The sequence below is a fragment of the Haemaphysalis longicornis genome, unplaced genomic scaffold, assembly GCF_048455015.1.
Source record: "Haemaphysalis longicornis isolate Haplotype H1 unplaced genomic scaffold, Haemaphysalis longicornis Haplotype H1 scaffold_5, whole genome shotgun sequence".
Classification (NCBI taxonomy): domain Eukaryota; kingdom Metazoa; phylum Arthropoda; class Arachnida; order Ixodida; family Ixodidae; genus Haemaphysalis; species Haemaphysalis longicornis.
Window position 1 is genome coordinate 38996843 of NW_027526385.1, and position 144179 is coordinate 39141021.

The 144179-nt window shown below is 46.2% G+C and overlaps 4 protein-coding genes across 11 annotated transcripts; 2 read left to right on the top strand and 2 right to left on the bottom strand.

Moving 5' to 3' along the window:
- Positions 1 to 7293: 7293 nt before the first annotated feature.
- LOC144139645 (uncharacterized) lies at positions 7294 to 36255 on the bottom strand. Its single transcript, XM_077671941.1, has 9 exons — positions 36152 to 36255; positions 34997 to 35176; positions 33272 to 33500; positions 19488 to 19641; positions 14041 to 14147; positions 13607 to 13742; positions 11731 to 11904; positions 8075 to 8200; positions 7294 to 7517 (listed from the first exon to the last, which is right to left on the bottom strand). The coding sequence occupies exons 1-9, from the start codon at positions 36204 to 36206 to the stop codon at positions 7308 to 7310; spliced, it is 1371 nt and encodes a 456-aa protein (XP_077528067.1). The 5' UTR covers positions 36207 to 36255; the 3' UTR covers positions 7294 to 7307.
- Positions 21722 to 29760, top strand: LOC144138070 (zinc finger MYM-type protein 1-like). 4 transcript variants are annotated; one of them, XM_077670150.1, is made up of 5 exons: positions 21722 to 23766; positions 26225 to 26316; positions 26422 to 26484; positions 26568 to 26678; positions 26836 to 29760. In XM_077670150.1, the coding sequence occupies exons 2-5, from the start codon at positions 26235 to 26237 to the stop codon at positions 29097 to 29099; spliced, it is 2520 nt and encodes an 839-aa protein (XP_077526276.1). In that variant the 5' UTR covers positions 21722 to 23766; positions 26225 to 26234; the 3' UTR covers positions 29100 to 29760. The 4 variants fall into 4 exon arrangements, with proteins under 4 accessions (XP_077526276.1, XP_077526274.1, XP_077526275.1 ...); XM_077670148.1 differs by having other exon boundaries at positions 26225 to 26484; XM_077670149.1 differs by lacking the exon at positions 21722 to 23766 and having other exon boundaries at positions 25915 to 26316.
- Positions 36256 to 50479: 14224 nt separating the features above from the next.
- On the bottom strand, positions 50480 to 96159 carry Csn1b (COP9 signalosome subunit 1b). 5 transcript variants are annotated; one of them, XM_077670156.1, is made up of 15 exons: positions 95966 to 96158; positions 95406 to 95498; positions 91671 to 91852; positions 87616 to 87783; positions 82311 to 82446; positions 77701 to 77778; positions 76414 to 76554; positions 73792 to 73886; positions 71647 to 71752; positions 67694 to 67774; positions 62012 to 62149; positions 60974 to 61060; positions 58285 to 58332; positions 56844 to 56859; positions 50480 to 51982 (listed from the first exon to the last, which is right to left on the bottom strand). In XM_077670156.1, the coding sequence occupies exons 1-14, from the start codon at positions 96002 to 96004 to the stop codon at positions 56854 to 56856; spliced, it is 1398 nt and encodes a 465-aa protein (XP_077526282.1). In that variant the 5' UTR covers positions 96005 to 96158; the 3' UTR covers positions 50480 to 51982; positions 56844 to 56853. The 5 variants fall into 5 exon arrangements, with proteins under 5 accessions (XP_077526282.1, XP_077526281.1, XP_077526277.1 ...); XM_077670155.1 differs by having other exon boundaries at positions 50480 to 52080; XM_077670151.1 differs by lacking the exon at positions 56844 to 56859 and having other exon boundaries at positions 95966 to 96159.
- A 3105-nt stretch (positions 96160 to 99264) lies between these two features.
- Positions 99265 to 125810, top strand: LOC144139175 (uncharacterized). Its single transcript, XM_077671608.1, has 16 exons — positions 99265 to 99393; positions 99669 to 99740; positions 100798 to 100929; positions 102892 to 103071; positions 104053 to 104119; positions 104667 to 104797; positions 105671 to 105783; positions 109483 to 109640; positions 111788 to 111886; positions 112783 to 112897; positions 118299 to 118371; positions 118510 to 118576; positions 119949 to 119989; positions 122218 to 122290; positions 123490 to 123632; positions 124784 to 125810. The coding sequence occupies exons 1-16, from the start codon at positions 99374 to 99376 to the stop codon at positions 124827 to 124829; spliced, it is 1530 nt and encodes a 509-aa protein (XP_077527734.1). The 5' UTR covers positions 99265 to 99373; the 3' UTR covers positions 124830 to 125810.
- Positions 125811 to 144179: the final 18369 nt, after the last annotated feature.

Genomic DNA, 144179 nt, shown 5'->3' on the forward strand with positions numbered 1-144179 from the left:
GCGTGCGACCGCCTTCATCGCTACCACACCTCTGTGACCGGCATGAATAAGCTTCAGGTCCAACCACCGTTGGTATCACAACCCGTAAGCCTCAAAGCAGGCAACCACGCAGTGTCGACAACTCGGCGTCCTTTTAACGAAAAGGTTTGAAGGTGTCCGCAGTTAGGTCACGAATTCTGCCCTTTTGGACCGTATTGCAGACTTGACGAAGCGTCGGGTCTTCCTGTGTCAATAAGGCTATCGTTTGAGCAGATAGTGGGGAATTCGGAAGGGCTTCCGTCATGAGCACGTCAGCGGGAGGCCATAGTTCGTCATCGGTGGATGACACCTAGAGGAAGCCGACTAAGGACATCAGCATTTTGATGGAAGTTGCCGGGGCGGTACGCCAGCTCATAGTCGTACGCAGCCAGCTTGATGCACCAGCGCTTCATGCGCGGAGACACAACCGCCGGTACCGGTTTCCCGGGACTCAGAAGCCCAAGTAGAGGCTGGTGATCCGTGTAGATAATAACGTGCCGGCCTTCCAGGTACTGGTAGAGGTGAACGGCCCCAAAAACGACAGCAAGACCTTCTTTGTCCAGTTGCGAATAGTTCCTTTCGGCTGTCCCTAGAGTTCTGGACGCAAAAGCAATGGGGGCTTCCCGGCTTTGACTGTCTTTCTGGGCAAGAACTGCGCCAATGCCGTACGGAGAAGCATCGCAGGAGAAGATCAATGGTTTCGATGAATCGTAATGGCCAGCACAGTTTTCTGCAGCACAAGCTGTTTGAGCCGTTTGAAGGCTGCGGCATGCTTGGCTTCCAATCTCCAAGGCACATTCTTGGCGAGTAACTGGCAGAGCTCGTTGGCAATGGTGGCGCGATGCTCCAGGAACCGGTCATAAAAGGAAATCATGCCAAGAAACGATTGCAGTGTAGCCTTTGATGTAGGTTTCGGCAACTCCTTAATAGCCTTATTCTTCTCGTCCGTCGCTGAAATCCCCTTGGCGTCAATCCTGCGTCCGAGGTAAACAACCTCCGGCAGCCCGAAACGGCACTTCGACATTTTGGCTCACAGACCCTGAGCCTGTAGTCTTGCAAGGACTAAACCCAGGCGCTCATTGTCCGCCTTTTGCGTCGAACCGGTAACTGTGATGTCATCCAGGTGCGTGCACACGCATTTGATTCCAGCCAGGGTGGTTAACATACATCGCTGGAAAATGGCAGGAGCAGCCAAGATGCCAAACGGCAACCTCTTGACACGGTACAGGCCCTTGGACGTATTAATCGTCAAAATTGCGGCGGCTTCATCCGTGACCTTGAGCTGCTGGTAGGCTTGGGTCAGTTCCAATGTCGAGAAAATCTTCCCGCCTTCGGGCTTTGCCAGCACCTCACTTACAGTGGGTAGCGGATACGAAGCTTTTCTCGATGCCTCGTTGACAGTGCTCCGATAGTCGCCACAAAGACGAATGCTCCCATCCTTCTTCAGAATGGTGACAACGGGAGTGGCCCATTCAGAGTGTTGTATCGGTTCCATAATGCCTTGCCTGGTTAGCCGATCAATTTCTTCCTCGACACGCTCTTTAAGTGCAAACGGCACAGGACGAGCACGGAGAAACTTCGGTGATACCGAGTCCTTGAGCTCCAGCTTAACCAATGGCCCCTTGTACTCATTCAGGTTGTCGAAAACCGAACCAAACCGCTCCAGAATGGCCTTGATGCTGCTGTCACAGGCTAGGAGGTTAATGCCACGGATGCTTTGCCTAGCGGCTCGAACCACTTGCGGCCTAAAAGATTGCATCCAGGTGTCTTCACAATCACCAAAGGTAAGCTTTGGGTCGCATTCTTGTACTGCACCTCGACAACAACCGTTCTCAGTGCTTGGAGACCTTCCCCTGACCATGTGCGCAGAGCCACAGGCGTGTCCAGAAGAAAAGGTTCCTTGTTTGGCCAAGCACGGCGGAATGTGTCTTCGCTGACGATGGAGTGCGATGCTTCCGAATCCACTTCGGAAACCAGGTTCACATCGTGAACTTGAAGTTCGACCAGGTGCTTTTGAGGCACAGACGAAGTGAAGACATGGTTGAGGTCGTAGCATTGGGCTTGATGACATGGCTCGGTATCGCAAGTACAAGGTGGAAGGACGGCGTGTAGCTAACCACTGTGAGGTCTAGCCTTGTGGTGTCTTGCCTTTTTCTTTATGCACGCCTTCTCAATGTGACCAACCTTCCTGCAAAAACGACAACGTGATGATCGATGAACGCAGGAATCTGGGCTGTGCTGCTCGTCACAGCAGTAGCAGCGTTTGTCCGTTGTCTGGTGCGCCGCTGAATTCCTCCCAGGCACCTTCGCGCCGGTTTTGTTCACCTCTGAGACGCTGCCTTTGATGCTCTGCTGTTGCAAGTTTTAGCACTTTCCGCGCATAGCGATATGTCCAGCGCCTTTTGGAATGTCAAATCTTTCTCGGCGAAGAGACGTTGTTGCAGATAGGCATCTTGCAAACCCCAAACGAATCTGTCGCATAACATGACGTCGAGGGGGAGCATTGTTGCCTGCGGCCCCGATCCGTCTCCCTGCGCTGCGTCCGCCAACACCGGTGTGCCAAAATTGCACTGCGCCGCTAACGTTTTTAGGGTGGCGACGTAAGCCGTGATCGACCCGCCTGGTAGCTGGTCGCGTTGTTGGAAACGACGGCGACTGTAGAGTTCAGAAGGCCTGGGGTCGAAGTGGTCTCTCAGGCGGGATACGATCTTCTCGAAAGGAACTTCACTCGGTCTCTGAGGCACCACCAGTGCTTTTACCGTCTCGTACGTAGACTGCCGCAAAGCGTCAGAAAAAACTCCCACCTCCCCTAGCGGGAACCCCTGTGTAGGTGCGACGCATAGGCGGAGCGGCGAAGCGACCGCGTTTTATAGCGCGCATAACGTTGAGGGGACTGCGTAAGCCGGTCCCAGTCGATGACGACGTTGGCGTACTTGTAAAGCGACGTGGACTCTATAGTTCATCTCACAAGCTACCTGCAGCACTGTGGAGGCTACATTGTTATCAATAGTGCGCCCACTGAGGGCGCCTAATCCGCCGTGAAGGGGGTCCTGAAAGGACATTCCCTTCTCCCCTCTCGGCAAGTGGCACCGCACGGCCCCGGCGCCTTTTGTCGCTTCCTTCGCGGTGAGTTAGGCGCCCTGAGGGGGACAACAATGTAGCCTCCACAGTGCTGCAGCTAGCTTCTGAGATGAACTATAGGTGTTTGAGCCAAGCGTGGATGTTGCTTCGCCGGAGAACGGCACACCGGTTATATGCGCAGCGCGGCCGAAGGAGAGGAAACCGCGGAAGAGAGAGTACTGCACATGCGCCGGCCCCAGCGCGTCTGCCGCGGCTATGACGCAACGTGCCGCGGCTATGACGCAACACAATCCAACACAATTCCCTTTAATCCAATCCAATCCCAATCTAATCCTAGCCAAGCCAATCTAAGCCAATCCAATCCAATCCTATCCAATGCCCCTCGCGGGAGAGTGTTCGCTATCGGAGAGGAGAGGGGGTGAGCGGCGGAGAGCGCAGATGGCGCGGCGAGGAGAATGGGGGAGAGGTGGACAACGCCGACGACGACGACGACGACGACGACGCCAGAGGGACAAGGCGAGTGAATCAGATGCTCTGCATCTAAAACGGCACGTTTCCGAGCGTCCTCCGAGATGCCGTTGGCTTCGAAGTAGAACTGAAGCCGCTCCGACCACGAAGCCCAGCCCGTACCCGAAAACTCTTCGATGTAGCCGTGCGTAGCCATGTCACTGTAGTACGATGCATCAGTTCTAAAAATTCCCCGCATTTCCCCGAGGGGAAGAATGTGAAAGTGCGAATGCAGGAGTTGAATTTGCGCGGTTCGGTAATGTTCGCGAAAGAGAGATCACACACACACACACACACACAACTACAAAGAAAGAAAGATGCATTTATTCACAGACACCTATTTGTGTTGTCGTTGTAGTTGATTGCTAGGGCGGATCTCAGCTTTGAAATTTCGTGTCAGTACTCCTTTAAGCGGGTGCATTAGCCCTTCTCACGCCCGATTCTTGGCCAATCCCCCACGTGGGTATGTGCCATGTCAGCGGCCAGGCAGCACGCGCCCATCTCCCCCCGTTGCCAAGGAAGACGAGGAGATTCCTGGCCAATCCCCCACGTGGGTATGTGCCATGTCAGCAGCCAGGCAGCGCGTGCCCATCTCCCCCCGTTGCCAAGGAAGACGAGGAGATTCCTGGCCAATCCCCCACGTGGGTATGTTTCATGTCAGTGGCCAGGCAGCGCGCGCCCATCTCCCCCCGTTGCCAAGGAAGACGTGGAGCGCGCGCACCCGCAGCTGTTGCTATGCGGACGGCGGCGGACGCTTCAGGCTCGCTTAAGAAGTGCATTCGCACTTAAAACTGGTCACCCTCGTCACCAGTGTCAAGTCTCGAGGCCGTTTATTGCAGGAACCAGAAAAGAATCCAGCCGCTGGCTGCGGCTAAAACATGGCGTCAGTCAGCTGCACGCTCTGGCACGCCGGGACTTCGTCTTCGTCTTTCGTGGGCACGTGCACCCTAGGCACCCTAGCCCAGTCCATAGCGTACCGATATATAGCAGTTGCATAGCTAAAAGGCATCCCGTTAAAATTCCATAGTACATCAGGGGTGGCAAACGCTGTCTTCTTCATCTGCCTTTTGCACTGGAATTTGGCAATAACCAGATCGAAGATCGATACTAAAAATAATTCCGCTTCTTGTAAACAGTCCAAGGCATCATCGATGCGGGGTATCGGATCAACATCTTTCCGTGCGATTCCATTCAGTGCGGAGTAACCAATACAAAATCGAACGGATCTGTATTTTTTCTGCGCGAAGACAACAGAAGATGACCAAGGACTGTTTGAAGGACGAATGATTTCGCGCTGGATCATGTTAGCGACGTTTCCATTAAAGATTTTCAGCTCGGAAGAAGCGACACGGTATGGCCTGCTGCGAATGATCTGTGAACCGTCTGTTTAAATGCGGGAAGTGACTTCAGATGTTTGCCCGAGTGTGGTACTCTGAGAATCAGTGATTTGTGCTTGTGTAGGAGGTCCCGGAAAGAATCGGCTTGTTCCGGGGAGAGGTCGAAGCTGATAGTGGCGGAAAAAGCAGGGTGTGGAGCGTCAGAGGGCAAATTCAAGAGTGACGGAACAGAGCAGAGGGGAACAACCGAGACAGCTTCAGATTAAGCAGTGGTAATCATAGTAGTGCCGTGCCGTAAGAGTATTGGCTCAGGGCTAGTGTTAATGGCAACGAGCGCGCCATGACCCTTCGCAAAGCGGACAAGACAGGTGTCCATTGTCATACCTCTTGGGAGAAGCCGAGGCGAGGCATGATAAGCACGTGACCATCAGGACACTTGTCCTGATAGTAATCAGGTGATCAGTACCTGATGGTGATCAGGTGATGGTGATGGTGGTCAGGACAGTTGCCCTGACAATTGTCAGGTCAGGACGCCACGAAGAAAAATTGTCCTTTCATATCCAGGGTTCAGAACGTAATCCTCACTAGCCACCAAGCACTGCTGCTGGACATCTGAAGTTTCCATACGGTCTGTAGCAGAGCTCTTCGATGTAGGCAGTTGCGAAACTCCGCCTCAAAAAACGGCCCGCACCTGGACACTCCCTGCTTTGAATCATGCGTACCATGGCGCCACAGCGGCCGGCGCATGCACTATCCCAAAAACAAACTAATTATTCAAACTGACAATTTTACGTTAAACTCTGTTTTAAAGTGCATAATTTTTTATTTATGTGCTTTCGCAACTTAATAATTGCTATCTTAACTCTGGTTTTAAGGTTGCGATTGTTTCTGCGGCCGCGCATCGGCCTCAACCAATTGGCGCCGGTGCGCGCACTCCGGCACAACATAGGTCCGAACAGAAGTACTAAATCTGCAGTTATCGTTTGGCCTACAGCGCATTGTATGCCAAAACTAACCTAGTAGACGATCAATCGGCTCTAAATAATCAGTTTCAGCTTGCATAAAGATTTCGAAGCGACCTATTTATTTTTTTGCCGCCAGAAGACCGAAAAGAATGCGCAGCAGACCCCAGTGCGCAAGCGACGGTTGACCCCATGGTCGCATTTCTTTTTGCTACTTTTGCTTCGCATGTATACAAAACACTTACATAGTTGACCACATTGGGCTACTTTGGCATAACAAATTTACGTAAGCACTCAAATACCTTTTTCCGCCCAGGTCGTCGAGCGGCGAAGCAAGTTGTATAAGATGGCGCCACTGTAAAACAAGTTCCAAAGCAATGGACCAATCGTAGGGCCACTTTTTGATGCATGGGGCCTATGGGGAGTTTCGCAACTCCTATATCAAGTAACTCTGGTCTGTAGCGGTGACATCAATGTCCTAGTACTGGCACGTACAGATGACCGTGGATGCTGATAAGAGAAAGTCCCACTCTAAAATTAGTTCGTGAGAGCTACTGGATAAGACAGCGCACTGGACGTGGTGCCGAATCCCCTCAACCAATACACGTACTGTACAGTATCTGGATGGCTGGAGCACAACTTGGTTAGCAGTTAGCACCGCACAATGAAGATCCAGTATACTGGGTTTTCACTACGGCTATCCATAGTGCTATCCATACTATCCGCGTACTATCCGCAGCTACCGCACAGCTATCCATACTGCCGCCGCTAAAACCGTCAAAATTCAAGATACAAAGAGACAGCTTATCTAATGTCGCATTAAGAACCCCACTCTCCTTGTTATTTGTGCTCCCTATCCCTCGCCTCTGTTTGTTAACACCGTGATCAACACCATTGCACATTTTTAACCCTGCATGATACCGGAAACTGGTTTCCTGTTGCGCTTGCGAGGTGGCAAACGCATGCACCCACCAGAGATGTATATTTCCTGCACTCGACTTTACACATAAGGTCGGGACATGCTGTTATTAATGACACCACTTCTACTTATTATATCGCAAGTGCCGTCCAGTATTTGCTCCCGGACGCTCACCACAACAGTTACATCCACAACAAGAGCTCGCGAACATGTTTCTGGGACCACTAAAACTAATGTTTTTGAACCAATGCCGATCACAAATATTGTAGTTTCACTTGTTGAAGTTCATACCGTGCACGCCTTGGCTTCCTCCTCGGCACACAAACAACAGAACTTCCGAAATTATGACCTGTGCACGCTGCACAAAAGTCTAATGAACGAATTCCTGAGCAGGCTACACACATGTATTGGCCAATTCACTGAGGGCATTGATCAAAATCGACTAGCCCTACGCGGAAAATACGTGTTGCGAGACGTCCACTGTTATGACGGGCACGGCACGTAGTCCACACAGTCTCTGGCATCGTTGGTCACAGTCCTGAAGTACTCTACTATCTTCCGTACCATCTTCAACCGGCTGAAGGCTCCGAACTTGTTGAGTCTCGAGCAGCTATTTTCGTAATCTTCGTACTCGAGGTCGTATGCGGCGATGCCGAATCGGAGCAACGCGTTCTCCTCCTTGATGTCACAGAGCTGTGGGTATGAAGCACGAAGCATGTTTGCAAGGCATCACAACAGGGAAACAAAATCGCAAGCGAACTTGCACAGCGTGCAGTCAAGAGGACATTAAGACAGGATGCAACTTTCTCGAAGTTGAAACAACTAGACTTTGGAAACTCACTCCGCTTCATTCCAGCCACCAAATGCAGTTTTAAGAGCGAAAATTTAAGAAATGTTGACTAATTTTATAATTCTCTACATGTGACGTAATAAGGAAGGAGTGATGTAATAAAGGTCAGGAATTAAAAGTAGCTATAAGTGCGTTAACTGCACGAAAACATTCAAGTGACACGATGAAAAAGAACCACAGGTCCCACTACAATCGTCCAATTATGTTTCTTGGCGGTGCCCTAGGTCGAGTTGCCGCTAATTGCACAAACACGATGCCTTGACGTCATCGGGAAATCGCCAAGAAGCGTATGGAGTGTCGCAACATCTAAAAAATTTCTTCTTGCCTAACACCTCTCCCGTGAAGCAACGCTTTGGAATCTCTTAAACACACTTATATTTGACGTTTACTGAAAGCGCACCTTTACGCAGATTCCTTTTTCGTCGTCGTACACGAACACGAGGTTGCGCAACCCGTCGTACGTATACATAGCCCGGCTGGCCTCGTCGTACTGAAGCTTAGAGCTGAAGTCGGAGTCCGTGCACACCTGCGTGCCAAACACGCAAACCAGAAGTTACGTTAAGGAGAATCGCTTTGGTCTCGACGGACAGTAATAGCAACATTGACTGCAACATTCGCGACGCAATGGGGCGACAACACACGTGGCACGTGAGCCGACGTTGACTTGAAAGCAATCCGTGTTAACGACCTTCAGTTCCCTCCTATGCCCTAAACTACTGTTCCCTCTAACTAAAACCATCCTCAGCAAGGGGAGAAGGCACCAATCTTGCTGAAAAATCAGAGTGCTTGAGGCAGCGCCGTCATAAGTCGCGAATGTTTCCACAGGCAAGAGATGTAGTCACCATATTGTTCCTGTCAGATATTATGCACTGATTCAAAGATTGGCCTATCCAACTTAATCTTTTAATAATTACCTCTACTGTATGTATAAGCCGCAAAGAAAGGTTTCTTTTTCCTTTGATATCAGGCGTTCTAATACTGGTAAGCATTCAATAGTTGTACAATTTCGTACGGTTGAAAATTCCTGCTGGTAGTTTGGTCAATTACTATCCACGTAGAAATAATGATTCTTCTTCTCAAACGTTGTCGGAAAGAATTACATCACACGCAACCCTAAACTGTTTCTCTGTGTATGCATCATCTTAATGGTTATCGTGCGAATCCTGCTCCAGGGTTAGAAAACATACCACCTGCAATGACATTGACCCCTTTTATGTAGCACAAGCCACATCTTCTTCCTTAATGAGACGAATTTGTCAAAAAGTCACAGTGTGGCACCATTCGGAATGAGCAAATTCTGATCTCCCCCCAAAACCTAAAATTTAACGAAAAAAGTCCGAAGAACAACGTTGGAAATACGAGTGAAAATATCGTAAACGGACCAACTCTGGAGTATGCCTTCAATCTTCGGTTAAAAAACCTAATTAGCGAAGTGAAATCATTTCATTGCTATAATAATTGTATAAATTTGCATCACTGGCGAAAAGAAAAAGAATAAAATAATACATCTTTTGATACTACGCCTTATTCGGCTGTCAAGAATTCGCACTTTCGCCAAGCGGCATAGGAATGCTACCACTCTTAGGCAATTCTCTGTTTTTCTGGAGATTTTTGACAAGTCCGAATGCGGCACCACCCAGAAGGTGCAAGCTCTAATTTGTGTCAAGAGTAGTTTGTGAATGCTGTCTCAGTTCTGTTTATATCCCCGGAATGTCAACTATTAACTTCCCACTGCTATTATACTGGGCTGACTGAATGCACTATTTCCAACCAAATATGACACCATACCTCGATCCCACTTGTACCTCAGTCTTCTCCTGATAGCACCTTCATTACCGTGGTAGTCCACCGGCAACCAGTTCTCCGCATCTCAAGACCAGCACGACTCTGCTTCTTTCTGTTACTTTAAGCTGGGATGTCTACCACCATAGTTTGCTCCCCGACTTATGAAGCGCACTTTCTCACCCATTCCCCATTACTATACCTACACAAAGCAAACGTCAACTCGGCATAATCAGATCCATGGTGAAAAAACAGCGCAAGAAACACAGGGACAAAAATAGGAGACGACGCACAGCGCTGATGCGCTGTGATGCGCTGTGCGTCGTCCCCTGTTTTGTTTTGTTTTTTTGTCTCTGTGTTTCTTACGCTGTTCTTTTTACCATGAACCTAAATCTGCACCAACAAGCCCAACTTGCCATCTTAACTCAGCATAAATAGGTTTGCAGACACAGTACACCTCAAATTACGGTCTTGTGTTGATACCTGAAAGATTATGATGCTTTCTGAAGGTAAATCTTAATTATGGCCCTGATGGAGCCTTGTCAAAAACCGAGCGCATTTCACCGTAGATTAGTTGGTCGGCCGGAAAAATTTGACAAGTTCACTGGGCACCCGGCGCGTGTGAGAAACCGGACTTTCGTCGTGTCAAAACGATTAGTTGAAAGCCGCGAGAACGAAACACTTCCGGATTAGACAATACATGCATCGATCAGCAAGAAGAACCACAACAGCATACCTTTATCTCATAAATCACGTCGTGATCATCATCATCATCATCACCATCCTATCTACGCCCACTGCAGGGCAAGGGCCTCTCCAATTAATCTCCAGCTACCCCGGTTCTGTGCCAACTGTGACCAATTCATCCCCGCAAACTTCTTGATCTCATCTGCCCATGTAACTTTCTGCCGCTCCCTGCAACGCTTGCCTTCTCTAGGGATTCACTCTGTTACCCTTAATGACCAACGGTTGTCTTGCCTGCGCATTACATGCCCTGCCCACATCCATTTCTTCTTCTTAATTTCTACTGGTATGTCCTTAACACGCGTTTGTTCCCTCACCACCCCGCTCTCTTCTTGTAACCTAATGTTAGGCCTATCTTCTTCCGTTCCATTGCTCGCTGAGTCGTTCTCAATTTAAGTTGAACCCTCTTAGTGAGCCTCCCCGTTTCTGCCCCGTAGGTGAGTACCGAAAAGATGCATCTGTCATACACTTTCTTCTTCAGGGACAACGGTAGGCTGCCATTCATGGTCTGAGAATGCCTGCCGAATGCACTCCACCCCATTCTTATCCTTCTGATTATCTCTGCCTTAAGGTTGGGATCCGGGGTCACAACTTGGCCTAAGTAGATATATTCGCTTACCAATTCGACTGCCTCGCCACCTATCTCAAACTGCTGTGCTGTCCCGAGGTTATTGATCATTACTTTAGTTTTCTGCATATTTATTTTCAGGCCAATGGCTCTACTTTGTTTTTCAAGCGCGGTAAGCATGCTTTGCAATTCGTTCCCCGAGTTACTTAGCAACGCAACGTCATCAGAAAATCTCAGGTTACTGAGGCATCCTCCATTAACCCTTACTCCCACCTGTTCCCAATCCAATGTTCTGAATATTTCTTGTAAACATGCTGTAACATTAGAGAGATTGTGTCTCCTTGTCTGACTCCCTTTCTTCTAGGTATTTTTCTGCTGTCCCTATGGAGGATGATGGTAGCTGGGGACCCAGTTTAAATATCCTCTAGTATTCTTACATAATGCTCGTCTACACCCTGGTTCCGTAGTGTCTTAATGACTGCTGAGGTTTCGACCGGGTCAAATGCTTTCTCACAATTATCAATGCTATATATATATCGGAATACCACGTATTGGGATACATTTAGACCGTTCGTGGATGCGTTTGTGTGTGAAAAATCGTCGCATAGGTTCTTCCATCGTTTGATATAGGTCTTTGAAGGTTTGGCGATCGATTTGATGCATTTTCAGTGAAGGTTTTGACGCAGTTTTGATGCGAGAAATCGTTCCCGTATCTTTCAGTTTTCTTAAAGAAGGAATGGTAACTTTTTCGTGCACTCTTATCCTCCATATAAATGCACCGGGACGTAGCAGCATAAATGCTCCGAACCAATTTGAACACTGCTATTATCTTTTAAACATGGTCAGTTACGCATACATCAATTACTCGTCCATACAGTTATGCATACATCAATTACTACACCATGACGCAGCTCACATTCCTTAAAGCTTACTTGAGTGAAGTTGATAGACGTTATTCTCACCTCAGTGTACGGTCCAAAGGACTTGGCCAGAGGGTCATGCTTGCACTTTGACCGCATTCCCAGTGGCTGGTTAGAACGGGGAATCGACCAGCGGCCCTTCATGCCCACCGAGATCAACCACGTGGTATTCCCACCAGCCGCCTGGGCCTTTCTTAGCGCTCTTGCCGCCGTTGACTGCAGTGTGATGAAACGCATTCATTTCAAACGGGTGGTCCAAACTAGCCTGAAAATCGCGCTTTGCGACGGACATAGTAGACTAGTTAGGGGAAACACTCCTGCTAAATACAGCATGACAAACTAACTTTGGTCAATAATAACTAAAACGTTGGCGTCGTTTAACGCGGTGAATTTGAGATTAGCCTGAGAGCGGAGTGCTGCCCCTGAGATAGTTCTTGGTTATTCTTAGTTTAGCTGTGTTACAGTAGTTCAAAGGCTGGCAAGCATATTGAAACTGATTCGCACAAGCGCATAAATTGAGAACTGTTCCGCCGGTTAATGCGGTGATAATAGGGCAGCTGAGGAACTTCCCGTAGTTGCTATACCCATTTAACATGATTGAACAAGCTGTGGAAAGGGTAAGCAGGGCTCTGCAGGTTTGGCAAGCGCTCTGAACAAAGCTTATACACGAGGGCTGACCGCAAGCCCTGAAGCACCGTCGTCAGAACGGGTGATCTCCTAACATCGGGCAAGCAGCAGACATAAGCGGATATCACGATTGGCGAACAGGGGATGGGGCAGCGTTACCGTGTTTGACATCACCGGACGACACCCCCCCTCCCTAGCAAGTCGCTTTCCCCTGACCTGCTAATATTAGCGATAAGCCGAGGACAGCGTTATCTGGGTGTAAGACAAAACTTGGTGCACTGCAAGGAAGCTTGACAGCAGTAGCACCTTCCTGGAGGCAGGGAAAGAGCCAAAGCAATTACAGTCAAACCCCATTATAACGAACCCGGATATAGCGAATTATGATATATATCGAACAACAAAAAATCAGTTACGAAAATACACGCGAAACATATTCCGTATAACGAAGTTCACATCGGATATATCGAACTCGGCGCGCCTAGAATTGCCGCCCAAATGCATGGTCTCGGAGCGGCGATTGAGATGTTGAGCCTCCCATGGAGCGACGTGACTCCCGGCACTTCCCGCAACTGTTTCCGACGCGCCTGACTGACGGTTAAACCCTCCCAGTCAGCGAGTCCGGACCAAGACGTAAGCATCGATGAATTGTGAGAAGAGCCCGCCAACGTAGTGCCCTTCGAGGATTGCCGGAGTGTCGACGACGACGTTGACTTCGCTGTGAGCCCCTCGGACGCCAACACCGTCACCGATGCCATAGCTGCTGGCGCTGCTGGAGCAACCGAAGAGGCGGAGCATGTTGCGAATGAAAGCCGTCTGATGCTTAATGAAGCGCTTTTGGCAGTCAATATGCTCCACCACTATTGGTTCGATATTGAAGGGCACGTACTTCTATTGATGCAAATGACGTCTCATGTAAAGAATGCTGTACTAGTTTATGCCGCCAAAACGAAAGTTAAAACAAGAATCACCGCTTTTTGGGAAAGCAGGTAGTTACAGCGGGAAGTACCTTTATCCCTTGCATTAAATAGATAGTTTTGCGTATGGTGATGGCATACTTTATTGTGTTCGTTTCGGCATGCGGGAATGGCAGGAGGAGAGGTGGTGGGGTGAGGAGGTTCCACGCATCGCGAACTTGTAACAAAATAATCGTTATAGGTGGGTTCGGCAATTTAAAACTATTGGATATAGCGAGCTAATCGTGGCGCATATTGCAGTTCGCTATAACCGGGTTTCACTGTATACCTAATTCGTCGGAAAAAGGACCGAATTGGTGACTCTTAGCATAGCTCACCAGATCATACGTGTAGCCCGTGGATCCTATCGGCTTGTAACGGAGGGTTGGCGGCACAACCGTGCAGTCTGCAATCTCGTTGTCCCCGAATGCGTAGTGACCTTGCGAGATGAGCAACGTGGGCCTGTAGATGTACCTGAAATAAAATGAGAATAGGGATGCCGCTGGATGATGCTGGTTATACTGAGGAACAGCTGCACTGGGTTTTTTTTTTTTATCTCCGCGACTGCCTACGCGTAAGGGTGAGATGCATTGATCTAGCCATGCCGAGGCTACACGAAGTACAACCAGTGTAACCAGCGACCACATTCCTCCCTTAACGCTGTTGTTACTGACACTGCATGTTAATGCTTCGTTGTTAAGAAGTCTGTCATATCATCGTTGTCAAGAAGTCTGTCATATCAAAGACTGTCAAGAATCAGTCATGAACCGACCTCATTTGGGAGCCGAAGTGGTCACCATGTGTCGAAGCCACTGCGCCCAGCACGATGTAGGGTGGCCTGTCGGGGTTGGGCTTCTGGTTGGCCACTTTGTGCAGATCCTGTTCAAGAAACGAACCAAGACGCAAGCCTAGCTTACGCTTGCTACTGAATCAGTACTTTCTATATTCAAAAAAGTTCTTAACCAGATAGACGCATTTGTTCTCTCAAGAAGCAACGCGGTAGTGCCCATATAACTCTGTGGTATAACGGAGGACCATTTCCTTTTGAAGCACGGTGCTTCAAGATTATCATCAGATTATCATCGAATACATGATGAGCCACCACTGGGGCTCAGTGTCTGAGGCGTTGTGCTGTTAAACCCAAGCACTCAGGTTCGATTGCCGGCCACGGCCGCCGCTTTTAAGATGGAGGCGAAAAGCGAAAACACCTGTGTGTTCGAGATTTCGGCGCACGTTAAAGATCCCCAAGTCATCAAAATTAACTTGGAGCCCTCAAATACGGCGCGCCTCATCCCCTGTGTAGCGTCCGCGCGTTAAACCCCACAACCAATCATGATGAATCACTGAACTTGAAACAGGACGCTTCCATGACTGGGCTTTCGCCCTGAAGAATGTACCCATCACAATACTCGCAGTATTCACCCACAAACCTTTTTAATAGTTTCCGGCATTCTTATGCAATCTGATGTAGGAAGAAGTACATCGTCCTCCCACAACACAATATTGCCCCACACAATACAACCTCTGTAAGACCGACCTTATCCTTAACATTATGACCTTATCTTTACTGACTTTTAATGACCTTTAATGACCTTTTTAATGATCTTTAATGACCTTTTAATGACCTTATCCTTAACATTTTGAGTGTATCTTTACACTCCATAAGCATGCAACAACAGAACCTCCTACGACTTCGCGATGCAGCGTTTGCTATTAACAACGTACGTCATCCTCATTCACACACACCTTTGATGGCATGATTTATTCTCTTATCCGTAAAGAAAGATTCCCATAGAATGAGTGCCGATCAGCACTAGCGCCCCCACTCGCCCTACTCGCGGTTTTTGCCATGGTTTCCGACATTCCTTACGTTCGCGGCAGCCATCAACGTCAACCCTCTTGGACACTTCAACAGGTTGCTCCATCTTGCACAACCTAGTGCTGCATTCCAATGGAAGATCTGCAGCACTTTCGGAGCAATGTATTCACTCCATTTGGAGCAAACGCATTCCACTGTCCCATCGGGAGCAACCGAATCGTGTTCCGATGGCCGTTGGAGCCAAGGTCGCGACGTGAAGCAAGAACAGTTGCTCCTCCAAAATCGGCGGAATGGACCGGAACTCGCTTGGCGCTTTCTCGTCTCTCGTGACGTCGTCGTGTTTTCCTCCCGTCTACTCTCCTCCTCGAGCCGCCATGGCGTCCGCTCCAGCAAATGCCAGCAGTATCCAAAGATGGCAACAGATGCAGCGCGCCATGTCGCTCTCGTGGTTGCTACACGAGGAAAGCGAGGGCGGCTCAAACAGCTAAAGCTTAAAATCAGGCAGCGATAAGCCCAGCGCCAACTACGACTGGATAGACACCGCTCCTTCGGCGTATTTAAAGCCGATAGTCGTTCTTAAGCTACTTGAACGGAAAAATTCTGGTCTGTCTGTCACTCTCACTCGATTCAGCCAGCCGGCCAAAGTAAACCAGATGCTGCGAAATAGTCTTATATACTCACAGTCAAATCTAAACGTCTAAGTCCGGTGTTAATGTTCCCACTTGTCAACATTGTTGAACCAGAACGAGGCATTACACAAATATAACGCACAAAATCAACACATGATTGATATTTGCAGTATTCCTAATTAAAATTTACAGATGCTTGCTTTTTTTTCTCGCTTGCTTGCCGAAAGGCCGACGAAACTTTCGTCACGGCGACGTTGGATGCCGTCGAGACCAAACTCCCCGCATCGTAAAAAAGATGAAGGGACCTTAACTGAGACCGGGTAGGGAGCAGACGCCTGCATACAAGCAGACGCTTTTTTAAGGGATCGACGTAAAGGCGTCCAGGAAATTCTTGTTCACAACGTATCACCTCGTCTACTCCCACCAACGCAACCTTTACCCTTTCCACTCCTCTTCCCCTGAGCAGTGGGAGTCTGCGCTGACCAGCTCGGCCCCGTCGTATGAAAGAGCACTTGTGCGATGAGCCCTGAAATCAGCAAATGTTCGCGGCCTCATGGATGTAGGAAGCTGACCACAACCCCTCACTCCCGTCCTTTTGCCTTCCTCACCTCGGTAACTGTCTGCAAAACCTCTACTAAAACAGCAGAAGAAGAAGCCAATGCCGTCGCAGTGACCTAAGCCGCAAGTCCCTGCAAAACAATTCTCTCTGACTTCCAAGCTGCCTGCCACCATTTTTTCCACTCGGACGAGTCTCGGCTCTTACCTTGGCCATCCTCTCTCGATGCCCCGCGCTCCCTCATGCCCGCATAGTGGGGACACCCAGCCACATTGCCCTCTCTGGGAATAAGGTGGCGGACGCCACCGCCCAATCTCTTCCTCACCGGGCATTCCCAGCAGAGGCGAACAATTCACCTGTTAATGAAAACTCCCTTACGCCCATCTCCCAAACCTACACTGACATCCTCTGCCACTATACAGCAACCCGACGCATCTATCCTCCTCCTCACCCTTCCCTTCCTATCGAAGCCGCCCGCATTTGGCGCCGACTTCAAACTAACAATTATTACAATCCCCTCCGTCTCCACCACATCTGTCCAACTACCTTCCCACCCAAGTGCCCCCAATGCGATGCGCCTACCACCACCGCTCATCTTGTCTGGACGTGCCCCGCCAATCCTCCACAACTCAGTTTCCCTACCTGATGCAGTGGGAGTGCACGTTGCAGAGCTGCGAGCTCGAAGACCAGAAGCCCCTGATCTACCGGGCGAGGATGGCAGCCGCGGCATGCGGTCTACCGGACTAGGATGGCCATCCACTGTTCCTAAGTCTTTCGTAGCGAAAGCTGCAGTTCGCTACTTTGGGCAGTCTTCGCGGGGTGACCAGTTTTGACCTTGAGAGGTAGAGGTCAAACTAAACCCCCTTCCGCAAGCGCCCGGATTGGAGCAGCGCCCGATGATAGGAGAGATATACGAGGATTGAACGGAGAAGTGCGGGTGCTCCGTGCCGCCACCTGGCGGAGAAAGGCGAGGACACCGCCGCCGCAGCGATAAGTACGCGCGACGAAGGAAGGTGACGTGCGCGCCGAGCCGTGCGCGATTGAGTAGGACGAACATACCGCTGTGGTCACTCGTACAGCGGTGACGCTTAAACAACTCTGTAAGGCGAAAAAGAGGAAACACGCTACTGTTGCGTCCAGCTACGCTACCTTCAAGTCTTACGCGTTAGTGTGAGCTTCCGTCATTTTTAAACGCGGAGCGTTTCTTAGTCGCACGATGTCCCTCGACCGTCGGCGGCGGCGTCCACACGCTCACTGCGCATGCGCGTCGCGGCGAGGCGCAGGTGTGCGTCTCTCCCCCGTACCCTCCTCGCTCTCAGCAGCGGTGCGTGAGGAGCGCGTCTGCGCGCGCATGCGCACCTGTACCCCGCGCTCGGCGTGCTGAGTAACAGGTGTGCACGTGATAGCGGCGCGCTAGCGGCGTGCCAGCTGCGTGATAGAGACGTGCTAGCGGCGTGCTGTACACGTGATAGGGGCGTGCGAGCAACGTGACAGCTGCGCGACAGCGGCGCGGAGGGTCGAGTGCATGTATACGGAAGTGTGCGCATGCGCGTCTCTCCCCGTGCTCCTCTCCCTCGAACGCGCGTGGCGGGTATATAAAGTGGAGGAGCGCGGTGCGGAAATCAGTCAAGCGCGTCTTTGCTTGAATTTCGCTTGACTTGACCCCTGCTTGACACCCACCCCCTACGCGACGCATTTACTCGAGGCCCCCCCTCGTGGGGAGATGGGCCCAATTTTTTTGCGCCCCTGCCCCTTCCCTATTGTGTCAAATAAACGTTCTCTCTCTCTCTCTCTCTCTCTCTCTCTCTCTCTCTCTCTCTCTCTCTCTCTCTCTCTCTTTTTCTCTCTCTCTCTCTCTCTCTCTCTCTCTCTCTCTCTCTCTCCTCCCGTCATCTTTGGCCTTTTGCTCCGGCGGGAGCGGGTGCGTTCTAAAGGCAGTTTCGGAGCTCGTGCTCTTCGAGGGAGCAGCGTTCTCTGCGGCAAAGCACGGCATCCGCTCCCGATTTGATGTTCGAATTCACCAGTGGTTACCTACACCATTCTCTTCAGCCGGTACCGACTTCTGTGGTGCGCGAAATTCTCACGTATAATACCGTAGCCGCGGTATACACCCCCTTACTTTGCCGAGGAACGACATTCCAGCCCCTGCCTTCGTGTCTGGTGGCATGCGGCATCTCAAAATAACGTTGGTACACTTCCCTTGACCCCCTAGGGAGGTTTATGACCTTTTTTCTCGCCACTACATTTTACCGTAAACTTCCCCAGACGAAGAGGACCTTTCCGCCGTCGTTTTTACCGTTGCTGAAAACTCTTCTGCCGCCTCCATTACCCATTTATACATTGACTCTGGGTCGGCATGCCATCACCTAACTCAGGGTCTCATTGTCATCTCCCAACTCCATCTCCCAAACAGTTCCAGGACCTTTCCATGCACGCCGCATCCCTGCCCCCGTAGGCGTTGAAGCGAATGAACGGTTCAACGGTTCATCGACTTTACTAAAGTCTCCTCTCGAAAGACGCCCTCGATAATAACACCTATGTTCCTCCTGCCCACTTACTACAGTACAGCTGACGCCGCACCCGTTGCATCTTCCCTCGCCCCGACGCAGGGCTTGCAGGCACAATTATGTACACTGCCAACAGACACCCCCATCGACCTACCTTGCAGCGCCGCAGACACCTCAGCGCACTCAGTCCCCGCCGTCTTACCCTTTCTGCCTCAAATGGCCCGGTCCCCAAAACCCTACAGAATCACGCAATGTCACCTTATACAGGTGGCTGTCGGGACAAGTCTCCAGGAACAACGGCAAATTATGGTCCACATCCTGAGGGCTTTGAGAAGTTGCCAAGGCAGAGGCAGCCTATTCACCCCGCTAAATCATGTACAATAATCCATCTGTCTTTCCTATCCATGCACCTATGCATGCATCGATCCATCCATCCATCCACGCATCTACCCATCCATCGATTCATCCATCCGTCCTTCCCATCCATCCATCCATCCATCCATCCATCCATCCATCCATCCATCCATCCATCCATCCATCCATCCATCCATCCATCCATCCGTCCATCCGTCCATCCATCCATCCATCCATCCATCCATCCATCCATCCATCCATCCATCCATCCATCCATCCATCCATCCGTCCATAAATCTGTCCGTCCATCCATCCCCGCATCCGTCCGTCAGCAAAACCACCTTCCAAGCTTACCCGTAGAACGTCAAAAACAGCAGTAATTTCCTCGAGCTCCGTAACAGTGGATGGCATGTCGATGATGCCGAAGTGATAGATGTTTGAGTCCCAGAAAATCTTCAGCGGGTTCGGGTTTGTGTTTCTCAGGTCCGCAGACAAGCTTGATTTTTGCCTGTAACGATAGGTGAACCCGCATCATCACAACAAGTGCGTGAATGGCCTCCATGGCACTTCCGTTTCAAACCCCCTTAACCCAAACGCGGTAGTTGAACTTGGCTCAAGCAAGGCTCCTTAAACCTTGAATGAACAACGGAAACCTCCCCGCCCATCTCTCCTCGACTACAGAACATTTGCACTGTTTTATTAGAAGTGTCACTGGTTATAGAACAGGAGAAATCTACACGTAGCTACCTTCGAAATAGGCGCTAACACTTTTTCAGTTTGCAGTAACCTTTTTAGATGATCAGTGCAATAAGAAAAGGAGTCAACATTGGGGCTAATCCGGTATTTCCACGTCCTGTCAATTATCAACTGCGGCTGCTCATTGGCTTAGGCGCTACACTGCTGAGCCCAAGGACGCGGTTTCCACCCAGTACGTGGTGGCTGCTTTTCAGACGTATATAAGACGTGAAAACGATCGCATGTAGGGATTTCGGCACGCCTTTACTGTTCCTAGGTGGTCAACACTAATTTATAGCACTCTACTACGGTGCCATAGCCCAGGCAGAGCTTCGACGCGTTAAACCCTCGAAGTTTTAATTGTCCCCAATTTACTCGCTGTGGATATGGTTATGGCCCTTTTATACCACAGCAATGATTTAAAAGGCTCTTTATCAGGGACGCCGGAACCGGGGGGGCAAGGGGGGCCAGAGCCCCCCCAAGCATTTTTATGTCAGGGCTCGGCCCCCCCTACTTCCTGCCTCATTGACATTTTTTTGCGCAACTTACGGTCTCCAGGTTTCTATAAATTTGGCTCCATCACTGACGTGAGAGTAGCCAATTTTGCGTTGATAATACTCGCAAAACGTGACAGCTGCAGCCACGGATTACCGAACCGACACGCTGACACTGGTCTGCGTGGCTGCAACTTGCGCTGAGGTAAAAAAAAGCGGGAGCTGTTTTCTCGTCTCCCTAGGCCTGCAGTCTCAGACGTTTCTTGTGCGGGGTTACAATAGGTATTGTACTGACTCAGCATCGCGACGTGGAATAATTGCCACCACCACCACTACCAACAACATCATCATCATCATCATCGGCCTATTTAAGTCCACTGCAGGACGAAGGCTTCTCCCATTGACTTCCATCCGCTCCTGTCCTGCGCTGTTCGAGTCCATTCTTTGCTTCCGAACTTTCGTATTTCGTCCCTCCATCGAGTTACCGGCCTTCCCCTCCTTCTGGTCCCGTCTCTCGGTAGCCACTCAGTTACCCTGGTGGTCCACCGGTTGTCATTTCGTCTCATTACATGGCCTGCCCAAGTCCATTTCTCCTTATTTTGAATTATGATATCTTCTACTCGAGCGTGTTCCCTGATCCAGGAGGCTTCGTTTCCTGTCCCTAAGTGTTACTCCTATCATTATTCGTTCCATGGCTCGTTGAGCCGACCTAAGTTTTCTTTCCAATTGTTTAGTAAGGCGCCAAGTTTCCGCCCCATATGTCAACACCGGTAGTACGCATTGGTTGTATACTATTCTTTTTAGTGATAGAGGTAGCTTAATTTTGAATATTTGGGGGTGCTTGCCGAATGCACCCCGTCCCATTCCTATCTGGGCCAGATTTCTTTCTCGTGGTTAGGGTCAGCACTGACAACCTGTCCAAGATGGATATAATCTTCTACTTCTTCTAGTATTTCGGTACCTAGGCGGAAGAGAGTGCTTCCAGCATGTTTATTTAGCATTACTTTAGACGTATTCATGTTTATCTTTAATCCGATGGCCCAGCTTTCTGACTAGGTCTTGAAGCATTTTTTACAGGTGTTCTGCAGTCTCACTGAACAAGACTATGTCGTCCGCAAACCTCAAATGGCTCAAGAATTCTCCGTTTGCCCGTAATCCCACCTCTTCCCAGTTAAGCTTCCTAAATATATTTTCCAGACATGCTGTGAACAATTTTGGTGCTGCCTTTCTGATCGTAAACTTTTCGCTTTTCGTGTGGAGGATTTTCCTGCCCGTACACCCCTTATATATGTCGTCTAGGAGTCTTATGTAAGTCTCCTCGATTCCCTGGTCTTTTAATGCTTCCAGCACTGCTGCGGTGTCTAGCTAATCGAACGCTTTTTCATAGTCTATGAATGCCATGTGAAGGGGTTTATTATACTCCGCTGATTTTTCAATTGCTTCATTGATGACATGGATGTGATCTGTCGTCCTTTTCTAAAGCCGGCTTGTTCCCTCGGTTGTTGGAAATCTAGGCTGTCGCTTATGCGGTTAACTATTACCTTGGTAAACAACCAACACACCACCGAGAGGAGGCTGATCTCCCTTCTTGTGGATAAGAACCCCCCCCCCCCCGTAGGTGCGCTGCGCCACTGCTAATGGTGCTTTACATTACCTGCTTGTAGGGAGGCGGCGGCAGCAAAGAGACGAGTGCATTGAACCTTCGGGTCGGGTTATAACTATGCGAACTGACCCCTTCTTCTGGCGGCTTTTCTGTTTTAATCCGGTATTCAAATCCATCCACGCTCTTTCTCCGTATTTTTCCACGAACAAGCGCCCTCCCGTTCCCCAACGGCGTGTCGAGGGAAAACATGAAGTACAATGGCTAATTGTGTCTTACTTTACCTGCCAGTGGCGAGGCTGCGGTAGCGCAGACACAGGCGGCGGCAGCAGAGAGACGAGACGAGCCGTTTGAACCTTTGGGTCGCGAACTGACCCCTTCTTCTGGCGGCTTTTCTGTTTTAATCGGGTATTTAAATCAATCCGGGCTCTTTCTCTGTATTTTTCCACGAAGAAGCACTCACCGTTCCCCATCGGCGTGTTGCGGGAAACGCATGAAATACAATAGCTAATGGTGTCTTACTTTAACTGCCAGTGGCGAGGTTACGGTAGCGCAGACACAGGAGGCGGCAGCAAAGAGACGATAATTGCCTGGTGGGGTCATTCTCCCCGCGCGAGAAAGCGGCAGAGGGGCGCGCAGCTCCAAGTCAGTCTGGTCGGAAAAGGGGATTGACTCGTCACGCCGTGGCGGGGGAAGCAAGGCTTGAGAGTGAGTGGAGGAGACAAACTAGAAACGACTGCTATTGATCCTTGAGGAGTGCTACCGAGGCTGAAAGGCGACGCCGAGCTTTTTCTGTCTTATCAGTAATGCTTGTCAGTAAGTGACGGCGGCAAGCGAGGTACACCAGCTTTTGATGGGTGAAACTGAAGAGAAACCGGCGAGCAGGATTTCGTATTTGTGTTGCACCGGAAGGGGCGACGGAGCGGACAATGTTACCATGCACCAGAAGCCGAGGCGGCAGACAGACGACCATTCTTGCGATGGATGACCATAGCTCTCGAAAGTACGGAGAATTCGGCGCGTCATCGTAAAAGCCACGTGGAAGACCTTAGGTTAACGCACCCACCGGCATGTGTGGTGGTTTGGCGGCAAGATAAGCCGCCAAACGATGCCGCGCCGCCGTGCAGAAGCGCCAACAACAGTTGTTCTGTGCCACCCGTTTCTCCCCTCTATTCCACGTCTTTGTCGAAACCGCAGGAGCGTTCTGTGTACATTATAGGTGTGCAGTCCTCACGTTCGTGCACGGCGTGTTAGCTCTCTGAAATGGGGAGGAACGGAGTGTTTCTATGTAAAACGCGTATGGCGGCACTTTAGCTCAACGCATCCAGCGGCATGCGTATTGTGGCGGCGGAAGGGCTCGCACGTGGGCCAGGTCCTTTAGCTTTAAAGAATAGCGCGAAAATAGCGCGAACGATGCCGCGGCGGCGTTGAACATCCTGTAAAGTGCTGCAGTGTGTCCCCCCCCTTCCTCACCTATTTCCTGCGTTTTTTTCTAACCGGCAAGGGCATTGAGCGTAAGTTTGTTGTGGGTATGCAGTCTTGCAGTGCGCCCAAGGCGTGTCCCTCTTTTGAGGGTGGTGCAGCAGAGAGGGGACCTGTCACTTTTCCGATGGGACAGCATTGTTTGCGGAGACTTTCTGACGTTGGAAACCACGAAACGATGGGCAGATTAAAAGGCCCTGCGGCGGGTCACAAGGTGTTTAAATAAGCAAGTTCAGCTTGTGCGAAGCTGCACTAGTCCTTCGCACAGGAGGCACGACGGCGACCGGCCCTACTACCGGACCGGCAGACTGCGCTCGCTACGGTATGTACCGTCCTTTACAATTATTATCAGTTCGGTAGGCCTGTTTAGTCTTCCTTTTTTGGACATAGACAATCAGTCACTTATACACGCTACGCTACAAATTCACTAGGCCCGTTGGCGCAGTTTGTGAGCAAAATAGTCGTCATTTTCCATTTAGGCGTTGGAAAGGACGTTCTTATGAATTTATCCACATGTTGCCCTTAATTCTTGAGACGCGACAGCCTGTTCTGATCTTATGTTCTACTTCCTCCAATCAGCATGTAACGGCTTTGGCAGTACTTTTAGACCGAGTTTACTACATAAAGATCGGTGAGATACTGTAGGCTTTTAGAAGCAAGATGCATCCGCGCTAATACCTTGATGGACGTGAACGGAGAACGAAAAGAAGTTATGATATAAAGTTCTCATTAAAGAGCATTGCTGGTACCCGGTAAGAAAGTCGAACGTTATTTAGCTAGGTCATGAATTTTACTTGATGTTTGTTTTTATTTCTTTTGACGATTTGATATTTACGCTTGATGTAGAAAAAGAAGACTGTTTCCTTTTGATCGTAAATCTTGATCGTAATCTTCTTGCACATGAACTGGAATTCTATGCTATTCGAGGTATGGCTTTCAGCCTTATTACATTATAATTTAGTCATCGTTCCCAGTTTGTGACAATAATACAATTGCAAGTCGGATATTCAGGAAACATGTTCTGGTGTTCCCCAGGGCAGTATTCTAGGACTGCTCTTATTTCATATTTATATTAATGACATTGTGCAGATAGACCCGTCAGTGAAGTTCGTAATTTACGCCGACGACACGAGTTTGTTTATCGCAGAAGAGGCTAGCGAGAGATTACTCCAACGAGGTAATGAGGTCGTTGAAAAATTAGCCGTATGGGCTTGTTGCAGTGGGTTCAAGAATAACACTGAAAAATCTAAGGCAGTTATTTTTGGTGCAAAAGGTGAATATGTCAATAAAAACCAATATTTAGTTTTAAATGCGTGTCCTGTAGAGATTGTAGCCAGCTTTAAAAATCTTAGGAGTAGTTTGGGAACACATGCTTTGGGAATTGCACGTTGACCAAGTTGTCAACAAACTGTCGAGAGTAACGAGATTGCTTTACAAAAATAGTGACCTATTGCGGACGAATACAAAGCTACTCATTTATTATTGGCTGTTCCTGTCGTACTTAAACTGTTGTTTTCTTGTTTGGGGCCCAACAACGGTTACAAATATTCCTACAATATCTAGGTGCAAAATAAAGCTGTTCGATTTACACCCAACGTTGCAGCAGACAAGCCAACTAGATCTTTGTTCAAATAGTTTGGTTTAGTCAACACGAACAATTACTATAATTACCGTTTATGGAAGGCGTGGGTTGCTGAAAGAATAAGGGAAACGTTTTCTATTTGTACTATGTCCAACCTAACCGTTAAAGAGCATTCCTACACCACGAGACGACCTGATTATTAGACTCTCCGTCCCACTAGAACAAATTATGACGACCACTTGATGCAAAACATTGTCCCGAAACTTTGGATGAGCAGTGGAAATCGACTTACATTCAAAGATGGGCTTGATTTGTATGTATAGCGTAGTGTTTGAGCGCCATTGTCGCTAATGTAGCGTTTGTTTTTAACTTTACCACCTTTCTTATTTTTTTCCGTTTCCATTGTTTGCGAGTTGTACATCTCCCATGCAAGTGTTGTATAGGTGTTTGTAGCATGCAAATTTTGGTTTTTCTCTGATGTGAATAGCTTTGCTTGAATTATTTATGATTTCACTGTTGTACGCCATTTTCTTTTCTCCGAGTGGGAGAACTTTAACAGTTTGGTTTGTCACCGAAGCATCCCGTGATTTTCTCACATATGTGTTTTTATGTTAATGTTTTTAATACGTTTTCTCATGTGGTATTACAACTATGTAGCTGCTGACCTCGTAATAGGGCGGGGGGAGGGGAGCAATGTCAAGCTACGAATGTTTCTATTTGCAAACATTAAATAACGTTTCTATGTCGACGTCTATGACAGCCACCACTTGGGGGGTCTCGGGGCCTTTGGGCTGTCTTTCAGATTTTTTTAAATAGGCCATAAAATATCCCGAACCCGAATTACCGAATTAAAAATACTTCCTAGCTCTCATATTATAACAGCCACATGTTGCTCGACATTTCCTAATACAAATGCAATTTAAGTTCCCATTATTCAAATTGATATAGCCCTCGGATTACGGATCACCGCTTTTCTATACAATAAAATATTTGGCCTCTATATTTTCTTTCGTACTGGTCACAAACTGTTCAAAACAGAAAAAGAAACAGGACAGAGGTCTATCAACGCTGAGTTTTGTTCAGCTCGATCCATGTTGCACTGTTAGTGCAACAAAACCAAACGAACTGGGGCATTGATCATGCCGACGTGTGTTAGGTGTGGGCAGCGTCAACTAACGGCTCTTTTATTTGATCCCAGCCCTCACGCAATGCCCGGCTCCCAAAGAAAGATCAGTGGTTTCTTTCTACCAGCTCCAAAGCGTGCATGCCTTGGAAGCAGAGATTGTCAAGGTATAATAATGCACAGATTTTTGTATATAATCACGAGTTCTGTTTGTGTGAATGCCTCCGTTCAACAATTCTCTTTGCTTCTACGCTTTTCTCTGTCGCTACCAGATATTTCTTCTGAAAGACCCGGCCTACAGTGTCATCGCGCAGAGCAAGGCACAGGCCATGATGGTAATAATTGATATTTCATTGATACATTTTTGCATTTTAAAAGTGGCATTTTGAGACAGTTAAGGACGGTGCGAATTTTGCAGAAATTGGTCCATCCCGTACCGACAACACGAACGCCGTTGTTGCACAACCATTACCTGACGACAGCGCCCGTCCTCCGGACCTGTCACCACTGTCGACTGATTGCTCAGCGGGTAAGTAGTTTCAGTATATCCAAATTAAGGTCATGCCTATCGGTTATGCCAATAATACTTTTTTGTTAGACATAGGCTAGGGAAAAGTGTAAACTTGATTTAAAAACCGAATAGGAACAGAAGAAGCAATGAATGCCTTTTATTTCATTTGTACAAGCCCAAACATCGCGGCCTGCTAGCCGGACGGAAGAAGCAACCAGCTCGGACGAAATGAGCAATCTGCAATCGCTCGCCTTCAAGAATTCGAGAGAGAGTTCAAGCGAGGACGAGTCAGCGCTGAACGACCATCCGTCACTTCCGGCAAAAAACTACAGGTTCCCAAAAAACCAAGGAGGTAGATCATGTCAACGTGGCTGGTTTGAGCGATTTTCTTGGCTGTCCTACCAAAGCAAGAGCGACTTAGTCTTTTGTCAAGAGTGCCGTCGACATTTCAAGAAAAAAGGGGACAACACTAGAAATGTGGAGCGAGCTTTTGTTAAGACTGGTTTTAACAACTGGAAAAAGGCTATCGAAAGGTTCAAATCGCACGAAAAGAGCCAATTTCACGTTGACTCCGTGAGCCTAAACTTGTCATACCAGAGAGGCATTCCTGTTTTGAGTCTCCTTTCGCAGCAATGCAACAAACATCAGGAGGATGCCAGGGCAGTACTTCGCGTCATAGTTAGCTCTGTGCGCTATCTCTGCCGCACAGGGCAAGCTCTTAGAGGACAAGGTAAACTGGATGGAAATTTTCTCGATTTGCTTCATGAGAGATCAGAGGATGTCCCGGTCCTTAAGACGTGGATGGCTAAGAGGGACAAATGGGTGAGCGGGGACGTGCAGAATGAGCTTATAGAAATTATGGCGCATACCGTACAGCGAGAGATTGTGGAGGACGTGAAATCCAGCCCGTTCTACGGTATCATCGCTGATGGAACAACGGATGTGAATGGTGACGAGCAGTTCACCTTTTGCGTGCGGTGGGTGCAGAGCAAGACCCTTGAGCTTCGGGAAGAGTATATTGGCATGTACAACGCGCCCGACAGCAGAGCTGAAACTCTATACTCTGCCATCAAGGACATGCTTTTGCGCCTGGGCCTAGACTTTCACTGCGTCCGTGGCCACTGCTTTGATGGGGCGGCAAATATGTCCGGTCGTTTTTCGGGTGTACAAAAAAGAATTAGCGATTGCGAACCGCGTTCTTTGTATGTCCACTGCAGTAATCACTGTTCAGATCTTGTACTGCAGGAGGCTAGCAGGAGCTGCGACATAATTGGAGACGCTCTTAGCACTGTTAAAGATATTTCCAACGTAATCCTCGACTCCAAAAAGCGCAAAAGTGCTTACGCCAACATAGTAGTTTCTACAGGGGGCGAAGTAGATTTGGAGAACGGTTCCAGACCAAACAATTTACTGCCGCTTTGCCCTACGCGATGGACCGTTAGAGTTAAGTCCATGCAAAGGTTTCTTGACAACTACGCTAGGGTACAGGAGACGCTCAAGGAGCTTTTGGAGACACCAGGTTCAGTGACAGATGGCAGCAAGGCCATTTTCAGGGGTTACTACACCCTTTTGCAGAAATTTGAAACGTTGTTAGGGATCAACATTTCCATAGCTTTTTTCGGCCCTTGTGAAGAATTGGCAAGGGCTTTCCAGAGCTCAACATGTCGAGCGGCGGGTGCAAAAGAGGCTGCAGAGGCTCTCCGCGAGGCGATCTCTCGGCTGCGCTCTGATGCCGCGTTTGAGGAGCTGTGGCAGCACACGAGCACAACTTCAGCACGCCTATGCCTGAAAGAGCCTCGAGTGTCCAGGCCGGCAAAACCGCCTAGGCGGTACGAGGCGACTGACAGGCCTGTTCAGCCAGTTACACTCGACGTTAAAGCAGCACTGCGCAAGGAGTATTTCGCTGCTGCCGATCGGATTATGAATGAAACGCAACGGCGTTTTGAGCAGCCGGGCATGTTACAGCTCGTAAAACTGGAAGGCATTTTAGCCAGCGCTGCAAGGGGAACTCAGTTCACAGCTGATGGGCTAAAGGCGTCTTTGGGAGTGCATGCAGTAGATTTTGACCTGTGCAGACTCTCGGCGCAGTTTCTGCTTCTACCAACTCTTCTACACGATGCCGATTCCACCACATCCCTGGGCATTTTGAAGATGCTGCAAAGCAAACCGGAAAACATTCGCGAGCTAATGGACCAGGTCGTGCGGTATGTTCAGCTTTTGCTGTCCATACCTGCATCGGTCGCTTCTGGGGAGCGCTCTTTTAGTGCTCTGCGCCGAGTAAAAACTTATTTGCGCAACCGAATGACCCAGAAGAGGTTGTCGCATCTTCTGATTTTGAACATTCATAAGGAAAGAACGGCGGCCCTCAGGTTAGAGGACATCATCAAAGAATTTGTGAGCAGAACAGCGGAGCGAGTAGCAACCTTTGGTCCCGTCTAGCTGTCCGAAATGCCTGCTGCTTTTGTGCATTTTTGACATTCATGTACAGTCATGGTCACATGAAGTGCGAACACAAAATTATGAACAAGAACACGCAAAATTGAAAAATGCTGTTCTTGGAGGTCCAAAAATGGCACACTGTTGGTATATTTTGAAAGCCACATTTTCCATCTTTGTTATTGTTATTAGGCCACACATTAATGTGACTTGCATGGAGAGAAATCGTGCTATTTATGTGTTCTGGTTTATATTATCCTGGTCGCGTTTCATTTGTCCGTGACTATACATACATGTATTATAGCGTGCTTGTTCGTATTGTTGCATTTCCATTATTTTTATGTCATGTTTTTATATGCGTCAATATACAAATAGAAACAGACCTAACTTTACAGGATGGCATCAAAGAACTTTGGAGATAGCAGCAACCTTTGGTTCCACCTAAGCCCCTATAGCAATAACACCACTGACTGATAAGTGTGATGCTTGTGTGCAATATTTCCAATTGTATGTATGTATTATAGCGTGGCTGTTTGTACTGTGGTATTGCAATTTTTGTATTTGTATTACGCTTGTTTTCTGCGCCATTGTATAAACGTACCAAACATTCTGTTGCTTAAATAATATGTCAAATGCGAATAAATATGTGGTCACTGAAAATTCACTCTATTTTCTGCTTAATAGTACGCGGCCTATCTTGACTAAGATGGCCACTCGCAACACATTCTCTTTCTTCCCCCTTCCCCATCCCGTTTATTTTTTATTCAATGAACGTATAATAAGCACAATTTAAAGTTAAGAATAACCAGTGGGTAAAAAAAGATTTTTGCACGTGGTTAATAGAAAAGAAGTCGATTTTTTTTCTTTCTAGCAAAACTCTGATTTTAATCGCGTAAAAATTTCGAAGTACATAAAAAAATAAAAAAATTGCTTCAGCCCCCCCACTGAAAATATAGTTCCGGCGTCACTGCTCTTTATATCCTTTCAATACAGTAAAGCTCCTAATATAAGCCATTAGAGCCAGTATATAAGCCATTAGAGCCATCTAAACCATTAGAGCCAGTTTTTCAGATCTCCATGGCGTGGTTGATTACGCTAACGACGTTTACGTTACGTACACCATCTTGTCAGCAGCATAGGAGCGCATGATGGTGTGTGTACAGTCATGGACAAATCAAATACGAGCATGAAAATAGGAATCAAAACACGGAAATTTAAAAAATACTGTCTGTGGATGCCAGAGAATGGCGCGCTATTGGTATATCTTCTTTCCCAACTTTGTTACTGTAATTAGGCCACGCATGAATTTCAACAGCATAGAAAGAAATCACGCTATTTGCGAGTTCTGTTTCATATTTTCGTGTTCGCATTTCAATTGCCCGGCACTGTACGTGGCTTCAGGGTATTAAAAAAGATGGCTAAGCAAATAAACTCCTACTACACCACGATTAAACAGGCCACGAAATCTGTCTGAGAAGTAAGTAAATACTGTAACGTTACGATATTTTGTGGAGTAGTAGCCGAGATGACTACGAAGGTGAGAATAGCCACGCATGCACAGGCTGCGTACATTAGACTGATTAATCAACTTTATTTATTTATTTTTTGTTTTTTTTATTTTTTATTTATTTATTTATTTATTTATTTATTTATTTATTTATTTATTATCTACTAACGCCTATGTGATTGATTGATTGATTGATTGATTGATTGATTGATTGATTGATTGATTGATTGATTGATTGATTGATTGATTGATTGATTGATTGATTGATTGATTGATTGATTGATTGATTGATTGATTGATTGATTGTGGGGTTTAACACGTCGAAGCTACACCTGCGCGATGAGGCGCGCCGTAGAGGAGGGCCCTCTTGGATTAATTTCGACCACATGGCGATCTTTAATATCTTTACCGTGCACCGAAATATCGACGCACAGGATTCGCCTCCATCACAACAGCCGCCACGGCAGGGGTCGAGCCCGCGTCCTTCGGCTGAGCAGCACGACGCCTTAGGCTATGTTCAGACTACCGACGCAAAAGCCGTATCGTTATCTATTGACGTAAAAAAACGCCGTGTCACGCAGATCCGTTGGCTGACACGTGAAATGACGCCATTCTTTGAAGCTATTACGACAGTTGCAGCAACAGTCTGAACTCGGCCTTGGCCACATGGACACCTAAGCGGGTGCTGCGCACATTAGCAGGCTCCTTCAGTGCAACATTACACATATTTTAAAGACGATAGTCTTTCTTGGGCTAGTTAAACGCAAGTATTTTAGTCTGTCTGCATGTCTGTCTGACTCGATTCAGCCACCCGGCCAGACTGAAACACGAGCTGCGCAATAGTCTTATATACCCACAGCCAAATCTAAAAGTCTACTAACCTGTACATACTTGTCAACATTGTTGAAGAAGAACAAGACATTGTGCAAATATAAGGCAGAAAATAAATACATAAGTAATACTTGCAATGTTCTTTTATTTAAAAAAATTATGAATGCTTGGTTATTGCGACAGCAAAAAAAAAATATTACATCAACTGCAGAACACCGTCGCCTGCTGTTGCCCGCGCCACTATAGCTCCTGGCGGAATCTAAGAAATCAAACGGCAACAGTAACGAAAGGTCCCACTGGATAGGTTCCACTTTCCGCTTGGAACGCCCGTGGATTAGGGCAACGTGGTTCTATAAACGTTGTAGTAGGGTGCCTCAATTCACGCGCGTCTCCGCCGTACGGCAGAGCTGGAATCCGGGCACCGACTTGGAGACATGGAACGCGGTATTTTTAAATTGGATTGGCCAAACCTTGGGAGGAACAAGACTGGAGAGAACAGCATGGGAGGTGAGCGAAAGGAGAAGGGAAGCATTTAATTGGCAGGTGCGCCATCGACTATCGTCTTTTGTCGAAAAGGAGCAGACACGCGGCCATTTTAACCTTCTGGTACCATGATTTTAATGCGTCCAAGTTCCGCCTTTTTTCTGAAGCCCCGCAAAAGAGCAAAATTCTAGTCGGCTGACATGTTTTCTAACAATCACTTTGTGGCAGGTTCGAGGCGCCACTTGTGTTTTTCTTATTAAATTACCAAAGCATGTCCCTCAAACGTCTTACAAGTGCGAATATATATACAGGGTAACGGCTCTTTCTTCTCCAGCGTGCCGAAGGGCTGAAACTACTAGTAATACTTTCATTGCAGGAAAATCAAACACATTGTCAGAGTTGAGAGGATAATTTATTAGAAAGAGGGGAATTAAAGATACGACTACCATCTTCATGGTCAGTTCTTCATAGTCACTGTGAAGAATTTTTTTTATTCTTGTGAGCGCTGGGGCGATCTACATTAGAGCGCGATGCTCGAACGAATAAAGCAAATGACACGCAACAGCTCTTCTGTGGGTCGTTGTTCCAGTGTTCTTTTTTCTTTTCCGCACGGAGCTATCGAAGCACAGGCTAAGGTTCAAAAAAAATTTAGTTGATCCCTCTATCATAGGAATCGGTAAAGCACGAAAGTGAAATGTGCCTCCAAAGGAGCATTTATTGTTTATCCGTATGAACTGGCACATCGCTATTTATAATACGTCGGTATGGCACCCTTGGGCGCATCAATGTTAGAGACTGGATTGCACGCGCTCGAACATTGCGTAAATCCGGCTGACCTTGAAAACCGTGTGAACGAAACAGAACCGAAACCGAAACCGAAAGCAGTAGGTGGAAGAGGGTGCCTCAATTCACCCGCGTTCCGCGCACACGAAGACTGGCATCGAGGCATCAACTTTCGGCGCTCATTAATATCATTGTGACACTACTAGACAGCAGCATCTCTTAGACGGCCTCTGAATGAAGAAAGTAGTGGGAAAGATATAACGCGTGTTCCTAGACGACCTTCAGCTTGAATTCGTAGCGCAGTGGGCAGAGCTCTGTGTACCACCCGTTGCGGCGAGGGAATTCGTGGCTCAAATCCGGGCGCAGCCACGTCAATGGAACTTTTTTCTGGCGACATCATTTCCGTCATGGATATGACGCCCGTCAGATCTTGGTGTACTCGGGCCTAAAACACTTTCGGGTTAAAAAATGTTCCTCTAAAGTGTTTCCCGTAAGAACATTCGAGACCTTCTGCAGGTCATTGTGTCACAACTGCAAACAGGCCACTCTTTCAAGAATTGGGTGCACTTACTCGAACCCGAAGGCAACGCCGAATTCGGTCTGCTGATACTGCGCGGCTGCGGTCATAATCCTCCGGAGATTGTCGCCGAATCTGGACGGGTGCGCAAGGCGGTTCCTGTGCTCCTTGTAGAGTGAGTCGAAGAAGATGAGGTCGCAGAGGCCGTCCTCTGGCATCATCGTGCTCAGGTTCGTTTGCAAGCCGTAGGTGCAGAACAGAGGCTGCGAATCCAGGGGCTTTCCTGGAAGAGCAAAGTAAAACCGGGTTTGCACGGCGGTTGAGCTTACATCTGCGCAATAAAGCGCTGATTCATGCTTAGCAAAAGGTAGCGTTCTTTTCGTCAGAATAACTATCATTCTTCTACAGACCCGATAGAGGCACTATGCACTGGTACAAGTCTACTAGGAACGCCTCATCCCACGCGTCCAGACTGCTGCACTGGCTCGAGGGTTTATAAGCTGAGCGAGCCACTCACTTTTATGCTCAATCAATTCACGTTTTTTAAACACGAAAGTGTTTTATTCCGGGATTCACGAAGATTTATCTGACGTCATATCCGTCACGGAAGTTACCCAGCACAACGAAGCAAGCGGCCTGTAAAGGGTACATCTCTGCACACGGCATCTTCTTGCGGGGAAGCAACCTTTAGTACTAAAGAGTACGTTATACTTCGGGTTGTTCGTTTTCAGCTTTATATTTCAACACGAAATGTTTTATGCCGGTATACACTAAGATTTCACTGACGTCATATCCGTCACGGAAATGACGCCAGTTCACCTTTGCAGAAGTGACCCGGCAGCAGGACATCGCTCGCCAAGCACCAGACAGCCGCCTACCCGCAAATCATGCTCAGCTGCAGATTTCGCTGCAGATTTCGCTGCAGATTTCGCTGCACATTTCACTTTCGTGTTTTACCGATTCCTATGACAGAGGAATCAACCTCAGTTTTTTTTTTTTTGTTACTTCCTTTTTTGCATTTGGGGAGCAGCCCTTTAACGCCACTGATTCGAACCAAGAAGATCCTGGTCCGGGGCTGCCTGTAGACCAAACGAATATAAAAATTTCTTCCGCCTAACGACGGCGGTGGTTTAATGAGACGGTTGAGTATTTCTCATCTAAGTGAGGTTGGAGATAGATGGCGCAGAAAACAAGCCGTATAATAAAAAATCGCAAGGATATATTTCACCGCTGTCGTTTATTAAGCGTTCACTGAGACAAAACAAGCACATCTTGCACCAATAAAACTATACGTTGTTGCGCATACGCAGGTTTTGTGAAAATCGGGCAGGCGGAACAAAATTCTATCATTCATAGGAAATCGTATTCTCAGTATGGTTGCAACTTCGGCCGGCTTGACGAATACCTACTCGTGATATCGAAGGATCGTTTACTGTAACCCCACCCGCAAATCCAGAAGTAATAACCATGCTTCTTAAAACAAGTTATTTCCTTCGCTTTCACACGAACACGAATTGACTTTACAGATTTATGAAACCTTAGCGACACAAAAAAAAACACTTTTTAGTCCTTCCAGTCACACATCAAATTCTGTGACGTCATAGAAATGCTGCCGGGAAGTGGCTACGGAGTCGCCGCGGCATCACATGATTTTTGTTACTACTCCATTCCAGGTCTACGGTAAAATTCGTATCTTAGTTATTGGGACTAAGCAATCTTTCCAACGAACTCAACTGGCATTTTGTCTTCATGTCCCCTTTAAAGTTACACACTCCTTACTCGTCGTGGTGGTGGTAGTCGTCGTTGTGGTGGTGGTGGTACTGGTTGTCGTCTGGATTGTCTTCTGGGTTGTTGTCTGGGTAGTCTTTGTCGACGTTGTCGTCGTCGCCTTGATGCTAGTGCTTTTCGAAGGGGCATGTGACCTTACAGTCGTCAACTCGTCCTCGTCTGGTTTATCTCCTGCGGAAGTAGCAGCCCCAGGCCTCATGTGGCATTGCATTCTTTATTTTGTGTCATAATGTGCTACTCAAAACACAGCTGACACGAGGCCACCTCAAGAAAGCTGTCATTTATATGCAAAGGTTATTTTTATGAACCCTGTATGGTTTTAGGGGCGATTTTCAGTGCGAACGCAGTACTAGCTTACCACTTGGGTTTCGCCTGTCTGTATGAAGCGTCTTCTGAGCTAGCTTAGCACGTTTTGCTGTAGAAGCCCGGAAGCCTTCGTAGTTTAGTAAAAGGCCCTAGACCCTTTATGCCTGCGTGTTACTTTTGCATCACACGGTAATATCGTCGTCCCAGTAATGCCCTTGAATGTAACAGTGACGCCGTCTTTAAAGGGTTCGGTGTAAGGTTGGTCTTGTGAGAGCTGGCTTTCTCTTATTGTGTGTTCGCACTGCTCGGTGGGTACCAAGTGTTTTTGTAACGAAACTCATTCACCAATTACTCCAGTATTCTGCCAAGTAAGTGTCAGAACCAATATGAGACCTTGGTGAAAAGACATAACTCAACACTTGAAGGTAGAGGATTTTATTTTTTTGGTTCCGGTTAAGTGCCCATAATCCAAAAATTTGCCTCGTGCAGGGGTTGAGTGTAGACCATAAGGTAAACAAGTTTGCTGCCCTTTTACGACGAAAAGGTTCTGTATGTCCCAAAAGCTGGGGTTGCAAGTAACAGCGAAATTTCGGCATAGAGGACACAGCGATAATCGGCGATAATCGGCGATAATGGGATAGCAGACGTTACGTCATGAAGTCCCGTACTATGACAAAACAGCCCGATACGAGCAGCACAAATTGTCGTCGGGACAAATGTTTTTCTGTCCGGTAATAAAGTGCGGTTGGCAAACCTGCTGCAAAGTACTAATTATGTTCTTGGTATCCCCACTGGTGACAGCAGCAAAAAGTACGTTAAGTAGAAAAAAAAAGTACGCACTTGACTTGCTCACAAGCAGAGCTCCGGCAGTAAGCACAACGAGCGCCAGGATCATGCTTGCGACGAGGAGTACAGTTCTGGCCCGTTGAACAACCCTGGTGAAAACAAAAAAAGGAGCGACCCACTGCAAAACCAATCAAGCGAGCCATCGGCTTCGTGGGCATTAGAGGGGCCACAAATACAAAACGCAACTTTGTTCAACTTAAAGAACCAGCGTTTGTAAACACAGTTACGGCAGTATAATCGGTTTTAGCGTGACTTCACAAAAAATTAATGACATCCCGCCCAGTGCGGGTGTATGACCAGCGGCGTTGTTTAACATCGTGGCAAGAAAACTTGTGAAAACTTGATTGCATCTCTCATTGCCACTTACCATAACAATATGTTGTCGCTTTAATATACACTGATCGGAATACTCGCAATTGCGTGCACATTCTTCGATAATGTCGAATCTATGCACGTACGCCGCTGACTGGTCACTTTAGGCGGATTAGTGTGTCACCGCAGGCCAAAGATGCACGGACATCTAGTGTTTCTGCTATGAAACGAAATTTAAACCTTTCCAACCTAGCCCTACCCAGAAAAACTTCCCGTTAGTCAGCCTTTCATAAAAATTGTTTTTCAAACGCACACCTCAAAACTGAACTTCTTTCTGCACCGTCATCATCCCGCATTGACCATCGCCATAAGGTATATGCATTCCCCACTGCAACACTAACTTATTTTTTGCCTCTTTCATTCCCAAAACTGCTAACGAATGGAATCGCCTGCCCGCTGCAATAGCTAGTATAATCATGTACCTTCATTTAAGATTGCCATTGAAAATTAATTTTGTTTCTTATGATTGCATTTATGCTATTGGCTCTGTTGTGTATGCTACTCGCATTTTCTTTTTTTTTGTTCACTTTTGTTTTTTGTTGTTGTTGTTCCCAATGATTTGTTCACTTTTGTTTTTCTGATGTTAATGCCAATGACCACTCTCCTCTGTCACCCTCTGGGAATTGAAGGTATTGAAATAAATAAAATGTATCCACGAAACACGAAAGCCTCTCCCTTTTTAATCTCCACATGTCTACAATCAAACCACAGACTACGACCGCATGTGTAGTGTCAGGGCAACTAACCTACGATCATAGTACACATTCAAACGCTTCAGGTTCTCCCGCTGAACAACGTAAGTGATCTGCTTCCGCTTGGCGTTCTTGAAGAGATTCGTTCATTTTACCGCTTCGCCAGAATTGCTTTCGAATCGCTTCTATCTGTTTCCTACAGGCGGCGCCGCACTCGTTCCGGCCCAGTTGCATTAGAAGAGTCGAGAACGATATTCGGTTTCGCTGCATATATGTTCGCTCGGTTGGTTTCTTCTTTTTTTTTTTTTTTTTTTTTGCTCTCTTACTTCACCTGCGGAGTGCTGGCTGGAAGTGCCACCTCAGCCTACTGCCGAGTTAAAGCGCGGGCTATAAAAACCTCTCGCTTTAAAGACAGTAGAGCAGAGAAAGTTTCTGAGCGGACATAAAAATTATGTGGTTATATGAATTCTAAACATTGTATAAAACCTCTAGGCATATACAGTTTCGATATAAACTGTAGTGGCCCTGGCACAGATAGCGGATGCAATTTAAGCATTAAAGCGCACTTAAAAGCTCATGAAGTCGAATACAGTCGAACCTGGTAAAGTCGAACTTGAACGGGCCCGCAAATTTGTTCGAATAAACGAAATCTATTAAAATACACACAAATTTGGCGGTGCCACGGCGTCAGATCGAATTAAGAGAGTTCGAATTAATGTGAGATTCGACTGAACCAAGATGGCGCTATCCGCCATGCTATTGCAGACGACCCTTTTGACAGACGATGCACAACCGTAGGCACTCCGATTGGGTAAGCCTACAGTTTTCCTTCCTTTCTTCTTGCGGGGGGAAGAAGAAGGTCCATACTTACTCCTTTTTTTCACCTTCTGCAAAGAAGAGTGTCGCCAAGAAGGCCGTTACCCCAAACTCGTACACCTACTACAGATGGGCATTGAGCACGTTTCGCACGCCACTATTCTAAAACGATATTTCAATCAAGCTCGCCACCAGAAATGTTCGTCGAGGATGCGAAATTCCACAAGCGCACCTTTCCCGGCTCATTGCAGTTGTTTGAAAGTTATTACTCTGAAGCAATTGAGTTCAACACAAACTGTTTTCGCGCGGCTCATATTGAAGGAAAAGACACCCTTTTCATGTTCAGCACGTTGTCTACCGGGCTCCTCACCCACGGAAACAATCATTAAAATTAATGGGCAGCAAATTTAGGCAAGACATGGCGAGGAAATTACTGTCTTCGAAGTATTTTCACCAAGTTGACTTCTTCCTGTAAGAAAATATCATTTATTCCCAATGGTTTTACTTGGCCCCTTAATGGTAACCCCTTTGAGCGATAAAGCTGAAGATAATTAAGCTACGTTATATGTACCTTTGTATTTGGTTTTATTACCAACGCTCCATTAAATATTCTTTTGTAAGCGCCGACGTTATTCAGTACGTCCTCACGCAGAGCATAGAGGCTCGGACGGTATACGGAAATAAACTATTCGCACAACGCACGTATAATTGCGTTTTAAACGCGGCTGATCAGTATCCTCTTTAGGCACGGACTCTTTATTACTCAACGAAACAACATATGCTGAACAAACTCAGCGCCAAACAAGCCAACGTCGCGAGACCCCTGCCCGGAAATGTCGGTTTAAAAAGCAAACAAACCATAGTAGTTAATATATGCTATATTTACACACACGGAATTAAATCGCAGTCGATTATTCTACGAGGGCTATTTCGTTTTGTTATCTTTTGCGTTAGGTGGAAGAAGACTTTGCAGTTAGCGAACAGGCTGAAAGCTTCAGGCAATGTCCGGCCGGGTGGCACCATTATTTAAGCCATCACGAGTTCAAATCCCACGATACATGCCATCACACTGTGAAGTTGCTAAAGGAAAACAGTCAAGGGAGAAGGCCGTTTCGATATATAAATGCAAAATTTTACAAGGGAGTTGCCGCTTTAAACTGCAGTTCTTGCTAAGGTGACGTTTCCTGCCAGCGAAATCGCTAATTGAAGAACATGCTCCGTATAACATTTCCTTTATCGCTCTGAAAAGCAAAAAAAAAATACAAACAATTTCACCGGCGTCCCGCCAAACTGAAAATATAAGTAGTGGCCTGTGACAGCAATCGTTTCTTTTTTCTTGTAAGACAAGACACCCACGGCATTTCGATAAGTATTAGGGTTGCCACCCACCCGGTTTTTGACCGGCCCGCCCGGTTTTTTAGACAGCGGGCCGGTTGCCGGTCCTTAGTTAAAACCGGCCTTCATTGGCCGGTTTTTTTACCATTGTGCCGCGATAATTTATTCCCTTTTTGGCATTTTATAAGCGTTAATTCAGCAACTACGACGATAAATAGGTGTCGGCAAGCTGTGCAACGACACGCGAGCAGAGAAAATATGCGGGCGAGCGCGGGCGAGATGCAAAGAAGAGCTTGTCTTGGACGAAGTATGTACGGGTTTTTTTTAAGTGCGAATGCACTTCTTAAGCGAGCCTGAATCGTCCGCCGCCGTCGTCCGCATAGCAACAGCTGCGGGTGCACGCGCTCCTCGTCTTCCCTAGCAACGGGGGGAGATGGGCGCGCGCTACTCTCCTCCTCCTCTCTCCGCTCAGTGACTGCGGGTGTTGGGCGCCTCCTTTCCACTTCGGGCGGGAGAGCTCTCGCTCGCGTAGCGGGCGCTCCGCATTCCGACGCGTGAGGGCGCTCGTGTAGCGGCCGCGTGGCGCGGGAGGGTATTAGTCGAGCGCACGCCGTCGTCGAGAGCGGTCGCTGGTCCTGCATCTCTATAACGATGATGGCGGACCGGGCAACGGTACCAGCAATAAGGAGTGAAATATCTTTCTTTGTAGTTGTGTGCGTGTGTGTAATCTTTCGACTACTCATTAAGATCACGATATCCACCGTAATCGCGCAATCAACAACCGTGCATTCGCACTTACACACTCTCCCCTTCGGGGAAGTGCGAGGGAATTTTTTTTTCAGTGCAGCACATTCAGAGAAATAACCAAAATTTCAGTAACTTTCAGTACAAACATTATGTTGATTCCTCTCTAGGAAAACGCTACAATGCATATGACATTGCATGTCATAAAATATGCACTTTTTTTTCGCACCGCAAATTTTGGCTTCTAAATACCACGCCCCCCCCCCCTTCTTCCCCCGAAGGGTCGGTTTTTTTTTAGGGAAAAGGTGGAAACCCTAATAAGTATTGACGCACCGTTCGAAAGAACTCGCGACCTTTTGAGGGACGGTAATGAGCCTGTGTGACGAAGACCCGATTCCGTGAAACACCCGCGAACAAACATACGTACAGACGAGTATTTCTTCACTGAAGCTGCGGAGCAAAACGCATCGCTTTAAACAACTTTTATACGGGACATGTATTTTCACAAGACGTGCGGGTGCAGTTAATTCGGAGGCCTACACGTTTTCCCCCTTTACCTCGAGTGTTTAAGACACTCCATGGGCGTAATCGCAGAGGCCAGACACTTACGGGTTGTCAGAGACGACGGCACGATGAGAGACGTCGTCGTCTTAGGCGCCGTTTGAAGAGTACTCTGCCCAAGCATGTTGTCGTGGATGATGCGAGGCTTTTCTCTCTTGTGTCCAGTCGAAATTCGGAGGCATTACGTAGAGATGTAGAGAAAGAGGTAGAAAACAATGTCGCCGGGTTTAGTTCGGCATGATACGAGTTCACAAATCCAAAACCAACGAAATGTTCGATAACTACAACGGCAAGTATGCCTCCGTGTGCGGTTTCTAATGTTTAAAACTGTGCCTCCTCCTATCCTCGCTTCCATGTGTGAACCTTCTCCGAGTTCTTCCCAAGTTCGGTACACGCGAGAAAGGAGTTAGGCCTAGCAATGGCTTCCGTCTCTGCAAGCGTTTTAGAAGCAATAAAAAAAGGTAGTAAACCGCTGGTCGAGGACATTGTAATGTTGAGGCGAAATAAACTTGCATTGAGGGAGGAAACAGTAGATCATTGTGGTACTTACGCAAGAAAAGAGACTGCGTCGCTACCGAGCTGAGTGGTCTGTGCTGCCTGCCGCCGCTGTGGCTGCTCGTGCCAGGCCGCTCGTGCTGTCGCTGATGATGATCGATGGTGAGGAAGTCAGCGTTGGTTGGCTGGTTGGTTGGTTAGAGCCATAACAAGAATGACACGTACCCACTCTGGGGGATTGGCCAACTCTGTGGTTTCATTGTTGAAGAAGCTTATAGAGAAAATAGAAGAGGGGTAATAGTGCGTAACGTGATGCTAACAATTTGTGAACCAAAAAATAGAAGAATTCAGTACTGCTGTAACTCCAGGTATTTTAGTAAACGGTTAAAAATTGGTTGATGCGATCGACTAACAAGGCAAGCGACCTGATTCGGCAATAAAAGAGTGAAGAGCGCGACAAACATCCATCCCCGTATCACCAGCCAAGCTCCACTGCCCCAAATGACAATAAATTAGCCACCGACAAATGGAGACCCAGGCGCCGGAGGGGTAACGATTGGCAAAACAACAGGAGTTGTTCAATTGTTTCCTCCTCTTCACAGAGAAGTCCGTGTTGGTTGGGAGGTTCTGGCGCTTCTGATGAAGATGCACTTAAAGATTGGTTATCAAATCCCCACAGCCAGTTGATCTGGTGCTGGCATCGCTAATAAAAATAACGATTTTACATTCTTGTGTCCCACTGAGCCTTTACCGCCGAAACCTTGCTCCATACGACGTTAAAATTTGCCACGGCAGCATTGGTTGATTGCACGAAGATAAAATATCTGGCCAGCTTGATCGTTTTCACAAAGGTAGGTGAGCGCAGAATGTCTTTTTCATTGCTAAACAATGCCGGTAGGTGCACTCATGCGTTTAGATGACGCGTGGGATGCCAACCATGTCCAATCATCTAGCTTTGGAGAATTAATGCTTCCACCAGCCTCCGTAGAAAATATAAACCAAGGCTGAGCTTATTCTGGAGCAGTGAGAGGCCTGTGCGGGTATGCGCGAATATATAAGGCGTTTTTTTTTTCGTTTTTTTTTTTTTCGAAATGAGCCAGATTCAGAAACCGAAACTGAGTCAAATAAAACTGCAGTGACAAGAAAAACTCAACAACTTTCCCCTAAAAAGGGGTGGCACGAAAGTAGTTGAGCTAACGCCCTGAAAACGCGTACACAGATCGCAGTTCGGGCCGAAAATGAGCCAAATCCATTTTCCAAATCCAAATTCATTTGCTGACTGTTCAGACGGTTTCGTGGCCGTTTTCGGAAGTGCCTTTTTTTGGAAGGGAGGGGGTGGGGGGGTTGGAGCTGGCTACAATTCAGACGGCAATTAGGAGATCAGCAAAAGATCTGTCACGAGTTGTCAACGGCGAAGTGAACGGAAGATGTCAACGAAATGAAACAGCGATGTGGAACAATCATTTTAATTCGTCTCACCCTGTCCTACGAAATAATTCTGATTATATTGAATTTTTACTCCCATATTTACCATTTCAGTACTTAACTAAATAGCCGCCGCTTACAAGCCCTAGTAAATCCCCCCCCCCCCCCCCCCCCCCCCTGATAGTGCGAACCAGTTCATTAAGGTGAACAAGACGGTATGAGCAGCCTTCTCGTGAAGCGTTCTGAAAATTCATGGCAAGGCAATGAAGAGCTTGCTTACTTCTTGAGTGCCTTCGGGCGTGCTCAAGAAAATTATCGTAGAGAAGAAAAGAGGCGCTAATGGTGCCAAGAGGACTCACCTGCTTTCCATGTATAGTTTTATTGTTCTTGAAGCCCTGTTGCATATTTTCAATGCCTTTTCCACCAAAAGATCAGTCCCACCATGCTTGAAAGTCAATTTAAATGAAGTTTTCATAAGAATGCCGCTTCAACTTGAGTGTTTCGATTCAATAATATACGAGCCAAATCCAAGCTTATCGCGTCAATATTGCTCATATTCCCGTCATAATTTTTAATTACTTCTGGCCATACACTTCCCCTAGCTGACATGTAAAATAGATCATATGATATAGCTTTGACAGCATTGCATTTTGGTTCGGTAACAAACTTACGCTTGTTTCTCAAATTCGCGTTAGGTGGATGTGGCTCATTTCGAAAAAAAAACGCCTTATATGTACATTGACGTACCAATTTCACAAACTTGCGTGTTTTTGGCGGGAAGGGGGGGATAGAAATAGCTCGAAGCCATAGCTCGAAGCATTCAAGCCATGCAGCGCGTTTCCTTCACAGCGTCCCCGACGGAAACAATGGACCTTTTTCCAGTACCGGTCCCTCTAGCGGCCGCCACGGCGAACTAAAAATGGCAGTAAGGGCACGTCTCCAGAAATATTTGGCTTTCGGGGAACCCGTGCATGAAATATCCTGGCCCTGCGGTCCTTCCCGCACTGTCCCGTCAACCGTACCTCTCACATGAATGTCACGGTAGCAGGCGCGCGTTCTCGTGACTAATCTGCAGTGTTCAAAGCGCCCCTTCTCTTTTTTTTTCGTTTTCGTTACCCCCTCACTGGCAGCAATGCGCTGGCAGCGTAACAAGCCTCAAACGTCCTTGCCCCTTTCCTTAGAAAGCCATTATTGTGTGGACGTACCAACCCACCGCGAGGTGTCGAAAGGGAAGGAAAAAAAAAAAGAAAACGTGCAGCGCTAGGCAGTATCCCACTGAACACAAAACGTCTTATAGATGTCTACTATGGTCTTGCAAGATCTTAGACATCTTGCGCTATGCGAGTCAGCTATAAGACGTCTATTTTTATGTCTCGAAGATGTCTTAAGAGAGATATCTACAGGACACCTGTGCAAGACCTCCGACGTCTTGAGATCCGTGAGATGTTGATAAGTCATCTTTACTAAGATGACTAGAAGACGCAGTGCCAGCCGCAGGATGGCATGAAGGCGACAGCGCTGTCTTTCAACCATCTCACAGTAAGACAGCTACGCCGCAGTGCCAGCCGCAGGATGGCACGAAGGCGACAGCTGTCTTTCAACCATCTCACAGTAAGACAGCTACGCCGCAGTGCCAGCCGCAGGATGGCACGAAGGCGACAGCTGTCTTTCAACCATCTCACGGTAAGACAGCTACGCCGCAGTGCCAGCCGCAGGATGGCACGAAGGCGACAGCTGTCTTTCAACCATCTCACGGTAAGACAGCTACGCCGCAGTGCCAGCCGCAGGATGCAGAGTGCATAAGTGGCACTCTGAAGCCTCTTAAATGTATACCCACTTCCCCCTCCCCTATCATCAGTCGCTGTTGACTTCCCCTACCCATGGCCTTCCGTGTATCAAAAGGAAAGAATGGTTCATAAAAAAATTTTCAGCAAGAGTTCGAACTCTTGCTGAAAAATACAGGTAACCAGTGATCACTGGTTACCTGTAAAATAGTAGCTACCTTAAGCATTTACCTTTGCCCTTCCTTGTGGTCTAAAAAGTCTCCTTAACAAAAATGTGTCCATCTTGTGTTACATTTGGGTGCGTATTTGTGTATACTCAGATTAGTGTGTTTATCTCATCGCAGGAAGGTTAACCCTCCGTCATTGGATCAGCCTACCTGGATTTCCAGCACTTCAAACATCATCAAGACTCGGCCACTTTAAATAGGTTTTCACTGTAATGCACATGTTTTGATATATTTTCTGTGATCCCTAACTTATTTTTTATAATCATTCTTTTTAGTTCTTGCAATTGACTTTTTTTCCGCTTTAACATTGAAAGGCTGAAAGGCGTTCAGTATCTAGTCATTTTTTATAAGCATGTTTTAATTGCTATGGCAGCCAAATAGGATGGGTTGTTTCTAATTTTTGCCTTTTATGCATATCAAGTTTTTATTTACTCCGACATCTTTTGGTCACCTTTTATTCAATTCTGACTTGTCATGTTTATTTTGAATAATAAAATTGCTAGTCTTACAAAAGTTGCTCAGTGTGCTTATTGCTGCATTTAAGGTGTGTCTAGATGCTTTAGCTCAATCAAATTTGTCAGGCCTCACGAAATGCAGTAAAATGTGGTTATGCTATCTCATCCATGCAATATCAAAGTTGTTTTAGATGAAATCAATTATATATGTGCACTCTTAATCTGATGACCGCATTTCTATACACCCCTGGGTGTAAAACAGGAAGAGAGCTATAAGAGTCGCCTTGATGACATCTTAAGATGATAGCAAGATGACTACAATGACGCTGGCGTAAACTGCTGTAAGAGGTTTTCCTTTATGTCTCCACAACTATTAGAAAACATCTTCACAAGACATTATGTCTCTATCTGGCATGCTTAGAAGTCGTCTCGTAGATTGCTATTCAAAATTTTTGAGAACGTCGTCAAAACAGAGAATAAACGTTTTGTTGCTTTCAATCCAGATAGCTATGAGGTGTTTAGTATTCGTCCTGTAAACGTCTTGTTGGAATTTTTAGCAGTCTCGGAGATATCATCAAGAATATCTTGCAAGACGTCTTGTAGCTCAGGCGCGTTAGCCGAGCTACAAGACGCGTTAGCCGAGCTACAGGATGGCTATCTCCAGTCTTGGCAATGTCTATAAAAATCTTGATCAGGTATTGCGTAGACATCTTGGAGGTCTTGCCAAGATGTCGTATAGAAGTGTGGTAGCTGTCCTAATGTGCAGATCAAGATGTATTGGACAGCTACACAAGATACGTTTGAGACTTCTACAAGACGTGCTTGCGTTCACTGGGATAGCCGCTCCCTAAGCAGAAAACTGAGGGGCGCCCTTTTGTTTATTTTGCCCGAGGCGCCTGCCAAGAATGGCGTGCCGGCAGCCCGCGCATGCGCAGATCAATCTGCGCATTGCTTTAAGGTCCATTGCTTTATTGAACCCATTTAAGGTCCATTACTTTATTGAAAAAGGTCCATTGCTTTATTGAACCCCTTGCAGTGTTCGCACTACCCGGAAGGGTTATTTGATTTACTAGAAGCTAACAATGACAAAAACAAAAAAAAAACCATTCTGCGCGCCGTCAGGCTGCGCAATTTTTTGTTAGGAAGAGAGGCCGCCCATTCCCTTCAGTGTCCTACCTTTCGTACCAAAAGGGGAGTAGCCGAATGTACGGTGTACCTGTCGACAATATCTGATCTGTCGGTTTTCTCGTGGAAATGCGGTCGTAGCCACAGTCTGTGTTGAAACTATGAAGCAACTTTTATCATACTCACAAGAACTGTAGGTGACCGAAGGGGCGGCGAAATCCTTGAGGGATATATTTTGATGGCTACCTTTTTATACGTCCACGCGTTCATACGTGCAGCAACCACGCTGTTTCGCCGTTCCTTTTAATCACCCCTTCAACACACTTTAACACCACCTTAATTTATCTTAATCCGCCCTACTTTACCTTAATCCATCTCATTCAATCTTATAAATCCACCTTTGTAATTTTTGCTACCAAGCACACACCAGTCATTATTCCATCATCTTATTCCCCACAAAGTTTACCCTGATCCTTCTTAATTCGTCTTAATCGACCTTATTAACCAATCAATAATTACTTGGCTATTCCGAACTCTCGGGAAGTTAAATTTGCGTACTTTGATACCTTATACAGGGTGTCCCAGCTATCATGCACCAAGATTTAAAAAAAGAGTAAAGGCGTAGCTCAAAAGAAACCAGGTGCATAATGTTTGCAGTACTGTGAAGAAGCGGACAGTATTTTTTTCTTTAATGAGACTTAATTAACTAATTGTAATTAATTATCTAACTCGAGAAATACTGTCCTAATCCCTAAAGTGTCAATGAGGCACTTGTAGGTAACCACGAGGGGCACCTAACTGCGGTATTTTCAGCGACGAACTAATTGCGTACACATTTATTCTGACTGATAAAGGAAACCCGCGAAATACGAAAAATACCACGTGACGGCGCCTCCGCGCGCACCGTAAAGCAACGCCCTCAAACAGGCTGCCTCTGAGTTATCCAGAATGAAATAGACAAAAGAAAGAAGAAATCGCGACCGAGTTTGTTCTTTATTTGCACACGCGTCGCGCGAATCTTGCTGCTGCTGCTCCTTCCATGCGTGCTATTGATGCGCTGTATCTTCGGGCGGGTAACACGCGAAGCAGTTGCTTTCAATCAGCTTTGTTTGGGGACGCTGCTTTACAATGCGCGCGTAAGCGATCATCACGTGGTATTTTTCATATTTCGCGGGTTTCCTTTATCAGTCAGAATAAATGAGTACGCAATTAGTTCGTCGCTGAAAATAGCGCAGTTAGATGCCCCTCGTAATTACCTACAAGTGCCTCATTGACACTTTAGTGATTAGGACAGTATTTCTCGAGTTAGATAATTAATTACAATTAATTAAGTAAGTCTCATTAACTAAAAAATTACTCTCCGCTTCTTCACAGTACTGCAAACATTATGCACTAGGTTTTCTTCGAGTTACGCAATTTCTCTTTTTTTAAATCTTGGTGCATGATAGCTGCATGGGACACCCTGTATATTAGCGACTGATTATCAGACAGCGTTTATATGTGTCTCTTCGCTCTCGTTTCGTCATATTTCCACGCCCATTACTGCGGTAGACAGCCTAATTAAAGCAGCAGCTTCCCCACGGCCATACCTCTCCTCCGGGCGCACCTGTTCTACTCACGCGCCGTCACGTTCCCATGTCACACGGCACGCACCAGGATAATTCGTGTTTCCCCTCGGGCAGGTTGCAGAGTTAGAGCAGCGGCGACGCACTTGGCTTCTTTACTGAAGACACGGGTTGATGTCCACGAGAATCCTAATCTGCTTTTATTTTGTTGTTCTTACAGCGGCAGCCATCTAGGTACCACCAGTGTTGACGACGAAGGTCACTTCTTGCGTTTGATGAACTTATAAGGCTTTCCCCTTAAAGCGGCCATGCAGACAAAACAGAAGTTTGTTTTATTCGAAAGAGTACGTGTTTTGTAGTGCCCCCAGCCCTTTCCCGGCAACAAACAATGCTGTATTCACTGAGAAATTAATCAATTTGGGTTAAAATTTTGATTGCCCCGCCAAATTGGGTGTTTTCGTGACGTCTGCCATGAAATCACGAGAGCGGGTATTCGAACAAAGTTCCAGTGCGTCATTGGGCTCTGCCACGGCCGCATTTGACTCTTTTCAGCGCGGGAGGAGGAGAGTCGAGTCCGGCCGTGGCTCTGCAGCCTTGCTTACCGTCAGTCCTCCCAGATGGCGCTACATACTGAGCCGCGGACGTAGGATGAGTGGGACGTAGGATGAGGGGGAGGTAAACGGGTGCAAGGGCAGGAAGGGGGGGAAGTGATGGCAGTTTAAAACCGGGAGGGGGGTGGGGATAAACCATTAAGTTAGGGAAGGGTATAGGCACACAAGTAGAATAACATAGGCAAGTTGGTTGGCGACAACCGACGTTCCGATACAAAGGGAGGTCCTTGATCATCATCATGATGTGGATCGTTGTCTGCCATTTCTTTGTTTTATGCAGAAATGCATTATAGTCGGGGGTTGTCGTGCGTCCCTTGGCCCAACGTTACTAGATTATTCCTATCTAGTAACGTTGCCTTGGCCGGCGTGCGCAGCGCGTCTGATGATGATTGTGGCATGATGCCCCTAGGGATTGGCCAACCAAACAATCCATCACGAGATAGGTTCGCGTTCAACCACCATCGTCATATTCCCGTAGGGGAACCGCTAAAGAAAAGGAAGAAGACAAAGCTGCGAAGAGGAGGGCTGCGTGAGTTTTGTCCTCGGCCGGGGCATCTTCCCGATCTGAACCCGGTCGAAGAGCGGCGCAGCGCGTCTGATGATTGTGGCATGATGCCCCTAGGGATTGGCCAACCAAACAATCCATCACGAGATAGCTTCGCGTTCAACCACCATCGTCATCTTCCCGCAGGGGAACCGCTGAAGAAGAAGGAGACGAAGACAAAGCTGCGAAGAGGAGGGCTGCGTGAGTTTTGGCTACCGTTATCCTCCTCGGCCGGCACATCTTCCCGATCTGAACCCGGTCGAAGAGCGGTGCAGCGCGTCTGATGATTGTGGCATGGTGCCCCTAGGGATTGGCCAACCAAACAATCCATCACGAGACAGCTTCGCGTTCAACCACCATCGTCATTTTCCCGTAGGGGAACCGCCGAAGAAGAAGGAGAAGAAGACAAAGCTGCGAAGAGGAGGGCTGCGTGAGTTTTGGCTACCGTTATCCTCCTCGGCCGGCGCATCTTCCCGATCTGAACCCGGTCGAAGAGCGGCGCAGCGCGTCTGATGATTGTGGCATGATGCCCCTAGGGATTGGCCAACCAAACAATCCATCACGAGATAGCTTCGCGTTCAACCACCATCGTCATCTTCCCGTAGGGGAACCGCTGAAGAAGAAGAAGGAGAAGACAAAGCTGCGAAGAGGAGGGCTGCGTGAGTTTTGGCTACCGTTATCCTCCTCGGCCGGCGCATCTTCCCTATCTGAACCCGGTCGAAGAGCGGCGCAGCGCGTCTGATGATTGTGGCATGATGCCCCTAGGGATTGGCCAACCAAACAATCCATCACGAGATAGCTTCGCGTTCAACCACCATCGTCATCTTCCCGTAGGGGAACCGCTGAAGAAGAAGAAGACAAAGCTGCGAAGAGGAGGGCTGCGTGAGTTTTGGCTACCGTTATCCTCCTCGGCCGGCGCATCTTCCCGATCTGAACCCGGTCGAAGAGCGGCGCAGCGCGTCTGATGATTGTGGCATGATGCCCCTAGGGATTGGCCAACCAAACAATCCATCACGAGATAGCTTCGCGTTCAACCACCATCGTCATCTTCCCGTAGGGGAACCGCTGAAGAAGGAGAAGACAAAGCTGCGAAGAGGAGGGCTGCGTGAGTTTTGGCTACCATTATCCTCCTCGGCCGGCACATCTTCCCGATCTGAACCCGGTCGAAGAGCGGCTCATCGCGCCTCGACTCCCCTCTTTGTCAATCTTTCACGGAACCATACACAAATTCGTTCCCTGGTTGTTCAGCACTAAATATATTTTTTTCTCTAAACGTCAATTATGCTGCACATCTCGAACGCAACTATCACAGTGCTGACCGTTGTCGCTAGAAAAAGTTGTCCACCAGTTCGGCACTAGCATGCACCAGTCTGCACACAAATCTACACCAGTGCAACTTGCAAAAATTCAAACAGCAAAGTGCTGGCCTTCCCAAAACAAATGGCAGAGTACACCTGAAGAGTTGTTACAGGCCATGTAGTGTGGGTAAATTTAAGAAAAGAGGAATTTCATGATAAATGCAATGGCGCTGCGCTATGAAAGGAATTGGGTGGTGAAACGGACTCACAACAGCAATGACAAAACTTTTTATTACCAACACGTTCGATACCAGCCTGGTTCTTTTATCATTAGCATCCATTCGCTCTCCAAATCGCAACCAAATCAGACTTGGTATCCTTTCGAAAAATAAGAAAAACAGGCCCCGGTAAATAGCACCTCGAAGAGAAAGGGTACTAATTTTGCCAAATCGATGCCCCCATATTGTGCAGGCTTTATTTACCACACTGGGGTAAGAATAGCAAGTTTCAAAATCCTGCTTTCGAAATGTAGCGGTATCAACATGTTACATCTGCACTGCTAAACAAGAATTTGGAGCAACCAGACAGAGTAAATAACAAAACAAGAAAATCAATGCAAATGAACAAACGTTTTTTTCTCTGCCCTAAAGCCAAAGAGCTTACAGAGCAAGAACACCAAATGTTAACGGAGCAGAAAAAACACACATTCCAGTATAGTTACTGTACACTCTGATAGCTCCAAAAAAAAAAAAAACACGAGAATGCACTCAGACAAAAATTTAAAATAAGAGAAAACATAAGATGGTTGATCGCAATAAGGTGAGATGGAACTTTCTTTTCACTTTTCGTCAAGCTAACAACTTAAGATTGTTGAATACAATTGCAAAAACAAGAAAACAAAGAGAGCAAATTCAGACCAAAATTTTAAAAATAAACGTAAGATGGTTGAATGCAATAGCCTGGGGTGGAAATCTAGTTTTGCACTTTATTTTTCGCCAAGAAGCTCGCAAACTAAGGCAATCAAAACACACCGACTGAAAGAACGAGAACAACAAACTGGAAAAAAAAAATTGGTTCAGCTATTCCTGACTGCAGAGGTGAAAATTTCTTGAATTTTCTTCTTGCGTTTTGTCGAGTTCACAAAGTAAATTCATGAAAACACATTTCACACGCAGAGACAACCATAAACAGACAGTCCAAAGGAGCACAAGTAGAGACAACAATAAACAGACCGGCCAAAGGAGCGTCGGATTAGACTACGGCCAGCCGTGGTTGATTGCAATAAGCCGAGACAGAAATTTCTTCTCACTTTTTGTCAAGCTCACAACTTAAGATTGTTGACTGCAATAGCAAAGGCAAGAAAACAATAAGAGAATGAACTCAGACAAAAATTTAAAAAATAAACATAAGATGGTTGAATGCAGTAGGCTGGTGTGGAAATCTAGTTTTGCTTTTTATTTTTTGCCAAGCTCACAAAGCACTGAAAACACAGCGATACAAAGAGTGACAACAAATTGGCTGAAACGTTGGATTCGGCTACGGCCACCCGCATAGGTGAAAAGTACTTTAAATTTTTTTTTCTTTCTGCTTGCTTTTTGTCAAGCTTACAAGCAAAAGCACAAAAACACAGTTCACAAAAAGGGAGAACAACAAGAAAACTATCCGAAGACGTGTCGGATTCGGCTACGGCCGGCTGCCCGGCTAGTTGCGCGCCGTGGTGCAGTTGCAGGACACCATGCTGATGTCTGCGCCCTGCGAGCCTTCCCGTGGCAAGCTCTGCGCAAAACCCGGCACGACCCTCGGTTCAGAGAACGACGCCGGCGCTTTCGCTTTCATCATCGCACGTGCTGCGGGGTAGTGTGAGAGCCAGCGAGCTGCGGGACCCCAAAAAAATCATCGGGCAAAAAGAAAAAAAAGAAAAATTCGTCACAAAACATGTCACGTGTGACCTCTGCCCAAGAAAAACACAGAACAGCAAAGAGAAAACAAAAATTCAACCTGCATCACAGAGCGCAGTCACAACAGCGTCACGTCAGAAAAACGTATCGCAAAACATGTCACAACTGTTGTGATAGCACGACATTCCGCTAAAAAATAAAATCAATCCTTGTGGGGACCCTTGCACGTGCTGAAGCATAAATACGTTGCAAAACAAAACAGGAAGCTTAAAAAAACTGCCGCGAGGATGCTGTGACACATTACAAAAGCGCGTCACAAAAACGTGTCACAAAACATGCTACATCCCTCACACTTGCCTGAACATGCAAGCTAAGAAAAAGCAAAGTCCACAACGCTCCCTCCTCGTCGCAACAGCGTTAAAGGCCAACTGCACTCAAATTTTTCTTTCTCCAAATTTGATCCAAGTAAGTAGTTTATGCTCTTGAAATGACTATGGCGAATATCCTAAGCCTCGTAAACACAGAGCACACTACCATTGTTCAAAGCAGCTCAGAGCAGACATTTACCCTGGTGAAGAGTCACCGAAACAAGTTCCGAGCGGCCTGTGATGAAGAAGCAGAACCTGTCTCGTGGAGTTCGCGCTTCTCTGACGACTTGCACGGCACTCTGCCGGGTGCAGGGATGCGTTCGCCAGTGGTCTCTATGCTACACCACCAAGCTGTATCACCGTCGGCACCCCATGCTTAAAACTAACCACATAGGTAGCAAAAGAGATTAGAAGACTACAAACTATACACACGTTTACAATGGTTCTGAAGTTAGCGAGACTTCTTTTACTCGACAATAACATTCTTGCTCCAAAAAATAGCGCGAAACCCGCACTTGTGTGTACACTTATCACTCCTACTGCATCTGTCACAGAAAAAATGACCTTTTATAAATTCTTGACTACTTGCACTTTTGCATCTAATACTGGCCGTATTTGGGCTGGCCCAATGCCACCTCTACCCTTTAGACCTTTCCCAAAGTTTGACAACCTAACTAGAGTTGTTTTACGCGCGAGTCTAAACATTTGTGCGACTTTAGCCACACTCACTAGGTGAACCACAATCAGCCTTGGTTGTGGTCAAATACATCCGCACAAACATCGGCCATTGTCTTCGCAAAGAGCGAAAGGTAACAAAACTGCTCCTCCCCTAAAGAATAACCTTCATTTTTTTCCAATCTGAAATAAAGTATTTGCTTTTGTAGAGTGCTAGATTTAGTTTACTTAAAAGTAAAATGTTATCAACTGTACATGCCTCTAGTGAAAGTAGAAAACAGCGGTAGATAAGCGACGTTTTCCGTATTTTGGTGCGTCATTTAGCTGTGGAAGCTGACGTACACTTTTGGACCAATTTTACAATTCGATCCTCAATGTGCAGCGAGGTGAAAAATACTGAGCAGATATACACAAAACTGTTTGCACGTAATGACATAGTAAAAATAGTTAGTGATTGACGTCTGCCTGTGCGCGGTTTGTTCACTTCAAAAAGAACGATATGACAGCTGAGGCACCGGCTAACCAAAGCTGCCTTCTATATCGCACGACCAAGTAGCTTTGTGAATTTCGACCCTCTTTTATTACTCGCAATGCCAAGGACTGCGACACAAGCAGTTATTCTAATGCAAAAATAACTGTTGGACGGTTTACTTCACCTTAATTGAAAGCTACGACGTGTCAGAATCTTGCCTAACTCCAACAGCCGAAAAGTTCATTGAAGTAATTCTGTGTAAGTTACAATGCCAAACTCGACGCTACCATGTATATTTGGAGGCTGCTGTGAGCAGCCACCAGTACCGGCGCACCCGCTTTTAAATGCAGAGCATTTCAGTAACTCACGATGTCACCCGCGTTGGCGTCCGTAGTCCGCATGCACACTGCGCATGCGGGTCGAGTCGAGGCGATAGCGAACACTCTCTCGCGAGGGGCATTGGATTGGATTCGAACACTCTCTCGCGAGGGGCATTGGATTGGATTCGATTGGATTGGCTTGGCTTGGCTTGGCTTGGATTTGGATTGGATTGGATTGGATTAAAGTGGATTGTGTTGGATTGTGTTGCGTCATAGCCACGGCACGTTGCGTCATAGCCGCGGCAGACGCGCTGGAGCCGGCGCATGTGCAGTACTCTCTCTTCCGCGGTTTCCTCTCCTTCGGGAGCGCCGCGCATATAACCGGTGTGCCGTTCTCCGGCGAAGCAACATCCGCGCTTGGCTCAAATACCTAGGGTCCACGCCGCTTTACAAGTACGCCAACGTCGTCGACTGGGACCGGCTTACGCAGTCCCCTCAACGTATATAAGCGGCGAAGCGCGCGTTCGGAATTCAGTCAAGGGCGTCTTTGCTTGGCTTTCACTTGACGTCACGCTTTGCTTGACTCGAGTAGATGCGACGCATTTACTCGAGTTCCCCCCGTGGGAAGATGCGGGCGGCTTTTTACTCCGTCAGCTACGCCAAGTCCAGCCGCCGGTAATGGCTTTTTTTTTTTAGTTTTGGTTCCGAAAAAGCCAATCGAGCCGTTTTTGTTACCCGCATTCACGTTTGAAACTCAGCATTGTGCATTTTGCACTATTTTTATGTGCACTATAAGATTACATTCTTTTTTCCTTGTCGAAAATTTGAGTGCAACTGGCCTTTAAGTAAGTGCTAGCGAAAGTTGTAACAAAACCCATTTTGTTCCATGCGAACTGGGTTTTGCGCGAAGCTCCCAGTCCATACTAAAAGGTACATGGACCACATATCCAACCAAAAAGACACGTAAAGGCCAACTGCACCTAAATTTCACCTCAGCCAAATTTATTTTGTATATGTAGTAAGTAGGAAGAGACTGGCAGCCCTGAGGAATGCCCTGTTAGTCAGTCACAAGCAATCAAAATAGCTACGTAGAAGGCAATGCTGCACCTGCCGGCAGATCGCACAAATGACCAAGCACCCGGGTGGCCACATTGTGGCCACCAAGGTGCTTGGTCCACCAGCCAGATAGACTATATTAGGTGCTTTTCTCCCAGGGCTGGTGCCTGTGCCTGAAAAGCTTATTTGCAGGCCAGCTCCAGAGTCGTTGGGCACAATGGCCGCACTCTTCTCAGTTTCGGTTTCGAAACCACCGACTACTGCTGGTCGCTTGCGGCGAGCATGCGCACATTTAAGCTGCAATATTTCGTACCTTGAAGTCAGGATCGAATTTTAGGCAGGCCATACGGAAATAAGGCTTTCAACATGTCGACATTCTATCTGCAGTCAGCCTTTAAAACAGTAAAAAAATGCACTCAGCCTTCAATCACAAAGTGCGACACATAAGCCCAACTACTCGCAAAGCGTGCTATTTTTGTTGCTTGCGTGCAGAGAACGACATGCAGGGCCAGAAAAAATAAAACGTGGACTTCTGTCACAACTGTCCGACACACCGTCACAGCGAAAAAAACAGTAGTACGTTGTCATGCAGGTGATTTCGTTGAGCAGCGAACTGACCACTGTAACGCATGTGGGTGATGGCTCCTCCCCGTAACATTTTTACAAACTCATCAGATGAATACAGCCGAAACAAGATGTAGTCATGAACAAGTGAAATGTGAACACGAAAATATCAACCAGAACACACATAATTAAGGGGGACACTGGTCTTGAGGACGTATTTCTTATTTTTTAACCTATGTGCTTGAGATTTACACATTGAGTGTATTTGAACATCCTGAACACAAATATGCAGTCAGTTTTCGTCTATGGGGTGTAAGTTTAGAGTTGTGCAACATGTTATGTCACTCCGTTTCGGGCAATTTTTTTCATTATCTACCTGTGAGATACCCAAATACCTTTTATATCTCGTTCTTCTCTAGAAGGACCAGGGAGCGCAACTATACCACTGCAGTAATTTTAGCATGGTTTCTGCAAACGCCGTAAAATTCGTAAATGTCAGGTCATCAATTTACAATGTTTTTGTAAAACTAACTGCATAAAATCCTGTACCAGCAAAAAGAAATTCTGTACTTTTGTGGTTTTATTGCACTGTTCAGTTCATAAGCTTTCAAATGCAGCAAAAATGATGCAAATCGAACCAGTACATCCCAAGATATTGTACCCAGCAGCTGACCATGTGGGAAAAAAAATGGTTCTAAGAAAACAGGGCCCGAATTTTGCAAACATAGGCAAAAATGGTCATTTAGGCGACTTCAAAGGGTGACAGCTTTGTGAATACTTCTGATACAGCTATGATATTTTGCAGGTACATGCTTTGGGACCTGTAGACTGCAAACAAAATTAATACAGAAAATTGATTTTTTGGCAAATGTTCGGTCTGTAAGACCAGTGTCCAAAATACTGTTCGTGGAGATCAAATAACGGCGTGGTATTGGTACATTTGTGAAGCCACAATTCCAAACCTTGTTACCATAGTTAAGTCACGCGTCAATTAGACCTGCATGAAAAGAAATCGCGCTATTTGTGGGTTCAGGTTTGTATTTTCGTGTTGACGTTTCATTCGTCCATGACTGCGCTCATTTGGAGATGAACTCGAAAATAGTTCCATATAATCAATAACTGGCCTTACGAAGTATACAATAACGAGGAACACCCAAGCAGACGGACTACTGTGCCTTCCATTACGCAATGTTGAACAAAGTGGCAAATAAACAAAAGCTCCTCGGTGTGAAACATCATTTCCCGAAGTGGGTAAGCGGAAAGAAGGGCAGGGCGTCTACTTACACGTGCACTGCTACTGCTGTTCAGGGAGACAGGAAACCATGCATTGAGCACAAAAATTGATTACCCCAAACAGGAACCAAATTGTTTTGCAGTGACCAAAAGATCGCAACCTTCCGGGCTTTAATTAACAAGGAGCTTAATAGTCCCGCCAGAAACCATAAGCTTTCATCCACAACGATGAAACTGACCTCCCTACCAATAAAACTGTACCCAAGGGGCTTTTACAACTACCGTATAAACCGGATTATAGGTCGACCCCCTGCCTTGAGGTGGGAAAAGTTGGCAAAAAAATGATTCGGCACAGAAGCGCACTCACAATGTCTATATTTATTTTCGACGCCCGTGCGTCACTGCCACTCACTATGCCTGCTGAAGTCACTCGTCCGAGCTCTCAGAGTCGTCCGAGGATGACTGCTTCGCACTGTCATCTTCCATGCCATCAGGCGCGTTGCTGATGGAGCACTTCCTGAACGCTCGTGTAACCATGTCGTCGGGCAGCGACTGCCCAGAGAAGGACACCCAGCTTGACACGGTCGCAACCGACCCGCATGGGTCTTTTTGTTGTCGCCGGCTATCCACTCATTGTACAGTTCGCGGAGCCGGTCCGCGCATGGCCTCCGGAGCGATCGTGAGCGAAGTTCCCGGACGAAGTCCGCCACTTTGACTCCAACTCGGGGTGCACCGCTTGACGTCCACGGAACGATCGGTTTTGGGGGTTGCACACGCACAGCTTCGCTTTCTGGCTCCGCCAGTACCGAAACTTTTCTCCGAAACGCCTAATGGCATTGCGCCGCCATATTCCCATTCTGCTCAGTGACTCAATCGCCGTCAGCTTAAACGCCGCGGTGAACTGGCGTCGACTGCCGCCACTCATCTCGGAACAGACACGTACAGAAATGTACGCACGCATGTACAATAGACGAGTAAAAGACGAAAAACTAGAGAAAAGCGAAAGCAAATAAAGGCGAGAGCGCAGTCCGACACGAATGGCGATGGCGACGGACTACGCTTGCACATTGTTGCCAGGCAACGATTTACATTCTGCCAATGACCGCTATATAAGACGAGGGGTGACTTTTGTGCGGATTATTTTGGAAAAAAACTCGACCTATATTCCGGTTTATGCGGTAGTCGCAAGAAAAAAAATCAGGAACTATAATGTTATTTTACAAGGTCTCCACAGTTTATGGAAGTGAGTGCTGGTATAATGAAATAGCGACGTTCGAGTCTACAGTGAAACAGGATGACAGCAGTACTTTATGACAGCAGTACTTTGCCTTAACGAGTACCACCAATCCAAACATTGGAGATATTCAACAGCAGGATAGCAGCTGGATAAAATGAGTGCGTATGAGGATAGCATGCAGAAGAGACAAAGCTTTCCTAGACCAATGGCGGAAGTGGTAGGCACAGAGAAAGGAGAGGAAAAAAGTTGGCTTACCTTAACATGAATTTGGTTCTTGAGCATTGCTGACCTCAGTACCAGAGCCTGAGGAAGAGTATAAGTAAACAAAAAGAAACTTTAGACACACTCTCGAAATCACCAGCCAACTGTGTCAGCCATTTTTTGCCAATACACTGAGCCCCTTGGTAGCCCACTTCACTGCTGCAAAGACATTTTTTAGGAGCAATATGACCCTTGCTACTAAAGATTACTCAAGTAGCGAGGCCCTACAGCCTTTCAATACATACCCCCATAAAACCCTACGCATCTCTATGGAGCGCTTGCACTGAGACCACTTAAAGTGTGCTTCCCAATTGTGCACAAACGCACTACTGGGAAAACATTTTTTGTTGTTATCATAGTTCAGCAGCCCCAGCATCTTTTATTAAATACCTCAGTAAGATTTCCGGCATCCCTACAGACCGTTATACACAGAGCCCCTGAAAAGTTTGCTTCACTACTTACACTAATGTGTTGCTGGTAAAGCATGTTTCAGGCGCAATATAAGCAGCCCTGCGAGAAAATATGAACAGCCCAGGGCATTTTGATGACAGCGTTTTTTTATCTGGCAAAAGTGTGACACATTAAGCGTTTTCTCTCTAGTCAACACAAAAATGCCTTTGCATTTGGATGTATGCTCAAAATGGAATCCCAGAGGATGGGAAGGTAGCCCTTTTAAAAATTAAAGCCGTTCCCCTCAATGTGAAAGCTGTCGGAAGTGCAGAACACTGATTCGCCATAATGGACTGTGGCACCGTTATCCGCTCACTGCTACCACCCAATGCAATTCAAATTTCCCGCCTTCACAGTGCTCGCGCGCCCTCTGCCTGAAACAACGCTAGCGGGAGTTCTGTTCTTTTTGGGCTTGCTTTTCATTCCACTTGTGCCGGCGTTGCACTGCCAATTCTTTTCATTTACCATCATAAAAACCAACCCAATGAGTGTTACAAACTTAAGGAACGCGGATGCTGCTGGTTAATTGCGCGCATTTTGCCTCAAATGTACCTGCAGTTTTCTTTGCGCTAAACAACGCGGAGATGTATGACAAGCACCAGCGGTTCCCGAGTTTCGAACGGGTTGTGACTATTTAAACCGCTTGATTTTCGAAGCCTCTGCAGGACGTGCTACTTCAGATAATGGACAGAAGTTATGACCACTTGAAGTTATTATAAGGTAGCAGAAGTTATGACCGCTTGAAGTTTGGGATTGAAAAGTGGGAACTGGAAAAAACCGGTTTTGCCTTCCAAACCTCAAACGGTCGTAACTTTTGCTACAAACCAGATAGAATGATGATGTTAGTCTTATTGCGCTCCTTGGTTTGTGCACAGTTCATTGGTACCTTGTTCAGCTGCATCACTCCCGCAGTATTTCTACAAAAGCTATTTAAAAAAATCAAACATAAAAAACCAAATTTGAATGTAGTCACTTTACACAAATACAAATTTTATATCTATAGTAAGAATGAAAAACTACTTCTGTCCCTCAATTTTCGTCATCATAACTGTAAAAATCAACTTTCCTGGCTTAAGACCAGTGAGCCCCCTTAATTATAACTCAATCCAGTGTCTCTTTAGAGGCCTTTTCAGTGGCCGCGGTGCTCAGTCTTGATTGCTTTCGGTATCAATGTCAGGCTGATACTGAAACTACCGTATAATGCGGAATATAGGTCGAGGCGGAATATAGGTTGACCCCCTTACCTTGTAGCCGAAAAATGCAAAAAAAAAAAATAATAATAATTAGGTACAAACCATTGTTTTATTGAGACTATAACTTGTTTTGTCTCAGATTACTCATTTAAAACTGTCTGAAGTATCGTCGGACGACTGCTTCTGGCTCGCTGTCGCCCACACAGCAGGTCGTCCTTGGTGCAGTCCAGGGAATTGCTTATGCAGCACTTCTTAAACACTCACAAGACTATGTCATCGTGAAGCGAGCACAAAGCATGGGACACTCGTGTGCAAACCGTGGCGACAGCCAGTCTGTGCAGGCGGTCAGCAAACATCTTGGGGTATCCATTCGTAGAGACATCGCACGACGCTAGCGGATGAAATTTGCCCCTTTGTACAGCAGCACAGGTGCACAGAGCAGCGCCCATGAAACGAGGCCTTCCGAGCGTTGCATACCGAGAGCTGCCCCTTCAGTTAACGCCGCTAGCAACACTTCTTTTGGTGATACCGAACTGGCGCAAGGCAGACACGTCACTGGCCTTGGAAAACCCCCAACTTTTCTTTTAAAGGCTGCTGTAAACTGGCACCAAGTGCCTAAGCTCATTTCGGGCAAGAAGAAAATTGCACGCACACATTTGCCGACAGCGAGAGAAGCAACAAAACAAAGATGGCGTCGCGTCTGATTGATGGTGGTGGCGATGGTGCCTTTGGCCTTTGGGGTTTGGATAGGCTCGATGGGCTGCCCGGTCGCCAGATGACAACTGCCAGTGACTGCAATATAGGTCGAGGGGTGACTTTTCGGAAAATTTTTCTGTAAAAAATCTCGACCTATATTCCGCATTATACGGTACTCAAGAGAGGGTGCCACAGCCCCTCAGCGAATCACTGCTCTGAACTTCGACAACTCCCACATTTAGCGGAAGTGCTTTAATTTTTTTTTTTAACCTGAAAGCAACGGATGCACATGAGAGGCGTACTGCCCGACAACAATCCGAAAACTACGAGAAGATTGTCCTTACAGCTGTCCTGCGTTTGTAGTCCTTGCCCATGGCGAGCGCTCGTTCAAAGGTGGTGCTCCGCTGGTCGATGTCCTTGGCGTAGAGGATCTGCCGATAGACAACACCCACACAAATCGTCAACACGCAAGCAAAACGCGAAAATTAACCCAGGTTAAAACATTCCCACCCTGCCAGGTAACAATATTCACAGCTTGTCATCTTTCTATTGCTAAAAAGAAATTGATGTCAGCAGGAAAAGAAAGTGCTGTTTCTATTCATGCGACACTCATGGCTTCAAATACTGAACTGGATGCACAGACCTGCCGCTATAAAATGGCCCACCCTAAAAACCAACTCAACAGATGTTTCATGCTTTCCTTTTGAATAAATTGGTCAATTGACCAACATATGTGGAATGTTTTTCCAGCCGGTTTAGCTTCCTAGTTAAAGGACTATAAAATACAACCCCATTAAATTGGAAAGAAGTTGCATTTGGTAACTGACTCAGCTTTACTTCCGCTATAAAAAAATTGTCCCCTCCCCCCCCCCCCCCCCCCCTAAAAAAAAGAAAAACTAAAAATCTTCCAAACTTTGAACCAAACAACACGGTGCAGTAGAGAGAACACTAAAAACACAGTTATCAGCGAGTTCACTGACAGCACTAAAATGATACAATTCAACAAAACTAGAGGCCCCACTACCACCTGTTTCTTGGGAAAAGGTTTATGATGGCAGCCGCCAAGCGCACAAGCAAGATCCTAGATTTCCGGAAAGTGGGGTCACACGTTTTCCTTAATATCCAGCTTAGTTGTTTGAAGTTTGGCATAAAATTGGCATCCTTTTTGATAAAAGCAAACGCGTACATTGTTTCCACAGCCCCACTGAATACCGCAACGGCAACTCAAAATAAACTTTTTGTTTTTCCCAATCCCAAACTAAGTCAGGCAGTTCCTGTCAGTTCTACGAAACCGCAGCATTTCCCGAATGACTTGACAAAAAGGCTAAAAGGACATGAGGTTGAGTCTGCCTTCAACCAACCAGTCTCTTCTACAGCCTCACCTTGTTGTGCGAGTCGATGCGTGCCTGAATCTGGCCATCCAGAATGAGCTGCATCAGTTCCTCTTCCAGCGCGCTCAACGTCGTGTTGAACGCCTGCGCCATCTTGGTCATGTCGGCCGACAAGTACGGGCTGAAGTACTGCAGCATACGAAAAGGAGGGGGCACAGGGCTCACCCTTGTGGCACTACCAAGGAAGACCCGATGAGACCAGCGGGCAACACTACCACCAGCCTGTGCCACAATCGATCAAAGCTGCATTGTTGAGGGGGTGACATAACTATACATAACGTTAGAAACACCAAAAACACTTCTTTGGGAGAAGAAAGCTCTTGTACAAAAACTTTTTCTCAGCCAAACCATGTTTCCTTGTTCTTGTTTTTGTTTCTTTTTTTCCGGTTTGATTACCATCTTATAAATATTTATTACCTACATCGCTTTCAAATGCTTTGTTTTGAATGTAATACTCTTCGTACTTGCCCACCTGCTTGGTCTACGGACTGCAGTATCTAATAAGTAAATTAAAAACAAATAAAATATTTCAATGCTTTCGCTATCATCGGTCCTACAGCAACACCTGTAGCTCTCCCAACAATAAAACTTCCAAATAGATCATCTCGAATTTTTGGACGATTTCAGTGCTGCGGGTCCCATTGCAACTACATATTTTTATAAAAAGACTCCATAAAAGTTGAACTGCCATACCATTGTCGAGATCTAACAAAAAATCCCAGGCATCCCCACTAACATGAAACCTGGGGAGGAGCAAAGCATGCAGTGTATAAGTGTATTCTTGGCGCCTTGGCATTTTTGCCCACGGAGATGAAACCGTTGGGGGTACACAGGTATACAGTTTAATTGAAGCACGAAGCGTTCTAGCGCGAGGCATTGGAAAACGAGTGTCCCAGTGTTTTAGTACCGTGACTACATGAGGCAACAGGAGACGCCGACAGCCCAAGCCCCTAAGGGCTTTGTAAAGAACAATCCAGTTGTCCAGTTGTCCAGGCAATAGTTGCGGTCACCAAATGTTAATGCCTTAATGTTAGGGATACCACTTCTCACAAGCTCTATCTGACCTCGCATGCTCAGTTGGTCCTTGTGTGCTAGTCCGTGTGCCTCAGTCAGTCTGGACAGAAGCCACTGCAATTGTGGAACATCTGATGGCATAAAGCTGTCTGCCACACTGTACATTCTCCTTAGTCGCTCACTAAACATTGTTTTGTTTGTTGCCCGCATCCTTTCATCGCCATCCATCCTCACTGCAACACGGTAAACAAGCAACAAAACAAAAAACATTCCAAGCAAACAATCAGTTGCAACCAAAAATATGAGCAACTAACACAAACTGCTTAGCCCAAATAGCAGGGATTGCCAAAGGTTTTCCAAAGCTGTCATTCAGCACTCACAAGCTCTCCCCAAATCCTCACTGTAAGGGGAGGCCAACCCACTTGCAGGGACAGGCAACTGATTTTTGTCGAGTATATTTCTTCCATCCCAGATGAAAGGGCACCACCTAAAACACCTTAAGGGGGGACGTGGGTCTTGAAATGAACTTTTTTATTAATTGGTCTGTGATAATGAACATCACTGTGCATATGTGTTTTGTCTTCCTCATTTCAAATATGTAATTAGTTTTCAAGTGGTAGAATTATTTTTTGAGTTATAAAGAAAACACTGGAGCCTAATTAAGTAATTTCTTACGGGCCTTTAAGGAACTTTTTATTAAATTTTTTTTTAAATAAATGGTATGGATGTGTAGCTTCAGACCTGCCATGCATGCTGAAGCTATTTATATTCCTGTAAAGATAGTTGATTAGATAGAATTAATTTAATTATGCCAAGTACAGTTTTCTGAAAACTTAATGACCTCTAATTATTACTCATAACATTTATTTGAGGCAAAATGAACCAATTAAAATAGCTTCAGCATGCAGTTCATTTTATCCCGAATTCAACGGTATAACACTTGTAGAAATCCTTTGAAAAAAACTACCTCAAAACCCCTGTAAGGCTAGGCACATATGCAAAAAAAGGGAAGCTGAGAAAATCGCAGTTGAAGTTTTACTACAAGTGACAGTTTTATCTATTGAGCATATGAAAAAAAGAAAGGTTCTAGAATGTAGCTCGCGTTTCGCTCAACACGAGCATACCAAGTTTGCTGAAATCAGTTGGTGGGAAAATTATGAAATCCTCTGTCTACAGATGGCACCTGGCAGAAAAATTGAACAAAAGCAAAGCCTGAACGTTGCTTCAATTTTTATGCTGTTGGCATCGCGCCGTCTCTCTTTGGCGACTAGGGCTGAGGTGCCGAGCGTGCACCACAGTTGTAAACGCTATTTTGTTATGTTACTGCTTCATTTGTAGCAATCAAATCGGATTTGCATCGCGTGAAGTGAGTTGCAGCGAAGGGGCTGGTAACGGAATGCCCGCCACTGTTCTGCAACGTGCATGCGCTTGGCTAGGTGGGATAACCACGTTTTCGGTTTAATCTACTCGTATATCACGTCACCAACGCACATTGTGCACAGTGCGAACATTTATAATTCTCAAATCGCTCATCTATATGGTAACCTGCCAACGAGGAAGCGCGCGCCGGAGTGCGGGCCGAACCGCCGCAGCATCGTTGATAACAGAATGAACACACTTCCCTTGCGACGTCGGCATGCGGCATCCTCCACTTTATCATTTCTTTTCTTTCTATTTGCTGCTGATCGAAAGATAGACGCACCTTAGTGCCCCCGCAGGCGTAATCATATCGCTACGCTATCGTCTCGGCAGCCCGCGCGGGCGCTAAGCCTACCTCCGTCTCAGCGCCGTTCTCGCGATAAGTTGTCGTCACAGGAGCAGAAAATCGTATTTCAGGCGCTTTTAATAATGCCTGTTCTTCCTTTCGGTTATCGATAGACATCTTTACTTTATTTTTACGCCATGCGGGGCTTTTGCCGGTCCTCGCATAGACGAATACATGAGCCGTTGCCCTGTGATGAGAGTGCCGAGCAGACGACCCACGGCGCCCAGCCAATGAGGTTGCGCCCTGCGGTCACGTGCAGTCAGTAACCAATTAGGCGGCGCGATCCGTCTCTTTTCTACCCCGGTTTTACTCGCAACCAACGGACGAAACGGAGTGGTTCTGGCGGGGAATTGAAAACGAAAAGACGCGCTTTCGAATGAGACCAAGATGGACGCCGTGGCGCATGTAGAACCCGAGGGGCGAGTCGTCGAAAAAATGCTATTTTCGCGTCGAATCTTGGCCGATTTTAGCGGGCGTCGGTGCTGTACATTGATATTATGGCTCAAATACGTACTCCTGGGTCTGGATATTTTGCTAACAGGTAGAAAAATAGCTCTACTTTCCGAAAATGGCGATTTCTAAAAATAGATTTTTTGGCCAAATTTCGGGATTCCAAGACCCGCGTCTCCCCTTAACTCTTTCGTTACGGCGGAAAAACGGCCGATTTTAAGTGCTTCAACAAAACATTTTTTTTCTCTTGAGCTACTGAACACACGTAGCCTTGCTATGCATGAAATTGTAGCTTATAGATTGCTCTTAAAAACACAAAGCAGCAGTTTTGTTAAAGGTACAATAACTTACAGTTTATTCGTCAAGTAATCAGAAAAAAGCCCCCAAGAAAAGTATACAAAAAACACAATTCGGCACTTTTACCGAGACTAAAAATTATTTCAGGTATTTTAAGATATACAAATTGTTCCTACGTTCCTTGGCTATGATTCTTCAATATATAACTCAACAGTGTACACCAAGTTTTGGCTTTTTGAGGGCCCGTCAACCTAGCACAACTGACGGATGTGCCACGCCGCGAGGGCACTCAAGGGTGAGTGAGTCTCTGTAAAACGTGCATCCAAGTACCGTACTTACCCGATTCTAACGCGCACTTTTTTTCCGGAAAAATAGGTCGAAAAATCGCATGCATCGGATACGAAACCGAAACCGAAAGAGCGGAAATTTCGTCCCACCCATCGCCATCGCCATGTCGAGACGGCACCAAAGCTTTTAGCAACGATTTTTCGGACGCAGGAAGCATAGGCGCCTAGGCTTTTCGATCGGCGTTCACACAAATCGTCAAATCGTTCCACTTGCGCGCTTGATAACAGCAATGGCAGCAGCGGCTCTCACGCGTTCAAAGCGAGCGGTCGGCTGAAGCGTGCGCCTCTGAAAGAAGCTCGCGGGATGGGCGTGTGAGGTGTGGGCCACGATCCCATCGACCATGGTTGAACGTTCGTTCAGAAGTGTGGCATCGCGAACGTGCTTGGTGGCACCGAGGACGAGATGTTGTGGTCAGTGGAGAGCTACGAGGAGTGAGATGAGTGAGATTACTTCGGGAAATAAATCATCCGTTTCTCTCGCAATCGATTTTCTTGCTCACACAGTTCCGTTCGCGTTACAATCGGAGGTGCAAGTTTTTTAGTTTTTTTTTGTCAGGAAAATCGGGTGCACGTTAGAATCGGGTAATTACGGTATACTCTTTTGTGTCCTCGCACAAAATTGTTATCAGTTCGGTGGTAAAAAACAAGAAAAAAAAATCCAGCGCTCTCGACAAGCGTCGCACCTGAACCCTGCAGCGCTAATCTGACACGAGCGCCAGGTTATCTTGAAGGTGATAGCGCGATATAGCGCTGTGCATTTGGCAAAATATCCCGGCCGTACGTTCTCGAGACCCTAAACACAAAATCAAAACCGCAGTCGTCAGATAAGAAGCAAGTTTTGTTTATAAATACAGCGCGGAGTCACAACGAAATTACCTGCCAGCGCTTGTTGAAGTGCGAGGCACCTGAACCGGAGCTTCGTCGTCCTAACTGAAATCTGAAGATCCCACATCATTGCTTGACCCCTCACTGCTGCTGAAATCAGAAAAATCGACAGCAGGAGCTGCCGAAGTGCTTGCTACAGCAGTCCGACTGTGCGGAGCGCGGCGTGAACCCGACGCCATTTTTCCTCCTCCACCCCTCCCCCTTCGGTTCAAATTTCTCTTTCTACGCCGCCACCACACGAGACACAGAAACAAACGAAACCGAAATTGAAAGAGAAGTTGCCAATGAACACACCAGATGGGGATAGTTGTCTGTGGAGTGCGAGTTTCAGATTTTGCGGGAGATTTAAAATCATCGGACGCCGGCTTCCGATTGCCTATGGCGCCGTCGTGAAAGAGTTAACCCAAACCGGTTCTGCTGATACCGTCCAAGAACTTTTGGGATCGGAATTTTTAGATCTACCACCCAAACGTGCCCCACCAAGAGAAATGCTGGCAACCCCAACAGCAAGCCATGCAGCAACACACTTTTAGCTGCACATGAGTTAAATTAAAAAAGGTATTTAAAAACTTATCCCCGGCTAAAAGAACAATAATGTGCAACCTTTCCTATCCCTTCTTGCAGTTTTTGAATCCAGAATTGAAATTGACAGAGTTATTTGGACATGTAACTTATTGTCACGTTCAGACACTACGTGTCGCCACCATTTAGACTTTACAAATTTTTGTGCAAAATTAAAATTATTTCCGCCTGTTTATTTAAAATTCGTTGCGGTTACCCCAGCACAGAAAAAGCTGGCTTTGATACGAGCTAGGCTGCATGCAGTCCACAAAAATCGGTTGTCTGTCCCTTCAAGCCTGAAACGGTCGTATACTTCTTGCGGCAAGTAGACCGGCAGAGCTCATTATAACACACCTGGATAAGTGCCCTGTTCCTGATCTGGGTGTACAGCGTGTTGACGTGGGAGGCCAGGTACAGGTCCAGCAGCAGGTTGTCCTGCAAGAACACACAAAGGTACAGGTGCTTTGCAAGACAATCCAAGACAAATTGAAGTCAGGTGCAAGCCAGTCTGCACTGGGTTTTCTCAACGATTGAACTTGTTATGATGAGAATTTTTTTGGTGCACAAGACAGCTGAACCACTTATGAAAGCCACAGTTACAATGGCTGCTCAACCATAAAAAAGATAATATGTGTAAATGCAAGCCAATCCAAGTCAAGTGCCAATTCAAGCCAAGTGCAAGCCAATCTGTACCAAGATTTCTCGATGTAGGATTTTGTTATAGCCAGGAATGTTTTACCAGAAAATACAGTTGAACACGGGTACAGTTACAGTGTAACCTTGTTACAACAGACCACGGTAGTGATCATGATTTCAGTCTGCAGTAAAGAAGTATGCACAATCCAAAGACTGTTACTACAGAATTTGATAGAATCATGGATGAAGTCTGTTATAACAAGAGTTTGTACTTTGCAGCTGTTAAAAACAAAGCAAAAACAATAAAAGTATGATAGTCATTCTTCGGGATTCAGTTACAACTGAAACAGGTTGGTATTTAAGACCAACAAGCACTTGAGATTACTTGGGCTTTTTTCAGCAGTTTCATCCCCGTGACGCTATGAAGTACAGCATGAAATCACACACGAGTCTTGTTACATTTGCTGTGATCATGTTGTATGGCCCCCTCTAGATCTGTTCATTACTCATACTATATTATATTACTTCCAGTTCACTCCTCCAAGCTACACTAGCGTTTCCGTTGCCTTTCCATGAATATACGTGAAGTGCAAGTAACGGTTCTGTTGCTACGTTTGGAGACCTTGCCCTCTATATACACAGTAAAGCCCGCTTATATCGAACACGGATATATCGAATTATTGCCTTTATCGAACCCTTGTATCATTCTGGCAAAAATTACATGCATTTAAAACTTTTCATATCGAACGCGATTCTGCTCACAATGGATATATCGAATTCTCCCGCGCGGGATTTTTCGCTCTCCTTAGGCATGCGGCAGGCTTTCCCACAATACATCGACGCGCGCGGTGGTGCGGGTGTCGCTTGCGACTCCCGCGCGAGCTCGCGCGCGTCCAAACCAGCCGTGGCAGAGTGGACCAGCTCCACGCATGCATGTCGTTGGAGCCGAAAGCGTCACTTTGGGCGCTGCGGGCTGCGGTGTCACCGAACTTCAAGTCCGCGCCACTCGCTGCGCGCACTTGCTCGGTTCGCTGGGTTCGCCGTTATTCGCTTGTATCCATGCTTGTCTCCGCTCTGTCGAAGATGCAAAGGACTCCGTACTGTTCCGAGCACGAGCGAAGCCGTCGCTGCCGTGGCCCTGCTACGGCGATACTGCAGTGCCATTGAGGGCAGCAGTCTTGTGCTTGACTGTTTAGATACAGTGGAGCCAGCAGTCACCAGCAACGCGTTGCGCTCCAAGAAGCAGGCTACACCCACGCAGTTCTTCCGCCTCAATAAATTATTGTTTTTCTTCCGAGAAAGTGTCGTATCGATAGTGAACTGCAGGGTGGTAAGAGCTCAGCGTTAGCTCGTGACTCCGTCGGCAAGATTGCTCTCATATAATTTTTTTTGCTTCACTTTCTATATCGAATTGTTGCTATATCGAACTATTTTACAATCCTCGCGCTGTTCGATATAAGCGGGCTTTACTGTATGGGGGCTTACGATTTTTTTGTTTTAACTATGGCAACTTTCATATATCTATAAACATCTGGTCTGTTGCCTTCAGATTGTAAAATTTTAAATCCTATCACCTGACTTGCAGGACTTCCCATTTACGCATACTGCAAGTGTATGACTGCATGCACTTGACAGTGATTGCTTTTGGCAAGCAAAAAGTTTACCTCTATTAATTCACAAATATTTTCAGTCATTCAAAATTGCTTTCGTTTGATTGCCATTATGAATTATAACCACAAACACTGCAAATGTTTGACATGAAAGTTGTGAACTTGGAGTCCACTGTAGACGTGCAAAAATAGACTTGTTAATCTCTTAATCTAGTCTGTTATATCTGAATGTCTGTTGTAACTGGACCTAAATAGACTTGTTAATCTCTTAATCTAGTCTGTTATATCTGAATGTCTGTTGTAACTGAACCTGCAGTAAAAAAAGTTTTTAATCAATGGCACAGATAGGAACGTAAAACCAAACATTGCAAATTGGTATATTGTATCCCAATATCTGTTGTATGCAGATCTGTTGTAATATAACAAACACTCAGTTATGAAGAAGCCAATCTGTGCAAGTGCAAGCCAATCCAAGACAAGCTAAGCACCAACGTAAGCCAATCTGTACCAAGTTTTCACAATGTTGGAGCATAAGTCATCGCCAGAAATTTTTTTTCACCGCACATACAGTCAAGCCCAGTGACAATGGCAGCAGTTACAACAAACACTTATTATAAAGAAACGAGCGCAGCAAGACAGCAATAGTATGCCCTAAGGCAATAGCGTTACATCTCAGATATACCACATTTTCGCGCATATAACTTGCCCCTGCATATAATCCACACCCCCACTTTCAGCCAGCCGGAAAACAAAAAAAAAAAATCCTCGCGTATTGCCCACACATTTGATACAGGAAAGGCTGCACCAAAGCTACTGCTCAAGCAACACATCGCATACCATGTATACAGAAAAAGCGTATATTTAGCAAGTAGAATATGCTGACTGCGAGGCGAAAGTCACAATTCACTAATAAAGTTCCGTTTGTGCTCGTCCTTGTTCTTTCTTCCTTGTCCTCGTATGTCTTGCACAATCGCTGCCATGGAAGGCTTAGTCAGTGTTACTGCATAGGAGCTGCACGGCACAACGTGCATTGCCGTGAAGCTGCACTAAATGAAAAACCCAGCGTATTATTCGCACCCCTACTTTGCCGCTGAAATTTTTGCATTTTTGGTGCGGGTTATAAGCGCGAAAATACAGTACACTATGAACATGCACCAAAGTACAGCGCGAGTACAGCGAACAATGGCTGACTGCGGCACATGTTCAGTGACCCCTTCAAATGGCCGCCTGTGCACGCAAGGTGTTCCATGTAGTGCCCAGAATTACACTGCCTTCTTCTTCCCAGTGCAACAAAAATGCTGAAAGGAAATTCAAACAAGAAAGAAACGCCGTCACCATGGGTTCGTCTGCCCATAACTTGCTCTACCGCCAGACGTAGGGGACAAGTGTCAGGAGGTGAGAGATTGTGTGCGAGGTAGAGGAGACTTGAAAGGAGACTTGAGGAGGAGAGGAGGAGGAGGTAGAGGAGGTAGGAGGTGAGAGATTGTGTGCGAGGTAGAGGAGACTTGAAAGGAGACTTGAGGAGGAGAGGAGGAGGAGGTAGAGGAGGAGGAGGTAGAGGAGGTAGGAGGTGAGAGATTGTGTGCGAGGTAGAGGAGACTTGAAAGGAGACTTGAGGAGGAGAGGAGGAGGAGGTAGAGGAGGAGAAAGAGGAGGAGGTAGAGGAGACTTGGCAGAGCTAAGAGGAACGTACCCCGTCTGCTAAAGCCCTTCACCCACCCTCCTTTTTTCTCACTCGCCATTGCCAATATCGTAAAACGAGGCCTTACAAGGCAGAGGTCAACACACCAAGTAACCACAAAGACTCTAGAACAGATTTAAAGGAAAATGTGACATCCACCTCAGTGCAGCCGTACGGCCACAAAGGAAAGCTGTACAGCTTTTCTTTGTAGCCGTACGGCTGCACTGAGGTGGATGTCAAATTTTTGTTCGCCACTGCAAAGACAGTTGGAAGAAAGGTCAGTGCCAGAGCACCAGCCCCGTGCGACACTACACTCGCACTTTTTGTTTGCGCTTGTTTTTCCGGGCCAAGCTTTCCCAGATCCAAACTGGGCGGCTTACCTTGATCTCGTTGAGCAGAGTGAGGCAGGTGGCGTACTTGGACTCGTAGAACTTGAAGATGATGTCCCGCAGCTGGGGCTCCAGCTCCAAGAAGAGCTTGAAGGAGCTGCACCGGAATGAGAAGGAGAAGTTGTATCAAATACGAATATGCAAACTTCTGATGAAGCCTCTGAACTGCTATTAGAAAAGTTTCCACAAAATAGGTTTATTTTTTTTTTTAATGCAGAGCATTTCAGTAACTCACGATGTCACCCGCGTTGACGTCCGTAGTCCGCACCGCACCCCTCCCTACTATACATAAAAAAATACTATCCGGCGCCCGGTTTCGATCCCTCGACCCTGTGGGCGGAACGCACTGTACATGGTGCTCTACCCACTGCGCCACAAAGCCGACACAGATTGGGACGCTACGAACGCGCCTTATATCCTTGACTCATTCAAATTACTGCTGACGAGCGCTCTCTCGTCAGCAGTTGCCACAAGTGCAACAACATTAATGTAACGCAAACTACTTAACGTCGTGCGCCGCCGGAAATGCTCTGCATTTGATCGTGCCCCTCACGAGGGGGATGTTTCACTGCGTCTTCTCTCGGTCGCGGGACCCGTGGCGTCATCTGGCGGAGGCGCGGCACAACTCGTAGCACTTTTTGTACTATGTTACATAGCCTTACAATGGCTGCATACTGTAATAATTCAAATTATATATACAGTCGAATCCCGCTACAACGAAATTGACGGGACGTGCGAAAAATTTCGTTGAAGCGAAAATTCGTTGAGGCGAAATCTGCCCCAACACACCACGGAAAGGCCAGAAAAATAGCCCCGTGCGTTTCCGCAACATTGGCAGCATAATACAATGTTTAGAAAAAGGAGTGACGCGCAATAACTCATGTTTATTCGGATAACAAACATACCAATGGTTATCTGTTTTTTCACCACCCAAAGAACGCGTTACGGAGGGGGGTGAAGATATGCAGGCGCAAAACGTATCGCTGTACAACAAGGCGTGTCCACCGAGCTGATTAGTTGCAGATAGCTGCTAGGCCGTGGGAAGCCCCCCTCTCGCTTGTGGCAGGAGCAGTGCCGTTATCTTATCCTCTGACAGGGCACGGCAGCTACTGACCTTGGCTGGCAAGACGCGCGCGCTTGCATTTAACAGGACCGCGCGCTCGCGACTAAGATAGGATGACTAGGCTTCAAGACCAAACGCGCAAACATGATTTTCGCTCTTGGCTATGAAGAATGGTAGAAGGAAAACGGCAAGGACAGCTCCTCACAACGCATACATGACGGCACCGCGCCAGCAGCGGAGCACATTCATGCAATTTCAACTGGATACGGATTGGCTGTAGCTCTGGCTCCGCCTTGGCGAAGCGGGCCTGCGCCTCGTGTAAAGACGGCCAGCCACATCGTTATCACCATCAAACAATGGCGTGCGCCTATGAGTTATTTTTTGTTTTGTTTTGGGTGGCGGTGTGGTTGGTGTGGTCGCAACGCGCATTTTCGGTGAAACTAAGCGTTCTGAATGTATAAAAAGTTACAGATAGCTGGCGCTATGCTTATTTTATTGTCAAATAATTGTTCAAACCCAGCCCAAATCATCGAAAATTTCGTTGAAGCGAAAGCAAGCCTGACAAATGGTTTGTTGTGGCGAGGACTTTGTTGCATTGACTTCTATGGCTAGCTGACGGGGAATTGGAAATATTTCGTTGAAGCGGAAATTTCGTTGAAGCGGCGTTCGTTGTAGCGGGGTTCGACTGTATATATATACACACACACACAGAAATAAGAGTAGGCAGTCAAGACCGCCAAGGAAGCAAAGGGGAGAATGTGGTAGGTCATTTATTACCATTGAAACAAGTACAGATTCTCAAAAGAAAGCGCAGAAAAAAAGGGAAATGAGGGGCTCATTGAATCCCACCCGCGGGCATGTTTTTCTCCACTTTCAAAAATCTGTACCTGTTTCAACGATAACAAATGACCTACCACATTCTCCCCCTTGCTTCCTTGGCAATCTTGACTGCCTCCCTTTTTTTTTTTGCAGGGCTTAACGCGCTGCGCAACGCGGGCAATGAGTTTCACTCGTGAAATAAGTCTTAGAAGGGAGACTCTTAACCCGAGCCCCGCATGGCACAATCCGCTCACCTGCTGGAGATGACGTTGCGCAGCAGTTCCTGGCGATCGAAGGACGCCAAAGCGCAGAGCCCACCGTACATGGCCACGTTGTTGGGCGACAGCATCTGAAAAGTGAAAACGTAAAATTTGCTTGCCTTTCAGCTCGGTGCAATGTATCAAACTTGTCACGTGAATTCTGATTGGCAATCTTTATCTTAACACATTCAGCTGCGAGATCAATACAGCCAGTTATTAACCCTTTCGCTGTCACTGACGTACCGGTACGTTTTCGCATTTCCCCTCTGCAGTGTCACTGACGTTCCGGTACGCTCTCCACTGTGCGTTAAAAAATTTGCGCCATAGCGCAAAGCTGGTGCGCCTGGACTGTTCGCGCCATCTGTCGAATCTTTCTAGTAGCTCGTATTTTCACTCGCTGGCTCTCTAACGGCAGTATATTGAAGAGTACGGAGCGACCGCACCCACCCTTTGTTGCTGGGGGGCTTGGTTGCTCCGCGCACTGTACTCTGTCAGGATGAGTGACCATGTGGCACGTGTGCGATTACGGGTGCAAAGGTTGCTGTGCCATCCGCAACGGGTCTCCAGGATTTTTTTTATTCCGTTCTCGCATCTGCTACAGCGCGCCAGGTTAGCCCAGCGCACCGTCGCATCTCCAACAGACCAAACCATGACTCAATCGCGGCTTTCGCTCACTCATTTCTGTGCATTGTCCGGGCTGCTGAAAGTGCTCGCTCCATGCGCACGGTTACTTTTGGATGGCTGATTACGCGGGGCCTTCGACTGCGGACTGAAGCGATGGTTCTTCGAATGCAATCCGAATACGAGCCAAGCTCGGAATCGCATTCTGCGAGTTTCTCATCTGAGAAAAAAGGGGTGCGAGTTCCAGAGCGACAGATTCTGATGTCGAAACAGTGGGGTCGTCATCGTCCCGGAAGCGTGCACGGCAAACTGAAAATATCTGGAAGAAAGGTGATTTCTCACCCACGCACTTTCCTGTCGACGCGTTACGTTCCGGATGCTATCATAGTCAAATAAATCACTACGTTCCTTCCCTCATACTCCAAAAACCAAACCGACACTAGGGGTGTGTCATGGCCAGAAACACCCATCAGTGAAAGGGGTAACATTCCTTAGGAAGGCCGCCCGCTCGGTCAAAGTGTTTAATGCACTCATCTCTCCACATCACTCAGCCCTTTTCCCAAAGTTGGGACTTTCAGTCAGGAAAAGGGCACGTTGTGCTCACTTAGACAACCTACATTTGAGCATGTTGTTTGGACAACAAGTATTTTTTTCTTTTTCTTTTCTTTTTTCAGAAACCTGGCATCTGCACAGATCAGAACTCGTGCACAGCCTGCAGACATCAAAAAAGGAACACAAAAACAGGCATCGTACAGCAAACACTACAAGGGCCACCATTCTTGTTGTTTCCTTTTCCCCTCCAATATTAAAGCGAAACTAAAAAGGCTTTTGTAAAGGCCAGTTGGAACAAAGTCCAAGAGCTTGACATTGGAAGAAGTCAAGCAAGTTATAGATGACTTTTTTGGTTCAACGTAGAGGCCACAGCCGTTATTGTTTTTCATTCAACAAATTTTTGAACACCAGCCTCCCTAACACCTCACTATAGTTTTCGAGGTGCACCCACGCTGCCCCGAAAGAAGATTTACGCTCACGCCAACAGTCGATGAGCTCCAGTGGTTTAAACGAGCAGACGGCAATCGACCATTCAAGACAGCCCTCCAAAGAACAGAATGTTTCAATTATTTTCACTGAGGAAGCAGTCTTTCCCAACGACCACTAGCTGCGAAGTCGGCAAACCCACTGCATGAACCTTACGTGACGCTTCTTCCAACCCAGCTTTGTACAATTTATTCTTGTTGATGGCATTCATTTATGGGGGCACACTGCCCTTATTAAAACAACTCCTTTTAATTTTTAAGTAAACTGCGTGTAACTTGTCAGCCTCGATGCTTTTTTTTTCCACTGAATTCAAATATGCCATTACTTTTTGGGTCAGCTAATTAGTTTCTAGGGTAATTAGAGATAATTAGCCATTTCTGGAGGAACAATAGACAAGACAGTGTTAGCCATAAAACTGTAATACTTTATATTTTCCAATACTACGAACCCTGGTGAATGCAATCAGAGAATCGGTTTTTTGATCCACCGCTTGGATCTAATTTTACAGCTCATTAAACACTGGTGCCTGAAATGGGCATTCGAAATGGTTCCTTGCCAGTGGTGCCAGCAAATTTTAACGAGCTGTAAAATTAGATCCAAGCAGTGCATCAAAAAACCGATTCTCTTAGTGCACTCACCAGGGTTCGAAGTATTGGAAAATATAAAGCTTACAGCTTTATGGCTAACACTGTCTTGTCTATTGTTCCTCCAAAAATGGCTTATTATCTCTAATTATCCTAAGAACTAATTGGCTGACTCAAAAAATAATGACACATTTGAGATCAGTGGAAAAAACGCAGCAAGGCTGACAAGTTTCACCGAGTTCACTTAACAATTTAAGGAAGCTGTTTTAAGAGCAGTGTCCTCTCTTTTAAAAAGCCGAGAGGGTACTGATGGCAGACCAAACCAAAGCAGAGAATGGACCGAACGTGTGAGCAGAGCCTGCCCGGTACTCACGTCGGGGAAGTCGCAGTGGTCGAAGCTGGCCTGGAGGAAGTTCTTGGCGGCCGACTTGTACTTCTTGGTGGCCAGCTCAGCAAGACCGGCAGCGCACCGTAGCTTGGTCACGATGCTCTGGTGCGTGTCCTTGGCGTGGCCCTACCAAAGGACACGCAGGCTTAAGGGGGCACATGGGTCTTCGGGACCAAAAAATTGCCCAAAAAAGCATTTTCTTAGGTGTAACTTTTTCCTTAGCACAGTTTTTCCTCCGAAAGGTTGGTACTTGAACAGTACCAGGTACTTACAACAGCCCTACAGGCCCGATTTCGATAAAAAAATTACAATTTTTCCATAATTTTTTCTCATTTTTCACCACAAGCAGAATTGTAGCGATAGGAAATTCTCGAGAGGTACATCCCAGCACATAGTGCAGCTAGGAAGATTAGTTCTCTTGCAGTGTAAAGCTGAATGTTTAAACCATCTAAAAAGGGAGGAAGAGTTAGCAATTTTGTCTTTCAGTAGTTGTTTAATTACAATTATTTTTAATTGGTTAGCAGGGGTACTTCAAACCTAGAAGTTGGAATTAATGTAAACTTGCACGTAATTGCAAAAAAAAAAAAAAAAACTGCTTCCCACATTTCATTCTCCACAACTTCTGGTATCTATTCATGACTTACTGGTAATCTTTTGTTAAATAGTTTTTTTTCCATTGTTCTCAAGAACAATTAAGAAAGATTTTTAATTATCTTGAAAACTAAATGCCTTACATCAAAACTGATTGGATATTTGAAAACGGCTAAAAAAAACTGCACAAGCCCAAAAAGTTTCAAGATTCAAAAGACAACCAGCCACATCCTTACCACCGGCAAACAATGGCGTCCACCTATGCGTTTGTTTTTGCTTACTGGTAGTGGTGTAGGCACACGGCACACATTTTTGGTGAAACTAAGCGCACTGCACGTATAAAAAGTTCCGGATAGCTGCCGTTATGCTTATGTTATTTTAAAGTAAATGTTCGACCCCACCCCTCCTGAGCAAAAATTCTGTTGAAGCGAAAGCAAGTGAGACAAATGGTTCATTGTGGTGAGAACTTTGTTGAATTGACTTGTATGGCTACCTGACGGGGAATTGGAAATGTCTCATTGAAGTGGAGTTCGTTGTAGCGGGGTTTGACTGTAGTTGCAACAAAAACTTTAACAGCCAAAGAAAGCTTGGCCTTCTCTAACAGCCATTCAAAATCTTGTTCCACTGCTTTAGTGCGCAAGCGCAAAGCAACCCACAACTGCAAGACACACACATACACACCTCAGCAAACTCTGGAGTCGCCTCAGCCTTATTGACATACGTCAGGACGTGGGACCAGTTCTGCAAGTAGATGCTGACCTGGAAAACAAGAAATAAAAAATGATGCACCCCCCTGTCGAACGACGACAGCGGTTGAACTCGAAGCTTTCTTGTTTGGCCAATCTCGCACTACGAGCATGAGCCACTCTGGAGATATGCACAGCTTTTCTAGAATAACTGCAGCGACTCTCGTGTATGCACTCCACAGGCCTAATGTTTGGGTTCGGGGTCTGCGAGGTCGTAAATCGGTACCTGCCGCTTGGCAGACAGTGGGTACTTTTTCGGGTGGGTGCCAGTTTAAGGCGTTAAACCTCAAATTGTGGCATTAGGCCTAACACCCTGCAGTTAACACCTTACGGCATGTAGAGCAACGTCACTCTCATCGTACGTCAAGCTGTGGGTAACAGCTGTCGATGTTCCCCCCAGAACATGACTTTAGGCCTATATAGCTTGTATTCAATGGTGAGGCAACGCACGCTGGCAACCGTGTGGGTGCGCCGTCACTGGTTACGTCGGGCTCCGCGGGATGGTGGTACTTGTCTGTGCTAAGCACATTGTGTTGGACGTTCCGAACTCCACCCCACCTAATGCAAAGCAATGCTTGAGTCCAAAGTGAGTGTGATTAATAACACCTCTGTTGACGCCACCGTTGACAAGCGAATTGAAATAGAGGAGACGACGCACGTCGGTGTTTCTTGTTTGTTTTTTCAGGCGTGCGAGCACAGTGGCACAAGCCGCGCCATGTCCGTGGCCATTTCAAGTGCTGCCAAGCAAAGAAATTGACAGCTAAACTTTTCAATGAATACCACCTATACATTGTGCCTTTACATGCCTGCATCACCTCCTGCCTCTGCTGCACATCAATTTTTAGCGCAGGAGGCCTAACGGAGCTGTCGCCAGGCTTCGCAGGGAAGCGTCTTAATTTTTCTTCACTTCACACACGATCGTCATCACTGTCAGAGTAAGTTGGCTTTCCTGCAGTGCGTTTCCGCGCACAGGCATCATCAGTGAGACCCTCGAAGCTTCGCTCTAACAGTTTGGGGGAGGAAGACATTGCTGCAAGGCAAAGGCTCCGAGAGCATTTGGCTTATCGGACGTGAAGCTTTGCGATAAAAACCTAAGATTAAGAGACTCTAATTTCCTTCTAATAAGACTGAGCATGGACTTGCGCAAAAGAGGAAATCATTAGAAGACTGTGTGAGCAGTCACCAATTACAAGGTGCTGTGTGGCCGAGCCCAAAGATGCGGGTTCGATTCCCGGCCGCCGCGGCCGCTTTTCTGATGGAGGCGAAAAGCGAAAATGCCCGTGTGCTCGAGATTTTGGAGCACGTTAAAGATCCCCAGGTGGTCAAGATTAATCCAGAGCCTTCCACTACGGTGCGCCTTATTGCCCGTGTAGCGTCGGCACGTCAAACCTCATAATCAATCAATCAGTTACCAATTACTCGCCACATAAGGAAAGAACAGCCACGTCAAGCGGTGGAGGCATCAGTGCTTGAAGGCCAGCAAACCGGAGAACTCCCCCTCCCCTTCCCCTTAGTTCCAAATGTGCCACAAATGCAGCCGTTATTTCTGAAGTAAGACCATGCAGACAGCTCCACCTTAAGATTTGATTGGGGAAAGAAATTCTCTCTTATTTCTTGCAGGAGCGCACTGTTAAAAAAAAAAAAGCGCTCTTAACAGCAACGCCCCATCAACCTGGCTGCTGGTACCCTTTCATTGTCAAAAAGTGTACTGAGATTTTTCTGTTATTACTTCGCTGTGCCAGCAACAGTATAGCAAGCACTGTGCTGACAGTTTTCAGGGAGGGGGACATACAAAGAGAACATCCATACAGGCTTTTGATGCCGTCTTTTCAAAAAAATGTCCGCAATGAGCAGTGGGAATTAGACTTGACTTAGACCCCGAGTTGAATTTAGAACTTGTATTGAATTCAGCACTGAGTTGAATTTAGTTAGAGCTTGAGTTGAATTAGACCCTGCGTTGTCATCAGGTCAGCAGTGTCTACCCAGAACACTCAGTGATACACAAAACAAACTAACAAGTTGTCAAACAAGCTGACCACAAAGCTTCGCGACTGAGTGACTGACTGGGGTGTTTGTAATTATGTAAAGTTTAGATAGCCTGTGGCAGCATTACCTTTACCTGCAGTTTGTAAGCGTAGAGCACAGGCAGCGGTCTACGGTGAAAGTTTGTACTTGATTACGTTTCACGAAGCTTTTAGCTCAACTTTACATACAGCAACAAATAAAGCGCAACAACAACGAATGCATACTACTTTATGAAACAAAGCCCGCATCTGAGGCATTTTTCCTGATCACTTGTGATGATTGTATGATTCCCTTATGATAATGAGGTAAAATATACAGTCGATCCTGGATATATCGAACCCACACATATCGGACAGTCCAAACATCTCCTCGTAAATCCTATGGAAGAGAAAACATCTTATATATCACATTGCCGATATGTCGAACTATTTTGTGACCCCCTTTGAGTTCGATAAATCTGCGATCGACTGTATATATGAAATCCAATGACATCCTTACTTTACTTCCCTAGACCCCTATCCTGTATAGCAGGGGTTCTCAGGCATGTTGGTCCCAGGGAACCCTGCTAAGCTCCGTTAAGTGCCAAGGAACCCCTCCCCCCCTTTTCCCGCTATTTTTTCATTACGTTCACGCTACATTCACGTACAATAAATTCAAAAGGAAGCAAGTTTGCTTGCTATTGAATATAAAGCGTGAATGTCGACTTTACGCCAGAGCGTACGCTAGCGGCACCTATCTCCAAACAGGAGAAATGCGCATGGCGGTAATACAAGGCCGAGATTTAAGTGTAATAGTTTAACCACGCCACCCGTTTTCGGAGTCTGGCTGACTACAAGCTGCTGGTGGGGTGTATTGCGCAGCTTGTGCCTTTGTGTTATGCACTGAGATGTGCTTACTGACACTCGGGCAAGAGTAATGGAAGGTTCCTTAGATCGATCGCACCTCGGGTTCGTCATCTAAGTTTCTTGGCGAATGCGGAACGAGGGAAAATTTATCAGTGGATCGCGAACCCCGAGGAGGGGCCTGTGGAACCCCTAGGTTCCGCGGAACCCACTTTGAGAAACCATGCTGTATAGTATGCACATTCACGACTGATATTTTTTTGCTTGCATGCTTCGTTCGTTCCTGAAATCTTGTAGGTGAAGTCGCTAAGAGGAGTTTTATGGTTCAAAATATTTTGGGTTTTACGTGCGGAGCCTACACTTGGGTTATGTAGTGCACCATAGTGGAGGGCTCCAAACGAACTTAAGTGGGGACATGGCTCTTGAAACAATTTCTTTCAATTGTTCAGTAAACTCTGTGTAACTTCATCATCTTGCTGCTCCATTTACACCAATTTCAAATATTGCATTATATTTTGAGTCAGTCAATTAGTTCCCAAGATAATTTGACATAATTAGTCATTTTTCGAGGAACAATAGACAAAACAGTGTTAGCCACAAAACTGTAATATTTATATTTTTCAATGCTATGAACCCTGGTGAATGCAATGATAATCAGTTTTTTGGTGCACCACTTGAAACTAATTTTACAGCTCACTAAACTTTAGTGCTTGAAATTCACATTCGAAATGGTTTCTTGCCACTCGTGCCAACAAAGCTCAATGAGCTGTAAAATTCCTTCAAAGCAGTGCATCAAAAAAACCAATTCCCGTTATTGCATTCACCAAGTTTCATAGTTTTGGAAAATATAAAGATTCCAGTTTCATGACCACCACTGTGTTGTCTATTGTTTGACCAAAAATGGCTAATTATCTCTAATTATCTCGGGAACTAATTGACCAGCTGAAAAAATAACGGCATATTTGAAATAAGTGGGGAAGAAGCAGCAAGAATGACAATTTTCACAGAGTTTATTTAAAAATTAAAGGAAGCTGTTTTAAGAGCAGTGTCCCCCCTTAAGACCACCTGGGGGGAAAGACCTTTAACATCCGCTGAAATCTTAAACACACAGACGCGTTTTTGCTTGCATCAGAAAAGCGGCTCCCGCAGCTGGGAATCGAACCCACATCCTTGGGCTCAGCAGCACAACGCCTTATACCCCTGTCACACGGGCACTTTCAATCGCGACTGAGTCGATCTGGATCAAGCTCAATCCAGATTGGGCGCTGATACACGGCCGTTTCAATCACGATCAAGGGCTCCAAGTGAGATCGCACGAAAGCGGTGACACTCTCGTCCCCGCTGACTATTGACACAGAAGTTGATACTTCAACTAACGCCAGAAATTCTATCAAATAACTTGACACAAATAAGTGTGTGGTAGCATTCATATAGTTCCGTATACCTACGACCGTGCGCAGTTACCCGACGCCGGCTGTGAAGTCCATTTCTGGCGCCACCTGACGTACGTGAGTGCAAGCGGTGCAACTTCTCGATTCGAAACGTGCCGTGTGGCAGCGGCGGTGCTTCGAGCGCATTCGAAAAGTCAATCGCGCTTCGCTTCAATCCGGATTAATAATGCCCGTGTGACAGGGGTATTAGCCACCATGGCAAGTAAGCTCCGTGACGATGCCCTCACCTTGATGACATTGAGGCACATGTTGACAACGTGGCGGCTGCTGGTACAGTAGTCGCGCGCCCGCGAGAAGCACTTCAGAGCGTTGTTCAGGTCTCCGCAGTCCAGGTAGTGGTCACCCAGGTCGTCGTGACCCCGCCTGCGACACGGGAGAGACGCTGTCACCGTTCTAACCGTTCCATGGACACAGAAACGGCAGTTCTCAGATCTTTCGTGGACTGGCAAGAAGTTACGGAGGATGCACATACACAGGGGCTGCAGCTTACGCGGGACTGGCATAGTGTTGTACAACATTTGTTGGTGCTTTAAGGGGGAACGCAGGAATGGGGTCGTAGAAATCGGCCCCCCAAAAAAATTGATTTTTGGAAACTGCCTGCTTTCGCTTCCAGAACTCTTGGTGTATGCTGTATAAAAATACCATGCCGAAAAACGGTCTTTAAAGGTACTAAAAAAAATTATTTTGTCAGCGGAAACGAAAGCGAAACCGATCGCGATGACCAAAAAACACCCATTTTTGCGATGCCAAATCAGATCAAGGGGCAACAGCCCAGAGGTCATTCTCTAGCAAGGACAGCAAGGGCCATGCGTCCGGTGCCGACTATGCGTCCGGTGCCTTTTGCGGGACAACAAGTGCTCTGTAACCTTTGAGAGCCATTTTCTCAAAAGTGCATTTCACGCATTCCCTGTTGTTCGTGGAGAGGATACCACCGCAAACACTGGACAAATTTTGCACCTGTTTGTTTTCTTTCTTTTTGTTTTGTTTTTTATCCTTTAAGTGTTCTGCAGTATGACATTTCCTGATTTTCAATTTAGGGCCTTATTATTTTTTTATTTAGTGCTTATGCTAATGCTAGTTGTGTACAAATGATTACAGGTAAAAATATTGCTGTATATAAAAATAACACAGGGTTTAAAAACATTCTAAGAATGTCATACCCTGTAGTGTTCTTTTGACTACAATTTTGAAGTATTCAGAACTTGCTACCATTTCGTCACTTCACTAGGCTTTCGATGAGCGGGCAACATGTAAATTTCCGCAACACAAAAAGTACTGAAGATATCATCATGAAACTTTTAATATCTTTGGAGTGCTTTCCAAGGTGCCTACCAAATTTCATTACAATACGCCAAGACATAAGATACTTTGCTCCGATCCCCACCTCCACCTTTAAGGGAACAGGTGGGTCTTTGGGGCCAAAAAGCGGTCCAAAACTGGTTCTCTGAAAAATGGCATTTTCAGCATCCGCGGCCATTTTCCTATCCGTCTGCAAACTTTCCTATCAAAAGGCACCGTATTTTATCGTAAATAGCATTTTAAAGTGCACTCTAAAGCTCAGTTTGGGCAGAATTCGATGGTGAAAAACGACACTTTTCTTGCAACGCAAAGTTGAGTGTTTTGCGGACGGATATCTCGGCACCCAGAGCAGGTACGACTGTAATATTTTTTGCTTCCAGTAGCTAAATGTGCGGGAAATACAATTTTGGAAACATATTTTCAAGTGGAGGCTTTGGAAAATTACCGTGTTCAAATGACACCACCTGTGAGCCGTTCCTGGCAAAGCGTGGGAGGAGAGAAGTTCAGTGTGTTGTAAAACGATCAGAAATAGCTAAATCAAACAAAGTTCCCCCAACGTTCTATTCTTTAGTCATTTGTCTGCACATCCACGTGGTAACTTCCATACTGTATGGAGTGCTTATTTGTAATTGTGACCAAAAATAATGATAATTAATCATTAAATCTCAGAAAAATCATCAACTTGCAAAATATTTACATATTTGAAATCAGCACAAAAAGCTACATAATGCTGTGCAGTTTCATTTCATTTGGTTAGTAAATAAAAAAAAACAGCTCTAAGACTAGTCTGTCTCCTTAAACTGCAGCACATATGGCCTCAGCTCATCGAAACAGTTGAAGTGGTAACACTCAGCAACTTTAACCACCAAAGAGAGTGAAACAAGAGGGTACAAAGAAAAACAAAGGAGTGTAAGAGCACCACTCAGATCAAAAGAGAAAAAGAGCAGAATGAGGAATCCCTAGTCAGAATTTTCAGGAATCCCTAGTTGTCATTTCCTCCGCCAAACCTGATTTAAAGATTTGCTTGTTCAATGCTAGCCGGCATACCTGCGTGCAAGCCTCAAATAAAAAAGCAGGCAAACACAAGTATCCAGACAGGAAGGAAAAATGGTACAGTCATCCGTTTCAATCAGGTGTACTCGTAAGATTACGTTCGTTTGATTGATTGTAGGGTTTAGCGTGCCGACACTCCACAGGCAATGAGGCGCGCCGTAGTGGAGGGCTCCGGATTAATTTTGACCACCGGGGGATCTTTAACGTGCACCAAAATCTCGAGCACACGGGCGTTCTTGCTTTTCGCCTTCGTCAGAAAAGCGACCGCCGTGGCCGCGAATCGAACCCGACTCCTCGTTCGAACCCAATTCCTCGTTCTTAAAAAGCACTAATTAAAATGCGCCAACACTTCCCTCAGATCACTGGTTCTTCTTTTCTCCCTTCTACAAGAAAGAAAGCAAAGAAAAAAATTACACCATCTTCCCGAGGGGAACCCTGAGGTGATGCGAAGCATCACGGAGTTCCCTTTATTTTAACTTGCGTTGATTACCCACATCGGGTGAACGTTGTTGGAAACTCCGCGATGCTTCGCATCACCTCAGGGTTCCCCTCTGACAAACAGCTCTGTTAACTGGTTGGCTGATGCTGGCTGAACTTGTGTCAGCCAATCCGCTAGCAGGACTGTCAGTACTCATCAGACGCCGGAGCGAGACTCCTCCGACGAAGCAACTGAGGCAGCGGCGCGTGCACGCGGTTATATATAGCGCTGGCGTGGACAGGAGGACGGAGGGAGAAGTGCGCTATCGCGAAGCTGGCGTGGATACGAGGACGGAGAGAGAAGCGCATTATCCCACAGCTGGCGTGGAGAGGGGGATGAGAAGAGATGCGGATGCCAACGGACAATGGACATAGCCCCGAGCAAAAGATGCTTTGCATCTAAAACAGGAGGTGCCACCAAGAAAGTGACCAAGAAAATGCTTTTGCCTCTAAGCCACTAGAACACAACAAAGACAAATTTTTGGCCACTGTTTTGAAGGGGCAAAACTAGCCAGGAAATTTTTAAGGCCTGGACGTCGCCGCAAAAAGACTTCTCATATCTGGCTCCACTGTCGGTCACAAGGCAGTGACAGATTCTTTGCAATCACATCAAAACCTGGAGAACTTTCCGCCACAATGTTGGGGCAGATAAAGATACCGTATTTATTTGATTATAAAGTGGTCCCGATTACAAGGCGAGGGTGCAGTTTGGAGAGTAAAAAAAATCACCATATACCGGGTGCGCGAGGTATTTGAGAACAGAACGTTGGCGTCAGGCACAACAGATTATCTCCAGCAAAATCAGACATATTTTCACCAAACTTTGCGAAGTACTTTGGTTATGGTTTAATTCCATAACTACTCAATGAATCCGCCATCGGCAGCAATAAGTGATTCAATTTGTCTTCGCAAACAGCTGCATGCACGGATCTGGTCCTCCTTAGAGATGTTGGTCATTGAGTTATAAAATGGCAGCCCTCAGCCAGTATTTTGTATTATGCGGCCCTTTGTTGGCCTCTATCTCAATGACGCCCCAGACATAGTAGTAAAGAGGATTTAAATCTGGAGAGCTAGGAGGCCACAAGTTCACAGTGACGGGGTTGCAGACGTCAGCTGGGCACTATTGGGTGACGCAGGCGGTCTGGGCAGAAGCCGAATCTTGCTAAAAGACATATGATCTTTCTTTCGAAACACTCTCTAGCCATAGCTTTACAACGGTAGCAAGCACATCCACGTAACCGGCAGCATTAACGCAGAGTCCTGCAAAAGTGTGCCAGCATGCCGTCACCCTCATTGCAAACAACGTATAACACCACCGCCGGAGAAATTAAGGGGTTCTGACGATGTCTGACCGCTGACTGTGCTTTTTCCTCTTCGCTACACATGCCACGTCACCGCCACAACCCAACACCTCCGTCTGCACTTTTTAAACGCGAGACTCCGCTCCTTTCAGAAAGGCAGCAATTTCCAAGTCGCTGGGGTGCGCGGCCAGGGCGACGAGGACTGCGTGGCGTTTTATTTCCTGCTTCAACTTGTACACTTCCACCTCTGAACAAACTGCACAGTATGAAGCATAAGGGGTCGACGAATAAGAAGCCGTACTTCTAAATATATATATGATGAGCCTGCTGGTGCCTATGGCAATGAGGAATAGCGTCCTCAAATACCTCGCGCACCCGGTATATATATACATACAGTAGAACCCCACTCTTACGTTCCTCAGTGCTGTGTTTTCCAGGCTGCTATGTTGTTTTTGTCTAGTCCTGGAGTAGCTCACATAGAGTCCCACGGATTAAAATCCTCGTTGTTCCGTCATGGCTCAGAGTACGTTCCCGGATCATGCGTCGCAATCTGACACTCCAAAGCTTCCTGGGCAACATGCGCGGACCGCATTTTGGACGTTTGAAGAGCCTTGGCCAGGCTTGGCTACGGGACTGACTGCATGAAGCCGCACGCGGGTGCGATTCCCCACCACTAGATGGCCCTATGTTACTCTATGCTGTCACCATCATCACTGCGCTTACAACAGAAGCTTCCCTTGGTAATGCCGTTAGTGCGTGTTCGCCATAAAGCACCACCACAAGAATAGCACGCGCTCTCGTCGTCATCGTGTGCTTTAAGCTTTGAGAGCACCGTTGAACTTGCAACGGCGAACTTTGTCGTGCCTTGATGGCGTCGCGAAAACGGGAGGCGCTTTCCCTTCAGGAAAAGCTTTACGTAATAAGCGCAGCAGACAAGCAGCCAGCACGCAAGAGAGTCGACATCGCTAGGGACCTTGCATTGCCACACGTGGTGTTTTGCAGAGATTGCAAAAAGCAGCAGTCCTATCTTCCGAGTTTTTTAAAGTTCGAAAGCCAAAGTTGCAGAAATACACGGTTTCAAGTCAAAGCTACGCTGTTTCCGTTCATTTTCGAAGGTTTCCGCATTGCTGCGTTTTCCCGGTTGTTACGTTTTGTTTTCCCCGTCCGGTGAAAACACGTATGAACGGGGTTCCACTGTATACTGAGCTTCGAATATAAGGCGGGGTATGACTTTGAGACTATGGATTTTGGAGAAAAAAAAAAACGCCGTTTTATATTCGAATAAATACGGTAGCACCTCCCCGCCCCCCTTTCCCTCCGTGGCTTCAGAACTACCCTCTGCACAGGCATCCATTTTCCGTCCGACCTTCCAAAAAGTTTTGCTCGGGGCATCTTCACTCACCGGATGCTCTCCTTGATGGAGTTGCTCTTGTAGTTCTTGAGGTCGGTGTCCAGCTTCTCGAGTTTGAGTGCCGCCTTCTTGCTCCGAGTCTCAATCCACTGGCCGTCCAGCGGCGGCACGGTGGACGCGCTGCCCCCACCTGTGACGTCGGGGAGGTTTGCGCCGCTCCTGCATTGGAACAGTGCATCGAGGCCAGAATTACTCAGTGCACACCAGTTACGACACTCGTCATAGACCTTGTGTATCAAAAGCCAGTCCACGGTTGGTTCCCCCTACACTGGTGCAAACACGGGGCAAGCCGACTAGCCTGTCACCTATCAGCAGAAAGCCGAAGCCCCACACAAAAGCTTGCGGCTGCTGCCTAAATCATAAGTACCGTATTTTTGCCCGTATAACCCGCACCAAAAATGCGAAAATTTCAGTGGCAAAGTATGGGTGCGGATAATACGCCGGGTTTTTCCATTAGTGCAGCTTCGCAGCAATGCGCGTTGTGCCATGAAGCTCCTTCGCAGTAACACAGACTAAGCCTTCCATGGCAGCAATTGCGCAAAACATACAAGGACAAGGAAGAAAAAACAAGGATAAGGCACTCTAGCAACTGATTTATATCAGTGAATTGTGACTTTCACCTTGCAGTCGGTGTATTCTACTTGCTAAATATGCGCTTTTTCTGTCTACAATAGTATGTGATGTGTTGCTTGAGCAGTAGCTTTGGTGCAGCCTTTCCTGTATCCAATGTGCAGGCAATACGCGAGGATATTTTTTTTTCTTTTCTGGCGGGCTGAAAGTGGGGGTGCGGATTATATGGAGGGGCGGGTTATACGCGCAAAAATACGGTACGAATATTGTGGAAACTTTAATAAACATTACACAACTCAATGTTTCCTCATTCGAGAAACAAGCTTTGTTTCATTAGGTTGTGTTACTCAGTAAACATTCAGCAAAGTGCAGATTCTGTCCCCTAGGCCTCTTATGCCAGTACGATGGCCCCTCAGCCTCACAAAGCCCGTGACGCCCAGATTCCGAAGTGGAGTTTCGAAACTCGCAGCATATCCTTGAAGAACCGCGCACAGAGGCTGGTTCTCTGTATTTTTCCCCTAGTAAGGGTAATCCTACCATCATCCTACTTATGTCCACTGCAGGATGAAGGCCTCCCCTGACACTCACTTCCAACCACTCCTACATCCTGTGCTGTCAAAAATCCAATCCTTGCCACCAAATATCCTTACCTGGTCTCTCCACTGGGTTATTGGTTGATTGATTGATTGATAGTGAGGTTTAACATGCCGACCCTACACAGGGATGAGGCAAGCCGTAGTTTGGACTTCTTGGGATCTTTACCGTGTGTTGAAATCCCCTTTCTCTAGACCTGTCTCTCGGTATCCACTCTTACCCTAATTGTCCACTGATTGCGATTCGTCGCACTAAGTGGCCAGCCCAAGCCCTATTCTTTTTCTTTATTTCAGCTACGATATCATCTACTCGAGTTTTTCCCCTGATCTGGGAAGCTCACTTCCTGTCTCTAAGTGTTACACCATAGTGACACTGGTGGCACATTGCACAACATTAATGCTCCAACGGTGCAGATTCTTAGCCTGACAGGCACCTAAGATCTATCAGGTCATCTTTAAAAGGCCCTCTAGCTAACCAGGACCAAATGAAAAGTGTAGCAACTTTGAAAGAAATGGGGCGGAACAGAGAATGTGACATGGGTGCCCTTCAACTCTGCAAGCACTACTGGTTACCATAAAAACCTGCGTATTGGCGAGTTTTATTTTTGCCAAATACAAGCACGGCTAAATTTCCACCGATACAGCCACGTAATTGTGCGTGACACACCCAACTGAACAAATTTTCCCAGAGAAAAAGAAAGAAAAAAGCTCACATAAATGCACATTTGAAGAGTTTTAAAAGTTCTAGTATAACCAAGAACCGCCATCAAATGATTCTCCATGGCAGAGGTGGCGTTGCTGCGCACAAGACACGTGATTACTGTTAGTTTCATCGCTGCCACAGTGCTATGATGGTACACCACCAGACATTCCCAGTATTTACAGTGTTCGGGCTGTGAAAGCAACGGTCAGCTGTTTCCGAAAGAAAAGAATTTACAAAAAAAAAAGCAGTAACAACAAAACTTACCCAGATTGAAACAAGGCCTCAATCGCATAGACAGAAATGGAAATGTTAGATTGTGATCAGGCTATTTTATCACCTAAAATTACATCTGCAGCAAGTGGACAGCACTTCAATTTCCACATGCTCAAAATAAGACATACTAGGCAAGTGAATAAATTTGAGGTGCTAAACAACGGGTACCAGAAGAAACACGTAGACACAGACAAGGTGCCACTTCCAACTAAACTTTATTAGTGAAAAACCCTCGGTTAGATACGGCCCTTGAGTTCTTAGATGGACACGTGTGTCCATCTAAGAACTCGAGTTCTTTGAGTGGTAATGAGACCGACGGTGTACTGATGCACTTGTTTCCTGCCTTGTGAATGAAGTACGCCTCCACAATCTTTCTTTCATGCCTATCTCTGACCTATTTTAGAAACGTAGCCTGTTTGAAGAGGAGCGGAGTGCAGTTCGCACCCTGCAGAGTGCACCTTTTGCAGTGCTCAGCCATGTGACCCCCAGCGTTGTTCTTTACTGCCCAACAGCGCTCGCGCGCTCTGTCATTGAAGCATCAACCTGTTTGGCGCCTCAGATTTATTCAGTATGTTCAACCAACTAGCCCTGATCAGGCTTTTGTTACGGAAGTGAGCACATGGATATTTGATCAAAAACTATTTTTACAGTTATGATGATGAAAATTGGGTGCCATATATAGTGTTTCATTCTTATTGTAGATATAAAATTTGTATTTGAGTTAAACAACTACATTTTAATTTATCTCGATTTTTATATTTGATTTTCTGACAGCTTTTGTAAAAAAAAACTGCTGGAGTGATGATGCAGGAACAAGGAACCAGTGTACTGTGCACAAACCAGGGAGTGCAATAAGACTAACATCATCATTCTACCTGGTCTGTAGCAGAAGTTACGACCATTTGGAGTTTTGGCTTGAAAGGTGGGAACCAGAAAAACCGGTTTTGCCCTCCAGGGCCAAACTTCAAACGGTCGTAACTTCTGCTACAGACCAGGTAGAATGATGATGTTAGTCTTATTGCACTCCCTGGTTTGTGCACAGTACACTGGTTCCTTGTTCCTGCATCATCACTCCAGCAGTTTTTTTTTACAAAAGCTGTCAGAAAATCAAATATAAAAATCTAGATAAATTAAAATGTAGTTGTTTAACTCAAATACAAATTTTATATCTACAATCCGAATGAAAAACTAGATATGCTCCCCAATTTTCATCGTCATAACTGTAAAAATAAACTATTTTGGTTTAAGACCAGCGTGCCACCCTTAACTTGAGGCATAAAAAGATGAAAGACCTGTGGGGACATTCAACAAAAAAAGATAAACAATTAAAGACGTTCCACTCAATGTGAAAGCTGTCGGAAGTGCAGAGCGGTGATTCACCATAATGCAGTATAGCGCCGCTTTCTGCTCACTGCTAACACCCAATGCAATTCAAATTTCCCGCCTTAGCAGTGCTCGCGCGCCCCCTACCTTAAACTGCGCCAGCGCGAGTTCTCTTCTTTTCGTGCTGGCTTTTCCTCCCACATGTGCCGGCGTTGCTCTGGCACTTTTTTTTGCTTACTATACTACAAACCAACTTAACAAGCGTTTCTAACTAAATGAACGTGGGCCTGCCACTTAATTACATATATTTGGCCTCAAATGTACCTGCAGTTTTTTTTTTTTTTTTTTTGAGCTTAACAACGGGGAGATGTATGACAAATGCCAGCAGTTCAAGAGTTTCGAAATGCTTACGACTTTATAAACCGCTTGGCTTTCGAAGCCTCTTGGTTATGCCAGGATGACAGAACGCCATGTGGCTCCACATGGGTCCAGCGAGCGAGCTATGACGACAAGGCGAGCCCCTAAAGTGCTCTGCACTTAAAAAGACTACCCAGGCCGAAACAGGGAAGCACTCCTGCACTCACCCGACAGCATCTGTCAGCTTCTTGTGGATCTCCTGATACTTGGCAATGTTGTAGGTGTTCTGCACGTGGGTCAGTGCCATGCGCAGCGCCTCCACTCGAAGCATGGGGCAGTGGTCGGCGATGTACAGGAGCCGGTACAGCCGGGCAAGGCCCGCATAGCTGTTGGAGTACACCTCCAAGTCCTGCAACAGTAACAGAATTCGGATAGTCAAAAAATTTACTATCCTTTCCTAAAGGAAGTTGAGAGAGGTGCAAAGGCTAAAAGACCATCCAAACCGTTGGCAAACCTTCAAAGACCCAAATCACAAACGAAGAGCGTACCTATTCGACCATTTTTCGCACACTCAGTGAATGCACCTACGAACGATCGAAATGTATACTGTTGCATATATTTTATTGTAAATATAATGTGTATATATATTGTTACACATAATATCTATATGTATATATATTGTTACACATAATATCTATATGTATATATATTGTTACACAGTCTACACAAAAGCACCTCATTCTTCTCTTCGTCGCCCCGGTGTTCCCGCCGGTAGGGTTTGCCAGTGATACAGCCAATGCCACCTACCGAGCACAACATGCAACACCAGTTCGGTAGCGTAACAATATATATATTTACATATTTAATGTAAATATATATTCCGCCAAAAAGCGCTTCATTCTCTTCTTCATCACCTCGGCTGCTGGCTGGGAGGATTTGCCCATAAAGTGAAGCAGTCCTGTCATGCTGTGTAACAATATATATATTTATATTGATTGATTGTAGGGTTTAATGCGCCGACGCAACGCAGGCGATGAGGCGCGCCGTAGTGGAGGGCTCCGGATTAATTTTGACCACCCGGGGATCTTTAACGTGCGCCGAAATCTCGCACACATGGGCGTTTTTGCTTTTCGCCTCCATCAGAAAAGCGGCCGCCACGGCCGGGAATCGAACCCGCGACCTCGTGCTCAGCAGCGCAACGCCTTAGCCACTGAGCCACCGCGGCGGGTATATATTTATATAGATATATATGTATAAATGTATATATTGTACTGTAAATGTTTATTGTATACATGGTTAATGAGATTAAGGTATATTATTGTGCTCAAGTTTTTTCATGATTGATGCCTGCGTTGTGTCATGTATGAACCATTCCTTTTTCCGCGATTTTCAAGTCACCGTTTTGACACTGAACGAAGCCCCCGTTTCACGATGTTATCAGAGCTTATAGGTCAACGGACCGGCCTAAGGGGGAACGCATTGGTTTTTTGACAGGACGCCATCGATCCCACTAAAAAACCTTTCACTTCAAAATGGCACCAACGATAAGGGGAGTGCGTGCACCAAGGGTTCCAAACAATGCCAATCTGTCAATCGCTACATCATGGATTGGTTGTCTACGGAGAAGAAACTTAAATGGGCTGTGGAGACAAAATAAAAATTTGTTCAGTTTAAAAGAACTGGCTTTGGTAATATATCCCGTCACACGGTGAATCTAATGTCATTTAGAGCAAATTTCATTCACTCTAAATGTCATTAATTCGGCGCTACACGAGAATACCGCATGATATTTGAGGCGAATGACATTTAGCAGCTAACTGAGGTTCGGGAGCTCATTCAGCAGCCACATGAGTAGCCTCGACAGCAGTGGCGCGTCACTAGATGAGAAAGTTCAGTAATAAACCAAAGAATACTGTTTCCAAACACTGTTAGTAAACTTATGTTTTCCCCTTCATGTTGTTTTTTAAATAAAGGCAAACAAGCACTAACAAAAAATAAAATCTCACCCCAGTGCGCGCAGTACCCTATTACGAATTTTTTCCAGACTTGTCTTGGCTTGCGATGTCTACTGATGTCACCTACACCGGTAATGTTCTCATTTTTATTTTTTTTAAATAATCCTTATTATGTTTAATAAAAATATCTATAAAAACATACTAATTGCACTTGAAATATAATTTTGCGAGCTCGCTAATCGTCACTGCTGTCACTTCAAATGACATTTGTTTCGCCGTGTAGACTCATACGGCCAAACCGAATGTCATTAACAGCTAATGTCATTCACTTTAAATGACGTTAAATTTGCCATGTGACAGGGGTATAACTTAGTAAGCTCCATTCCAGTCATGAAAGATGATTTTTTTAAACTTAAATTTTACCTTAAAAAGTGGGAGAATTATTAAAAAACTTCCAACCTTCACGCTACAGCGACTTAATATAAGCACGAGTGACGTAATATGGGCCAGCTACAAGAACATTTTTATCAGTGTTTTAACCGCACATTCACGCTCAAGTGACACAATCAAAGAGAACTAGGGGCCGCTCTACAATCGTCCAGTCATGTTTTTTGGCGGTGGCGTTGGTCGGTCGCCGCCAGTTGCCCAAGCACCATTCTGTGATGTCACAGAAAAATCCCAGAAAAGTGGTTAACAGGGTAGCTGTTTAGAAAATCGTAATTTTCATGTCTGCCGTAAAAAATACCAAGAAACCTTTGAGTGCAGGCCTTGCGGTGACCACCCAGCAGTTAACAAAACCAAGAAAATGCCTAGCACTCGTCTGTGCGTGGGCTGCGATGACTGCCCAGCGTCCCCTGCGCACGTTCGTCAAGCCAAGCGTATTCACTTAGGGTGATTGGCAAAGATGGTGGCGAATGCCCGGCAGTTAAGAAAACCAAGAAAAGGCCTAGCGCTCGTGTGTGTGCCTTGCGGCAACCACCCAGAGTCCCTGACGCACGTTTGTCAAGCCAAGCATACCTACCCACTTAGGGTGGTTGGTCAAGACTGGCCAAAAAAAAGAAAAAACCTCCAGCGTTTGCTGTAATCGTGGCTACACTTACGCGAAACAAGAAAGACACATCATAGCATGTGCTCCTCCAAGATGATGTCCAATGATTATCACTTCAAAAAGAAAAAAAGAAATCAAAAAGGTCACACTTATAGCAACAGTGATGGAACAAAGGTCGTTGCGGCGGCGAAGAAGAAGGAAATCGGCTGCAATAGTGGAATTAAGCCTTCGTGATGGTCGTGAAGATTGCATACAGCTTCGCTACCTTCAAGTCTTACGCATTAGTGTAAGCTCCCTTCATTTATATCTTGATTATTTCTTTGAAGTTCACGGTAAGCTTGACATCACTGTTACTGGAACAAAGCAGTCGTTTCAATAAACCAAACTTTTATTTTGTCTTCATGGCACCTTTGAAGCAGGTGTCCATAATTATTTATGACAAATGTTGCCATTGCAGACTGAAATTACCCCAAAATCCCAAACTTCTTCAGTTTCCCCAAGCTTCTGCAACTTAGTAGTGCACTTATCTGTAAACGATGAAAGGTAACTGAAACAATGCTTGCGAAAGAGTGGTGGAAAAAAATTGATACATTTAACCTAATCTGATCGGAAAATGAGTAAGCTGGGCTGGAAACCCTGACATCAATTCCACCTGAATTGAATTATGTGCTGGAATTTTCATTATGAACAACCACTATCCCAAAGTGAATAAAACTGACACCTCACGTGTTGTCGACACAATCTCTATAATATAACCATCCGCTATCAACAGTCTTCTATTTAGAAGACTAAAAAAGCCGGCAGACTCCGGTAACAGTGTCAGTGACACTTCGGGCAGTCAACTCAATAACTGAAACGCGTTACGACTGCCGGTTAGCGCAAATGTCCCCTGTCTTGCCTATCGCATAGTACAGCAAGCGTGGTAGAGGAAGCCGTGAAAGATGCAACTCTGGGCTCACCAGGGACGGGTTTTCAACGATGTAGACGTCTTCCTCCGAGGACTCGCTCTCTTCGGGAGGTGCGTCCACTTGCATCGGCTCCACCGAGCTCTGCTGATTCGCGAATGCAACACAAATTTGAAACAAATGCGCACACATGCCCGGGAACAGAATACGCGGGCGTGCACGGCAAGTTCAGAAGAGCCCTTCAATTTCACGTAAACCATCCTGGTCCTACATCATCGGGCCTCGAGTGCGACCCTTCGGATTATACTGTTCTTTATAGCAAGTCAATGCACGTTTTATAAATTGGAAATATGCCACAAACGATGGCAAAAGCGGGTTTACTTCAAAGAAAACACGCCGTATTTCTCGTCGTGACGATCCACGATAGCACTGCGAAAATTCCAATTGAATTGACTGCTTTAGCCCTAACTAGGGCATTACCCGCATTCAAATTCATTCCACATAGCATTACGGAATGCGTGCATTTAGGAAGAATTGACATTTAAGACGCTTCGAACAAAACACTCTGTGGCCTGCCTACGCCAGACGCAGTACGCACGGATGTGAACGGTTACCTGGAACAGTCCTATTTGGTGCGGCATCGGCTGTGGCATGGTTACTGAAGTATTTGTAACTGAGATTTAGTATTGCCCCTAAAAATTCAGCGCTATCGACCGGCACAATGGAGCAATAACCAAACCGTGCATGTACACAAATCGACGGCCAGCAAGCACACGAACGCTGCCGGGTCGGCCAACAAATGATCAAAAACAGTAGTAGCGGTACTGGCCACTAGGGAACAACAGCGCTGGCGTCGTAACAGCTGCAATGGTTCTGGTTTTCGGTTTCGGAGAAATACCCAATTCTTTGTAGCCCGTTTTCCAGTGGGTCACTTTGCGTTATCTAAGTTTATTAGCCGACGCACTGTGCGGACAGTTGTACGCAAAAAATGCACAATAAGCGACTTCCCTAAACCAGAGACTATAACTTCTGCATTTCATTTTCCCTTCACTACTGATTGAAAGCCACCGCTTCTTCTGTTTGCATGTTAAATTTCACTTCCTGGGTTTACGTTGAGTGTGTGCTGTCCTGCCTTAATGTTTTGCGGGTCATTTCTCCGGAAAGGGCAGGACCAGATCATGTGATGTAGGTCAGGCCTGTCACCAGACCTGGCTCGTACAGATGGCCGCCAGGGAGCAAAACCCTGAACGACGTCTAAAATCTGAGCAAATAAAAGTTCTTCAATCAATCAATCAATCAATCAATCAATCAATCAATCAATCAATCAATCGATCGATCTATCGATCGACCGATCAATCCCAGGTTTAACTTAGCTGTTATTTAAGAGTATCCCTTTTTCATAGATTATGAGAGAGCATTTGACTCGGTCGAAACCTCAGCAGTCATTCAGCCATTACGGAACCAGGGTGTAGATGAGCATTATGTACGAATACTAGAGGATATCTACAATGGGTCCACAGCTACCATCAGCCTCAATAAGGAGAGCAGTAAAATACCTATAAGGAAGGGTGTCAGACAAGGAGACACAATTTCCCCAATGTTATTCACCGCATGTTTACAAGAAGTATTCAGAACACTGGATTGGGAACAGGTGGGAGTAAGGTTAATGGAGAATACCTCAGTAACCTCAGATTTGCTGATGACGTTGCCTTGCTAAGTAACTCGGGGGACGAATTGCAAAGCATCCTTTCCGAACTGAACAATCAGAGTAGAACCGTGGCTCTCAAAATTAATATGCAGAAAACCAAAGTAATGATCAATAACCTCGGGACAGCACAGTGGTTTGAGATAGGTGGCGAGGCAGTGGAAGTGGTAAGCGAATATATCTACTTAGGCCAAGTTGTGACTCCTGATTTTAACCATGAGGCAGATATAATTAGAAAGATAAGAATGGGGTGGAGTGCATACGGCAGATATTCTCGGATAATGAATGGCAGCCTACCATTGTCCCTGAAGAAGAAAGTGTATGACAGCTGCATCTTACCGGTACTCACCTACGGGGCAGAAACTTGCTCACTAAGAGGGTTCAACATGAATTGAGAACGACTCAGCGGGCAGTGGAACGGAAGATGATAGATGTTACATTAAGGGACAAGAAAAGAGCGGAGTGGGTCAGGGAACAAACACGTGTTAAGGACATATTAGTAGAAATTAAGAAGTGAACGTGGGCAGGGCATGTAATGCGAAGGCAAGATAACCGTTGGTCATTGAGGGTGACAGAGTGGATCCATATAGAAGGCAAGCGTTGCGGGGGGCGGCAGAAAGTTAGATGAGCAAATGAGATCAAGAAGTTTGCGGGGATAAATTGGTCGCAGTTAGCACAGGACCGGGATAATTGGAGGTCCATGGGAGAGGCCTTTGCCCTGCAGTGGGCATAGATAGGCTGTGATTATTATGATGATTATGATGATGATGATGATAAACAGATATCGAATTATTGAGCTTCTAATGTGCCTGAAGGCGCCACATATCCTTCCTCGCTACACATATCCTGCCACATATCCTGCTACACATATCCTGCCAGTTTCCGCGCTACAGCCTCTTTGAAAACATGCATGCCTAGGGCGTATGCGTACGAAGTACGCAACATGACAGCGTTAAGAGGTGGCGTTCCGTGAGCTCTCTCCGAAAATTAGATACGGCTTCGCCGTGACGCGAACCTCCAGTTGCGCGTGACCCAACTACAGCTTGCGTAAGAAGGACGTGGAACGCCTCTAGCTAAAGGCGCATTCACGCAAGTCGGTGTAATCGGCTAAAAGGGATCGCCCATATGAGGAAGATTTTGCTCCCGCACGTATTCGCCAACACCCTACGCGGTCGCCGAGAGTTTTGTACCACCCCCCCCCCCTTTCTCGTTTTTTTTTTTCTTTTGTCTTCGGCCTTCAAGAAGCCGTGGAGAAAGGGACGTGATGCATTATTCAGATGCACGCATTCGGCCTTGGCAACAGTGAAGCATAACGAGGGCACGGAAGGATTGCCGGATGTTTCGGGACTCTGAACACGGGGATGTGCGCGGCCGAACACGTTGATGTGCGGTCAAAATAATGACACGAAACCAACATTTAAACAAACACATCGCTGTTCTAAAAAATTACCATATGGAAGTTACGACATAATGAGATATTTCAACGGGATGCTTTTAAGCGAAGCTTATAAGGGTGAGGTCACTCGACGGTTATCGTTTTGGACGTATTCCGCAGAGAAGAGCAAAGAAATACGACTTTAAATGTGCGTTTTATTTCGCTTGCTATGACCGAAGTACACCATGGAGGCCTTACGCATGCCTCTGCTGTGAAATACAGCTGTCAGGGGCAGATGTGGAAATGGGCGCTGTAATTGGTCCAAGTACACGCCCAGCCTTGTTTAGTTTCGCCAGTGAGGCAAGCCACTGAAGTTTGAGCTTTTAGCTTCGTCATTTCTTTATTTATTTGCTGACCTTCTCTCGAGCATAACGCACTCCCAGCTATGAATAACTTGGGCGTTTCTCAGGAACGAAGGTTACGTGTTGGTGACAACCACCATGGCACGGACAGACTGCTTCAAATGAGCGTGTATACCGAACCGGAAATGAGGTTTAAGCAATAAAAAGCAGAGATGTCAAGAGGGCGGTAAATTACTAACTTACAAAAGGGCCAGAATAATGCAGTCGTACCACACGCCTACATTAACACGCGCTCAGTGGGCTGAGTAAACGAAAAAAAAAAACTGCTTATCGATTCTTTCCTGGCAGTGGCGTGCCAGATGCCGGCGTTTAGAAGACAAATATCGCCCATCCTCGCGTGCGAAAGTAGCACCGCTGAAACGATGCCGGCACAAACACAAGGTTACCACGCCTCATCGATTCATACAGCGCAGTTGGAGATTTTCGTCACCTCCCTGCATTTCACGTTAGGACTGCGCCGAAAAGTCGGCGTTACTTTCAGCCCGTGTACCAGGACTGTAGAAAGAACCGAGTGAAAGCCATGTTCGCGGCTCCGAGAAGGTGACCATCAAATGTATTCGCATAGTCTACCCATAAGCGATAATCATTTCTTTTCCATCCTGTGGTTCACGGATTTGAAGTGCACATGAAGCGGCCATGACATGGTTCGAGCTAGGCCTAACTGACGTGCATGTGTAAATTTTTGTTACTATTTCGTCACCTTGTGTTCGCCAATGTAATATTGCGCGAGTGTCAAGTTCCGCGGGCAACGAAACTTACTTTATTTTTTAATGTGCACGCTTGAATGCCAGGGTAATTTTGTATTTACTGCGCAGCACGGTAAGCCCCGCCACATTTGGAACCTCTGCCTCGCCTGGCGTCCGCCCGATTTACCACACATGGAGCAGGTGAGTAATTTTCATTGCGTTGTGACGCCAATATTTTGTTGCTGATCCCTTTATTGCAACGCTGCATAATAGATGAAAAATACTGCGCGAAATCGAAAGCATGTCCTGCCGAGAGAATTTCACAAAGCTGGGACTCAAACGATGGCGGTGTTGAAACGCAACTACAATTTGAGCCGCCCGGGCAGAGGAGTTCGCTGTGAGACAAGGAATAGTGAGCAGGGCGGCGTTAAATTTTCGTGTAGACTGAAAGGACTCGAAACGTTTTTGTGATCCAAGTAGACATAACCCATGCAAAGATCACTCAAAGCTCCACTGAAGAGGAACGTGTTTGCTGGCCTGGGCCTGGGTAGTGCGGAAAGACTCGCAGTGTTGTCCGAATTAGTCAGAAGTCACATGTGAGATTTGGTGCACTGAGAGGAGTGAGGCACAGTTCAGTGGTAAGTCTTTTTATCTGCTAAGCCTGCCGACAACTCTTTGTACAGCGTAGTTGTCATGTGTCAGTTGTGAAGCGCCCAAGTGGGTCAGATACAGCGCCGGCATTGGCCAAATCTTTTCGTTCATGAATGTCTTCTAAGTCGTCATGTGCACCATCCCAACGAGTACTCCTTTTCGATATACACACTAATCATGTCTCTCTATATACAACGTACACTAATATTCTGTCATCAAGACAAAGGCCGCTATGGGTCGGGAAACAGACCACACGAAAATGATTATAACAGACACCAGCAATACATTTCATTTAAGAAGCAAGAATAAGGAGCGGACATGGACGTTTAAGCTATACGCGCGTTGTATAATTGTAACCGCCTTCGTACTCTTTACCAAAGTCCGCCCATATCGGGTAAATCACCTTGGAATAAAAAAAAAGCATCACTGCTATTGAGGTGTCCCGTCAGTTTCTATTCCCTCGAATAACGAATGCTTTCCGGCGCTCTTTGAAGTCTTTCACGAACAAAAATGAGCGAACGTATCTTACTGCCATGCGGTACATTTTTGAAGTTTCTTGCCCCGCGACAAGCAGAAGGACTCGACTTCTTCGCATCACTCGTTCCAGGGGAGACACCAAATCCATGGACTCCATCAAACCGATGCTGCGAAAGGCCTACAGCCAGCAGCGAAACGTCAAAATAGCCAACGTCGCAAGCCCCAGCAAGCACACGTCGTTCGGCTCGGTGGTCAAAGCAAAGTAAGCGTTGCTTCGTATGGTACCTTCAGCCGGCACGCACCGGTGGAGTTTCTGCAGCGCTTTCCATATCACAGTGCATTTTGGCTGCCACCAATAATAAGAGTGAGGCAGTGGCCCTGCACTCTGGCATTGGGCGACTCTACTCGCGTTGTCGTCGAAGGTTTCAGCTCTGTGAGATGCAATGCCTTTTGTATTCTTTGTGACTTCCATGGCCTCCACGGGTTCTGTATCGTACGGGCCGCAAACGCTATTTCGTTGAAGGGGTCAGAACAGTTTTTAGTTCCAAAACGAAGAAAAAATGGCGACATATAAAGTCAGCGGCACTGATTTGCATTGTGTTCCTAGTGTCCCCAGCGTTGTGCAAATAAGTCGAAAGGCAGCATGCTTTGAACCTCGGAGGAGTCATAACAAGATGACAGACGGGCGGACGGATTGAAGGACCTGGGGGAAGAAATGGAGGGATTACGCGACACCAGATATCTTCAACGACACTGGTCTTGGTGGCATGCATGGTACCACAGCCCCGACAGGTACTCCAAAGAGAGAGAGAGAGAGAGAGAGAGAGAGAGAGAGAGAGAGAGAGAGAGAGAGAGAGAGAGAGAGAGAGAGAGAGAGAGAGGGGAGGGGGGGGGGAATGTAATAAGGAGACTGAAATGATGCACAGAAGACATTATCTCCGTCGAGCCAATTTTGAGCACTAATAAACGGCATGCAGCACGCCATGTGTCCATGTTCAGTGCACATGGATCGACTATCACTCTTTCATTAATACAAATTTTCGCTACTGCAATGTGCCCTCCTAATAAATTCTTAGCTACGCGCTACGCTTATGCAACGATCACCGTGGACTGCTTCTGATATAGAAATATGTCGTCATAAGAGATTCCTCAACCCTTTCTGGCCTGATTTTTTTTCTATCGAAAAAACTTTTTCTGTGTGTTTTCTTTATTTTTGTGACCCTATAAGCTTACAAACGGAAAATTGAGCTTCTGATGTAAGCATTTAGCGATTTACAAGCATTACATCTAATTAAGTCGTCAGGCAATTAAAATTTAAATTTACAGCAGAAATTGGTTTTTGGTTATTTCCCAAAATTTTGGGAAGCAGTGAGCCCACATACAAAAAATAAGGCTGTTAGTGCAAGTGTTTTCATATTCACAGCCATGTCATCGAACTGGCACTTCGGTCCTTGGGGTCACCCAAACGTCAATTTGGTCTTCCCTGCAATGCCTTCCTGTTTCATAGCGTACAGCTCTAGCAAAAAAACAAACAATGGTGATAGCTATCGAAAGAGGCATCCTTGATGAACTTTTTCCCACAAAACTAGCTGTTTTGAGTTTGTTCTCAAATTGCTAGGAGTTTTTTTGTTCATGTCATAAATATAGGACGCGAGGGCCGAAAGGGTTAAAGGAGCCATGAAGAGAAAATACAACTTCGTGTAATTTGAAAGAACTAGGATTCAGTATTTCATTCAGCTCCATTACAGCCCCAAAAGATGTTTTTTAACGAAAAAAAAGCAAGAAGTATTTAAAAACTTTCAAATTTTGCGCCACAGTGACGTGTTATGAGCAAGAATGACGTCATACGGGCCAACAATAAAACATAATTTTCAGTGCGTTAACTGCACGTTAGCATTCAAGTGATGCGGTCAAATGGAACTAGAGGCCCCATTACAGACGTCCAGTCATGTGTTGTCGCTACAGGTCAGTTAGGCGGCCGCCAATCGCACAAACAAGGTACCGTGACGTCATAGAAAAGTTGCGGGAAATTGGCTAGGGGGTCGCGACTGCTTCACACGTTTTCTCTAATATCTCCGTTATTTGTTGGAAGATTGCGATGATATTGGTATCATTGTTATCGGGACTAAGCAGTCTTTCTAATAAACCCAACTTGTATTTTGTGTTCATGGCTCCTTTAAAGAATTGTCTCGGCGCGTGCGCTCCTGCCCACGTCTGACCGCAGGCTACTGGACCCGCTGTTTTTGATACGGCTCCTGATCACGGTGGCCTGCGTGGCAGGCTTCACGTACCAGGCGACCGACTTCTTCATCATGTACTTCAAGTTCCCCACCACGACCAACATCCGCGTAGAGTCCATGAAGGACCTCGTCTTTCCCGCTTTCACAGTCTGTCTCACCAACTGGTGAGTCGGCACCACCTGGATTTAACTTGATCGGAAGAGTGGCGCGCTGTCTGGCCTCGATAATGTCACAGAACAGCTTGACCAGGTGGTCTGCACGGATTGGTTGATAGCGTTAGAAATGGACTTGATTTTCATGAAACTCTAAGCAGTCACATTTCACGGCACTAAGGCAATCAGCTGACTGAAGAAGCTAACGACTCGACACCCTCTCTGCGTGACTTTTGCAAGCGCGACCTGTCAAAATAGAAAGAAATATTAGGAACCAGGGTCACCAGCTTTCTCGTAGCGGCATTACCCTTTGTCCAGATCTAGCCAACTATAAACCAGGTCTCTAGGTCCTTTGTCTGAAGCAAGGACGGAACTCGTGTTCATACCATTACGACGATGAAACGCTCTAACGCGTTTTTTAAGTGAAATGGCGATATCCTCATTTTTGGTTTCTGTGGGACCACGTTCGTCGACCTGTAGTCATTATATCGACTGACTGTCTAGTCTGCTCCAAAGTGTGTCATAAAGCTTATATCAGGTGAAATATCGGCAATCTGTCCTTCTTTTAGATGCAATGCAATTTCCTTTCCGAGGCAAGTGTGCAGTCCCGCTGAACAAAATGTAGGGACGTGAATTTCCCAGTCTTTCGAATACAGCGAAATTTCGTTTTTCATTCACCGTTTACATAAAGAATATTGTAATTAATACATTAGAGAATAAAGAATACAGTAAAGAATGTTGTAGGGCACCAAGAAAATGGACAGCATACCTCAATAATATTATTAGGAATACCTTAAAACTACGAGGGGCCTCTAAAAGAGCACTCTATGGAAATAATTTACTTGCTTCGACTTGTCAAATAATGCCCCTTCACTGACTTGCAGTTCATACAGCGACTAGCTGTTCGCTCTTTCAACGGATAATTTCGCAGTTTGCCGTCAGGAGGGTTGCGGGGGCTTTTTTGCATGAGCTGAAGGACTAATTTTGTTCTAGGATTGACATGAAGAAGATCTGTGCGAACGACAAGTTCAAGCAGTACTGCGGTGGCAACGGCACTTCGGTAATTTTTCTTTATGCCAATATGCTACAACCTTTCGTTAACTAAAGTTTAGTGTGGCAGAAGAGTGCATGTAACATATAATTACTACAAAAAATGATATCTGATGAAGCGATCAAAATTGTCGTATATGGGTGAGTTATAGATAAACAACCGGGGTATGCTGCTGCCGCTGTTCATTAAAAACTGCTGGCGACTGCATTATTTTTGTCTAGCGAAAACGGCAGCGATAGGCCAGAATAAGGTTTACAGTTCTAAGCCTAAGATGGTCAATACTAATAGTCCTGTTCTTAGGTGCACTTGTCAGAGTTTACTGAACATCGAGGATACAGTATCCCGAAATAATTATTTAGGCATTTGTCAGGTTGTCTTTTCAGGGTTAATATTATATCCGGTTATCTGTGAGCTCTTGCGTGCGTTGCTGATTAAAAAAAAATTAGATTTTTAAATTGAAGACTTCTTTAACCTATTTTTGAATTCACGACTGTCGTATGTTCATTCTTCAATGCCAGTGTCGCTAAACTATGTTCTGTCCTCCATTGTTACAAAGCCCAGCGAAATTTTGGCGGCCATTAGGGAGTACAAAAACCTGTCAGCGCTATCCTTCGACACCAGTGACGTCATCAAAAACTGCAAAATGAAGCCGACCAGCGGTTGCGATCCTTTCGACTGTCACGACGAGTGAGTGCCCTACTACGTCTACACCAATGCGGGTTCGATAGTGAACGAGAATTTTGCGAAGCATTTTTGTGCGGGCCGGTGCATGTCCACAGCGAAGTTGGTCTGAAAGAAAGCCTGATATATAATCGTTTATTCGGTATACGAAATACACAATCAACGCAAAATATTTCGAGGGCTTGATGCCACTGTTTGATATAGGCTATAACGAAAAATACGCGGTTGTGATATATCTGAGTGCGACTGTTTGCAGTCATGAACAGGCTAGTTTCCGGTTGGCAACATTGGAGCATTGGATTGCACGCGCTTTTCTAACATGAGTGTTAACGATAAATAAGTCTCTAAATGATTTTTTAAGGATCGTATCGCTGTCTGTGAAAGCCGTCATGGTCATAATTATCGGTTGCTGGGTGCCCACTACTGGCTGAGGCCCCTTTCAGTGACTTCCCCGCTTCTGTTTCACGCCAGCTAGCCGAATTCAACACCTTTTGCCCCTAGTTATCTATGTCCTTTCTGTACTTCTCGCAGCTGCCCTTGAAGCCACTCCATTCTTGTTATTCTCCTTATTACGTTACTGCTGACGTGACGTAGCGCGAAATTTGAGTTTTTTTTTTTAAATCTGACCTCTTGGCGAAAGGAGAAGATCGTACGGCGCTAAAATTGAGTTAATTGAGTTATCATAGGCTGGTTCTTCTAAATAAATGAAGTTGTATTTTGTGTTCATTAATTTGCCCCCCTTGAAAATTCACACCTAGCGTATTTCTTTCATTATCTTGTTGGGTCGACCTCAGTCATTTTTTAAGCGTCCAGAAGGGCACAATTGGTCATTAGTCGTTTCTTGCCAGCGCTGTTCACTCACCGTTCTCCCGCTTGCAGCTGGTACAAGTCCTTCGTCCGGTTTCCGGACAGCTACTGCTACACGCTGGACTACAGTCGCATAACGAACGATTCGCACCCACTCAGGCGCTGTCGCTACCCCTGGGATTACGGTGAGTGAGTTGCCCAAAAAGACCTAAATGATGGAAGATCGAATCCGCTAAATTTCGGCCAGTGGTGCGCCACAGCACGGTCCTTTTGGTTTTATATCAAGGATCCGAACGCTGGGAAAGTCTGTGAAAAATAAAAAAAAAAAAAAAAAAACCCAGGCCATCTCCATTAACGTGAAGCCTTGGGAGGGGTGAAACATGCAGTGTGTAAGTGAGTGAGTGAAATATTAAACGAGAGGCTATTGAGCCCTGGTGGAGCAAGGATGAGGGAAAAAGGGGAAGGGCCCAACTCGCAGAATGAACACAGTTGCAGTCTTGGGGTCCTAATCACAAAACGAACACATTGAAGTCAGTCAGTGGCACCAAAATGCACAGCTCACACTTAAATGTACAGTTCACACACTAGACAATACAGTTCAAACTGAAAACAGTGCACGCTGCAGTCAGTTCACATTGTAGGTAGAACGGGGAAGTCTACCAGGCCGTTACACTAATTTGTAGAGTCCGTTTTCAAGGGCGTACTCGGTGATTGCTTCTAATGTGGTGGGATCGTCACGAACCCGACTAACATGTTCCTGTTCAGTCGCAGGGGCGGGACCTAGAGTTAAAAGCTGGTGGCGATTGTATTCTTGGCGCCTTGGCGTTTTTGGCAACGGGGAGGAAACCGTTGGAGGGTAGAGGTACACAGCTTCGCTTTAAAAGTCCCGTGTCTTTGAAGCCCGAGGCGTTGTAGCGCGAGGCGTAAACGAGTGTCCCGGTGCTTTTTTTTTTTTTCAGTACGCGTGACGTTCTAGCGCGAGGCATAAGCGAGTGTCCCAGTGTTTTAGTACCATGATAACATAAGACGACGGTTACGACAACGACGACATGAGACGCCGAAAGCCCGAGCCCCAAAGGGGCTTTGCCTCTAATAAAAAAAACATTAAAGCCGTTCCACTCAATGTCAAAGCTGTCGGAAGTTCAAAGCAGTGATTCGCCATAATGGGCTGTGGCGCCGTTATCGGCTCACTCTTACCACCTATCACGCTCTTCACCGCCCTATCTCATTCCTCTCCTGACGAATTCAACGGAGTTTTGTCCAACGCATTTCAAATTTCCCGCCTTCGCAGTGCTCGCGCACCCCTCATTCCTCTCCTGACGAATTCAACGGAGTTTTGTCCAACGCATTTCAAATTTCCCGCCTTCGCAGTGCTCGCGCACCCCCTGCCTGAAACAGCGCCAGGGGTTCTGTTCTTCTTGTGCTTGCTTTTCCTCCCGCACGTGCCGGCGTTGCACTGTCACTTTTCTTCGCTTGCTGTCGTAAAAAAAATGCAACCAGCGTTCCTAACTAAGTGAACGCTGGCGCCGCGGGTTAATTACGCATATTTTGCCTCAAATGTACCTGCAGTTTTCTTTGTGCTACACAACGGGGATATGTACGACAAGCGCCAGCGGTTCACGAGTTTCGAACGTTTATGACTATATAAACCGCTTGGCTTTCGAAGCCTCTGCGGGACGTCGTGAGAAGGGTACGCCGGGCTCTACTTGGGTCCGTTATTTCGCTGCGCCGCCTGATTCCGGCAGATGGAGCGTTACAGCGAGGTACGACGACAAGGCGAGCCCCTAAAGGGCTCTGCACTTAAAACAAAACTCTAGATAGAGAACAGAAGCGTGAAAAGACTAGACACTGCCACGTACCTTCTTCGTGCTCTTGCTACCGCTCCTTGTTTTCTCTCTCTCTATTTTTTTTTTGCCGCAACAGCTGTAAATAGTTCGTAAAACGGGGAACTTTTAAATGCAGAGCATTTCAGTAACTCACGATGTCACCCGCGTTGACGTCCGTAGTCCGCACCGCACCCCTCCCTACTATATAAAAAAAATACTGTCCGGCGCCCGGTTTCGATCCCTCGACCCTGCGGGCGGAACGCAACGTACATGGGGCTCTACCCACTGCGCCACAAAGCCGACACAGAATGGGACGCTACGAACGCGCCTTATCGTTGACTCATTCAAATTACAGCTGACGAGCGCTCTCTCGTCAGCAGTTGCCACAAGTGCAACAACATTAACGTAACGCAAACTAATTAACGTCGTGCGCCCCCGGAAATGCTCTGCATTTGATCGTGCCCCTCGCGAGGTGGATGTTTCACTGCGTCTCCTCTCGGTCGCGGGACCCGTGGCGCCATCTGGCGGAGGTGCGGCACAACTCGTAGCACTTTTACTCTTTTAGGAGGGCGAGTTGTACACCGCATGGGTGGACGTTGTTGATTTCCTACGCGTGCACCTCCGCAGTTGAGTACAGGCCGCTGAAAATCATACCGAGCTCGAGGCTTTTCAACCCTTATCTCACGCTTGTGGAGGTGCAAGTGTTACAAGTTGATCTCCTTTTTTCTACATTTGTAGCCGGTTTCCTGTCGCATGCGCCACCCATAGCGAGTTCGGGCCCCTGAAAATAATACTGATGCTTTTCTTGTGTTTTTCTTGTTTATCATCTTGCTTCGTGCGATGTGAAACCCCTCACAGATTCCCAAAATCTAACACGACAGTTCCCTACAAACGAATCCCAACGAGCGTTGAATCAGGCTTTCAGAAGCCAACGCAACGGGTCCCCTATATATAGCTCAAGCTATCGAAGAAGGTCAGATAGGTTGCCAAGGTCTGGAGGGAGGACGGATGCCGCTGCTGTTCAGTTATTGGGAAAGGTCACCTTAATTGTTCAGTTTTTTAAAGACGATAGCCTTTTTTGAGGTAGGTAAACGCTGAAATTATGATTCGTTTTACTGTCTGCCTGACCCCAAATCAGTCAGAAAAGAAATTTCAGCCTTAATTGGATTTTGGTGGGCTATTGACTTCATGGTGTTTCAATGGGGGACTCGACTCACCGGTGAGTCATTAACCAAGCGGCGTGTACCAGTGCTACCAATCGCTGATGGCTCACCAGTAATGACCCACTACCCGCTAGCAAATGAAAACTGATTGCAATATCGAAGCTTTCGTTTCTGGAACGCCAAGTTTTTCGTTGTGTTGCCAACACTCTTAAAAAAAGGTCGGCGCACTTACTAACAGAACACTAACCAGTTACTTGTCCCAGTATTGACTAGGTATGTAGTTGCTTTTACTAACTGGTCATGCATGACCTAGTAAAAAAATACGCGTAACAATGTGGATCTGCTGAATGCGCACCGCGACATAGACACATTCATCGCGCGCACATCACACGTAGACAATCTACAAATGAATTGAGCAAGAAAGCGAGCGAATATTACTTAGTTACCTTAGAAATACATCTGCTCTTCTTGCTTTTATAGCCAGCAGCGGAAAGTCCCCTGAGAGAGTCGGTGGGCCTGTCGTCAAAATAAAACATTTTAGCGATAATTTTAGAACTATGCATTTTAATGTGAGCATATACAAGACAGCATGTGGATATGCAAAAACTTTTTAATCGTGATTTGGTGTGGAAAAAGAGCTGTAGTTATTATGTTCAATATTTCATAGAATTTGTTACTTCAGTGAATGTTAGTATCAAACCAGCAGCAGTTACTAAGTGCACGGTCTCGGTTCCACACTTAGTGGTAGGACCTACCTACCGTTCTGGGGGGTAGTAAACTCCGTAAGGAGTTAGTAAATACAGCCGTTACTACCCTTTTACGAGCTTTTTTGTTAAGAGTGAAGCATTGCCAAGAAGTAAGGTTGTAATTCCTGCTCGCCCGAATACGTGCGCAGAGATGAACTCCACCATCGGTTGGGACATGGCCAACGTGCTGGAGGTGGACCCCTTCGGTGCAGACGCCTCGGTGCACGAGCACGACACCAACTCGGCCGAGCAGGCGCACTCGCTTTTCTTCGAGCCACAGTCGCGCTACATTATTCTCGTCGAGCAGGTTGGGCTTCCTCGTGCTTAGTCATGCTCAAGGCACTCACGCTGCCATCATACTCGTCGAGTATAGCGTCACTAAATAAGGGCTTATTTAGTGACGCTAGGTGGTGCCCCATACGTGCGTATTCCACCACGATAAACGCAGGCAAACAGGGAAGGGCCAATCACAGGCACGGTTGTGTCTTGGTATACGACGGGTTAACGTATCATGTATGGTACGATCCGCCAATGTAGCGCAGAACGTCATCACCCGTACACTTTTCCCATCATGCTTAAGTGTTATTATTTAGAAGTGAATGAAAATCAAGTCACAAAGTTAATCGGGAATTGCTAAGTTAATAGACTGATTTTTAGTGGGGGTGGGGTAAAGTTTCTTCGAGGCCAATACGTCAGCTCATTTATGACAACGCTAAATTTTGCGCACAAAGGTCGCGGGTTCGATTCCCGGCCGCGGCGGCCGCTTTTCTGATGGAGGCGAAAAGCAAAAACGCCCGTGTGTACGAGATTTCGGCGCACGTTAAAGATCCCCAGGTGATCAAAATTATTCCGGAGCCCTCCACTACGGCGTGCCTCATCGCTTGCGTTGCGTCGGCGTGTTAAACCCTACAAATTTTGCGCACACATTTTTTGTCGTTGCTTTTGGAAAACAGAAACTTGATGACGAAAGCCACGTGGCTTCCCGAATTGTTGCAGTTTTTCCCCTTCTCAGGCATGTCTTGGTCTGTATCAGCTGTGCCCTGCACCTAGAGGGATCTAATGTGGTAATAAACATAGCTCAAGCTCGCGCTGACTCTCTTCTTTCAGGGTGCAGCCCTTTGGCGGCCGGTACCTGGGTCTCGCGCTGGCGGCGTCTCTCTATGTCCGCGTAACCGAGTGAGCGAACGAAGCACCGTAGGCAGAAAGGAAACGGAGAGGAGCATTGGGCGAAGCGCGAGAAGGAGAGAGAGAGAGATAAAAACTCTAATTCACAACACTGGCCTAAGGAGCCGCCACCAGGGCTTGTGCTCGGGTGACCAGTGGGCGCTGGGAGTCTTCGTCCGAGCGGCCCAGGGCCTCCGTCCTGCGGTCAGGGGAAGTTATGGTGGGGTGGGGTCAGAGGGGCAGGCCCACATGTGGTGTTGCACTGTGGATTTAGCGCCACAATGTGGGCAGAGCGGAGAGGGGTAGGCGGATGGATAGATGTGATGAAGGAGTGCTCGGTTGGGGAGCGGTTCCGTTTGGAGGAGGCGCCACAGCCGTTCCTCCGAGGGGGTTAGAGATGGGTGAGCCGGGGGCAACGTGTTGCGGGAGAGGCGGTAGTAATTTGTAACCTCCTTGTAAGTGGTGAGGGAGTCCCTGGCGGAGTAAGCTCCTTGACCGGAAGTGGTCTCGTCAGGCGCACGGGTGACGAGTGCTCGTGCAGCCTTATGAGCCCACTCCGCGCCGTCTAGTCCCGTGTGTGCCGGTAACCAGAAGAGCTCCGTAGGATGCTGGGGGGCGGAATTTTGAAGCAGAATTTTGCAGGCTAGCGTGGAAATAGTGCCGCTAGCAAAATTTTTGATGGCCGTTTTTGAATCAGATAATATTAGATCAGGGGGAGGCCGGTGTGCGAGAGCCAGGGCTATGGCCACCTGAGGGCGACACGCGCGGCTGTGGCGGCATCTCTCTCACTGCTTCCCTTTCACTCTTGTTTCATGCGTCGCCGCCCTCCCCCTGACACCTTCCCCAGACGCTGTTCCGTTCACCGCTATCCCGAACCACCTGACATTTGCGCGGGACTTTCAAACACGATTTGCAAAAACACGCTCGCTGCTCCCCATGCGCGGCTAATCCGAACCACGTGACATTCGCGCGCGAGGTTCAAACACGATTTGCAATAAGATAACAGCAGAGTAGCGCGATCCGCCGTGCGTTCACTGATCACTCGATCACTTCATGAGACGCAGCAGGTATGCGCCGTGACCGAGAAGACTGCAGTTCGCGCTGCGCACAAATTTCGCATTCGGGAGTATAGTAATCAGCAGTGAATTTTTTCTGGTATCTTTGTGATGCAGAAAGGAGGCAGTCTGAGTGTAGATCCTTTCGGTAATGCGTCCGACATGTCCTGTCATTCGAGTGTTCTGCCTCACAACCCCTCGCCCCGTTCCCACATTCAATGTTTCCACGCCACAGCAAACGACGTTGGCCCTGCCCAAGCCGTACCAGACAAAATGTGTGAGCTACGAGCTCATGAAGAGGTCCGACAAGCACTACGGCATGATGACGCAGAACGTAAGTCACCTTCATGTTCTGAAACAGAATACTATACTCGGTGACAACTTAAGAACGGCACCGGAAGTTGCCGCTGTGCCTTATCACCGTAGCCGGATGTTTCTCCGCGCAGCGCAAGTAGGGCGTTACTGGGAATATTTTGAACATGGCGTGAGCCGTTCCCGTGATTTTTTGGACTTAATATGCTTATAAACGACTCCAGTGACGACAAACAAACTGCGTGAGACAAGGCAGACGATATCACGCATTCATAGCAAACCTTTTTCAAAACGCGCGCGCACTGACGTCACGGGTCCGGGGCTTTGACGGAGTGATACACTACATGAGGTGGTGCCGTTCTTGAGTTGTAACCGAGTATATACTATCCACAGTTTATGTTGGCTTCGGAAAGACGTGTTGTGCAACACGCCGACATCTCGTGTCGAGCCGACAGTTTAAGCAAAAGTTAGCGTATAAAATTTTTCTTAATACGCTAAGCTTGAATCTACTGGTAATCGGATTGACGGAGCTAGGTTAATAATTAAAGGTATCAGGGAAAGCGATGCTGAAAAAAAAAGATGCTATAAGCGGGTCGGCTAAATCCCGCCTACCAAAATACCTCAAGGATGGACAACGGGTATTTCATTTTAACTCCAACTGTGGATAATGACTTCAAGCCAATGACACTGGTTTTGGTTTTCGTTTTCGATCCCAGTTGGTCAGAGGCCTCCAATCGACAAATCGGACTTAAAAATTTTCCGGCCGCATTTACCCGCTGTTTAATATACACTCGGTCCTGCATCATTCCTTTGTCTATATGCCGATTTGTCACACTCTTGTACCATTTCCGAGTCAATATACCTATTCCCTGTCATGTCAAGTCTGCATGCCTATCCCCTATCGTGTCGTGCATGCAGCTGTGCTACGAGCAGTGCCGGATGCGGCTGTGGATGAAACACTGCGGCTGCATCTCGAGTCGCTACGCCTACCGGGACCTCGAGGGAGCGCCAATCTGCGACGAGACAAAGACACGTACGTATACAAAGTTAAACATACAAGCTTCGATGTTCTTTACAAATTTTCCCAAAACAGCAACAGTGATAACGAGACTGGAATTCTTTTCTTCAAAAAAAAAAAAACTTAGTACAAGCTGTCATCAAACACTTGTTTCAGGAGTGTCGTATTCCGTTTTATTTTTTACTCTGTCTAAATACCGACGACGTTCCTTCAAAATCAGATGTTTTTTTATGACCCAACAGAGCACCACGAAGGTAAGGCCAGATGCGGGATTCTTGAACTTTGTTTATTTTGAAAATGTCCATTTCGCGTCCATTTCAATCGTGACGTAGTTGCACTTGCGACTCCTCGGACCGACGACATTCACAAAAACTAGTTTGTGCCACGTCACCTATGCGTCGTCTGGTTTCAGCCAATCAGGGTTTGTTTACTCGAAATGGGCACTTATGAAATGGAATATTGGACAAAACTGGGAATTCCGCTCCAGCGATTTGAGGTTTTTATGCACGTAAAACATCCCTAGGTGGTCACGATTAATTCAGAACCTTCCACTACGGCGCGTCTTAACAGCTAGGTGCGGCTTCGGTGCCTAAAACACTCATCATTAAAAAAAAACACAGACCTAACAACCCCCCTTCAGACTAGACACAGTACAGGATCACACTGTCGTCGCAACTGTTCTAATCTTTCTAAACCATGACGCCATCTTACGCATCAGCCAACCGAAGTACGCAAAACTGTGCCTTACGTCTATATCTTACAACATTCCTCTTACGTCAGCGGTCTGAATACGACACAAAGAGAAGTCACCACATACAGCGTTGCGTTTGCGCTTAACTCACGTCAGTTGCTTGGGGCTATTTCAGAAATGACAGATGCAACGCAGGCTTGTATGGGACTCGTGTGCGAAATGTGTGCGTCGCTCTTGAAAGCGATTGTGTTGCTGTAAAACGTAAAATACTGCCCTCGCATGTGGCAGTTAAACAGCCAAATAGAACGACTGGTGGACAACATTACTGACAGAGTTGAAAGGGTCGTTCAACTCAAGAGGGATTGTTCTTCAAGCGCACAATGACACGACGTCATTTCGTCGCAGTGTTAAGCACCGCTAACTCTGCACACAAAGATAATGTCCCACTATAGCTTTCCCGTCAGAAGGTTGCCGAATACGTCACTAGTGACTATCGTTCACCCACTCACTCGTAAATAGCGCGGGTGCAGAAGGTGTCGCGTAACTTTAATTACGACACCATGATCAACACGCCGCAGCACGGCACGTCATAATCAGACAGAAAGCGCAGGTAAAGCAATTATATACCGCTCTTCTAGCAAGGCTAGTCCAACCTGCGTTTTTAAGGAGCCATGAAGACAAAATACAAGTTGGCTTTATTAGAAAGACTGCTTAGTCCCGATAACAATGATACCAATATCATCGCAATCTTCGAACAAATAACGGAGATATTGAAGAAAACGTGTGAAGCAGTCGCGACCCCCTAGCCAATTTCCCGCAACTTTTCTATGACGTCACGGAACCTTGTTTGTGCGATTGACGGCCGCCTAACTGACCTGTCGCGACGAGACATGACTGGATGTCTGTAATGGGGCCTCTAGTTCCATTTGACCGCATCACTTGAATGCTAACGTGCAGTTAACGCACTGAAAATTATGTTTTATTGTTGGCCCGTATGACGTCATTCTTGCTTATAAGACGTCACTGTGGCGCAAAATTTGAAAGTTTTTAAATACTTCTTGCTTTTTTTCGTTAAAAAAACATCTTTTGTGGCTGTAATGGAGCTGAATGAAATACTGAATCCTGGTTCTTTCAAATTAAATGAAGGTGTATTTTCTCTTCATGGCTCTTTTAACAACTGTGTAACGTGGCTTTCGAACACCAATTACTGATACTTTTTTATGCCTTCCTCAGCTCTGATTGTACAGTGGCCATCAAAAGGACGTGCAACGCTTATTAGTATTACGGCAGTTTAACAGCTTATGCAATTCAAAGGAGTACTGACACGAAATTTTCGAGTTACGTTTTTTTTTTCTGCTATGGGTGCTACCAGAACACTAATCATAGAATGGCACATTAGACGGTCGATCGCAGCGTAAACAATCATTTACGGCGTTGTTTATTCGTGTCAGTTTCAGTTTCGACAAAACGAACGCCGAGCGGCCGCCATGACAGGAGGGCGCCCGTGACGTCACCATTCTTGTCCCACCGCTGCCGGTCGGGCCGCGCGCGCCCAGACCGGCCGAAGTTTTTACCATCCCCACGCGTTCTGGCAGCATGACGTCACTTCCAAAACCATGACGTTTACACACGGCGTAGTGGCGCGCGCTAAGCGCAGCCAGTGCGTCGGCTACGTCATGGGAGCCCCGACGTCCGCAGTTCGGGGCAAGGAGCAGATGATGTCATGTCGGCCCGTTCTGGGCTTTCTCGAGCAGGAAAAGATTAAAATGGTTTCAAATATGTGATACTGAACGGGTTACTGTTGAAACTTGCTGGGAGATATCTCCTGATAGAGAGGAAGCATTTTACATACGTATATCAGGTTTAAAATTTTTCTGTCAGTGCTCCTTTAAGACAACCCTGTGGTTCAGCTTCACTACAAAGCGCTTGATTGACAAATCCCTGCAACCAACAATGACCTTTTGGCGGATGACGACGTCGAGCGTACTGTTACACGAAAGTTCGGTCCGGGCGGTGGATCAAGCCATGCAGAAATGGTGTTCTGCATTGCGCACTATACCCACGGCGCAGATATATCTTTTAGTGAAATGTATGCACGTTGCTGTCAATTAGCCCAATTTACTTTGTCGACGGCACGGATTGGTCACTCGAGTGAATTGTGGAGAACCTGAACCACGTGTGAAACTGAGGTTCAGGATACCCTGCTACCGCATCATGCAGCTCTGATTTTTAAAAATTACACTTCAGGTAGATTTTGGAGCAACTTTACATGCAGCAACATATAAAGCTAAACAAAGGCAAGAAACACATGCTGGTTACGAACCGGAGCACAGTGCATAGGAAATTTTTTTTTCAATCACGTAAAATATTGAATGGTTCATTTGCGATAACGATGCAGTGCACAGAAGAACGTTCTAGTACGGTAACAACATAACAATACACCCTCCCTACCAAGGGAGATAGCCTGCGCGGTGTTCAAACGAAATTGAAGGGAACACGCTTCGCTTCCAACAAAGATAACTCAGCGGGACGCGGCCAGGCGCTGAAAACAAAACACATAAGTAAACAAAACTTTAGGCATGGTTCGCGGCAAAATGTGCCGATTTTTGTTACGGCCGAAGTTTGCAACGGTTTCAATTGAAGCGCAGGGAAATGAACTCATCGCCGCTTTTAGCGAATTATCGCTTATAACGGAGTCAGTTTCTCGTTCCGAGGACTTCGTTATAGTGAGGGTTCACTGAGGCAGAATTCCTTTTAAGGGGCCATGCAGACAAAAACAGAAGTTTGGGTCATTGAAACGACTGCCTGTTCTCGGTAACATTTATTTATTTGTTTATTTATTTATTTCAAGTACCCTCACTCACACAAGCACTTAACAGGGCAGTGGGTTTTTGGAGAGAGAGAGAAAAATACAAGTAACAGGTAACAAAGCGGCAAAAAAGAACGATAGACTGCATATGCTGGTAGTACAGACACCAAAGTAAACAAGAAAATACACTAGTTGTTGTTGTGGACAGACCCGTATAAATATTCGCGCTGTAAACAATAAGCGGAAAACATTTGCCGGCTGTAAAACAAACTACACAAAGTTTACACACTACTGCACATGAAATGTGCAAAGCATGCGCTCAACAACAGTTATTCAAGGGACATAAAAATAAACCACAACAACAGCAAGAACAGAAATAAATTCACATGGAGTCACTACAAACGAAAAACGCGAACAACAATCGGCGAAAAAAAGATTTTAATCGGCTCTTGATACCACAATGACGCCAGTTCCATCGCGAACCTCACTCGAATAACTAAGATATCAAGGAAAACGTATACAGCAGTGGCAATTCCGCAGCCACCTTCCGGCGGCGCCTCTATGACGTCACATAATCTTGTTTGTGCGATTGGCGGTGGCTGACCCAAAGCCACCGCCGCGAAACCTGACTGGGCGGTTGTATACTCGGGCCTCTGTTCTATTTGTTCGTATCACTTGAGTGATTACGTGCAGATAACTCACCGATAACTATATATGCTTTAGTGCTGGCTGTATTGCGGCACTCCTTCCCATGTTACGTTACTACAGCGCAAAATTTAAAAATTTTGAAATATTTAATTGAAATAAAAGAAAAGTGACGGAAGCTCACGCTAACGTAAGACTTGAAAGTATAGCGAAGCGGTGCGCAACCTTCACGAGCATCACGAATGTTTGAGTCCACAATTGCAGCCAATTCGCTCCTTCTTCACTGCCGCAACGACCTATGTCATTGTTGCTATGTATGAGCTTATTTCACTTTTTGTAGCGTAAGCTACACTGGCCGAGGTTGAGCAGCTTCGCGTGTGCCGTGGAGGGCCGTTCTGCGCAAGCGCGAGGGTCATTGGATTGGCTTGGCTTGGATTGGATTAAAGTGGATTGTGTTGGATTGTGTTGCGTCATAGCCGCGGCAGACGCACTGGCGCCGGCGCGTGCCCAGGTGTGCGCCTCAATTGCACAGTAGTCAAGTCTGACGCTGCACCGGAGCCGCTTGATAGCCGTTTCGCGTGGCTCGTGAAGAGCCGTGATGAGAATTCGCGAGGAGCAGTGACTGGACAGGACTTGACTGAACTAGACTGGACAGGACTGGACTGAACTGGATTAGACATAATTGGACTGGACTGGACTGGACTGGACTGGACTGGACTGGACTGGACTGGACTGGACTGCTGAACCTTAGCTCACGCAACGTATATCCTGGCATAGCAGAGCTAAGCAACTACTAATGTTTTTGGAAATTTCTAATCCCATCACCTTGAAGGGACGCAGACTATGACGTGTCTTTTTCGTTTGAGCAAGTGCTGTCATGATTACGGCAAATGTTGGAGCTTCTTTTTTTGGCCAATCTTGGCCAATCTCCCCAAGTGGGTATGCTTGGCTTGACAAATGTGCGCTGCAGGAACGCTGGGCGGTCGCCGCGAGGCACGCACGCACTAGCGCTCGGCATTTTCTTGGTTTTTTTTAACTGCCGAACGGTCGCCGCGAAGCCCGCGCTCACGTGCGAGCGCTCGGCCGTTTCTTGGTATTTTTAACTGCGGACACGAAAAATGTCGACTTGCTATAACAGCTTCGCTGTTAAATAACGTATACTTTGCGCATTTTGTATTTATTTCAAACAGAACGGAGTTGTATTTTGTCCTCATAGTCCTTTTAAGGTCGCTAAACTCGCTCACACGCACTTCCTCGTTTGGTCTTCGCAGGCCAGTGCGCGGAGGTGGACGTGTCCAAGAAGTTCACCAAGAAGTGCCTGAAGAAGTGCCGTCAGCCTTGCAAGTGAGCGCTTAATTTTGTTCATGTCCGCACGAGAGCGGTACGCGGTATAACCATGGATGCCATGAAGACCCCATTTTTGCTTTCACACATCATTTGCCTGAACAGACTGCGTTGTCATTTTTCCGTTTCTGTTCCCAGGGAAATCACTTACGAAGTTCAGATTACCGCCCAGGGACAGAAAGAAAACGTGGAGCAAGAGGAAATGGTAGGTAGATTGCATAATCAGTTTCGCAAAGATTGCATAATGAGTCAAGTTTCATGCGCATATACGGTGAAACTAATGCATTCAATTCATCACCACTGCCTCGGGCCGATCGTCTTTGGAATGACCTCCCTGATTGCATAGCCTCCATATCTAATCTCAATACATTTCGCCGTCAGCTACTCACTTTATTCACCGTGTGACCATGTGATTGAATTCTGAGTGCATTGCGTATTACGGCGATTTATATTTTCGTTGTCCTTTATTTGTTCAAAATGTATTCATCTTTCGCCGTGTTCAAGTCAACAAGTAGTGTATACCTTCAAATTCCCCTCAGCATGCATCGCGAAATAAGTGATTTATTTATATTTTTTGTTGTTGCACTGATGTTGTTGCTTGTAAATTGTACGTTATCTGTCTGTAACTTTCCGAATTCCCTTCCTTATACCCTATTCGGGGGCTTAGGCTTTTTTAATTGAAGAATAAAGAATAAACCAACGCTGAAATTTTTTAGTAGTAATTTTTTGCCTTCCGGGTACTGAAGATTGATGTCTGCAACGTCGCAATGAAACCCAATTAACATCTTTTCCACTTGTGACAAATGCTTCCTTTCGTTGGGGGACTTAGTTGTAATAGCTGTGAAATGCTCTGATTTTTTTGCGCGCGCTAGGTATAAAATGCTATTATGTTGACCTCTTTTTTGTTCATTCAATGGCATAAATACTGTCCTCAGGGTACTTACCTCTGTGCGACACCTGTTCGTACTGCTTTTTTCCCACCCCGAATTACCGACCAAGAGCGCATGTCAGTATTTTACTAGCTGGGTAGTCATATGCGAACGGCAATATCTCCGGTTTTTTTAGAGCCACTATTAGCGGCTGTCAATCCAAGTTCGGTTGCGTCCTGTACAGAAGTCTCAAAAAAGTTATCGCACTTATTTGCTCCAGAATCGCCAGCTATCTCAAAATTTTTCGGGAACCAAAAAAACACAAATATGCTCTGAGAAGGAGCCGAACGCGTGAACGAAAATATGAGCTCGAATATATAAATTATTTTTTTAGCCACACAGCTAAAAATGGCGTCGCTAATGCAGAATTGCGGCACGCGCGTTTCATCATATGTAAATGACTTCCATGAATGCAATCACAGAGATTAAATGTTGAGGCTCTTTTGTTTTGACCCTTAAGCTTCTTTCAGGTCATTCGAACGTATTAAAAACGAGCACAACCAGCGTTAGTAGAAATTAAATTGGGCATGCAGTGCCGTACCGAGCACAGAACCACCGAGAAAATTGACAGATGTTATTTAGTGACGGCAGTTATTTTAGAACAAGCGGATGTGCGCGCAGAATTAACGCTATTTTGCTGTGATGCAGGATTACGAGGATACTACAGCAGCTCCCAAGCCTCCAGAAAGGTAAGCGGTGTTCTAGTTGTACCAGTTTCTCAATCATGCATGCACTGGCGCAGCTTTGGGTTTCTGTGCTAAAGTTTCTGCCGAAACGGAACAGGCTAATGATAGCAGGTGCAACTTGTGGCATATGTCTAAAATGCATGCAGTGGTTAGAATTCGTAGGTTTGTTTAGAAGTGCCAGGAATTCTCTCAGTTACTAGGTTTTAAGGTACTAAATGCACCCAAATTCGCAAATACAGCGAATATACCTCGTTATTCCCCGCAAGTTCAATACTGATATGGAAGCAAAAAAAAAAAAAAGCGGTAAAAAGAGAACACGCAGTGAGGCTTGAACCCGCCTTGAAACACGGAGACTTCAAGCACGTCACAACGCTGAACAGAGCGTTCGTTTTAAAAGTAATTTATTAATGCCTCCGAGATTTTAAGCTGGCACCAGAACATATAAATGAACTCAAGGTCAGTGTAGCATTTCACAAAAAATTAGGCACTCGACAGGGCCTAGTGAACTGAGACAACTGTCACTAATTAACATAATTCCACCGTTGTTGATTAGTGCTCGCACTTGTAACAAATAACAAATATATGCAAATTTTATGTGACATATTAAAACCAATTCTGGATAATTTCATTTACGATCAGCTAACCATGCCCGGTCGGCATTTCTAAATGAGGTGAAAAAAATGTACGCTACAGTTTTGGTGGCGCAAGAAACATGACTGAGATTATTTTGTAAAAGAAATTGTGCCCTAAAAATCATATTATTCGCTAACCCTTTGGCCCTCGTCAACTAACTGCGCGCTGTCGGCACTTTGCGAAATTATTACAAAAAAGGTGTCTAGAAATGAAATATTAATTTTAAAATAACGTTAACAATTGGCTCTGCAGAATACTTTTAGCATAATCTTGTCGGGTGTTTCCGAAATAAAATTCACAAACTTGGAGCAGCTGGCAGTTTGTCCAACATTTGCACCTTTCTTTTTGCTCGAAATACCAAATTCCAGGTGGCTGAAATTTCCTACACACGACACGTAGTTCTTTTTCTTACTCTGTTTCAAATTATGTCTCTCGTACCTTTTATTTCAAGCGCAAAACAAGCGCCAAATGTACCAAACTAGTCCCCTAATGAAGATTTAAGAATTTTTAGAAAAAACATCTTTTGTTTATATATTTCAAAATGATAGCTGTGAAAGTAAAGTATATGCTCCATCAACTACGGCAAATTTGTTTGGGTCTTTTCAACAAGTGTTGCACGTACCCTCAAAGTAGGTTCGAAGTAAAAAAAACAGCCTATTAGCCTCGCAGGCTGTGCCGACATGGCGAGAGAGGGCTCCTGCCTAACCTATATCGACTAGAAATCACCAGCAGCTTCGAGCTGTCTGGAGCATGTTAAGTAAGGAATGACAAAGAAGAAATACAACAGCGAAGACGAATAAACAGCCTGCACTAAAAATTCGCCATCGATATTCCAAGACGGTTCTTGGATTACTTTCGACACCGAAAGGAAACGATGACCCACATTAAATTCATGAAAATTTTATTCTTTTCGAGAAAGAAAGCTTGACAGTAGGCACTTTCGCCTATTTGATTCTTGTTTAAAATAAGAAGTAACATTTCCTTGCTTACCAATGTTAAGAGCTCGGTATTTATTTATTTATTTATTTATTTATTTATTTATTTATTTATTTTGTTAATCCTCATTGCAGCGTCATTACAGGGGAAGTAACAAAAGAAACAGGCAGCAAATATAGGCGTTGACAGTTTCAACAACTTGGCAGAAAGAGCGTAATCACATGTTCAGTGCTGTGCACGGCAAATGAACTTTTAAATGAAAAACCTGTTTTGGGACAGCACATCACCCAGATTCAACACAGCAATTGATCATTTCATGCAGCGCGCATAGCTGAAGGCGCATCTAAGCAAAATGTGTAAACGCCAGGAGAAATGGATAAAGTAGACGACTTGAAAAGTTCTAAAAAGTACAGGTATAGGCGTTTTTATTCTTTTGGGCTATCCTCTTCGGCTAAAACGTCAAAATAATCACTCAACAATTCCGCAGAAAAAAAAGGTGAAGGAGCTTTGTACGCCCACTTCCACGAAACAAAAGCGCATAAACAAAGCTCGGTCTCGGTGCTCGTTAGCGCAACATGCTTGCTAACGAAGGGTGCTAAGGAAACACGCGAGACGACAGAACAAAAGAAATTAAAACGCGCTCTTTTTTATTTTTCATGCAGCCAACTTTTCACCATCAACCTGCTGTTCGCCAGCGAGAAACACACAATTCTACAGCATCTCAAGAAATTCACGGTAAGCCATGCCGGTTGTGTGCGCAGGTTAAGCTGCATTGATGCGGAAGCATGAAGTGGCCACAACTGGGTTGTAATATGTTGTCATAACTTGGAAAAACATTGCGATGTATTTCAGGCATTGTACCAGATATTTTGTCTGAAAAGTGATGTTGTATGTTATTTATGTCGCTTTATGCTCAACACTCAACTTGTTATTGAAAGTTAGAAGGTTCTGCACACCATTTATAAGCAAAAGACCCACAATCAAGTTAACAATAAATCTTCTGGCTACCATCTCAGGCATACAATACGCACACTCCAAAAGTAAGAACTAACTATGGTGAGCAATCTTTCCTGTACCAGTCAACTGAAATATTAAGTAAATTCTGAGAAAATTTAAACTTCGACGCCAGTGAACTTACGTTTCAAAAACAGGTCAAAAGAGTGTTACTTAAGCAAAACGCTCGCAATACTGATATATAATTAAGAGTTCGAAGTATGTCTACATGTTCCCTTAAAGGTAGAAATTAAGAACAATTGCAAAAAAAATATATTAATACGTAATTGTGACATAGTAGTGTAACTGATGAAAGTTCATGTGTAAGAATTACTGCGTTTATGTGTACATTGTGATCCCTTTGTGAATTTGAGACCTATGCTTTGTATAATACATAAAAAATGTAGTAATGACTTTGCTTTGTGCTATTTCTCTATTAATATTATGCTATCATGCTTAAATTTGTGAACAGACGTGTTGCTATGTACGCTGTAAATCGGGTGGCTGAGGCCTCTGTCAGGCCACGTTCACCTTTAGTCTCAGCCTCCCTTTGGTTTTTACCAAGAAATAAAAATATCAAATCAAATTATGGGTTGGGGCACTTTCACAATAGTTTCTGCTCCTTGGGCAGCGAGAAACCTGCAGAAGGGTTAAGATTTGACAGCACGAGTAATGTTTTGTAGCCTTCGTGTAACAACTCTTTCTACAGGAAACTACTTGTGCGTATAGATTACTAGTTGAAATTTTAATTGCTTGAACTATTTAATAAAGCGTTGTTATTGCGTAGAACTAATCACTTTTCAGTCCATTTAATGCATTTTCACAATTGGGGCGACATGTTTCCTGCCACACGTGTTACAGATACCTTACACAATAGACAACATAAGTCAAGGTATTGCATGCATGAGTGAATTCGCATTGCTTCTTCCACAATTGCGCAGTTCATTGAAGTGTTCGGCTACTTGGGCGGCTACGTGGGCATCTGGCTAGGCATGTCCTTCTTCTCTCTTCTGGACTCTCTAATACTCTACATTCAGGACAGCCAACTGAAGAAACTGCAGGAGAACCGGGTCCGACCCATCGAGTAAGCCAACTTGAACGAAAGCGCTCCTACAGGTGTCCTGCTCATCTGGCCCCACGTTGGGCGCCAAATAAGGTGGCTGGGTCTCCCCATAACCGCGTGGGCACGTCAGCAGAAATAAGTTCAGATATTCAATCGGCCCTTGTCGATCCAGTATCTATTCGACTGCTGCATACTGGAATTTGCTGCTCTTGTTCCTTGATCTCACGCTTACGTGTATCCATGCTTACGAACATGACTTTCGGTCCGAACTCCGCACTATGCCCTCCCCTCATCATCATCATCGCAATGGTTTCATTGATTATCACAACATGAACAATTTTCAATGGTATCCAATAAGCATGCGCAACGCTTCAATGAAGGGCCACAATAATCTTTAGTACCTTCCCTGCCTCCAAAAAAAATGCAAAGGCATATTCACAGAAAAAAATGATATAAGAATGACAAGCGCACAATCCTGATGTGTCACTCCTTGCTCTGGATCAAGGAAGCCTAGACAAGAATCCGAGCCACCGGGAATTACGGCACATCTTTTTTTCTTCACGTACGGCTACTTTACATGCTTCTTATGTAGCAATCCAGCACCACAAAAACATGTATTACAAGTTAAAAATGCAGTCAGCTTTTCTCACAATTCTTTGCACATCGCCATGCATCGTGGCGCCATCTGGGAGGACGAACGGTAAACATGGCAAAACAATACGATTGGCCATTCGCTGCAGCCACAGTCTCCGTATTAACAATCGTTTCACGTACCTGCTCTACATACGTCATCGCTGACGTCCCGAAACACACGATTTAACGGGAGAGTTAAGATTTTGTCTTAAATTGTTTATTTTTTCTGTGAATAAAGCATCGACAAGCGCTGAGAGCACTATAAAATAACAAATCTTTCTCATTTCCCCAACTTGAATTTTGTCTGCATGGCCCTTTAACCCCCTTCCACCAATAGCCCCGCCTTACCAACAACAATGGTTTCTCTCTCTCTCTCCCTGACAACAGTTGCGACGATGAGATTACATTGGTTTCGTAAACTTTGTAAGCCCGGTTGCTGGAGTACTCACAACAATAAAGCACACTAACTAAAGACATTTGTATGACGATATGCGTACGCCATGTCCAATATAATCGCCACTGCCTTTATCACTTTGCAGGGTCGCCAGTCAAGATGACCTATCATCAAAGCGCGCCTTCTACTGATGGACAGCCCTTACCAGGCGAACCAAAAATGACCGCATAAAGCGGCGAGGGAAAAACTTCTTTCGGACCTCACAATACTATATGTTCCTTGATGCGTGCAACTTCGTAAAAAGAGACGCCCAAGGCATCTTTCCAAGTATCCGCGGCCCAACGAACAATAAAATGACAAGAGTTGAAAGATTTTGTATACAATGTGAACTTCAAATGCCAGGTAATAGACTTCCTTACGTGCGCCCGTCGTTTTGCGATGTTTTTTTTTTGCTGTTGTTTTGGGCCTTAAAGCAAGAAAGCGAGTATAAAATAATAAGTAATGCAATTTTTGCCAGGAACGATTCGTCACAGAATTGCTTTGATCCACAGTAACGTCACAGTGCCTTGCCCTATTATAGCTTGTATACACCAAAGCACAACCGACCGGAAAAATTAAGTTCCTAATTTTTCTCTTTTAAACCGCACTGATTCTCCATAACCTCCGTGCTGTGAGCACCGAGGACACTCTCCCACATCTCTCAAAACATAATTAACATTGAAGTTGTATATGCTGCGCTGTAAGAATTTCGTTTAGAAGTGGGTCTGTATTTTACTGGTGAGACTGCACCTTCTTTCAGCAGAAACTCCTTTGGTTTCTAGTTTTGCAACTCTCGGAAAAGCAAAATTAAGTAAACGTCAAAAAACTTATTCGCAGCCGCTGCAACAAAGACGTCGATTGGTTGGAATTTTCTTGGCTAAGAAAGGCAAGCCGCCGAAGTGTTACACGATCAAGTGGAAATAACGGTGATCATACATTCATCTGACAAGTAAATGGAAAATAAAGCCTCTAATCCGAAATGCCAGTGACCTTTTTTTGTCGCCGTCCATAGCAGAGAATAAACGTTCTTTGTGTCTTTGTGTAATGCATGTTCTTTGGCGAAAAGACTGCGCCTGTTCTAAATAAAGGCCACAGCTCTGTTTGTTTGCGTGCAGTATTTCACAACCACAAACTGTCACCGAATAAAAAAAATTCTTGTACTTTCAATCCGTATTCTCTCTTAGTCAAAATATACCCCTTCACGTCCTGTAATATTTTAAACTATTTATTAGTCGACAATGAATGAAGTCATAATTGAATGATCAACCTTAACAGTAGGGTTAAGTTCGTGTTTATGTAATAAAAAGGGTTAAGAATAATAGAGACGAGTGAGAAAGTTAGCAAGGAAGACTCGATAGAAACAGAAAAAAGAGATGGCCTTGGTTGGTGGGCGTGTAGTTTTTAATAAAACAGTTTTTAAGTCCAGAATCGTCTGCATCACCTCCCTTTTGCCCCGGATTTGCAGGGCTGTTTTTTTTTATTCGAGTACCGGTGCCGGTTCACAGCATGCCGTTCAACCTGTACTGTCTCAGTATACTAGAGGAGTTAAACAGCAATGCTTTGTAAATATTCCCTGACGTCACACGTGGTTGTGGAGATGTTTTAAGCCCCTGGGTTCATAGAAATATTAGAAAACGTCTTTATTTGAACGGAGTGAAAAAAAAGTCACGGGCGCGCAGAAAAAAATAACCTCGCCGTTGGAGCTGTCCGTCTTTGTCAACGTAGGGCCTACACTAAACAGCGACAAAAGGACTTATGTAACAGAACAAGTGTCCTTTTTACACGTGAACAAAGGAGGCTTCTCATCGTTCCTTCGCTCTTATCTACTAACTCCCACTATTTCTTGGGACGCAGTTGACGCTTTTCAGGCTGACAAAGTGGAGTATATTTAAACGCTGCGATATAAAATACGGCTCACAAAACGTCATCTTCAAAGGTAATCTCGCGTGGTCAGGTCTTCGTATTCGAAAAAAAAAAATGCGCGCCAATCCACCCTGTGAATGTGGTTGGAAAGCGAAGCTGTAAACGACACTCACAACGATTGCCAACGCACGTCACTTGAATTCCCGTACGTGGCTCAACAAAGAGTGAAATCAGAGACAAGTGAAATGCACTTAACCACACCAGTTATTACTTCAAAGAGATATTCTTACTTAAGGTTAATTCAATGTATGATTCATGAACGGTGGTTGGTTGATTTGTATTGGTTAAACACATGAGTGGAAAACCCCTCTTTTTATAAAATTAAAGCGAGCTAAAACCCGGTGTTCGACGATCTCGCTTCTCCTCCGTCTCAGCCGCCGCCGACGGAGGCGACGAGATCGGCAGCAGAGACGGAGAAGTGAGATCCTATGCGTTGGTGTGATCTTCCTTTCATTTATATAACCCCTAGCGCACGCGCAAGGCGCGCACACGGCCGCTACACGGGTAAAAAGCTTCGCTTTAAAAGCAAAACAAACGCCAGCGTGGTCGAGGCCACTGAGGATCAAGGCTTTCTGGCGGTGCGCACAGTCGAAAAAGACGTTGGGCCGAAAACTTTCGCTGGCCCACGGTGGCACACGGGGTCGTAAACCACCGGCACTGAGGAAGGCCTAGAGCTTCGTAGTTACAGACGGACCACTGAGTTCATTAAGTGTATCTGATTCGTGCAGAATGATAAAGCCGCAGCCTTGGAAGTCTTCCGCAACCAATGCGTTTTGGATGAAAACACCGGCGTCCTCTGACGTCATTTACTTTTGTACGGGCTGTTCGTTTTGGAGAGGCAGATTTGTTTGCTCAGGTGCGCCAATCACGGCCTCGTTCTTCTTTATTTGTTGTATCGAAAGCAAAGGTGCGCACGTGTCTTTCCTTTTTGGGTGCGCACACAGAGAAATGCACTAGTATACAGGCACAAAGAAAGCTAATAAAACGGTCTTTTCGACCCCGACCACTAAAACGAGCGGAAATTCGCGCCTACCCAAAGCGTTCAGAAAAGAATAAGATGAACCAAAGAGGCTGACCACACTTTATTGATAGGCACAGCAGTAACCAAAGGGGCACCCCAAAATGTTGCAACCTATGGCCGCTGCTATTCATGAGGAAACATAAAGGACTCCCGAGTGTATACGACAGGCACCCGACAATGGGAGTGTTGGAGGAGGAGGAACAAACTTTACTGAGCAAACGATTTGGTGGTTGGAGACGTTTTTCGTGTGAGTGCATCCCTGGGACCTGACCACTGTTCGTCCTTGAGAGACCAAAGTCTTCTAGTCTTCAAACCGGGAGCTGGTCAGTGCGCCTGGAAGCATATGAGCCGAGTGCAGAGGCTACAGTGGAGTCCAATAAATCGCATGGTTGCTAAAAAGCAACCGTAGACTGCAGAGGAGAGCTTTGCAAAGTGTGCAAGGATACAGCCACTGCATGCTACTTACCCAGCAGGCTCAGTGGACGGAATTAAAAGGATTCACAAAGACGTCGAGACTATTCTTGGAAAGGTAAGGGTGCCTGTTGGCATGCGAATAAGCATTGAAACAGTCTCGAAACATGGCGTGGTAATACTCTACAGAGTTCAATCGAATGTAGTGACTTTGGTACCCGTGCTACATGAGGGTTTTCAAGGCCTTTGAATCGCGTGTCGTTTGTTTCAAATGACACCTTTGAGTTACTTAACGTTTTTCAAAGGCATTTGGTTGATGTGCCATTTGCTTCAAAGTAACACGACAATTGACCTTTGGGAATCTCAAAGGTCATTGAAACACGAACGCTTGTACTCTCGCACGCAGTTTCTGCATGCCTTATTTACAAAAATAATTTTTAAAACTTCGTTTTAAAGTGCACGGTCTTCACAATTTTTTCACTTGTTTTTGGTTCGCATCACTTGATCTACGATTGCAAGGTAACTTGGTACTCAACACCACGGTGCGAAAAAATGAAAAAAGAACTGCTTGTTTTGTTTATGTTTTGTGCGAGTTTGTATGTTGTTATCAATTTTATCACTAACAATTGTGTTTCCTGATCCAGTTTAAATCTAAAATGAAGTTTCAAGGCCGTTACTACTTACGCTAACGAAACTGCATGGACCACAGTGGCGACAAGCAAACATGGCGGTGAACGCAGAAACTTTCAGCTGCCTTTAAAAATTGTCGTGTAGATCGGCGGAACTCCTTCCAGTTCGAACGACATTTGAAATTTCGAAGGCCATTCCACTCAAATGCATTTTCAAACGCTCGTGTAGCATAGAACACTTTTGGCAAAAAAAAAGTACGAAATTATGAATACAAAGAGCGGGCATCTGAATAGATTTTTCATAAGGCAAATAAATGGCGAAGCGTGCACTAAGCCGCGCAAGGCATGGACTACAGTGACGCTGGATAATTTCTATGTGAGCACTGAAGGACACACCACCACGCATTGCATTAGCTTTGACATTGTTATAACATGTTCCCTGGTCGCTTTTCACTGTCGTATTCATATCCAGTTATATCGTCGTCTTCCTCATGCATGAATGGCGGGTGGGATCGTTTTGTCCGCAGTCGTGCACATATCTCCCAAAGTGGAACTCTTCAGCCCGCGCTAGAACCGGTGCCAAGCGGCTTGCGAACTGGGCGTCTGTAGCGCGAGCTGTCTTGTGCTCCCCCCTTGAGGCGCGGACGCACGTGCACTGTTTTCTTGGTATCTTTTTTGTGAGCGCCACGCGAAAGCCTGAACGACACCCGGCGCTCCTCGTAAAACGAGAGCTGTTGTGATCGGTAAACGGTTGGAATAACTATGACTCAGGATTTTCTGATGATGTCGCACACATTACGGCCAGCAACGATATCTCCGCTGTTAAAAAGGTAAGCCATGCCTGAAGTGCTTAGAGTGTAAGGATAAAACCGCTGTCTGACACATCAATAACAATGCGAAAAAACGGTACCTTAAAGCAGTTTTTCTGCCAGTCATTACAGTCTGGACAATAAATCCCGGGGATTTAGCGGGACTCGTTGTTGGGCGAGTTTGGCAGGACACAAGGAAAGGTGACATCGTCGCGTCTGCCCCTGTGTCCTGCTATCTCTATGGTCGTCTTTAGTGCGTGCAGTTCACAGTTTTTGTTGAAATACTGCGTATAGACGGAACGGGTTAAGGGGCCCGAACGTGGGACAGGTGGCGCTGCTGGCGCCGTTCAACAGCGCCACCCGCGGAAGAAAATCGCAAAAATGAACTGGGTATTCCCTGGCGTGTGAATGTGGAGCACGCGTGTTTCTGTGTTGTTAAAAAGTGCAACCGCTCGTTACCCTGATAATGTTAGTCATATGACACACATATTTTTTTGCCAGAAATTAGGTGCGGGCGACGCTTGTTCATTTTATTATACACCTAATTCATGTTATTTATCAATTATTCATTATTCATTGATTGGGTTAAAAGTCAAATTATTGTCACTAGGGCTTGTGAGGCATCAAATTAAAGGTATCGATGAGGGGAAACATGGGATGGGGGACAAATTAAAAATGGCTTCCTAGTTATACTCATGAGATAGTCACGTGAGTCATAGGTTGGGTTAAAAACCAAAGTGATGCGACTAGGGCTTGTGAGGTATCAAATTAAAGGTCTCGGTGAGGGGAATCACATGGAAGAAATTCAAAATTGCTTACTGGTTATGGTCACGAGATAGTCACGTGAGTCACGAATTGGGTTAAAAGTCAAAATGGTGCCACTATGTCTTGTGAGGTATCAAATTAAAGGTTTCGATGAGGGAAATCACGTGGGATAAATTAAAAATTGCTTTCTGGTTATAGTCACGAGATGGTCACGTGAGTCATGGATACAGTTAAAAGTGAAAGTGGTGCCAGTAGGGCTTGTGAAGTATCACATCAAAGGTCTACATGAGGGGAATCTCGTGGGACAAATTAAAAATTGCTTCCTGGTTATGGTCACGAGATAGTCACGTGAGTCATAAATTGGATTAAATGTCAAAGTGGTGCCACTAGAGCGTGTGAGGTATCAAATTAGAGGTCTCGATGGGGGGAATCACGGGGAAGAAATAAAAAATTGCTTTCTGGCTTAGTCATGAGATAGTCACGTGAGTCACGAATTGGGTTAAAAGTGAAAATGGTGCCACTAGGGCTTCTGAGGTATCAAATTAAAGGTTTCGATGAGGGGAATCTCGTAGGACAAATTAAAAGTTGCTTTCTGGTTATGGTCACGAGATGAGTCACATGAGTCATAAATTGGATTAAATGTCAAAGTGGTGCCACTAGGGCTTGAGAGGTATCAAATTAAAGGTCTCGATGAGGGGAATCACGTGTGATAAATTAAAAATTGCTTCCTAGTTATACTCATGAGATTGTCACGTGAGTCATAGGTTGGGTTAAATGTGAGTGTGACGCTACTGGGGCTTGGGGATCAAATTAAAGGTCTCGATCTAGAATGTTTTCGTACAATCTATTTTTTGAAAAGATAACGAAGGAACGGATCAAATTAAAGATCTCGATCTAGAATGTTTTCGTACAATCTATTTTTTGAAAAGATAACGAAGGAACATTTTTAAATAAAGTTAGAAAGATCACCAGTGTAGGTGACATCAGTTGATATCACAAGCCGACACAAGTCCGCGCAAAAATCCGTATTAGGGTAGAGCGCACACTGTGGGCGCGATTTTCTCTTTACATAGTACTTGTTTGCTTTTCTATATTTTAAAAACAATATGAAGGGGAAATATGTTTGCTGACAGTTTTTAGAAACAGTATTTTTTTGGTGTATTAGTGAACTTCACTGTTGATGCGGCACTGCTGTCGAGGCCACTCTATTCGCCGCTGAATGAGCTTCCGAACCTCGGTTCACCACTAAATATCATTCACCTCAAACGTCCTTCGGTGTTGTCGTGTAGCGCTGAAACATTGTCATTGAAAGCAAATATCATTCGCTCGAAAGATAATTTGATCTGCCGTCTGGGAGTTGTATAACATATGCTACGCAGTTTCGATCGTAATCCATATTATTGCTCATAAAATAAAATAAGGTGAAGCATTTCTATGACAGCCGATTGTGTACCCAAGGTAATGCGGCCTTTGCAGAACACTTCGTGCCAATACATGGCCTGCACACAGTTCGCGCTGGCCGCTTGCATAATGTAGTTTGCCCAAGCGCGGCGAGATGGTGAAGTAACACAAGGGCGAGGAGGGAACGTAGTGAGAACTTCACATGCGCTGCTGTCATCCCACCCCGGAAAATATTTGTACGGGGTTCTTTCTAAGTACGGGCTGATTTTTCCGAGCCACTGCAAAAACCGTTACTCGTATTTTGGCATATATACTGTAACAGTCGAATGAAGTGAACCTGAAAGCCAAGCTATGTGATGAGGTACAATATGTCTAGCGGAGCTGCAGAAGAACGATCGTTACAATGATAATTATAGCCACTTATTTGTCTACGCCTCGAATTATTACGGTATTGGAATGAAAGTGGGCGATGAGTATTCATGTTCTGGAACCACACATGTGGCAAAAATGGATCTATTGCCCTAAGCGTAAATGCAAGTAGGGTGCCATAAGCCCGCTCTATATGGTGCGAATTTACAAAAGAATTCGCAGCTGCGGTGTCGCTAGTGCGGCAATATGTCGTCTTGCTGCAGAAGCTAAAACAATCCAAGCGATCGATTTTCGTTGCTGCCGAAGCTACAAAATTGCTTCCACAGGTTAAGAGGCACAGTGGGAGAAGACGAAGCGAGAAGCGACTTAAGGAGAACCAAAGGGAGAATGGGCTCAAAATACAAGAACAAGTGAACACTCCTATGATGGCGTTACCGGTTGCACGAAAGAGGTGGTCACAGCCTCTCCTAAACTTTCCTTATTTTCATGGTAGAATAGTTTACAAATGGTGGTGCAAGTATTCAGATAATTGGGAATAGTTGTACCGAGACGACACAAACAGGTATCTGTATATTAGAATACATGCATGTCGATTTATTCATTGCACTCTTAAGGAGCAGAAAAGACAGTATAGTGCTAACACGTTAAAAGAGTAACCCTGCGAAACATCTTGCAGGGCGCCTCATGGCGCTGTGTCGCCACGCATTCCCTAAGAAAAGGGTGACGTCACCACGAGTATTCTTGGTGACAGTCAACCTGGACGGCCGATCACGTGACTGGCGTTACTCGTTCCGTCGGTGGCTTGCAACGTACGCTTTAGAGCATGAAGTCATTTATAACAAATTTCACTACAGGAAAGTCTGGCACTGCAATCAGGTGCCGTCATGGGACTGCTGGAAAAGAATATATTTTTGCTTCACCGGCGTTTCAAATTCCTCAGCTTCGAGTTTGACAACTCGTTTCCCGACGGTGGCTCTAGTTTCTTTTCCCCCTAGCAGCACGACGCTCCCTATCCACTACTTTGGAGCAAGCACTGCTTGCTTTCTTGAGGCGCTGCGTGTTGCTTTTTTGGGGGCTGTTAATTTGCGGAAAAGAGCCATAGAAAAAAGAGCTTTGAACAGATGGAGAGAACGCAGGAGAGTCGGATCGAATCGAGCAAACTTCGACTGCATCGATGGTGGTGGAGGGGGAGCGGAAGAGACCAGGGTGTGGGGGACACAAGGGGGTTTTACAGGCTCGGATGGCAGGAGACTACTGTCTTTCGATGGCATTTGCAGTAAAGGACGGAGATATAGGGCCTTTTTAAAATCAAATTCTTGGAGTTTACGCGCCGCGGCTGTGCACCTGGGCCAGGAGAGCTCTGGATTACTTTTGAGCACCTGGGCACCTTTATCGCGCGACGAAATCTCGACATACGATCGCCTTTTTTTCTCCTCCATATGAAAAATAGAGATCGCGAACGGGATCAAACCCACGTCCTTGGGCTCAGCAGCATAACTGAGTCACTGCAGCGGGTGCTATTTTCAGTTACTGCTGTAAGACTGACAGGGAATGTAAAACGGCTTCCGAATCGCGCTGGTTCGTCATGTGTATATTTGTTTACTGCCATAAAAACGTAAAGCACCATAGATACGTTTACCATCCTGGTACATTATTTTGTTGGTGCTATGTACGTTACTCCACATGGCATATCAGCCACAAGTAACAAAGTATCAATAACGAAACAAAGCAAATGAATATATTTATTTTTTATATCTAAGACAAAAGTGTCATTTCGAATTACAAGGAGATGCCACCTCAGTAGAGTTGTAAGTTTCTATCAAAAGTGAAGGGCGTGAAAAAATGTTTCCTTTCATGTTTTTTTAGAAAATATCGAAAATAGAAAAAACACGATTCCAAACATATGAAAAGCTCGACACGCTTTTAAAGGGCTGCTGAAGAGCTTTTCAAAACATTTGTTGGTGGCATTCCTTTATAGTTTTCTTGACGCTGAATCGGGAAAAGGTGTTTATTGCTTGTGAAAATACACCCAAACAGCCTTTTTTTTTTCGCGAAAGCAAACGAATCCTGCCCATTGTGCGGTAAGAGCAGTGGCTGCCTTTCGCGATGGGGCCCCGGTAGGTAACGTCCTATTCGGAAGCCCCAGAGCTGCGTCGACCACTCAGCCTGCAGAGCTCATTCTGTTCTCATTCAGAAACGGGTCAGAAAGCCCCCAGTAAAATTGAAGACGCACAAAATGTTCCCTTAGAATACGGGAGCTGAAGGAAGCACAAACTGAACAAGTGTGCTCGCGGGGAGCTGAAAAAAAGAATTTTCCCCGAACGACTCATGGCCGACTTTGGATTTTGGGATGCAGGAATCTTGTGCAGATATGGGATTGTTGCTTTCACTACCAGCGCGAACACACATTCCTAGCACAATTTTCAACACCCCATCAGCCCCTTTCTCACATGGGCAACTTTCTTTTTACATTCGGGAGGGCCATAACAAGCTCTAGGACATCACTTTGACTTTTACCCCATTTATAACTGACGTCACTATCTCATGACTATAAGCAGGAAGCAGTATTTAATTTGTCCCACGTAATCCTCCTAATCGACACCTTTAATTTGATACCCCACAAGCCCTAGTGGCACCACTTTCACTTTTAACCCAATCTATGACTCACGTGACTAGCTCGTGACTATAACCAGGAAGGAATTTCTAATTTGTCCCATGTGATTCCCATCATCAAGACCTTTAATTTGAAACCTCACAAGCCGACTGGCATCAATTTGACTTTTAACCCATTCTATGACCCACGTGACTATCTCATGACTATAACCAGGAAGCTATTTCTAATTATTCCCCCATGATTACACCCACCGAGACCTCTAATTTGATACCTCACAAGCCCTAGTGGCATCACTTTGACTTTTAACCCAATTCGTGACTCACGTGACTATCTCTTGACTATCATCAGGAAGCGATTTCTAATTTGTACCTTATGTTTCCCCTCGTCGAGACCTTTAATTTGATGCCTCACAAGCCCTAGTGGCATCCCTTTCACTGCTAACCCAATCTAAGACTCACGTGGTTATCTCATGACTATTACCAGGAAGCTATTTCTAATTTGTCTCCTATGATTCCCCTCGTCGAGACCTTTAATTTGATGCCTCACAAGCCCTAGTGGCATCCCTTTCACTGCTAACCCAATCTAAGACTCACGTGGTTATCTCATGACTATTACCAGGAAGCTATCTCTAATTTGTCTCCTATGATTCCCCTCGTCGAGACCTTTAATTTGATGCCTCACAAGCCCTAGTGGCATCCCTTTCACTGCTAACCCAATCTAAGACTCACGTGGTTATCTCATGACTATTACCAGGAAGCTATTTCTAATTTGTCTCCTATGATTCCCCTCGTCGAGACCTTTAATTTGATGCCTCACAAGCCCTAGTGGCATCCCTTTCACTGCTAACCCAATCTAAGACTCACGTGGTTATCTCATGACTATTACCAGGAAGCTATTTCTAATTTGTCTCCTATGATTCCCCTCGTCGAGACCTTTAATTTGATGCCTCACAAGCCCTAGTGGCATCCCTTTCACTGCTAACCCAATCTAAGACTCACGTGGTTATCTCATGACTATTACCAGGAAGCTATTTCTAATTTGTCTCCTATGATTCCCCTCGTCGAGACCTTTAATTTGATGCCTCACAAGCCCTAGTGGCATCCCTTTCACTGCTAACCCAATCTAAGACTCACGTGGTTATCTCATGACTATTACCAGGAAGCTATTTCTAATTTGTCTCCTATGATTCCCCTCGTCGAGACCTTTAATTTGATGCCTCACAAGCCCTAGTGGCATCCCTTTCACTGCTAACCCAATCTAAGACTCACGTGGTTATCTCATGACTATTACCAGAAAGCTATTTCTAATTTGTCTCCTATGATTCCCCTCGTCGAGACCTTTAATTTGATGCCTCACAAGCCCTAGTGGCATCCCTTTCACTGCTAACCCAATCTAAGACTCACGTGGTTATCTCATGACTATTACCAGGAAGCTATTTCTAATTTGTCTCCTATGATTCCCCTCGTCGAGACCTTTAATTTGATGCCTCACAAGCCCTAGTGGCATCCCTTTCACTGCTAACCCAATCTAAGACTCACGTGGTTATCTCATGACTATTACTAGGAAGCTATTTCTAATTTGTCTCCTATGATTCCCCTCATCGAGACCTTTAATTTGATACCTCACAAGCTCTAGTCGCATCACTTTGATTTTAACCCATTCCATGACTCCGTGACTATCTCATGACTATAACGAGGAAGCGATTTTTAATTTGTGCCCCATGATACCCCTCATCGAGACCTTTAATTTGATACCTCACAAGCCCTAGTCGCATCACTTTGACTTTTAACCCATTCTATGACTCCTTGAATATCTCATGACTATAACAAGGAAGCGATTTTTAATTTGCACCCATGATTCCCCTCATCGAGACCTTTAATTTGATACCTCACAAGCCCTAGTCGGATCCTTTTGACTTTTAACCCAATCTATGACTCACGTAACTATCTCATGACTATTACCAGGAAGCGCTTTTTAATGTGTCCCCCATGATTCCCCTCATCGAGACCTTTAATTTGATACCTCACACGCCCTAGTGGCACCACTTCAACATTTAACCCAATCTATGATTCACGTGACTATCTCGTGAGCATAACCATTAAGCAATTTTTAATTTTCCCACGTAATTCCCCTCATCGAGACCTTTAGTTTGATACCTCACAAGCCCTAGTTACATCACTTTGACTGCTAACCCAATCTATGACTCATGTGATTATCTCGTGACTATTACCAGGAAGCAATTTTTTAATTTCTGAGTTTCTCACCGAAGATTTGGCCTCCAAGAATCAGATACTCTGCGCATAATCGAAGCCATCCTTATCAGCCGGATTGCATACAGTGCTCCTTACCTAGCCCTGAAACCCTCCGAACAAAACAAACTGAACACCGCGATACGGCAAGCCTACAAAACCGCACTAGGATTGCCCCCTAAAACGGCAACAAGCAAGTTACTACAACTGGGCGTCCACAATACGTGGGAAGAAATCCAAGAAGCGCACCGAATTTCTCAATTCACACGCCTCCAACTCACCACCACGGGAAGAGCGACCCTCCGCCGGCTAGGGTATTCGACCCCACAACAACCAGACGAGAAGACACGCATCCCCGGACCAATTCGACAACACATCAGAGTGGCTCCAATCCCACGTAACATGCATCCGACCTATAACAAGGCACGACGAGCAGCAAGAGCACGAGCAATCCATGTGCAGTATGACCACCTCCCCTTCAGTCGCTATGCAGACGCCTCTCCATACCCCCACAAACTGCGCACGCTGCCAGTGTGACCGACGCCAACGGAAAAGAGTTAACCGCAGTCACGACCATTACAAAATCTATAGAAACAGCCGAAGAAGTTGCTATCGCCCTAGCTGCCACCACTTGCGAAAACTACACAGTAATACTGACAGACTCCCAAGCTGCATGCCGCAATTTCTTGATCGGACGAATATCCTTACCAGCATTGGCTATACTAAAACAAATTAAGCAACTTCCTGAACTACAGATTGTCTGGTCACCTGGCCACGAAACCCTCAAAGGAAATGAGTCGGCACACGCCGCCGCCCGCGCGCATACACACCGGGCCGTTTCCCGAGAGGGTGACAAACTTCAAGATGGCGACATCCTCAAGCCCACGCCCCTGAGAAAATATGCCGATATACTCGCCCACTACCGGCGCGGGCGCCAACAATACCCAGCACCCCACCCACACCTATCTAGAACCGAAGGTACAATACTCCGGCGACTACAAACAAACTCTTACCCCCACAATACCCTACTCCATGCAATGTACCCCACCCTCTACCCCGCATCTTGCAAATACTGCCCCCATCCTGGCACCCTATAGCATCTGGTATGGGGGTGTCAACAAACCCCGTCCCTTACTCCCAATCCCCAACCTACGTACGAGCACTGGGTGGCACAACTGACCAGCTCCGACCTCTCCTCCCAGCGTAGCCTGGTAGAGAGGGCCCGGGTGGCCAGTGCAGGCCAGGGTATCCCGGACTAGAGGAAACCCCCCACCAGGCGGGTGCCCAGACAGCAGCACCTAAGGCTCGCATAAATAAAGTTTATTCCTCCTCCTCCACGTGATTCCCCTCATCGAGACCTTTAATTTGCTACCTCACAACCCCTATTGACATCACTTTGACTTCTAAGCCAATCTGACTAATCAATAAAAAACTAATTAACCTAAATTAGGTAATTAACTTTCGGGCCCCACTGCCTGGGGAAAAACTCGCGGCAAGAAAAGACAGCGCTCGCGCTCAAAAAAAAAAATAACAACGTGCCGCTTCTGTGGGCATCGCGCCAGTTAAATTTCGCCTCTCCATCTTCTTGGCGAACTGATGGAGACGAAATAGTGATGTTCTTTTGATGCGCGAGCCGAGAGGACCATCTCGACTCGCTCCGATGACCGACGACCGATGCTTGGAGCGGGTGAGGGATGAGGACTGCCTTCCTTGCTGGATATTAGGTTTATTTACACTATTTACATTGCTCCAAGTTTACATCAGGTCAGAGTGACGGTTACATTGTCACTCTGACAGCAGCAGCCTGTTCGGCCGAGATCTATACTGAACTAGATCCCCTCTCGACCGACCCTCGACAAAACCCAACACTCCGGTTTTGATAACAAAAACCCCGCCTCCAAAAAGGGGGCGTACAAGAAAGAGAGTAAAACCCTTTAAACAAGTAATAGAAACCCATTGATTGGCCACAGGAACCAGCCAATCACACATGTGTCCCCACCTGTGGTCACGTGACCTAACACTCTCTCTTACACACTCATAGTGCGTTTCCCACGAACGCCATAGCACCTGACAAGCAAATACAGGACATCTGTGGCCTAAGTGGAGACACATTACGTTCAGCGGGCGGCATCTGCACAAAAGCCAAGCCGAGGGCCCGGAGCGGTCCTCGCGCGGCTGACCTCCCTCCGCGCGGCGCCTCCCGCGACGCCATGCGTCGGCGTGCGCGGCGGGACAATGAGGGTTGCTAATTCCCTCCCAGACGAAGGGCGCCGCTGCCTGCCGCCAGTCCCACCGGAAGACGCGCTTCAGGCCCACTCGGTGGTCTCCGAGGCGATTGACCCGTCAACGACCAACGCCGCCGCCGGAGTCGAAGATTTTCCAAACTTACCCCGCGCGCGCTTTCAACACTAAGAGATACGATAATCTGGCTTCCCGTCAGCTTGTTATGCCGAATGAGCCAGCCACTTCCGACGCGACAGAGATACTCAGGCTAATCACCCCCGTCCTTTGACACACAAAAAGACGGGCACAACACACGCTCTCCGCGTCTCCGAACTTGGCGTTCGTGCGGCTACATGAAAGGGACACAGGATCGTAGCTACCAGCGGAGGCGACGCCAATACATGAGCCACCGGCGGCCTACATTGATTACATGCGGAGCCCGAACTTAACAGCGCCCACGGCTGCGGCACGTTCTTTTTTTTTTTTTTTTCGTCCATAACTTCCGTTTTCCGCCACTACGGTCAAAAAATGGCGCTAGTGTCACGCGGCAAACTCCAGGTTCCGGTCCCTATAGCCACTCCTGCCATTCCCCGCCTTTCGTATGCCCAATAAAAGAGCGCGTGAAATAAAAAAAAAATGACTGGCGATTACGATACTCCCTAATGCGATATTTGGGCGCAGCAGCAGTGTGCCGAGGCAGCGCTCACTCGTGGGTTCTCGACGGCAGCGATGACGAGCCTCTACGTTGGCTTCGCGAAGTGCGTCTCAGGAAGGGACCGCGACCCGCGACTAGGCAGGCAACGCACACCATCGTCACGCGCACGCCCTCCTCATGTTTTCGCCAGCGTCGCGCAGGCGAGCGTCTCGTGCGGGCCCAGCATACTACCCCCCCCGCCCCCCCCCCCCCCCCCCCAAAGCACACTTTCAGAGAGCGCTTCAGAGGTGTACTAGAATGTAGCGGCGAACCGCCCTCCCCTCACAATTTCGCGACACTCTTCTCCTTTGCTTTCTTTCACCATTCGGTCTTGCCATCGTTCACTCGGTATTTTCACTATTTGGTCTTGCCATGGTTCCCTCGGTTACGACGACGACGCGGCTCAGCCTAGAGACTGCCACCAAAGGGCTGCGGCCTAATAAAACATTTTAGCGGGCATATTTACCAGAATGGTCGTTAGGGAAGAGTGTACGGAATAAACACGATACCCTCCCGGGAAGGTATTTTCAAATCTTTTCGGTGTTTCTTTTTCCCGCTACAGAAATAGAGAGTTTTAGCTCACCCTGTGTACCATGTTGCCGTGTGTACCGAGACCCGACTGCGCATGCGCGCGCGGTTCTGGCGAGGAGGGCCACCCCTCAGCGGAACGAATGCGCGGGCACGGCGAGGCGCGCGGCGCCGCCCGTCAGCGGAATGAAGCCTCCCTACCGGAACGAATGTGCACGAGCCCAGTAGGGTCCCGGTACGCACAGCGCTCACGGTATGCTAAGGACTCCTCTCTCTAAATCTATGCTAACGACTTCTGGCACTCTAAATCTGGGGCGGTATTCCCGTGTTTTGTCCTTTTTGCGTCCCTTTCAAAAGTGTCTCTTTTGAGCGAGCCCTGATTGGCTAAAAGCGAACACCTGCTGGATGTGACGTCTTACAAGCACGGCGGAGCTATGAGCCGCGGCTACTCGGAGCAGACGATTTGGAGCAGACGATTTTTCGTCGCCTTATTGTTGGTTCGCTCGCGGAACAAAAAACACATAAAAGATACTCTGATACGGTTTCACTTCTTTAAAATGCGTTTGCAAGAACAGTTACGGTATTTGAATCAAAGGCCCACTGCTTAACCGGAAGTACGCCACGATGAAAGGGACGCAAAAGGGACGTCTTCAAAGGGGACAGTTACGAGAATACCGCCCCTGATTTCAGCTGCATTCCCACCGCGAAAAGCCTATACAGAGTAAGTGTAAAAAGTTAAGTTTGCATGATTGCGCGGACTTCCATTTACTTAACAATAATTAGCTAGTTCAAAGTGAAGTTGCAAACGGTACGGAATTACCGTCTGCTCTCAATATATGGCCGTCTACGGAGGAAGAATGGTTACAGAAAACTGCTCTCTTGTTTAAAAGTAGCTATGCCGAAGCAATAAATTATATGATATTTAGCCGCTAAGGCGACTTTAACATTACTCCGAGTTTCGTTTACTTTTCGTAACTACGTAGTTCACAGTGGAGTTGTAAGTATTGTGGCATTACCGTCTGCTGTCAATACGTGGACTTCTCCATGTTTGTCCGCTAGAATAAAACTCAATTAATACTGAGTTTAATTCAGTTAATTAACACATATGAAGTATTCTCATCGCAAATTACAAAAACAACGTGACCGTGCAGTCCTTGGACTGGCAAGCTCAGGTCGTCATCCTTCTTCACGGGGTAACTTATTTTTTTGAATAATTACATCGATCAAATATTTTCAGTACAACGAAGCCAGGTGGGTACATCGGCTCTTCGTACGCGAAGAATGGTGAGGTCAGCGACTAGCATTCACCTTCCAAATACGACTCCTACCTACCCACTGAAACAAAAAAAAGGGTTAGCTGAAAGAGAAGGGCGAGTAAATTTTCACAGAATTAGTCTTGTCCGGTTATAATAAGGACGAATCCATCAACTTCTAGGAATCACTCGGCTTAGTGGGCGCAGCATTAACGCTGTCCAGGTATAAACGTGTTGACCTGCGTGGGCGACTTGACGAGCAAGCTAGCTGTGTATACTCGTTTATGATCGCTGTATAAGACGAAATGGACAAAATAGAATAAAAAGTGCTGTCCAAACAAGCGGGTTACCAGGTGGGCAGAGGATAAGACAGCTAGCTATATTGAAGAAAGTACGAAAAGCTTTTTTTGTGTGAAATGAACTTCACAATCGCGAGCGAAGTACAGCCATGACATTTGAGCACGCTGGACACCCGTTCGTCTGACGGCGGAGTATTTAAGGCTAGAGCTGCTTCTGCGTGATCATCAATTGCGGATCAGTCAGAACCAGCCGCTACACTGGGTAAGTTCTCCCTCAATCACAGCTTAAAAAACAGCCGTTTCGTTACTGGTACCGCGCCTTGAGCTGATGAACTGATAACAGTTGTGTTAACATCCATTATCTTCTTTTGGCTAACTGTTTCACAATGATTCCTGTTCCTTTAATTCTAACAACCACAGTTTCAGTTCTTTCCAGCAGCTTTTTTGTAGCAATAGTCCTGTAACTGGTACGCATTCGTGACTTCTTGGGATTCTTGTCGCAAATTTTCATTTTCTGCGCACCACCCATTCCGTCAGCGAAAAATGAACCCGAAAACGAATATTACAAACTGAACATAAAGTTCGCAAGATGTTATTTCAAACTTCTCAGAAGCCAAATAATGACGCCGTCTGCGGATAAAGTGGCGTTTTCACACAAGTCCGCCTCAATAAATTTTGATTTAATTTGGCCAAATCAGGAGTTTGGAAATTCTGGTCGCTTCTATCGCGCTCCCATTTCATTTGTTGCTTTCTGTCGTTTTGTTTCTTTAAAAAACATTTCGTTTTTAGAAGAAAAAAAGGGGTATTCATGGGACCCTTTAAGTAAACTTCCTCTTCACGCATTTCTAACAACTTCGTGAAAAATTCGGATACGGATTGCCTCTTCGGGATAAGCTGCATCGGGGTTGGGGAGTGTCGGAGGAGGAGAGGCAGGCTGCTGAAGTCACGGCCACAGGTTGCTTGCAATCTTTATCGACAGCGTGACACACGGCCCATTGGGAGAGAGAGAGAGAGAGAGAGAGAGAGAGAGAGAGAGAGAGAGAGAGAGAGAGAGAGAGAGAGAGAGAGAGAGAGATGCGAACAAGAAAGCGTCTGCAGCTCTAAGCACTATATTCGCCGCGAGGTCGACGTGCATGTAGGTGGTGTTGCAACCGTGTCATCCCAGCGCTGACACCAGTTGTTGCGACCGGGTGGGCCGAGCCGAACCGAGCTCCGTGGCCTCCGACATACGTGTGGTAGCGGGGTGAAGCGAGCGGGCAGCCGCTGTTGCAGCCGTGAAGAAGTCCAGAAGCCGTAGGCTAACGTAACTGTTTACTTCATAGCGAGAGGTGAGCCGAAGCCAAAGAGCAATGCCCCGACGGGCGAGGTTACAATACAGGACTCGAGCAGAGTGACAGCATGGATTCGCTGCTCTAACAGGAATGGGTTACAGCGCTTGCGGGGCTTCTATTTATACCCAAAAGCGGTAACGGTCAAAACAGCGTTCCCTCTACATTTGCACACGCCACGAGAATCACAGACACACACAACGCTCTTTCTAGAGTTCGCGAGCAGTGGATGGCGTCGCCGCATGCTGAGTCCGAGAGAGGGGAGAGAGGAGGACTCCGCTGCGATCGCAGTGCCTCTGTGTCCTTGGGCGGGTTGAGACGTGCCTCGCCGGGCCGGCAACCGTCGAAGTTTAAAACGCGCCGAAAGCGAAGCGTCTGGCCCGGGCTTTGTCGAGACTTCAAAGTATGAGTCACCGACACGGCGGCGCCTGACTGAAATGCGCACGCAGTGGCTCCGCCCCACAGCCGAGGAGTGATGCGGGAAAGTGCGGCGGCGGGCCGATTCGTAACAGTGGCGACAGCGTAGCGCTGCTAGTGTGGATGCTCCGCTGAGCGGCCCGTAAGAGTGCACAGTGTGGGCGCGCGTCGTGCCTTTTTTCGCGCCGTATGTGCTCACGAAAGGTGCAAACAAGAGCGGTATGCTGTAGTTCGGTTCCTCAACGTTCAATGTATAGCATGGAAGCGGCAATAAGTTTTCATTACTACGTCAAAAAAGCGGCGACCCATCGGGAATCTCAGAACGGCCGCAACAATGACAATGAACTTTTACGCCGTGGCTCGTAGCAAGCTCGATCTTTCCTGACTATGGCTATGAGCCTTCAATAAAAGCATAAATAGAAACAAATCGCGAAGCTTCGATCTCTGGAATTCAGTTTTCAACAGCAATTTCAATCGCTTTCACTGGTAGCATGACGCATTCTTGCATTTCTGGGATGCCCTTAAATGGTAACACCACTTAACTGCCCCGACATTCTTTCTAAGAGCAT

What these genes read in the sequence shown, in the direction of transcription:
- LOC144138070 (XM_077670147.1), top strand. Translation starts at nt 26,166, where the DNA reads ATGCCGACGTGTGTTAGGTGTGGGCAGCGTCAACTAACGGCTCTTTTA. An exon ending in GCAAGGCACAGGCCATGATG is followed by an intron (nt 26,485 to 26,567) that starts GTAATAATTGAT and finishes CGAATTTTGCAG; the next exon opens with AAATTGGTCCATCCCGTACC. An exon ending in GTCGACTGATTGCTCAGCGG is followed by an intron (nt 26,679 to 26,835) that starts GTAAGTAGTTTC and finishes CATTTGTACAAG; the next exon opens with CCCAAACATCGCGGCCTGCT.
- LOC144139645 (XM_077671941.1), bottom strand. Translation starts at nt 36,206, where the DNA reads ATGATCCTGGCGCTCGTTGTGCTTACTGCCGGAGCTCTGCTTGTGAGC. An exon ending in CCTTTGGACCGTACACTGAG is followed by an intron (nt 8,201 to 11,730) that starts GTGAGAATAACG and finishes TTTGGCACGCAG; the next exon opens with GTGTGCACGGACTCCGACTT. An exon ending in AAAAAGGAATCTGCGTAAAG is followed by an intron (nt 7,518 to 8,074) that starts GTGCGCTTTCAG and finishes TCATACCCACAG; the next exon opens with CTCTGTGACATCAAGGAGGA.
- Csn1b (XM_077670151.1), bottom strand. Translation starts at nt 96,004, where the DNA reads ATGCCACAGCCGATGCCGCACCAAATAGGACTGTTCCAG. An exon ending in TCGTTGAAAACCCGTCCCTG is followed by an intron (nt 91,853 to 95,405) that starts GTGAGCCCAGAG and finishes TTACTGTTGCAG; the next exon opens with GACTTGGAGGTGTACTCCAA. An exon ending in AAGCTGACAGATGCTGTCGG is followed by an intron (nt 87,784 to 91,670) that starts GTGAGTGCAGGA and finishes GTTCCAATGCAG; the next exon opens with GAGCGGCGCAAACCTCCCCG.
- LOC144139175 (XM_077671608.1), top strand. Translation starts at nt 99,374, where the DNA reads ATGTTCGCGGCTCCGAGAAG. An exon ending in CCTTTCGACTGTCACGACGA is followed by an intron (nt 104,798 to 105,670) that starts GTGAGTGCCCTA and finishes TCCCGCTTGCAG; the next exon opens with CTGGTACAAGTCCTTCGTCC. An exon ending in TCGCTACCCCTGGGATTACG is followed by an intron (nt 105,784 to 109,482) that starts GTGAGTGAGTTG and finishes ATACGTGCGCAG; the next exon opens with AGATGAACTCCACCATCGGT.